At 38.6% G+C, this 144,179-nt stretch overlaps 2 protein-coding genes across 2 annotated transcripts; both read left to right on the top strand.

Moving 5' to 3' along the window:
- Positions 1-57,649: 57,649 nt before the first annotated feature.
- LOC116904348 (SHC-transforming protein 1-like) lies at positions 57,650-98,053 on the top strand. Its single transcript, XM_032907242.1, is given in 3 exon segments — positions 57,650-57,695; positions 96,808-97,053; positions 97,056-98,053. Coding segments are annotated over 3 exon segments (1,290 nt in total).
- A 1,686-nt stretch (positions 98,054-99,739) lies between these two features.
- On the top strand, positions 99,740-131,661 carry LOC116904347 (glyceraldehyde-3-phosphate dehydrogenase-like). Its single transcript, XM_032907241.1, has 2 exons — positions 99,740-99,811; positions 131,131-131,661. Exons 1-2 carry the CDS (start codon positions 99,740-99,742, stop codon positions 131,659-131,661), a joined length of 603 nt encoding a protein of 200 aa, XP_032763132.1.
- Positions 131,662-144,179: the final 12,518 nt, after the last annotated feature.

The raw sequence follows: 144,179 nt of genomic DNA, 5'->3' as shown, positions 1-144,179 counted from the left end.
CCACAGCTGCTGTGTGTCTGTAACTTGTTCAGAAGACAGCGTTACACAGCCTGCCTGCCCATCCTCCTGCTCTTATATCCTTTCTGCCTTTTCCCCTTGATTTTGTGTAAATTTCCAGTTCCTGGGGGAGCTTCCTCTCAGGTGTCTGCATCATGCAGAAGGTGTGTTAATAGCAATTGGACCAGGTTTGTAGTAAAATGTCTAATAAAGAATTATATGTGAAGACCAACCAAAGTTGTGAGCACCAAGTAGAAATGTGTTTTCTCCTCTACCACAGATTTCCCTTAACAGGTTTTGGATTTTGCTCTTTCAGAAAACTCAAAAATCTAGTTTGCAAGCACACTTGCTAGGATTCTGATAGGTAGCCCAGTGGAACTACAGACCAGTCTGAGCAGGATTTGGAGACTGACTGTTCTGATCAGAGGGAATGTGATCACCCATTACCTCAGGTTTCACTTCTTAGAATGGCAGGTAGGCTTTAAATGGAGATCTGCTCAATCTTAGATTTTCTTATCAGCATAACATAGGTACCTTAATCATTTTAAATTTCATTTTCCTTTGCTTGCACACAGAGATAAAACTGATATCTGTTACTTATGTGTTTTATTATCTTTTTGGAAAGCATCCTGATCCAGCTCCTATTACCAAAGCTGAGATGCTGACACCAATATTAATGCCAATCGCACAGACAATGGATGGGAGTGGATGGATGTGTGTGTGCACGTTCATGCACATTTAGTTGAGAAATGACTGCGTTTTGGTGAGTTATTTTTATTTCTAAATGAGCACATTTGTACATTGCTTGATGATTCAGGTGGTAAAATATCAATGATCATAGCGCCCTGATTAGAGCTGATGCTTTTCCTGGTACTGATTCACCTGCCAGATGTGAGTCTTAAAAAAAACAAAACAAAAAACTGGAGTTAACAAAAAAATAGAGATCAATGTGTCATTACACAAGCCTTCCTCAGACTAGATTAAAACTTTTCTGTATTATAACTTGTGGGCAAATCTTTGTCAACTCTAGTTCTGCATCTTTTTTTTTTTCTATTTTATAACAAAGGCCTGAGAAATGTCCTTGTCCACACCATACCCATTGCTGTCCCATTTCTTCCTACTTCAGACCTGTGCTCATATGGTAATAATGTTGTCACTTTCCAACCTAGTTAAAAGTGAGGCCAGCTTATGAAAATTAACTTTCTTAATAAAAGTCCACATGGAGATAGAGTCATATCAAAAAATCTAATAATGAAGTATTTATGTATGTTAACATAGCAATTATCAGATTTTATTCCTTATACAGAGCTTTAAATAGAGCTTGTTTGAAAGTATTATACATGTGAGCTTTTCACTAGGATGCATGTATACGTATATATGTTCATATATATACATATATAAATACATGAATATATATACATACTTACATATACATGTATACACACACACATACTATTAGACACAGTGGACTTCTATTATCTAGTTGGAAGCTAAATGAGTGCTTGAGAAGGATAGAGGAGGAAAGGGAGTTCTTGTATTTGCATTAGTCCTGTGTAGGCTCCAAATCAGTAGAGCATTAGTTTCAAGTGTAGTATACACAGATGGTTCTAGAAGTTGAAATTAAACAGAGCTTAGTGATAGATTTCCAAAAGCATGTTCTGGTTGTATTTACTGATCAAAAATATCTGAAGCATTTTCTTTTGAGAAATCTCATACTTTGGTTTATTTTTGAGAATTCTACCTAGCCTATATTTACCTCTCTGCCACCAGTCTCCTGCTATTTTGGGGGGTTGAATATTACTAAGGGGTGTGTCCGTCAATGTAAATATGCACAAAAAGTGAAGTAAATATTTATCTCCTTCTCTTCCATTTCCTCTATGTGCCCCATCCAGCACTGAACATGAAATCATAACATGTTTCCACCCCTTGACTTCAATGATTCTTTCCTGTAATGTTCTCATTCACCAAATGGATTTTTCCTATTTATTTGCTATCTGCTTTCTTTCATTTTGGCAATAATATACATACATAGTTCGTTTGTACTACAAATTTCTCAGTATCCAGATGATGCATTAAATTAATGTCAGATGTAGACTAGGCACCACTTAACCCTCAGACACCTGCAACGTCCAGAAAAGTTGTGGGTGCTGGGCTCTGGCTCTCTGCAAGAGCAGCCATTAGTTTTAATCACTGAATCATTTCTTTTTTTTTCTTTTTTTGGGTATTTTAAATTTACATTTCAAATGTTATCCCCTTTCCTGGTTCCCCTTCAGAAACACACTATTCCATCTCTCCTCACCCTGCTTCTATAAGGGTGCTCCCCCACCCATCCACCCATTCCCTCCCACCTCCCAGCCCTGATAGTCCTCTACACGGGGGCATCTAGCCTTGACAGCATCAAGTGCCTCTCTCCCATTGATGCCCAACAAGGCCAACCTCTCCTAAATATGTGGTTGGAGCCATAGGTCCATTCCTGTGTAGTCCTGGGATGGTGGTCACTGGGAGCTCTGGGGGTAGGGTCTGGTTGGTTGATGTTGTTGTTCTTTTTATAGGGTTGCAAACCCCTTCAGCTCCTTCAGTCTTTTCTCTAACTCCTCCATTGGGGACCCTATTCTCAATTCAATAGTTGGCTGTGAGGATCTGCCTCTGTATTTGTCAGGCTTTGGCAGATCCTCTCAGGAGACAGCTATATCAGGCTCCTGTTGGCATTTACTTCTTTGTGTCTGCAATATTGTCTGGGTTTGGTGGCTGTATATGGGATCGATCCCCATATGTGGCAGACTCTGGATGGCCTTTCCTTCAGTCTCTGCTCCATGCCTTGTCTCCATATTTCCTCCTGTTTTTGTTCCCCATTCTAAGAAGGACTGAAGCATCCATACTGGTCTTTCCTCTTCTTGAGCTTCATGTGGTCTGTGAATTGTATCTTAGATATTCTGAGTTTTGGGGCTAATATCCACTCCTCAGTGAATGCATACCTTGTTTATTTCTTTGTGATTGGGTTACCTCACTCAGGATGATATTTTTCTAGTTCTATCCATTTGCCTAAAAAAATTCATGAAATCATTGTATTCTGTAAGGCAAAGGACGCTGTTATTAGGACAAAACAGCAACCAATAGATTGGGAAAAGATCTTTACCAATCCTACATCTGATATGGGACTAATATCCAATATATCAAAGAACTCATACCAGTCAGAATGGCTAAGATCAAAAACTCAGGTGACAACAGATGCACTCACTGATAAATGGATATTAGCCCAAAGGCTCGAATTACCCAAGATAAAATCCACAGACCACATGAAGCTCAAGAAGATGACCAAAGTGCAAATGATTCACTTCTTAAAAGGGAGAACAAAAATATTCATAAGAGGGAATACTGAGTCAGAGTTTGGAGGAGAGACTGAAGGATTGGCCATTTGGAGCCTGCCCACAAGAACAACAATGCTAACCAACCCGAGCTCCCAGGGACTAAACTACCATCCAAAGACTATAATACATGGACTAACCCATGGCTCCAGCTGCATATGTAGCAGAGGATGGCCTTGTTGAGCACCTATGGAAGGATAAGCCCTTCATCCTGCTAAGGCTGGACCCCTTAGTGTAGAGAAATGCCAGGGGGGAGGGAAGGGAGGATGGTTGGGGAGGGGAGAACACCCTTATGGAAGAAGGGAAGGAGGAAACTGGGAAAGGGAATAACATTTAAAATGTAAATAAAAAATGAACTCAAGAAAATAGACTCCAGAAAAACAAATAACTCTATTGAAAAATGGGGTACAGAGTTAAACATAGAATTCTCAACTGAGGAATATCTAATGACCAAGAAGCACTTAAAGAAATGTTCAACATTCTTAGTCATCCGGGAAATGCAAATCAAAACAATCCTGAGATTCTATTGTTGGTGGGATTGCAAGCTGGTACAACCATTCTGGAAATCTGTCAGGTGGTTCCTCACAAATTACCTGAGGACCCAGCTATACCACTCCTGGGAATATACCCAAAATATGCTCCAACATATAACAAGAATACATGCTCCGTTATGTTTATAGTAGCCTTATTTATAATATACAGAGGCTGAAAGAACCCAGATGTCCTTCAACAGAGGAATGGGTACAGAAAATATGATGCATTTACACAATGGGACACTGAATCACTTCTTTGCCCCACAGGAATTTTCCCTAGCCATGCACTGACACAGTTGACTATGTGCACATTTAATTGTGTCACTTTTGAAAGACTCAATTCATAGTCTCTCAGTTAGCTTCAACAATTCTATTTACATAATTGCCAATAATTTATCATTCTTTTCAAGAATCTTGCTTCTGTGCCCTTGATAGCTCTGAGATCTGCCTTAACTTCTTTTCATTTAATTCCTGATTCTAGCATTTTGGTTTATGTCTATGGGATATTTCTTCATACAACTTCACCAACATCCCACTCTACAAGATTATAATATTATTTTGTTTTCAACACCTCAATCTGATCATATTAGTTCTTGTTAAGCAGTATCCTATGAACCTCAGCTACTCTGATTAATTCAGTATCATTATCTTCCTAGCTTCACTTTATTCTTGCACTCCTCAATCCCCCTCATCAACTTCACCAAATATCATAACCACACAGAATGTTAACATTTATCAAAGCTTATAATTAGATGTCCTTGCATTTTCTCTTGGAATTGCTAGCAATCTTATCTCTTCTGGAAATTCAACAATTATATCTAGAGTTCTCCCTCTCATTCTATTTTCTGCTGAATAGTTACGTTTTTTGTTTATCTATCTATCTGTCTGTCTGTCTATCATCTATCAAATCAATTATCAATTTGTCTTTCTGTCTGTCTCCCACCTATCATCTATCTACCTCTATCTATTCTTTTCTCCCCCCCCCCCGCAGTAGTGGGCATCAAACCCGAGGCCATGTAAGAGATCTTCTAATGAGTACAGTCAAGTCCTTGACTACTGTCTTGGCTTTCAGTTCACCAATGGGCTTTTAGATCATGATTTCATGTTTTTTTTCAGAATGCCCCACGTAGCTTATAGGTTAAGGACATGTTTATTTCCAAATATCGACACAAGCACTAAAAAGACAGACCTGACCTAAGACCTTTGTAGAAGTTGCTTGAATCTTCAGGGTCTCAGGACACAAAAACTCCTACAAATGTCCACTATGTTAGAGCAATGTTTGCGTTGCACAGCATGAATCAAGAAACTCCAAATAACTTAATTTTTTTCACTTCTGGAAAGCAGCAACAAAGACAAAGATGCCCTTAGATGTTATTTCTTTATATTTTCTCTTGGTTTGGTCCCCTGATAAACTGCCTCTGAGTTAGTGAAGGGCCATTTGTTTACAGAAGATTTAGGATCGAGGATGGAGTTTCTAGCATGCTCAATGCCCTGGGTTCAATTCTCCAGCATGGAAAAAAAAAAAACAGCAGCATGACAAATCAAAACTGTTTATGGGTGATTTCTTTCTAAAACTCACTAGTAATAAAAACTGGAAAGAGAAATTGCTTTATTTATTTTGTGTGTGAGATGAGCTTTGTTTTCTCACCTTCAAATTTTAACAAGCTACAGGATTGAGGATCCGCGATGGGTGTGGGGGGCACGTTTTTCTATACTCAATAGTACTGCCTAGGCAGGTTTCGAAATGCCAGTAGCTTCCAGTCAAACATTTGTTATGTTCTGGCTACAGTATACATCCCTGTTAAGCTGCATGAGAAAACCCATCTCTTCTTACTCCAATGTGGCAGAAATATTTCACACATTTTTTTCCTTAGAAAAAACAGGATTTCTCAGCAGTTTTTAATGGTGAATACAGAGTTCTATATCCTAGGTTGTTTAAGTTTGTTGTCTAGAATTAATCAAATAAAGGCTAACAGCATTATGATACTCTGTATCACACTGAAGAGAAAATGGAGATGTTTTTGAGCCCTTGTGTGCAGAGACTCTGTTTTCTTTATTTCACAGGTCTTTACAATCCCACCATTATTAAACCTTCACCATTGCTTATGCACCAGCATCCAAAATGCATTCCTCAGTCACAGTTTGAGCAAATATATTTTTAAATAAAATAAATGGTTTTTAATAAACATTGAACACCAGGTAGTAGCTTCGCTTCATTTTATTACTAGTTCCTATTTCAGCACAGAGGGGTGTGTGTGTGTGTGTGTGTGTGTGTGTGTGTGTGTGTGTGTGTGTGTGTGTGTGTGCGTGTGTGTATATGCATGCATTTCCTAGAAGAGGAAATGAGGAAAATAATGTTTCAGAGATTGAGTAAATTGTATGAAATAGTTTTCAGCATTACTTTGAAAAGCAAATTACTTGATGGCATATTGACATTTACTATTGTCCCTAGATTTTAGCTTTTTAGTTTTACTCTTGTCATTATTTTTAGGTTACTCTAGGAAGAAGTAATACAGGGTTTTAGAGAAGACATTATTAGGCTTTTCTCCTGTTAGCAACCTTTCAGTCCAACCCCAAGAGAACATTGTCTGCTCAGTGAAGGAGTTTCCACTTTGGAGCTGGCCACTATAGTCATAGAGATCCTAGGATGAGGGTGAGAGAGATTTGTCTAATATTAAGAGTATTTGCTGCTCTTGCAGAGAAGCAGAGATTAATTCCCAGCATCCAAGTAGGACTGGACAATATCTGGAGCCTCTAAGTTCCAGGGCATCAATTTACCTTTTCTGGCTTTGTGGGTACCTGCAAGTATATGAACAAACCCACATACACACATATATAGACACATGGATAAAAATAAAGGGAAAAGTAATTTAAGACCTCTGGTATGATGCTTGTGAGAGGTATACATGCATTTCACTTGGTTTTTGTAATTTTCTTATAAATGCCATATTAACATATTAACTTTAATTCTAATTTGTATGTGAGGGTGTGTGTGTGTGTGTGTGTGTGTGTGTGTGTGTGTGTGTGTGTGTGTTCAGGCTGCATGAAATTGAGGTTATTCCTTCTGGCTTCTTTGAGTTACAAACATTGGAGACACAATCTGCTTTCTCTTTAGGTTACAAACATTTTTCACCTTTGCAAAAATTGGGCAATAATAGATGTAAATTATTAATGCTTTTTCTTATATCAGCAGAATCTTGTACAATCTGGCCAAAACAGGTGGATGTTTGGAGTTGTCTATTTTTAATTAATTCCCCATATAAATAGATGAGCTATATTTTTCAATACAGTCATTTCAATGACTCATTTTACTGGCTTTCAGCTTTTCAATCCTATTTCAGTGTTGGAATTTTAATACCAACCTGGTCTCTTAGGAGCTGTGTATAATGGGGCTCACCTTTCCAATCCACATCTCAGATGGGGTCCGCTAGCTTTATCAATAACTGTCCACAGAGAGTAAGTACTTTGCTGTGACAGATTTATAGCCATTCAGGGAACATTAAATGACAAAGAAAAGAAATCTTGACAAGAGAAAAGGGCTGATTTATTATCCACACTCAGATGGGATTATATTTAAACACTATCACTCTTTGTTACTCTATCTGCAAAAATGCAAATGCAGCCCTCAAAGATAAATTCTGAAAGTCTGTTGTTTAAAGACAAAGTGGGAATTGATGTGTCTAAATTGATTTTAATAATCCCTATCAACTTTTAATATGACCCAGCCATCTCCCCAATAAGTGAAGCAGAGTCCTTCTACATATATTTAATCAATTCTTGCACAATCACTGGAGAATAACCCCTAATCTATCTTTTTTTTTTTTTAAAGAGAAATGGATTGGTATCCTCTTTTTATTTATTTTTTGTTTTGTTTTTCTGTTTTTTTTATCTTTATTAAATTGGGTATTTCTTATTTACATTTCTTTTTTTTTTTATTAACTTGAGTATTTCGTATGTACATTTGGCAAACATCCCCTTCCTCCCCCTTCCTTATGGGTGTTCCCCTCCCCACCCCTCCCCCATTGCCGCCCTCCCCGACAGTCTAGTTCACTGGGGTTCAGTCTCAGGGACCCAGGGCTTCTCCTTCCACTGGTGCTCTTACTAGGATATTCATTGCTACCTATGAGGTCAGAGTCCAGGGTCAGTCCATGTATAGTCTTTAGGTAGTGGCTTGGTCCCTGGAAGCTCTGGTTGCTTGGCATTGTTGTACATATGGAGTCTCAAGCCCCTTCAAGCTCTTCCAGTTCATTCTCTGATTCCTTCAACGGGGGTCCCGTTCTCAGTTCAGTGGTTTGCTGCTGGCATTCGCATCTGTATTTGCTGTATTCTGGCTGTGTCTCTCAGGTTCGATCTACATCCGGCTCCTGTCGGTCTGCACTTCTTTGCTTCATCCATCTTGTCTAATTGGGTGGCTGTATATGTATGGGCCACATGTGGGGCAGGCTCTGAATGGGTGTTCCTTCAGTCTCTGTTTTAATCTTTGCCTCTCTCTTCCCTGCCAAGGGTATTCTTGTTCCCCTTTTAAAGAAGGAGTGAAGCCTTCACATTTTGATCATCCGTCTTGAGTTTCATTTGTTCTAGGCCACTAGGGTAATTCAAGCATTTGGGCTAATAGCCACTTATCAGTGAGTGCATACCATGTATGTCTTTCTGTGATTGGGTTAGCTCACTCAGAATGATATTTTCCAGTTCCAACCATTTGCCTCTGAATTTCATAAAAGTCGTTGTTTTTGATAGCTGAGTAATATTCCATTGTGTAGATGTACCACATTTTCTGTATCCATTCCTCTGTTGAAGGGCATCTGGGTTCTTTCCAGCTTCTGGCTATTATAAATAAGGCTGCGATGAACATAGTGGACACGTGTCTTTTTATATGTTGGGGCATCTTTTGGGTATATGCCCAAGAGAGGTATAGCTGGATCCTCAGGCAGTTCAATGTCCAATTTTCTGAGGAACCTCCAGACTGATTTCAGAATGGTTGTACCAGTCTGCAATCCCACCAACAATGGAGGAGTGTTCCTCTTTCTCCGCATCCTCGCCAGCATTTGCTGTCACCTGAGTTTTTGATCTTAGCCATTCTCACTGGTGTGAGGTGAAATCTCAGGGTTGTTTTGATTTGCATTTCCCTGATGACTAAAGATGTTGAACATTTCTTTAGGTGTTTCTCAGCCATTCGGCATTCCTCAGCTGTGAATTCTTTGTTTAGCTCTGAACCCCATTTTTTAATAGGGTTATTTGTCTCCCTCTTGGTCTAACTTTTTGAGTTCTTTGTATATTTTGGATATAAGGCCTCTATCTGTTGTAGGATTGGTAAAGATCTTTTCCCAATCTGTTGGTTGCCGTTTGTCCTGACCACAGTGTCCTTTGCCTTACAGAAGCTTTGTAGTTTTATGAGATCCCATTTGTCGATTCTTGATCTGAGAGCATAAGCCATTGGTGTTTTGTTCAGGAAATTTTTTCCAGTGCCCATGTGTTCCAGATGCTTCCTAGTTTTTCTTCTATTAGTTTGAGTGTGTCTGGTTTGATGTGGAGGTCCTTGATCCACTTGGACTTAAGCTTTGTACAGGGTGATAAGCATGGATCGATCTGCATTCTTCTACATGTTGACCTCCAGTTGAACCAGCACCATTTGCTGAAAATGCTATCTTTTTTTTCATTGGATGGTTTTGGCTCCTTTTTCAAAAATCAAGTGACCATAGGTTTGTGGGTTCATTTCTGGGTCTTCAATTCTATTCCATTGGTCTATCTGTCTGTCTCTGTACCAATACCATGCAGTTTTTATCACAATTGCTCTGTAATACTGCTTGAGTTCAGGGATAGCGATTCCCCCAGAAGTCCTTTTATTGTTGAGCATAGTTTTAGCTATCCTGGGTTTTTTGTTATTCCAGATGAATTTGCAAATTGTTCTGTCTAATTCTTTGAAGAATTGGATTGGTATTTTGATGGGGATTGCATTGAATCTGTAGATCGCTTTTGGTAAAATGGCCATTTTTACTATATTAATCCTGCCAATCCATGAGCATGGGAGATCTTTCCACCTTCTGAGGTCTTCTTCAATTTCTTTCTTCAGTGTCTTGAAGTTCTTATTGTACAGATCTTTTACTTGCTTGGTTAAAGTCACACCCAGGTACTTTATATTATTTGGGTCTATTATGAAGGGTGTCGTTTCCCTAATTTCTTTCTCGGCTTGTTTCTCTTTTGTGTAGAGGAAGGCTACTGATTTATTTGAGTTAATTTTATACCCAGCCACTTTGCTGAAGTTGTTTATCAGCTTTAGTAGTTCTCTGGTGGAACTTTTGGGATCACTTAAATATACTATCATATCATCTGCAAATAGTGATATTTTGACTTCTTCTTTTCCGATCTGTATCCCCTTGACCTCCTTTTGTTGTCTGATTGCTCTGGCTAGAACTTCAAGAACTATATTGAATAAGTAGGGAGAGAGTGGGCAGCCTTGTCTAGTCCCTGATTTTAGTGGGATTGCTTCAAGTTTCTCTCCATTTAGTTTAATGTTAGACACTGGTTTGCTGTATATGGCTTTTACTATGTTTAGGTATGGGCCTTGTATTCCTATTCTTTCCAGGACTTTTATCATGAAGGGGTGTTGAATTTTGTCAAATGCTTTCTCAGCATCTAATGAAATGATCATGTGGTTTTGTTCTTTCAGTTTGTTTATATAATGGATCACGTTGATGGTTTTCCGTATATTAAACCATCCCTGCATGCCTGGGATGAAGCCTACTTGATCATGGTGGATGATTGTTTTGATGTGCTCTTGGATTCGTTTTGCCAGAATTTTGTTGAGTATTTTTGCGTCGATGTTCATAAGGGAAATTGGTCTGAAGTTCTCTTTCTTTGTTGGGTCTTTGTGTGGTTTAGGTATAAGAGTAATTGTGGCTTCATAGAAGGAGTTAGGTAGTGCTCCATCTGTTTCAATTTTGTGGAATAGTTTGGATAATATTGGTATGAGGTCTTCTATGAAGGTCTGATAGAATTCTGCACTAAACCCGTCTGGACCTGGGCTCTTTTTGGTTGGGGAGACCTTTAATGACTGCTTCTATTTCCTTAGGAGTTATGGGGTTGTTTAACTGGTTTATCTGTTCCTGATTTAACTTGAACCTGGTATCTGTCTAGGAAATTGTCCATTTCCTGCAGATTTTCAAGTTTTGTTGAGTATAGGCTTTTATAGTAAGATCTGATGATATTTTGAATTTCCTCTGAATCTGTAGTTATGTCTCCCTTTTCATTTCTGATTTTGTTAATTTGGACACACTCTCTGTGTCCTCTCGTTAGTCTGGCTAAGGGTTTATCTATCTTGTTGATTTTCTCAAAGAACCAACTTTTGGTTCTGTTGATTCTTTCTATGGCCCTTTTTGTTTCTACTTGGTTGATTTCGGCTCTGAGTTTGATTATTTCCTGCCTTCTACTCCTCCTGGGTGTATTTGCTTCTTTTTGTTCTAGAGCTTTTAGGTGTGCTGTCAAGCTGCTGACATATGCTCTTTCCTGTTTCTTTCTGCAGGCACTCAGCGCTATGAGTTTTCCTCTTAGCACAGCTTTCATCGTGTCCCATAAGTTTGGGTATGTTGTACCTTCATTTTCATTAAATTCAAAAAAGTTTTTAATTTCTTTCTTTATTTCTTCCTTGACCAGGTTATCATTGAGTAGAGCATTGTTCAATTTCCACGTATATGTGGGCATTCTTCCCTTATTGTTATTGAAGACCAGCTTTGGCCGTGGTGGTCCGATAGCTCGCATGGGATTATTTCTATCTTTCTGTACCTGTTGAGGCCCGTTTTTTGACCAATTATATGGTCAATTTTGGAGAAAGTACCATGAGGAGCTGAGAAGAAGGTATATCCTTTTGCATTAGGGTAGAACGTTCTATAAATATCCGTTAAGTCCATTTGGCTCATGACTTCTCTTAGTCTGTCTCGTCTCTGTTTAATTTCTGTTTCCATGATCTGTCCATTGATGAGAGTGGGGTGTTGAAATCTCCTACTATTATTGTGTGAGGTGCAATGTGTGTTTTGAGCTTTAGTAAGGTTTCTTTTTACGTATGTAGGTGCCCTTGTATTTGGGGCATAGATATTTAGGATTGAGAGTTCATCTTGGTGGATTTTTCCTTTGATAAATATAAAGTGTCCTTCCTTATCTTTTTTGATGACTTTTAGTTGAAAATTGACTTTATTTGATATTAGAATGGCTACTCCAGCTTGCTTCTTCCGACCATTTGCCTGGAAAGTTGTTTTCCAGCCTTTCACTCTGAGGTAGTGTCTGTCTTTGTCTCTGAGGTGTGTTTCCTGTAGGCAGCAGAATGCAGGGTCCTCGTTGCGTATCCAGTTTGTTAATCTATGTCTTTTTATTGGGGAGTTGAGGCCATTGATGTTGAGAGATATTAAGGAATAGTGATTATTGCTTCCTGTTATATTCATACGTGGATGTGTTATGTTTGTGTGCTTTTCTTCTCTTTGTTTTGTTGCCAAAACGATTAGTTTCTTGCCTCTTCTTGGGTATAGCTTGCCTCCTTATGTTGGGCTTTACCATTTATTATCCTTTGTAGTGCTGGATTTGTAGAAAGATATTGTGTAAATTTGGTTTTGTCATGGAATATCTTGGTTTCTCCATCTATGTTAATTGAGAGTTTTGCAGGATACAGTAGCCTGGGCTGGCATTTGTGTTCTCTTAGGGTCTGTATGACATCAGTCCAGGATCTTCTGGCCTTCATAGTTTCTGGCGAAAAGTCTGGTGTGATTCTGATAGGTCTGCCTTTATATGTTACTTGACCTTTTTCCCTTACTGCTTTTAATATTCTTTCCTTATTTTGTGCGTTTGGTGTTTTGACTATTATGTGACAGGAGGTGTTTCTTTTCTGGTCCAATCTATTTGGAGTTCTGTAGGCTTCTTGTATGCCTATGGGTATCTCTTTTTTTAGGTTAGGGAAGTTTTCTTCTATGATTTTGTTGAAGATATGTACTGGTCCTTTGAGCTGGGAGTCTTCACTCTCTTCTATACCTATTATCCTTAGGTTTGATCTTCTCATTGAGTCCTGGATTTCCTGTATGTTTTGGACCAGTAGCTTTTTCCGCTTTACATTATCTTTGACAGTTGAGTCAATGATTTCTATGGAATCTTCTGCTCCTGAGATTCTCTCTTCCATCTCTTGTATTCTGTTGGTAAAGCTTGTATCTACAGCTCCTTGTCTCTTCTTTTGGTTTTCTATATCCAGGGTTGTTTCCATGTGTTCTTTCTTGATTGCTTCTATTTCCATTTTAATTCCTTCCACTGTTTGATTGTGTTTTCCTTTAATTCTTTCAGGGATTTTTGTGTCTCCTCTCTATGGGCTTCTACTTGTTTATTTATGTTTTCCTGGAATTCTTTCATGCATTTTTGCGATTCCTCTCTGTAGGCTTCTACTTTTTCTCTAAGGGAGTTCATCATGTCTTTCTTGAAGTTCTCCAGCATCATGGTCAAATATGATTTTGAATCTAGATCTTGCTTTTCTGGTGTGTTTGGATATTCCATGTTTGTTTTGATGGGAGAATTGGGCTCCGATGGTGCCATGTAGTCTTGGTTTCTGTTGCTTGGGTTCCTGCGCTTGCCTCTCGCCATCAAATTATCTCTAGTGTTACTTTGTTCTGCTATTTCTGACAGTGGCTAAACTGTCCTATAGGCCTGTGTGTCAGGAGTGCTGTAGACCTGTTTTCCTCTCTTTCAGTCAGTTATGGGGACAGAGTGTTCTGCTTTAGGGCGTGTAGTTTTTCCTTTCTACAGGTCTTCAGCTGTTCCTGTGGACCTGTGCCTTGAGTTCACCAGGCAGGTCACTTGCAGCAGAAAAGTTGGTCTTACCTGTGGCCCCAGAGGCTCAAGTTAAGCTCATGGGGTTCTGCCCACGGGCTCTCCATGATGTGTGCAGCGACCAGGAAGATCTGCCCGCCTCTTCCGGGAGCCTCCGTGCACCAGGGTTCCAGATGGCCTCCGTGTTTTCCTCTGGAATCAGCAATGTGTGTAGAGAGCAGTCTCTTCTGGTTTCGCAGGCGTGTCTGCCTCTCTGAAGGTTTAGCTCTCCCTCCCACGGGATTTGGGTGCAGAGAACTGTTTATCCTGGTCTGTTTCCTTCAGGTTCCGGCGGTATCTCAGGCAGGGCTCCTGCTGCTCCTGGGCCCTCCCCCACCGGAACCCAGAGGCATTGTACAGTTTCCTCTTGGGTCAGGGATGTGGGCAGGGGTGGGCAGTGTTGGTGGTCTCTTCCGCTCTGCAGCATCAGGAGTGCCCACCTGACCAGGCAGTAAGGTATCTCTCCCACGGGTTCTGGGAGCAGAGAGCTGCTGCGGGCCGGGATCCGGGTGTGGGACTTCCGTAAACACAGGGCGTGCCCGATCCTAGAGGATTCTGCCTCTGTTTGTCCCGATTCCACCAGGCAAGTCACTTGCAGCAGATAAGTTAGTCTTACCTGTGGCCCCGAGGCTCGAGTTCGCTCGCGGGGTTCTGCCCACGGGCTCTCCGCGGTGGCAGCAACCAGGAAGATCTGCGCCGCCTCTTCCGGGAGCCTCTGTGCACCAGGGTTCCAGATGGCCTCCGGTGTTTTCCTCTGGAATCAGCAATGTGTGTAGAGAGCAGTCTCTTCTGGTTTTGCAGGCGTGTCTGCCTCTCTGAAGGTTTAGCTCTCCCTCCCACGGGATTTGGGTGCAGAGAACTGTTTACCTGGTCTGTTTCCTTCAGGTTCAGGTGGTGTCTCAGGCAGGGCTCCTGCTGCTCCTGGGCCTCTTATTTACATTTCAAATGTTATTCCCTCACTGGGTTTCCCAGCCAACATCCCGTTAACCCTTCCCCCTCCTCTTCAATGTGGGTGTTCCCCTCCTCATCTTCCCCCCATGAATCCCCTTCACTGGGGGCCCAGCCTGCAGGGCCAAGGGCTTCCCCTTCCACTGGCTATTCATTGCTACCTATAAATTTGGAGCCCACGGTCAGTCCATGTATAGTCTTTGGGTAGTGGCTTAGTCCCTGGAAGCTCTGGTTGCTTGGCATTGTTGTTTATATGGGTTCTCAAGCCCCTTCAGCTCTTTCAGTCCTTTCTCTGATTCCTTCAACAGGGGTCCCATTTTCAGTTCAGTAGTTTGTTGTTGACATTCGCCTATGAATTTGTTTGCCATATTCTGGCTGTGTCTCTCAGGAGAGATCTACATCCAGTTCCTGTCAGACTGCACCTCTTTGCTTCATCCATCTTGTCTAGTGTGGTGGCTGTATATGTATGGTCCACATGTGGGGCAGGCTCTGAATGGGCGTTCCTTCAGTCTCTGTTCTAAACTTTGCCTCTCTATCCCCTCCTAAGTGTATTCTTGTTCCCCTTTTAAAGGAGTGAAGTATCCACATTTTAGTCATCCTTCCTGAGTTTCATGTGTTCTGTGCATCTTGGGTAATTTGAGCATTTGGGCTAATATCCACTTATCAGTGAGTGTATACCATGTGTGTTCTGTGGTTGGGTTACCGCACTCAAGATGATATTTTCCAGTTCCAACCATTTGCCTATGAATTTCATAAAGTCATTGTTTTTTGATAGCTGAGTAGTGTTCCATTGTGTAGATGTACCATATTTTCTGTATCCATTCCTCTGTTGAAGGGCATCTGGGTTCTTTCCAGCTTCTGACTACTACAAATAATGCTACGGACATAGTGGAGCATGTGTCTTTGTTGTATGTTGGAGCATCTTTTGGGTATATGCCCAAGAGCGCTAGGTATAGCTGGGTCCTCAAGTAGTGCAATGTTTAATTTTCTGAGGAACCTCCAGACTGATTTCCAGAATGGTTGTACCTGTCTGCAATCCCACCAACAAGGGAGGACTGTCCCTCTTTCTCCACATCCTCACCGGCATCTGCTGTCATCGGAATTTTTTATCTTAGCCATTCTGACTGGTGTGAGGTGGAATCTCAGGGTTGTTTTGATTTGCATTTCCCTTATGATTAAAGATGTTGAACATTTCTTGGGATGCTTCTCAGCCATTCGACATTCCTCAGGTGAGAATTCTTTGTTTATCTCTGAACCCCATTTTTAATAGGGTTATTTGTCTCCCTGCAGTCTAACTTAGTGAGTTTTTTGTATATTTTGGATATAAGCCCTTTATCAGTTGTAGGATTAGAAAAGATCTTTTCTCAATCTGTTGGTTGCCGTTTTGTCCTAACAACAGTCAACAGTGTTCTTTGCCTTACAGAAGCTTTGTAGTATTATGAGATCCCATTCGTCGATTCTTGACCTTAGAGCATAAGCCATTGGTGTTCTGTTCAGGAAATTTTCTCCAGTGCCCATGTGTTCAAGATTCTTCCCCACTTTTTCCTTTTATTAGTTTGAGTGTATCTGGTTTGATGTGGAGGTCCTTGATCCACTTGGACTTAAGGTTTGTACAGGGTGATAAGAATGGATTGATCTGCATTCTTCTATATGCTGACCTCTAGTTGAACAGCACCATTTGCTGAAAATGCTATCTTTTTTCCATTGGATGGTTTTGGCTCCTTTGTAAAAAATCAAATTACCATAGGTGTGTGGGTTCATTTCTGGGTCTTCAAATCTATTCCACTGATCTATCTGCCTGTCTCTGTACCAATACCATGCAGTTTTTTATCACTATTGCTCTGTAATACTGCTTGAGTTCAGGGATAGTGATTCCCCCCAGAAGTCCTTTTATTATTGAGGATAGTTTTGGCTATCCTGGGTTTTTTGTTATTCCAGATGAATTTGCAAATTGTTTTGTCTAACTATGAAGAATTGGATTGGAATTTTGATGGGGATTACATTGAATCTGTAGATCGTGTTTGGTAAAATGACCATTTTTACCATATTAATTCTGCCAATCCATGAGCATGGGAGATCTTTCCATCTTCTGAGATCTTCTTCAATTTCTTCTTAGGCTTGAAGTTCTTATCATACAGATCTTTCACTTGCCTGGTTAAAGTCACACCGAAGTATTTTATATTATTTGGGACTATTATGAAGGGTGTCCTTTCTCTAATTTCTTTCTCAGCTTGTTTCTCTTTTGTGTAGAGGAAGGCTACTGATTTATTTGAGTTAATTTTATACCCAGCCACTTTGCTGAAGGTGTTTATCAGGTTTAGTAGCTCTCTGGTGGAACTTTTGGGATCGCTTAAATATATTATCACATCATCTGCAAATAGTGATATTTTGACCTCTTCCATTCCAGTTTGTATCTCTTTGATCTCCTTTTGTTATCTGATTGTTGTGGCTAGGACTTTGAGAACTATATTGAAAAAGAAGGGAGAGAGTGGGCAGCCTTGTCTATTCCCTGATTTTAGTGGAATTGCTTCAAGTTTCTCTCCATTTAGATTAATGTTAGCTATTGGTTTGCTGTATATGGCTTTTACTATGTTTAGGTATGGTCCTTGAATTCCTATTCTTTCCAGGACTTTTATCATGAAGGGGTGTTGAATTTTGTCAAATGCTTTCTCAGCATCTAATGAAATGATCTTGTGGTTTTTATCTTCAGTTTGTTTATATAGTGGATGATGTTGGTGATTTTCCATATATTAAACCATCCCTGCATAACTGGGATGAACCCTACTTGATCATGGTGGATGATTGTTTTGATGTGTTCTTGGATTCAGTTTGCAAGAATTTTATTGAGTATTTTTGTGTCGATATTCATAAGGGAAATTGGTTCTCTTTCTTTTTGGGTCTTTGTGTGGTTTAAGTTTAAGAGTAATTGTGGCTTTATAGAAGGAATTCGGTAGCGCACCGTCTGTTTCAATTTTGTGGAATAGTTTGGGTAGTATTGGTATAAGGTCTTCTATGAAGGTCTGATAGAATTCTGCACTGAACCCATCTGGACCTGGTCTCTTTTTGGTTGGGAGACTTTTAATGACTGCTTCTATTTGTTTAAGAGTTATGGAGTTGTTGAAATGGTTTATCTGTTCCTGATTTAACTTTGGTACCTGGTATCTGTCTAGAAAATTGTCCATTTCCTCCAGATTTTCAAGTTTTGTTGAATATAGACTTTTGTAGCAGGATCGGATGATTTTTTGAATCCTCTGATTCTGTTGTCATGTATCCCTTTTCATTTCTGATTTTATTAATTTGGACACACTCTCTGTGTCCTCTGGTTAGTCTGGCTTAAGGGTTCATCTATCTTGTTGATTTTTTCAAAGAACCAGCTTTTGGTTCTGTTGATTCTTTGTATAGTCCTTTTTGTTTCTTCTTGGTTGATTTTAGTTCTGAGTTTGATTTTTTTTCCTGCCTTTTACTCCTCCTGGGTATATTTGCTTCTTTTTGTTCAAGAGCTTTTAGGTGTGCTGTCAAAGTGCTGATATATGCTCTCTGTTGTTTCTTTTTGCAGGCACTCAGAGCTATGAGTTTTCCTCTTAGCACAGATTTCATTGTCTCCCATAAGTTTGGGTATGTTGTACCTGCATTTTCATTAAATTCTAAAAAGTCTTTAATTTCTTTCTTTATTTCCTCCTTGATCATGTTATCATTGAATAGAGCATTGTTCAATTTCCATGTATATGTGGGCGTTATTTCCTTATTGTTATTGAAGACCAGCTTTAGCTTGTGTTGGCGTGATAGGATGCATGGGATACTCCAAATAGATTGGACCAGAAAAGCAACTCCGCCTGTCACATAATAGTTAAAACACCAAATGCACAAAACAAAGAAAGAATATTAAAAGCAGTAAGGGAAAAAGGTCAAGTAACATATAAAGGCAGCCCTATATGAATTACACCAGACTTCTCACCAGAGACTATGATAGCTAGAAGATCCTGGACAGATGTCATACAGATCCTAAGAGAACACAAATGCCAGCCCAGGTTACTATATCCAGAAAAACTCTCAATTAACATAGATGGAGAAACCAAGATATTCCAAATTTCCAGATATGACAAAACCAAGTTTACACAATATCTTTCTACAAATCCAGCCCTACAAAGGATAATAAATGGTAAAGCCCAACACAAGGAAGCAAGCTGCACTCTAGAAAAAGCAAGAAACTAGTTGTTTTGCAACAACACAAAGAGAAGACAAGCACAAGAACATAATCTCGCCTCCAAATACGAAGATAACAGGAAGCAACAGTCACTATTCCTTACTATCGCTCAACATCAATGGACTCAAATCACCAGTAAAAAGACACAGATTAACAAACTGAATACGCAATGAGGACCCAACATTTTGTTGCCTACAGGAAACACACCTCAGAGACAAAGACAGACACTACCTCAGATTAAAAGGCTGGAAAATACCTTTCCAAACAAATGGTCTAAAGAAGCAAGCTGGAGTAGTCATTTTAATATTGAATAAAATCTATTTTTAACCAAAAGTCATCAAAAAGGGTAAAAAAGGACACTTCATATTCATCAAAGAAAAAATCCACCAAGATGAACTCTCAATCCTAAATATTTATGCTCCAAATACAAGGGTACCTACATACATAAAAGAAACCTTACTAAAGCTCAAAGCACACATTGCACCTCACACAATAATAATAGGAGATTTCAACACTCCACTCTCATCAATGGAGATATCATGGAAACAGAAATTAAACAGAGACATAGACAGAATAACAGAAGTTATGAACCAAATGGACTTAACAGATTTTTATAGAACATTCTACCCTAAAGCAAAAGGATATACCTTCTTCTCACCACCTCATGGTACTTTCTCCAAAATTGACCATATAATCGGTCACAAAACAGGCCTCAACAGATACAGGAAGATAGAAATAATCCCACCCCTAATCTTTCTTTCTATATGCTAGATTATTTATTCCCCAGCTGTGTTCTTGAGACACTGGATGTTTGAATCTCATTCAGGTTACTTTTGCTCCAGCAGTCTGTCCTGGATGAGCATTTCACTCATGCACATGTTCCTGGCACATCATGTCTAATGGAACCCCCCCGTTCTCTCTGTCTTCTTCTGTCACTTGATTTCTCCTGTGATCCCTACCTGTGACTCTATCCTGGCAACTGAAACACAGCCCAGTTCTATTCTCTCCATTAGTTAGCTGTAGTCACCTTTATTTAAGCAGTAGTTTCAAATTGGGGAACAAAGTTTATATAGGATCAATTGGTGGACTCGGGGATCTGTTCAGATATTGGGGACCAGTATTTTGAATTTGAATACACAGGAGCACCTCCAATAAGTACATGTTTTAGCTCATAGGCATATGATTGAAGTGTCTATAAAGGTGCAAAGCACCGAGCCTCATAATGTCATCTGCTTATGTGTGCCCATAATGCACTTCAATTGTCCTTACTTCCTCTGTTAGTCTTTGTTGTACCCCCTCTCCCTTCCCTTGATCCTTCTACATTTCTACCATTTTGCCTCTTTGTTTCATGCATTTCACCCCTGGCTTTAATATATGAAAGTTATATTAGTAATTAAATATTTTATTTTTATCTAAATATGAATAAACAACATAATTCTATGGAGATTGTGACAATAGAAAAAAAATACATTTCTTAGGAAATATATATAAAGATTTAACAAACTATTCAACACTTAAAATTTTGAAGAAGAGTACTGGTTGATACAGTAGTGGTGAGTGTATAACAGAATTTATATTAGAAAGAGCTTAGTCCAGTACTTGTATAAACAATGCTAAAGCTGGAACAATATCTCAGAGGTTAAGAACACTGGTGGCATACTATATGTATTTGTGTGTTTGTGTGTGTGTGTTTGTGTGTGTGTGTGTGTGTGTGTGTGTGTGTGTGTGTGAGAGAGAGAGAGAGAGAGAGATTGGGTTACCTCACTCAGGATGATATTTTCTAGTTCTATCCACTTGCCTATGAATTTCATGAAGTCATTGTTTTAGATAGCTGAATAGTACTCCATTGTATAAATGTGCCACCTTTTTTGTATCCATTCCTCTGTTGAGAAACATCTGGGTTTTTTCCAGCTTCTGGTTATTATACATAAGGCTACTATCAACATAGTGAAGCATGTGTCCTTGTTATATGTTGGAGCATCTTTTGGGTATATGCTCAGGAGTGGTATAGCTGGGTCCTCAGGTAGTGCAATGTCCAATTTTCTGAGGAACCTCCAGACTGCTTTCCAGAGTGTTTGTACCAGTTTGTAATCCCACCACAATGGAGGAATTTTTCTCTTTTTCTACAGCCTCATACACACTGATAAGTGGATATTAGCCCTAAAGCTCAGATTACATAAGATACAATCCACAGACCTCATGAAGCTCAAAAAGGACAACCAAAGTATGGATGCTTCAGTCCTTATTAGAAGGGACAACAAAAATATTCATAGGAGGAAATACGGAGACAAAGTTTGGAGCAGAGACTGAAGGAAAGGCCTTCCAGAGACTGCTCCACCTGGGGATCCTGCCCATATGCATACAGCCACCAAACCCAGACAATATTGCTGATACCAAGAAGTACATGCTGATGGGAGTCTGGTATAGCTGTCTCCTGAGAGGCTATGGCAAAGGCTGACAAATACAGAGGAGGATGCTCTCAGTAAACCATTGAACTGAGAATGGGGTCCCCAATGGAGGAGTTAGAGAAAGGATTGAAAGAGCTAAACGGGTTTGCAATCCCATAAGAACAACAATATTAACCAACCAGACCTCCCAGGGACTAAACCACCGTCCAAAGAGGGGACAGACTCATGGCTCCAGCTGTATATGTAGGAGAGGATGGCCTTGTTGGGAACCAATGGGAGGAGAAACCCTTGGTCTTGCCATGGCTCGACCTCCCAGTGCAGGGTATTGTCAGGGCAGAGAGGCGGGAAGGAATGGGTAGATGGGTGGGGGGGACACCCTCATAGAAGAACGGGAGGGGGAATGGAAAAGGGGTTTATGGATGGGAAAGCGGAAAAGGATCTAACATTTGAAATGTAAATAAATAAAAACATATCCAATATAAAAAAGAGCACTGGCAGCTTTTCTGGAACATCTTTGTCTGGTTCCCATTCACACACATGGGAACTCACAGGGTTCTGTAACTCCAGTTCTACATGATCTGATGCCCTCCTCTAGCCTGTGTGAAACTAGGCTCAAATATGATACACATACATACATAATAGGCAAAATACTCATACATATAAAATTAAATTGACAAATCTTATAAGAAAGAGGGAAAAGGCAAGGAAGCTGTGTTGTTTATGTCCAAAACAAAGACCATGATAGAAATTGTACTGATAAATTAGTACAGACTATGATTCGAAGACATCAGAGGTGGTGTACTGCAGCCACCACTATAAAGGGCATAACAGGAAAAATATGAAGTATTTATAAAATTTAATTTATTCTTCTACAAGATGAAGGCAATAGTAAAGTCTGGAAAAGTAGAGTTATTTTACACACCAATTTTAAAGTCTTATATAAACAGAGTGTTTAAGATAGAGAGCAGTTAGGTAACATTCACAATATTCACGATCAACCTTATTATGGAGCAAATTATAAAAATTTATTATATAAAGCTACTAGTATCATTTTATGTTAAATGAATAAAGTTATTCAAATTTATTTCAGTGTCACCAAGTCCAATATTATATTTGTATAGCAAACACCTAGATTTTAAGTAAATGACCCACTAGACTAGTGCCAAGACTAGGGAAGAATGCATAATGACTCAGTACATCAATGTAATAATGTGCTATCAGGGGTCACAACTAAATGCTGATAATTGATAGTCAGCAGAAAGCAATTTAAGTAGAAATTTACAGAGTCATTACTCTTATCTGTTTTGCAAAATTTAAAAATTCTGGAAAATATCACCATTGTTTCATGATTATGTCACCTTATCATAGTAATTCATTTAGAAAATAAATGTTTATTTAGTGCCAACTATAATAAACAATTTAGGTATACTTAGCAGAGCAATTCTCCTGAAATAGTGCAGATCCTATTCCATTTAATTTGCGAATGTTATTTCAAATCACAAAAGGGAATTAGGATTGCAGGTCACAGTAAGGTTATCAATCAAGTGACCCTAAATTGGAGGGTCAATCCCACTACATGGGATCTTGTAGCAAGATTTCTTAATGACACTGGAAGGAGAGAAGATTAAGAATTAGAAAAACTTTGTTCACCCTTCTGGCTTAAAATATTTATTTATTTATTGTGTGATGATTTCAGGTCTACATATAATACATTTTAGTTCATTTCATTTCATCCCTTCTTAATCTATCTATTCTCTACTCTTTCTTCAGTAAGTTTTTCTCTAGTGAATTTAAATAGAGTTGTTCTTATGCTTGTAGGATGGGAGGTTAGTGACTGCACTATCGTGCAGTCTATTAGTGTCTACATCACTAGAGAAAAGATCACACGTTCCTTTATTATTCATTAACTGTTATTTCATTCTTGCTCAGTATCATAAAACAAGTTTTAACTGAAGATATAACCACTTATGATATTTAAGGTAAAATAAATTAAGGTAAATACACTTATGTAAAATATAATAACCATTTTTAAGTAGCAATGATGGAAATAGTTTTAAATATCCAAAGTAGAAAATTGTATTCTGTTATATACCATTCAAAACAAAAATGTACATATAGTCATACAAGTACGAAGACAAACATGCCTGTCAGAGATCAATACCCTTCAACGTTTCTTGCCTGCTGTGGTCCACATCTTGCTGTCTTATCAACCTATGAGTTTGGGCTGGAGTCTTGTTTCTACTGTAATGTGTGGAAAAGAGATAGAAATTACTCGCAGGGTGGATTACATGTAAAAGTATGATTGCAACAGCCTGATAACTTAGTCAAGGGTGACCTGAATTCTATTCCCAGAACTCACATTGAGTGATGATGTGTGATGATGGTGCTATCCTATCCTAGTTGAAGAATTATAGTCCATTGAGAGACCACTTTTGGGAAAGATATGAAAAGGGATAGATGTAGAAATAAAGATAGAAAAATAAATAAATGAGAGGTCCTGAGGAATGACACTGAATATTCTCCTCTGATCTCCTTATGTATACAAAACAGTTTCATTCTCCTATACATATACACACACAAAATGATTGATGCTATCCATGTCCCTGTGGGCATTATTAGAAGCCTTCTCTGACTAGAGTCATGCTCAAGAGACTCTGGGGAGCCAATATAGGGGGAAATCGAAGCTTTCAATCAATACTTAGGTAAGTGAGTATCAGAGAATATCATCTAAACCCAAATGAAATTTTCCAGCACTCTCAGGAGGGACCCTGAGGCAGAGATCTAAAGCCCTGAGTGCCTAGTGAACATAGTTTGTGTGCTGTCATAGAGTTAGTGTTAAGATAAAAATGTTTTAAATGATTATGGAGAATTTTATTGGCAGTTTAATCCCAAGTTAAAAGCATCTTTACTTCTATAAAGGAAAGCACACTCAATGTATACTAATAATGACTTATTTTTTCGGTTTTCTATTCTCTTGTTTCAAAAATTTAACAGATATATATTACTTGTGTGATCAGAAAACAATCCCCATGTAATTCATTTGAAAAATAAATATTTTTATAATCTAAAATGAAATATGTAGTTAAAAATTCACTTCTGGAGCCTGGGAGATGACTCAGTTGATAAAGCAGATAAAGTGCTTGCCTTTCAAGAGTGATTATCTGAGTTTGATCTCCTATCCCTATGTTTTAAAAGACTGTAATTCCAATCTGGTAAGGCCAGACACTGGTAAGGCCAAGACAGGTGGTTCCCTAGAGATGGATCTCCCTGGAAGTTCTACCAAACTTGGTGAGTTCTGGGCTAGTGAGATATGAACTTTAATTGAGGAATGACCCTGGACTTTGTCCTCTGGCTTTTACATATAGCATGCACACACACACACATACACACACACACACACACACACACACACACTCATGTGTGCATGCACAAACATACAACACCCTCATCCTTACACACACTGACACGTGCAAATATATACACTAAAATATCTAATTTTCTAAGAAATTATTTTCTATTTCTCAGATATAAATCATCTTCCATAAAGCCAATTTTTTCCTCCATCTTTATTAACTTGGGTATTTATTTGCATTTCAATTGTTATTCCCTTTCCCGGTTTCCAGGCCAACATCCCCCTTCCCCTCCCCCTCCCCTTGTATATGGTTGTTCCCCTCCTCATCCTCCCCCCATTATCGCCTTCCCCCCAACAATCACGTTCACTGGGGGTTCAGTCTTGGCAGGACCAAGGGCTTCCCCTTCCACTGGTGCTCTTACTAGGCTATTCATTGCTACCTATGCAGTTGGAGCCCAGGGTCAGTCCATGTATAGTCTTTGGGTAGTGGCTTAGTTCCTGGAAGCTGTGGTTGGTTGGTATTGTTGTTCATATGGGGTCTCGAGCCCCTTCAAGCTCTTTCAGTCCTTTTTCTGATTCCTTCAATGGGGGTCCCGTTCTCAGTTCAGTGGTTTACTGCTGGCATTTGCCTATGTATTTGCTGTATTATGGCTGTGTCTCTCAGGAGAGATCTATATCCGCTCCTGTCAGCCTGCACTTCTTTGCATAAAGCCAATTTTTAACTTGTCTTTTTCCACAAGGATTATTTCACCTAATAATTCCTGTAAAAATGGAAGTGAATTATTTTTCAAAATACTCATTGTTTTGATAATTCTGTCCTTGAAAATTATTTTGCAATGTGAACAGTTGGCAGGAAGACTGAAGATGCTTGCTTATTTTTCCTGAGTTTGGACAAATACTAGGAGAAGAAATAAGGAGGCAGTTTCCCAAGTGCCTTCAACTAGGCAATAAGAGAGAGTACTATGCATTTGAAAGAATCTGGTCTAGGATCTCATGGGCCCGAGCTCATTCATTCTCTCCTTTATATTTGATACATTTACTGCATATTTTTAATATGCTACACATTGTTGAAGTAAGTCTTTGAGAGTAACAGGATCTTTCTCAGCCCATTTGTGTTTGAGTCAAAACCTTAGGTGCTAGCTTATCACTGGTCACAAAAGTCAGCAGAGATATTGGTTCTCAATGTCTTTCACTTTGATGGTTGACAATGTGGACACACAGCATGTTTGCCAAGCAAAAGAAGACATCAATAAAGAAAATAAAGAGCAGAGAGAAATATCTGGTTGGAGGGGGTCCTAAAGGAGAGACCCAAGATGAATATTTGTGAGTGGTGATATAGAAATATTTGTGAGTGGTGATATAGAAATATTTTAATATAATGATCTTCAGAGGAATTTTTAAAACAGTGACTAGATAGGAAGGGAGAAAGTCAGGCAAGGAGAAAACTGTAGTCAAGAGAATAGACAGTATCAGCCTGTTCCAGAAAGAGCTCTGAATATACTTGGATTTCTGTTAGCCATTAGCAAATGGCTTTTCATGAACTCTATGGAAAATGATTTATAATTTCTAAGACTCTTTTAGCCCTAGTAGCCAGGTGTCAGTGTGGCAAGAGTCACACATGGAAGAAGTCTCCAGCAAAACCAAATAGGATGAGAATTATCAACAAAATGGCTGGTCAGAGGCATCAGAAGTGAGCTAGGTGGGGTGAGCCCTTCTAGCTCCCAATCCTTATCCTCTACCTCTCTCTCTGTTCTCTCAATTGATTGGTCTTTCAAGAATGATAGTAATGAATATATAATGGATTTGGTAAATATTGTTTTGATCTATGGGACTAAATAGCTTCCAGGATGCCAGCCTACTCTTACCAGTCTTCTGCACTTTACTGTTATCTATCCTGTCTGAATTCTACTTGAGGATCTGCATGACAAATTCAGATAGCCCATGATGCATTTAAATTGTTTCCCTTTTTATTCTTCCTAGAACATTGGCTCGAGGAAGTATGAGACCAACATTGCTATATGTCATATAAAGATCTGTATACAGAACACCAGACATAAGGAAGACTCTAAGTAGGGCAGCATCTATTATGTTTGTCCTTTGTGTATCTCAGCACTTACACAAAGTTTAATCATGAGAAAAAAGAATAACCCTCTTTGGGCTTTTCATCAACCAGTTAGTCCTGTAGCTTTTCTGGCTTACTAAGACCTGAAAGATGTGTTGGCCATACCCGTGTGACAGAGCCATCTGTAACCTGTGCTTTTGGAACCAGCATATTTCTTTCCTGTGGATTTATCCAACATGGTTATAATGGCTTAGTAACGAACATCTGTATGCATGAATTGATATGTAAGAGGCAACTATGACTGCTGGAGGCAACAGAGGGAGGGCAGAGTAGCTGCCAAGATCCCTCTTCAACATAATAAGCATTAATTGAATGTCTTGTTTGAAAAATATGTAAAATTATGAAGACATCATCACTCAGATGGTTTGAGTTGAAACTTAGGCAGATGCAATTTTTGGTCTCAGGCATGATGTCATAAGCCAGTTAAGATCTATTATACATTTTGAAATACCAATTTTTTATATTGATAAAATATTTCAGGATTTTTTAGGACCAACACTCAATAAAGTAATGGACATACATCTGCTCCATCCAAGTTTAACACAGTTCTATGGCTTCTCCTCCTCTCCCTTCCCCTTTTCTCCTCTCCTCTCCTGAGAATTTTGGTGCTGACACAATTGTGGGTAATACAGTGGAATTATGACTGAGGCATTGGCTTGTCTAAATGTTTACATCAGATAAAAAGAACTGGCTAACTTTGAAGCTCGAAAAACAGTCTCACATCTACTGCTAACTGACCTAAACTTTCCTTGCAAAATCGATGTGGAGGAACTAGAGAGGAGAGGGACCTAGTTCCTGCTCTAATGTTTGAAGTAGAGAGAGAAGTTTTAAGATAATGAGGAATGGGTCCCTCCATGTGTACTCATTGGCTGGTGGTTTAGTCCTGGGAGCTCTGGTGGGGTCTGGTTGGTTGATATTGTTGCTCTTCCTATGGGGTTGCAAACCCCTTTAGCTCCTTCAGTCCTTTCTCTAACTCCTCCATTGGGGTCCCCATGCTCAGTCCAATGGTTGGCTGCAAGCGTCCTCATCTGTATCAGTAAGGCTCTGGCAGAGCCACTCAGGAGACATCCATGTCTGGCTCCTGTGAGCAAGCTCGTCTTGGAATCAGCAGTAGTGACTGGGTTTGATGGCTGCATATTGGATGGATCCCATGTGGAATAGTCTCTTGATGACCTTTTCTTCAGTCTCTGTTCCATTCTTTGTCCCTATATTTCCTTCCATGAGTATTTTGTTCTCCCTTTAAAGAAGGACTGAAGCTTCCCCAATTTGGGTTCCCTTTTTCTTGAACTTCGTATGATCTGTGAATTTTTTCTTAGGTATTCCAAGCTTTTGGGTTAATATCTATCCAAAGGCTAAACTACCAACCAATGATTACACATGGAGGGACCCATGACTCGAGCCAAATATGTAGCAGAGGATGGCATTGTCCAGAATCAATAGGAAGAAAAATCCTTGGTTCTGTGAAGGCTTGTTTCCCCAATGTAGGGTAATGCCAGGGCTTTGAGGTGGGAGTGGGTGTGTGGCAGTAGGAGCATCCTCATAGAAGCTGGAAGAGGTGGGAGTGGGTATGGGAGAGGGGAAAGGGGGATAACATTTGAAATGTAAGTAGATAAAATATCCAAGAAAAATAAAATTTAAAAAAGAATTTTACAGTTAAAAAAAGATGATGAGGAATAGGTTAAGAAGTTTCAACAAACTCATAGCATAATTACTGCTGACCATGTATAAATGTTTATCTTACTTTCTTCATTATATTTTGAGGTAGTGTGAGTTGAAATTCCATGGTTAATTTAGGTGTCAGCTTGACTAGGTTAAAGGTCTCTGGGGAAGCTTTATTCCTGGGTATGCCTCAGAGACTGTTCCTGGAAATGTGCATTCAAATCAGCAGGCAGAATAAGAAAAACTGCTCTCAATAATGTGATCAGTCAGGATCTCATTGATTAAGAATCTGAATAGAACCAAAAGCCAAGGAGAGAGGAGAAGCTCTGCCTCTGGTCCAGGGTGTATCTCCTGTCCACCTTCACTGTCAGCAGACCTGCAGGACTTTGAACACAAGGATTTACACCAGTGTTGACCTTGTTCCTCCAGCATTATCCTTAAGCTGAGAGTCACTATATTGATTTCCCTGGTCTGCAGGCTGTAGTGCTTAGACTGAACACGTGCCTTTTTCCCCCCTGAGTCTAGGGGATTAGGTCATGTATCATGGAATTTCTCTGCCTGTTTATCTATGTGAACCAACATCCATGACAAATCCTCCTTCTTTATATCCAGTTGGCTCTCTTTCTCTGGAAAATCTTAACTACTGCGGACATTTATCATCCCCTTGCTAGAAAACGGTTTCCTTTGATCCCATCTAGGCGACAGCAAATAAATCAATTGATTTGTGATGAAATATGACAAACAGAATCATGGTGAATGGAAGTATGATGGTGGCTGAGTTAATGAGAAGGAAGACAGATAAAAATGAGGGTGTAGGAATTTACCCAGATTTAAAGAGCAAAATAAAATCATTATTCTGTGGTCGTTTACTGGGCACTGACTAGAGTTTTTAGGAAAAGACTATCTGAAGCTAGATTTACCATAACCAGACCTGTACTTTTTCAGAAGTCGTAAGAGGTTATAAATGAAACTAATTACTGCAGATATTAAGAAGAAAGCAAATACTAAGGAGATAAAAAAAATCTATATCGCACCAGAAAAGAGTTTTGTATTCATGAGCTGATACTTCAAGATAAGTTCAGCATAGTTCTGAAATGAGTATGACGTGACAGAAAGAAAAGGGAAATATGCATTGTAACTGAAGAAAGCAGGATTCAGCACAGACCATCTGCAGAGAGTCTTGTTTCATTCACTACAATTATGAACTGGCTTTCATGTGATTCCCTGTGGACAGACACTCCCATCCTAGATCTCTTAGAAGCTTTGCATAATGTATGCCGATTTCTTCCATGAAAGTCCTGTGTAAAGTGATAAAGAGTAGATCCTGCACAACAGATGCTACCTATGAACCCGGAGAAACCACCAGGTACTTTGAGATGTTTAGTCTATAACAAGGATTAATTTCAGAGCACATTTATACCACAAGGCAACATGAAGAGCAATTCCTTATTTTGCCATGGGATAGAATTTTAAAATGCTGAGTTAATGGATAGAATGAGATAACAGAGGTCTTACCACACAGATCACTACAAAATTTGGGAAAATAACACATTTTGCCTCATCTAAATCTACCTGGCATGTGTACCAGGAGGCAGGCGTTGCATGTTGGGTCAGCAGTTACACAGAAAAGCAAGGTGAGGTCTGAGAAGAATGGCGTTCCTAATTTGCTAAGCCACTCCTGCTGTCTCACCTACATAGATCAGGAGCTTAATCAATATGACTGAATAAATGTTCTTATTGTTTGGCATCTTTGATAAAAATATAAATTTCTTTTAATCATATTTCTTTCCCCCACCACATCATAGGTGATATTCCTAGAGTGCTCACACTGACAGGTGGGAAGTTTAATCATAAGACTAACTTTATGGCTATATTTAATCGTCAGCCAAAAGGGTCCAATATCTATTTGAAACAATCTGGAGGCCCGAGTGTTTGATATTAGCACTGAGTGACCCTAATCTGTTAACCTGCCGTGAACTAATCTTTAAAAGGAGACTTGTGAATTGTGTGGTTTAAAGGTAAGGCATTTAGATCATGAAACCCACCTGGTGTCCTGTAAGTGACACTTGGAGTTTCACTCTGCCATCCAAGTGCATCTGCCAAAACCCTTTAAATAAAGCCACAATTGTGATTAACTTTGCAGTTCCCAAATTACCCACCAATTCTAGGCACAGAATTTATATCAGTTATTTTACAGTGCATTTTCTTTAATGTACAAAGATATAATTTGCAGTTAGAAAGAAACATATAGTGAAAGCAAGAATGTTTACATCTTATAAAATTCCATTCTTTGTATAGACTTTGCCTATTTTCCAGTATTAGTGTTTCTTTTCAAATTGTCCCTGCTAACTACTTCAGTGAAACTTAGCTTCTAACTTACAACTACTTTTTTTATTAATTAGACTATTTATTTACTTTATATACTGATCACAGCTTCCTCTCCCTCCTCTTCTTCCAGTACTTCCTTCTCAACCACCCCTCATTCACCCTCCTCCTCTTCTCAGAAAAGGGTGGCTCTCCCATGGTTGTTAACCAACCTTGACATTTCAAGTTTCAATAAGATTAGTCAGATTTTTCTATTGAGGTTAGATAAGTCAACTCAGTTAGGAGAAAGGATCCAAAGGCAGGCAATGAAGTCAGAGACATCCCCTATTCCCACTTTAGGAGTTTTACATGAAGACCAAGCTGCACAATTGTTACATATGTACAGGGGGCTTATGTCTGTCCCATACATACTCTTTGGTCAGCAGTTCAGTCTCTTTGTGCCCCTATGGGTCCAAATTAGTTGATTCTATAGTTGTGGGTTTGTTTTGTTTTGTTTTGTTTTTTTGTGGTGTCCTTGATTTGGCTTCTTCAATCTTTCCTTCCCCTCTTCTACAGGTCCCCAAGCTCCACATAATGTTTGGCTGTCACTCTCTGTATCAGTTTTTACCAGTTGCTGGGTGAAGCATCTCTAATGACAGCTATGATAGTTCCCTATCTACAAGCATAAAAGAATATTATTAAAAGATGGAATCTGTACTTCTCAGCCATTAGAGCTTCCTCTGTAACAAATTCTCTGTTTAGACCTGTATCTCAAACTTCAATTGAGTTACCTGGTTAGTTGATATCTAGTTTCTTGAGTTCTTTATACATATTTGATATCAACCCTCTGTCAGATACAAAATTGGTGAAAATATTTTCCAATTCTGTATGCTGCTATTTTGTCCTTTTGAAGGTGTCCTTTGCCTTACAGAAGATTTTCAGTTTTATGAGATCTCATTTATTAATTTTTGATCTTAATGTCTGAGCTGTTGGTGTTCTGTTCAGGAAGTTTTCTCCTGTATCAAAGTTATTCTCCACCTTCTCTTTTATCATGTTTAGTATATTCAGTTTTCTGTTCAGGTCTTTGATCTACTTGATCTTGAGTTTTGTTCAGGGTGATAAATATGGATGCATTTACATTCTTCTACATGTAGACATCCAGTTAGACCTGCACCATTTGTTGAATATATGTTTTTGGTTGGTTGGTTGGTTTGTATTTTGCTTATGTCTGTTGTTGTTGTTGTTTTTCACCCTTGTATAGTTTGGGCTTCTTTGTCAAAAATAAAGTGTCCATACATGTGTTCCATTAATCAACTTGTCTGTTTTTATGCCAGTACCATGCTGCTTTCAACAACAGGAACGACAGAAAAGCCTATGAATTCATTCAATTCTATTCTAAGATCACTGGGACAAGGAAGAAATAGAGAAAAAATTTAAAGACTTTCTAGAATTCAATGAGAATTCATGCACAACATACGCAAATTGATAGGGCACAATGAAAGTCATACTAAGAGGAACATTCATAGCACTAAATCCCTTCATAAAAAATTAGTGAGATCTTATACTGGTGATTTAACTGCATACCTCAAAGCTCTAGAAGAAAAAGAAGCAAAAATATCCAAGAGGTGTAGACTCAAGGAAATAATAAAAGTCTGGATTGAAATCAATAAAATAGAAACAAAGAGAACAATACAAAGAATCAATGAAGCAATAAATTGATTTTCTTTGAGAAAGAAATCAACAAGATAGACAAACCATTAGCCAAGCTAACTAAAAGGCAGACAGAAAATGTCCAAATTAACAAAGCCATAACATGGAAGAAAACCAATGAATCATTAGGTCTTACTTCAAAAACCAGTACTCCACAAAAATTGAAAAATCTAAATGAAATGAATGTTTTTTAGGATACATACTACTTACTAAAGTTAAATCAAGATCAACTAAACAGTATAGACCTATAATTTCTAAGGATATAGATTTTATAGTCATTAAAAGTACTCTAACAACAACAGCAGCAGCAGCAGCAGCAGCAACAGCAACAACAGCAACAGCAACAACAACAACAAAAACAACAAAGAATCAAGGAGAGATGGTTTTTAGATAGTGTAGAATTGTACCAGACCTTCAAAGAAGAACTAATACTAATACTACTGGAATTATTCTACAAAATAGAAACAGAAGGAACATTGTCAAATTCATCTTATGAAGTCACAGTTGCTTTGATACCTAAACCACACAAAGATTGAACCAAGAAAGAGAATTGCAGACTAATCTCTCACATGAACATTGATGCAATACAGAAATAGCCAATAAAATACTCAAAAATGGAATCCATGAATACATAAAAATATCATCTTCCATGGTTCAACATACAAAAATTTATCAATGTAATCTATCATGTAAACTAAAAGAGAAAAAAATGTGATACCTCAATAGATGCTAAAAAAGCCTTTGACAAAATCCAACACACCTTCATGATAAAAGTCTTGGAGAGATCAGGCATATAAGGCACATACCTAATCACAATAAAGGCAATATAAGCAAGCTAATAGACAACATCAAATTAAATGGGGAGAAATTTAAAGCAATACCACTAAAATTAAGAATATGAAATGGCTGTTCACTCTTTCCATATCTATTTAATATAGTACTTGAAGATCTAGCCAGAGCAGTAGGACAGCTAAAGGAGGTCAAGGCAGATACCATTGGAAAGGAAGAAGTTAAAATATCACTATTCACAGATGATATGATAGTATACATAAGTGACCCCATTAATTCCACCAGGCAACTCTTACAGCTGATAAGTACATTCAGCAAAGTGAGTGAATACAAAATTAACTCCAAAAGAAAAATCAGTTGCCCTCCTATGTACAAATGATAAACAAGCTGAGAAAAAGATTAGGGTAACAACGACCTTCATAATAGCTGCAAATAATATAAAATTTCTTGGTATAACTCTAACTAAGCAAGTGGAAGATTTGTTTGACAAAAAATCCAAATCTTTGAAGAAATCGAAGAAGGTATCAGAAAACAGAAAGATCTTCTATGCTCATAGGTTAGTAGGATTAACAAAGTAAAAATGGCCCTGCTACCAAAGACAATGTACAGACTCAACACAGTTCCCATCAAAATTCCAGAACAATACATACAGGTTCTGCGAGAATGTTACTTGACTTCATACTGAAAAACCATCCAGGAGAGTGAAAGCAATCCTGTACAATTAGAACTTCTGGAGGGATCACCATCACTATTTTCAGACAGTTCTACAGAACAATAGAAATAAAACAGCTACATTTTATATTCTAATCAAGTTGCCTAGGAAGATGCCAAACCCTCACATTAGCTAGTTAATGGATTTAAGTAATTTCATTTTTTATTTCAAAATACCTTAATTTATTCTACTCTGTTAATAAATGTCACAGGAAATATATTAACAATACCTTTATTTTGCTCTAGAAGAATTATAGACCCTCCTCTAATGAGGAATCTTGGTCTTGATTCATCTTCTGACTAGATTTTCAATTTAGGGAGTCAGTGAAATATAGATTTAAGTGTTTCTACACCTTTCTACCTTTTCTCCAATATAATAGATATTGGGGATCTTTTCAAAGCGTTAGTACCTTGAGTTAGAATGAGTGGCATTATTGACATAGGGTCTAGTTGGAGGAAGTAGGTCACTGAAGTCATTATCATTTGGACTCTAACTTGCCTTGACCACTTCCTGTACACATATTCTGCCTTCTGAACTACTCCGTTTCTTCCATTTGCTTTCTTGCCTTGGTAGATTGATATTTCCAAAACCATGCATCAGAATAATTCTCCCATATAAAAAGTTATCTCCATAAAGTATTTTGGTCAGAATACTGAGACAATTCTGATTAGTGCACTTTGTAATACTAGTCAGTCTTCACGAAGTAAATTGACAAGACTGGGCATGAGTGTTCAAATTAATATAACCTAAGACACACCTCCACCTTGAACAGCTATATTCATGTAACAGGAAACAAATCAACAAATTAAGTTACCAATAAATGTTGGTCATATGTGATTTATTTCCCTGAATCTATCACAGCATACCACTTTATATTCACTAGATTCCAATTATTTGTCTTTTCACAAGTACTTTGATGAAAGGATGTTATTAAAGGAGAGTAAAGAATGTTTTCCAGTAACCTGCACATGTTGGTGGCAATCAAAGAAGTTGACAAACTATTGTCTTACCTGACAACAAAAATCACTAACAGTTTTATGTACTAATATAAATGTAGTGGCTACTTAATTGTAGTTCTATATTCATAAAGGGAAATTTTCTATATCCATCCAAAGAAAGAGTTCATTTGATAAAATAATTGGCTCAACTTGAGACCAATCCATGGGCAAGCCCCAATCCCTGACACTAGTAATGATACACTATTAATGTTTACAGACAGCAACCCAGCATGACTGTCCTCTGAGAGGCTTCACCCAGCATCTGATTCAGGGAGATACAGACACCCACAGCCAAACATGTGGAGCTTGAGGATTCTTATACAAGAACAGGAGGAAGGCTTTTGGGTACCAACGGGATGGGAACTGTACAGGAAGACCATCAGAGTCAACTAACCTGGAGTCTTGGGGCTCTTAGAGACTGAAGCACCAACCAATGAACATACATGGGCTGGACCAAGTCCTCCGTGCACCTATGTAGCAGATTTGCAGCTCAGTCTTCATGTGGGTTCCAAATAACTTGAGCTGAGGTTAGCTCAAAAGCTTTTTTTTTTTTTTTTTGTTCCATCTTTATTAAATTGGGTATTTCTTATTTACATTTCAAATGTTATTCCCTTTCCTGGATTCCATGCCAATATTCCCCTAACCCCTCCCCCTCTCCTTCTATATGAGTGTTCCCCTCCCAATCCTCCCCCATTGCCGCCCTCCCCCCAAGAATCCCGTTCACTGGGGGTCCAGCCTTGGCAGGACCAAGGGCTTCCCCTTCCATTGGTGCCCTTACTAGGCTATTCGATTTGTTCTTCCATCTGGGCTACCTCAGTGGCCTCAGAGGGAGAGAAAGCACTGAGCCTCACAGAGACTTGAAGTGCTAGGATGGGGGATACTGAGGAGGCCCCCACAAGCTCAGAGGAAAAGGGGGGAGTGAATGGGAGAAGGATTGTGAGAAGGGATGACCTGAAGCGGGGCAGTGAACAGGATTAGAGTGAATACGTTAAAAACAAACAAAAACAAACAAGCAAACAAACAAATAAATAACTGAGAAGGTGAACTTAGAACATTTTTTGAGGGATAGATCACAGTATTAAAGAATATTGAGGTAAGAGATAGCCGTGTTTGCTGGGCTGGAAATACATTGAAAATTCTCCCCATGTAGGGTTGTTAAATGAAGTTATCTGGCTCAGAAATCCTTATCTGAATATGAACACACACAAGGATTATTATACAAATAGATAGATGAATGAATTAATCAGTATAAACATTGATAAGTGAAATAAAATTTTATTATAATTAAACCAAGAAAACCTATAGTATAATTTCGCCTATGTGGATGACTATCCTTCTCCTCTGCAGAGTTTTAAAGAACAAATACCTTTTCTCTGCTTATAGAATTAGTTGGTTACAATCCCTGAACATTCAGATATATTTGACTGTATTCATAACAATGCATTATAATGAATCTATATATGGAAAGTACTAAGAGACCATTGTGTTCTGGGGTAGGAGAGGATTATATGGCAGAGAAAGAAGAGGGAATGACTTTCAATAGTTAGAATTTCCTTTCTCAAATATTTCCATCTTAATCTTTTCATGCAGAGATATGAGGTTGGAATTATAAAATACTGCTGTAGGCACAGAGGGGGAAATAAAGATCATTTTTAGGACACTGCAGGCCTTAACACAAACTCATAATTCAAGTAGGAAAGCTTGCAAACATTTAGTAGAATACAAATAAATAGATCATAGACAGAAATGATGATTCCGTAGGCTCTGCCTTCAGGGTGAGGACTTAATTTGCAATCTGAGCTGATGGATCTCTTTTTGCCAGAATGCAAATAAAATTTCAATTGAGGACCCAAGGCTCAATCTATTTATCCTTCTGGAACCCCCTGTTCATTATTATTTAAATATTGGCGTTTAATTTTTTAGTGAGTGGAAATGAATTAAACATGAATCAAAAGTGTATATAAAATGCATAGCATATAGAGAGATCTGATGTTGAATTGTCTAAACCACCATCATGATAAGATAATGTTCAAAATCATCACTGTTAGTGACTTCCTATTTACTGTGACTGAGACGTTCTAACATCCTTACATAAGCCTTCTCCCAGGAGCTGCTGCTTTGGTATCTTTGAGATAAGCTGTCAAATGAAAAGGATTATATAATTTTTACAAAGCCTTGAATCTTTATGCTTTTCAGGGAGGTATGTGCTAGTTAATGATTCAATATGGAGAAAGTGAAGACTGTAATTTAATTCAATAGGTTAAACTAAACAAAGTAATAGCTCTCCCCTGTTTCATCTTTTCTTCTCCAAGGGAACCACATAGTAGCTGAAATCAGAAAGTCATTAGTTTAACTTCATCGACTTAAACTCAGAACAAAAATTCTTGTAGTTTTATGGTCTTTGGGACATTTGGAAGGTATATGGGATAAACTTGGGATGGAAATACTCATTTTTTAATGGAGTTTTAAATTTACATTTCAAATTTTATCCCCTTTCCTGGTTTCCCATCCACAAACTCCCTATTCCATCCTCCTCCCACTTCTTCTATGAGGATGTTCCCCCCAACCGCCCATCATTCCCACCCACCCTGACATTCCCCTACACTGGAGGGGTCCAGACTTGCCAGGACCAAGGTCTTCTTCTCCCATTGGTGCCCAACGAGACCATCCTCTGCTACATGTGCAACTGGAACCATGGGTCAGTCTGTCCATATGTACTCTTGGATGGTGGTTTAGTCCCTGGGAGCTCTGGTTGGTTGGTATTGTTGTTTTTATGGGGTTGCAAGGAATGGGAATATTCCTATTACTGAGTCAGATCAGCAAAGAAATATTCTTTGTAATGATTGTCCATCATGAGGCCTCAGCAAAGGCATCCAACAAAAACTCATCCAAATCTTTGTGTAAAGTGGTGAAGAATTATGGTCAAGGAATGCAGCTGTGTTTATTATCTATGAGTGGGGTTGAGTCAGTAGTTGTAAGTTCACCTGGAAATTAAAGCATTAATTATGCCTCAAGTCTGATATGGGGAAGGCATTTTTTCCAGCAAGAAACAGCCAATAATGCCTTGTATTTGTGTATCATCCAGCCAGAAAAGTCACACATGGACTTTTCATGTGGATCATCTCTTCAGCATACAACTAAAGTCTTGATAGAAACTGCAGTCCCTGCACTTTTTTTCTGTCTATCAAGAGAGGCCAGTTTTATGATATCGAGGGAAGAAAAAACAGGGATTTAGGAAAAGATAGGGGACCAATAAGGATCCAGCTAACACACAGAAGTGCGGTTCTTCTAGTCTGCACATGGTATGCCTGAGAGAAGTGACTAAAAGATTATTTGACAAATCTATCCACAGTCAACATCTATCTTCCCCTGACTTACAGAAGGCCTGACAATATTCTATGGAGAAATGAAATCCCAAATTCTGAAGCGTCTGGTGCATGGAGCACGATAGAAATTGGGGGTGAGCTGTATCACTGAAATCGGGAGTCATATGAAAACCTTTGTTCAGTGTTGTGCATCCCGTCCACCTTTCCCAATCTGGTTTTATGATTCTTCAGGACTGACAAAGCTTCTTTGAGTAGGAGCCTCTGTAGAAAATGGCAATTGTATATAAGACACCCAGAATTTACTGCTCGAACTATTCTCCTAGTAGGGAAATCTTAGTATTCATAAGGACTTTCCAGGAGCCTAGGACTTCTAATCAGGCTTCTAAGTATGATTGGAGAGTTAAAAGTCATTGCCATTTTAAGTGATTCTACAATATGGAAGATAGAGAGTAAAGAAAGAAGCATCGTATAGTGAATGCACTTAAAATATTTCACAATTTGGTAAGATAGAAGATAATAATAGATCCATTTATACAATGGATGATAGGATACAATCAATAGAAAAATTCAGAAAATAAAACTCTGCTTTTGTTTATTTTGAAAAACAAGTTCAATTAAGTTTAAAAATCAAAGCATTCTGAGAGTCCAGGAGACATATGACTTAAGACATGGTTTTCATCATAGACATCTTTTTTACTTTTCTTTTTTGTGTGTGTGTGTGTGTGTGTGTGTGTGTGTGTGTGTGTGTGTGTTTAAACCCTCAGTGAAGATAAAAGAAGCCAAAGGAGCATGTTTACCATTAAGAATTCAAGGAAATAACAGCATAATGGTATGATTTTTAAAATAAAATTTGTATTAAATAAGAGAGGACACACAATAGAAGATCCAGAATAAAGCATCCACCTTTGGATTTTAATATTTTGGGGAATGACATCAGCATCTGAAAAGTGCCTAAGCTACACCTGAGGACATTATGAAGATGAGAGATTTCCTGAATGCTAAGCAGCAGCTTAGGGGGAGGCAAGGAGTTAGGGAGAGCTTGGTCTTTGTGTTCAGAAATCCCCCCTGCAAAGAAGGTTCTGGAAGACTTGCCTGGGAAATCTGAGCACTGAGGTAGCCTATGGTAGAGAGAAATTTTCTTTTCTTTTAAAAAAATGTAATTATTTGCATTTCAAATGCTGCCTCCCCTCCCCTGCCCTTCCTCACCAAGTCCCTCCCCCACAATCCCTCCATTTCACCTCTGAGGGGGTCCCACTCCCAGAAATCCCCCCACCTTGGCATCAGATCTGCAGGATTAGGCTCATTTTGTCCTGCTCAAGCAGGACAAAGCAGTCTTCTGCTTTGCATGTGCAGTCCGCTTTTGCCCTTTAGTGGTGGCACAGTTTCTGAGAGTTCCCAGGGGTCTAGGTTAGTTGGTACTGTTGGTCTTCCTGTGCAGAAGGCCTATCCCCTTCAGGGTCTTCAATCCTTCCAGGTATTTGGAATAGTAATTGTTTCTCCACTGAAATCTTGTCTGTCCATTACTTATTCTACATCTTTAATGTGAACAGGAGAGAAAAGCATTCCTGTCTGAGGCATTGGAGGCCAAACTTTGACTTTCTTGGTGTCGTTGCATTATTTTATAGAGGAGTTGGTCAATAGAGAGAAAGAAGATAAATGGTTATCAGTGATCCATCTGTCTTTTCTTTCACAAACTGTTCCAAAAGGAGTCCTGAGAAAAGATAGTGAGGGTAAAACACATCTTGGCATCATATTTCCGGGAGGGGATACACGCTTCTTCCTCTTTCCTATTTTTCACTGGTGAATCCCATTGGTATAACGGACAACTTTTATGGTTTGTGTTCTCATCTCACACCAATGGTGTGACCCATGCTTTTCAGTGGGATGTTCACTGAAGTCTGGAAACATAAAAGCCATCCAGCCCACAAAAGATAAAAGCCATCTCTTCTCTGCACAGAGAAAGGAAGCAGCCTAAGAGACAGGAGAGGCAGCAAGACTTCCCTCCTAATGAAGGAGCTTTGACAACATCTGCTCCATGGAATCTCATAGCTGCTATGAACCACTGGTTATTTTTATGTTTCCCATTTATCATTTTGAAGTGAAGCGAACATTTATTGTTCTTATCTTTTTCTGTTTCTGCCCATGTATACTGAGTTATTGGACACAGTGAGTTTGTTTTCTAGTTTCTAATTCTGTGAAGAAGAATTTGATCCTGTTGTAAACATCCCCTTCCATCAAAGGCATGTGCTGGACACTGATGATACCCCCTTGGATGAAGAGTTGAGATGACATCTGATATAGAATGACCAATACATTAAATGGTGGTAGGCATTTTAGCCCTTACAAATACGTTTCACTTGTATATGATTCTCATTTACTTCTGAGTTCTTGAAAACTTGTTCATCCCTATTCCTTCCAAAGTAAAGATGCCTGGATCATCTGTTTATTACTTAGCAAATGTGAAAATCGGTGGGTGTATTTCCAAACTTGGACATTCAGTATCCCATGAGTTTTCACTTGCTTATAATCCAGATAGCATATAATAAACTAATGATGTCATAGTGTAGTTGCACACTGACAGCCTCAAATGTTTCTAAAATGACAGCAATGAGTGTAGTCCTTGGATATACCTTACTGAACATGTAAAGTGAGAGAACCATGATTGTTTACTATACTCTGTTACTAAAAATTTGGAGCTGTGGTCTTGGGGACCTCCAAAGGACTAGTCTCTTCTGATGTAATGATCTATGGAAGAATTATTTCCTTCGTAAACACTTTGATTAGATTTCTATGAGTACTTCAGTGTAAGTTTTAAGACAGATGTAATTTGATTTAGAAAACTGCAGGCTATTTTTATTGCCCTCTATTCTATCTAAACACATTTTTACTTGTAAATTATCTGAAGAAGAAACATAGACACTAAGGTGCTAGATAACTTTGTTTTGCCAGAACATGTTTATTAATCTAATTGCTAATCGTGTTGAGCATGATATTTTTAATCGTGTTATAGAACAGATGCATAAATGTGATTTGAAGGGGTGAAGCTGTGACTGCTGCTCATTCTGCTGAGTTGCTTACAGAAATCTGTCTTCTCTCACCAGATCTTTCAGACTATTTGTTCCACACTAATAGCTTGGAAACATCACTTCTGGAAGTAATTTATTTAAACCATAAATCCTTACTACTGCTTTCCACTTGGCTACATGGCACCTGAGATGGCCGTGGTACATTGCTGGAGGACACAATCCATTACAAGGCAAGGGTAAATGGGGCGTCCTTATTTCCCTCATCTTGAGCACCTGTGGACTGTCAGATGTCTCATGCTTTCCAACTCTGCTTGGCATTCTATGCATAGATTCCAGATGCTCACCCATCTAGATATTAGCTAGGATATTTTGTCAAAGTCCCCCTTTTCTTTTTTTGTTGTTTTTAACCTAATATACAAAATAATGGGCCTCATTATGATGTTCTTATATGTATTCAACATACACAATGCTTATTGGTCATCTTCCAAAGCCATCTCCTTTCTTGCTGGTCCTCTTCATTCTCCAGATACTGCCCTGCTCTGTTTTCATCTACCATGTATCCTATTGCTCTGTTGTCCGGATCCCTTTTCCTCAATTAGAACCTCTTTTTGCTTTCTCATCTTTCTAATTTTATGACACACATGCACACACACAAATCTAGATTCTGCATATGAAAAAAAAGAAACATTTATCTTTCTGAGTCTGGCCTCTTTTTATTTAAAAGCATGATTTTCTAGTTCTGTTCATTTTCTCGCAAGTTCCGTGACTACAAAAATGACGCCCAAAACAGAAAATAACCCCATGACTTGACAACTGCTGCAGCAGGCATGAAATTAAAAAGCTTCTCACAGCAAATGAAGTGATCACTGGAGCAAAGGGCTTCAATGGTGGGGAAAATCTGTCAAGTGTACATTAAGCACAGCATTAATAACTAGAATATACAAAGAACTGCAGAAATTAAATTTAAAAAACAACTCAAATCATTCATCCAATGAGAGAGTTTTTAGAGTAAACTATAAGAGGGGCCGTACATGTCTGAAAAAGTTTCAAATGTTTTTAACTACCATGTACATGCAAATTAAAACTATTTTTACATTCTTCTTACCCTAGTCAGGTTGACCACCATTTCTCCATTGTATTGAAAATAGATTCTGTATTTCATACAGTTTATCCTATTACACTTTCCCCTACCTCTACTCCTACAAATTCTTTCCCACCTCCCCTCCCATCTTGGTCCAGTTTTTCATGAGAAAAGAAGAGGTTTCTAAGAGGTAACAACATATCACAACACAGTAAAATATAATAAGATAAAAAAACAGCACATTGAAGTTGAACAAGTCAAATCAACAGAAAAAAAAATGAGACTCAAGAAGAGGCACAAGAACCAAATATGACTGGTCTCAAAAATCAAATAGTGATGAAATGTCTCAAAATGATATTCTGCTGTACTCGTAGATGAAGGCCTCATTCCACTTGTCAGAATAGCTTCCTCCTTCAGCAGATGGAAGCAGGTACAGAGACTCGCAGAGAGACATGTTCTCTATCTATCTATCTATCTATCTATCTATCTATCTATCTATCTATCTTTCTAAATTCTGTGTCTCCATCAAATTCTTCCTCTCTGATATTAGTGAGGAATATTCTTAAATAGTATGTATTGAGCATTGATTCTATACCCCATGCCAAGCCATAGGTTCTAATCAAATTAACACTCCTTTTAAATTATGGATATTTTTGCTGGGAGAAATGCTTGAAGAATGACTATAAACGTGAGAAGTTAATCACTATCAAGTGTTACCATTAAGAAATGCAACTCAGATATAGCTTCATCTTCTGGCCTCATTATTACCTTGACAGTTTATGGCTGATATTTATCTATAAATAAAACTATTTAAATTTAAACTTAATTTGCAGTGAAATATGAGAACCACATCTGGCAAATGATGCAGCGTTTATGTCTCTTTACAAGGCCAAGTACTTGTGCTTCTCATTTCTTTCACTGTGCTGAATAAAATGGGAATTTGACAATACTTCATACATGTCTGAAAATTTCTCTTTTCTCTCAAGATATATGCACTACTTTAGTCTCAGAAGTCAAAGGAAAAAGATATTGAAGAAAGAAAGATAATCAGACAAAGAGGCCAAGAAGTAAAATGAGCCCCCGAGTGGTCTGTTCTGGTTCAGAAGTTGGGAGATGGAATAAAAACAAGCAAGGTCCCCAAAAGCCCTATGTCTTAATTCTCTTCAGGAGTCTGACTAAGCTTTCATTAAGTTGATTTGTGCTTTCCATATAAGCCAGTGTTGAAAAAGAGGGGAGCAGGAGGAAGAGCTAATAATAATTTCTTTGTTATTTGGGAGAAGTTAACTCCTAGCTCCTGATAGTTTCTTATATGTCAATATATTAATAAGTTTAAGGCTCCTATTTTTAATTATTTTATTTTAGTTTTATCAGCATTTCTTTTCAGATGAGTAGATTTATAAATTGATAAGTCTTGGACAAATAGAGTAAGTTTGGGTACATTTTAAATTTTATTTTTATAATTAAAATATAATTACATGTTTTCCTCCCAATTCTCCCTCCAATCCTACTCATGTCCTCTTGTTCTACCCTTTTACGCATCTCAAATTCGTGTGTGTATGTGTGTGTGTGTGTGTGTGTGTGTGTGTGTGTGTGTGTGTGTGTGTAAGTAATGTAAGAGTCCGTTGAAAGACTCCCACTCAATAAGGCCACAGGGACCGGAATTGCTGCAATCCGCAAGGGGTTTATTGTTCCAATGTATGTTGGTGTCTCCCAGCACGCAGGTAAGAGGAGACCCCGAGCTCACAAAGCACACACTTTTTCTAAACATTTTGGCGAGGAATTCAGTGGTCGCCTGAATTGGACGGCTGTGATTGGTTACCCTGAGCAACATCTAAAATTATTGGTCAACTCAAATGGGAAGGTTGTCTCCTTCATTTGGCCCTGTCTGGCCCATCTTGTGGAATTTGTGGTATTTCTTACCATTTTCTTTTCTCTGAGTCACTTCCCTCTCTGTCCTCACCCTAGGCAGAGTAGTTCCCTGTTTAGGCCTTTTCCTTATCTGTCCTTACCCCAGGCAGTCATGGGCGGAATGGAAGGTTTCAGTCCAGCTGTGAACCCGTTGGGAACTGGCCTGCTATTTCTGACAGGGTTCTCACAGAAACACATAAACATTTAAATATATTCTGCTGAGTTCACATTGTGTATATGGTTTCTGGTTTGATTACTTAGCATTAGATAACCAATTGTGAGAAGGGGGCTCATCTATGAATAAGAACCTTCATTGATTATGGTTCTTTGTTTAGGAGTAGGGCTCCATGAATTTTCTCCTTTTTATTCTAGCATGTTTACTGGTGTTACCCTTGTTCAGATCATGTGTAGGCAGCCATATTGTTGACATATGATGGGTGAAATTTCCTTATAATTTCTAGAAGACACAATCTCAGCAAATCTCCTGGTCTTCTGGCTTTAACAATTTTTCTGCCTTCTCTTCTGTTCACATTTCATAACTTAACTACTTCTTCATTACATTTTTCATTTTTTAAAATTGCTTTATTTATTTACATTCCAAATGTTTCCTCCTTGCCAGTCCCTGCTCCAAGAATTCTTCACCCCCTCCCCTTTGTGTCTGAGAGGATGCACTTCCACCTATCCCACCCACCCCCTTACCCACCCATTCCCCCACCTTACACTGCTCCCTGCATGCCCCTTCCCTGGGGGATTAAGTCTTTACAGGATTAGGCACATCCTCCCACACCGAGTCCAGACATTACTGTTACATATCAGGGTCACAGATCAGCCCATGTAGGCTCTTTGGTTGGTGGCTTAGTCTTTGGGAGCTCCCAGGGTCCAGATTATTTGATCCTATTGTTTTTCCTATGGGGTTGCCATCCCCTTCAGTTTCTTCAATTCTTCCCCTTACTCGTGGGTAGGATCCATGACCTCAGTTCAATGGTTGGCTGTAAGTATCTGCTTCTGTCTTAGTCATCTGCTGATAGAGCACAAATGGCATTGGTAATAGTGTCAGGGTTTGGAGCCTGCCAATGTGATGGATCCCAAGTTGAACCTGTTACTTGATGGCCTTTCCTTCAATCTCTGCTCCAGTTTTGTCCCTGCATTTCTGTTAGATAGGAACAATTCTGGGTCAAAAATATTGAAGGTAGTTGAATCCCCATCCCTCACTGGTGTCCTGTCTATCTTGAAGGGAGTTGATATCCCCATCCCTCACTGGTGTCCTGTCTATCTAGGTGGTCTCTTCAGATTCCATCTCCCCACTGTTGGAAACTTTGGCTAAAGTCATCTTCACTGAGTCCTGGGAGCCTCTCACATCCCAGGTTTGGGGGATTTTCTAAAGGTTTGCCCCACTTCTCACAGCTGCATATCTTCATTCATTCTTCTGGCTTTCTAGGCTTTTTTCCTATCTCCCCCATACATGATCCTTCCTCTTTCTCCCCTTCCCCTCCCCTATCCCACCCAGATCCCCACATCCCTCTGCCTCCCATGAATATTTTGTTTCCCCTTTTGAGTGGGATTGAAGCATCCTCATTTGGGCTTTACTCCTTGTTAGTTTTCTTTTATTTGGATCATGGGTATTCTGTACTTTTTGGCTAATATTCATTTAGCAGTGAATACATATCATGCATATCCTTTTGGGTCTGGGTTACCTTACTCAGGACGATATTTTCTAGTTCCATCAATTTTCCTGCAAAATTCATGATGTCCTCATTTGTAATGTCTGAAAAGCATTCCATTGTTTAAATGAACCACATTTTCTGTATCCATTCTTTGGTTGAGGGACATCTGAGTATTTTCTGACTTGTGGCTATTATGATTAAGACTGCTATGAATATAGTGGGACACCTGTCGTTGTGGTATGGTGGAGGATCTTTTGGGTATATGCCTGACAAAGGGTATCTAAGTAATATGCTGACTAACTTTCTTATCTGTAACTTATTCCTAACTGGAGCAGGGGCACTGCAGAAATGTATAGGTAAGTAAAGAAGTTACTATTCAGGACTGAAGACAAGAGTTTGGATCTCTACTATCTATGTTAAATGTCAAGCAGGCCTTGAAGACTCTACATTGTTTCAGTAGAGGGGAATGCTAGCTAGCAAGACTAGGAAAATCAAAGAAACCTGCTTTCAAGTGAGAGAACTTGCCTCAATAAATAAGGTGGGGAGTGATTGAAGAAGGTACCACTGGATTCTACACACACACACACACACACACACACACACACACACACACACACACACACACAGAGAGAGAGAGAGAGAGAGAGAGAGAGAGAGAGAGAGAGAGACAGAGAGAGACAGAGAGAGACAGAGATACAGAGAGAGAGACAGAGAGAGACAGAGAGAGACAGAGACACAGAGAGAGGGAGGATAAATAGAAAGAGAGACAGAGAGAGACAGAGATAGAAACAGAGAGAGACAGAGAGAGATGGAGAGGAGAGAGGGAGATATTCAGTGCAACAGGTGTATGATCACATAGACATAACATACATTCCTATATAAGGGAAAAGAAAGAAGAAAGAAGAATGGAAGGAAGGAAGAAGAAACAAAGAAAGAAAGACACTACTCATTGGTCTCCTTTGATATCCCTAAACATTTACACTGTAGAACTGGAGAATACTATCTGAATTTGATGGCATAGAAAGAAAACTAATCTACATTTTAAGCTTAAATTGTTTTACAAATTTATGAAATAACCTTGAGAAACACGTTATTTGGGTGGGAATCAATTTATATTGAAAGAAGTATATCGAGGTACTTGGTTTCAAAGAGGCAATTATATTACATGTAATTTGTAGGTATTTTGCTTCCATCAATTTAAGTAATCAAAGAATAGTCAAATATTATACTTCAGATCATATATTTCCCAGGGTGTATGAAATAGTTATGTCTTTTCCCATGGATTTACTTGAAATTAATGTCTTTCTTACCCACTGTAAAAGCATCTGGGTTTTCACTGTTCTTTATGAACCATACTTTTATAATTATTTTTGACCTATCCATACAATTATACAATGTTATTATCTGAATACTATTTCCTCTACTCTACTATTATAATCACATTTATTTTACTGTACCATCACCAAGTTATGCAGTTTCAGAACTCTGACCATTATGTCCCAATTTCACAGTATATAGCTATACACTTGACTTCCATTATATAATTTCCTTGATTATATTGAGGTTCATAGACTTTTTTTTAGACTTTTTAACCCATTATCCCTTCATGTTTTATTGAATTATTTAGCTAGGTTAGTGTCTAGACTCTTTATTCTATTATTACCTTCATGCTTTCATTGAATTCTTCAGAGATTAGAATCTATGATACCCCACGAGAACTGTCTAATTGTAATCATCCTTAATCCCAGTGGAGAAATGTATTAGAAAAGTCCCATGTTAATTGAACTCATAGAAACTGAGCTTAAATTTATATCAAAAAACGTGATGAAGCAATTACTCAGTGCTGCTTGGAACTGACATTTGTCTCAGCCACATGCTCATTTCTCTGTCTTCTTCCTTTGCTCAATCTTACTGTCTCTCACATGTCTTACCACTTCAAATCCATTCTATGCTCTTCACACTCTCCTTGTTTAAGAGTTATGCATCTTCATTCCACTCAATATCCTGTCTCCTCCTCTCTTCCTCTCTCTGTCCTTTCTACCTGGCTCTTTCTTTTTCAAAAATGGGAACTTTATCTTGTGCTTAGCATCCCATTTCTTCTGTTTTGAAAACGTTGTGGATTTGCTTATCTCTTTGTAAGTTAGTCCTTTCTATCTTGCTCTGATGCTTATACTTTTGTTTCTACTAGCCTGTGACTGTACCTCAAGACTTGCACCTCAGAGATGATATGTAAAACTGTCTTTTCCTGCTCACTTTGGCCCATTTGTTAGGGTCTAGTATAATAAAAGCTGTGAAATTTCTCTATGGCTGTTACTTCTGTTTCCTCTTAGTGTCAAGTCCAATATGAAGTCAGATACAACTACCTGCATGTTTCTTATGAAAACTGTTTAGCTCTACATCCTTTTCAAGTTGTCATCAAGTTTCACCTCACAATTTCCCTATATCCTTATTTTTACTTTTAGGCTTATCTACAAGATTTTCAGAATAATCTGCTTTAAATAAAAGTATGGTTGTGCCAGTTCTCTGTGATTTATTTTAGAATCTTCCTACTCTCCTTGGGGTAAAAGCTAATTTTATGTGTAATTATACAATCATGCAAAATATGCAAAACCTAGCATCACAATTTGATTACTGCCTATGACCCATTCACCCTGACCGTCCTCATATTCCTAAGATCTGCCAAACCCATTAGAATTCTGGGTTTCCCAAAGATACTTCTTTTCCCTCTGGAATGTTTTTCTCTTTCTTCATCTTATTTATGCATTTTATTCAATCTTTAATGTCACTTCTGTAAAAAATTATCTTCAATAAAATCCAAGAATACCTTGTGTACCACCTTCTATTTTCCTTTAATGAGAAATGTGAGAAAAAATACTTTATAACTTTATCCTTAAGGTATTTTCATTATTTTTATGAGTATGGGTATTTTGCCTGTATATAAGTCTGTTATGTCTGGTGCTTGTGGAAACCAAAAGAGGTCATCAGATATCCTTGAACTGGAGTTAGACTGGCATCTGGGTGCTTGGAATCAAACCTGGGTCTTCAGCAAGAGTAGTCAATACTCTTAACTTCTGATCCATCTCTGCATAAGCTCCCCTTCCCTAACTTACTTATAAGGCTATAAACATCATGTTAAGAAGGGACAACTTTGGATATGTTAATACCCAAGTCCTCATTCCCTCTCACTGAATGTACAATGAGTAAACACAAGAACAATATGTTCATTTATGGATCATATCTCCTATGCTTGGAAATGGGTTTTGACATATTTTCTAGATGACAAAATGTAAGATTTGACAAAATTATAATCTTAATTGAATTCATAGGATGCATAAAAGAAAGACTTGAAATCCTATTTGACTGCCTGGCTGTGGAAGACTTAGTTTTCTCCAATACTAGTTTCTTTGAAGTCTCTTAGAGCATGAGTCTCTAAGGGAAATCATCAGTAGTAACTATGCTTTAGCTCTCTTGACTATGACCCTATGAACTTCTCTATAATTCCTTTTATTCCTAATCTCTGGTTCTCTCAAGAAATCAGTTGTAGCCTTTTCTATCCCTGGACATACGAATTCAATCCAGTTTCCACTGATTTCCCCACAGCTTTATAGTTTACTTCTTTTCTCTAAGAGACATTCTCTGCCGTGAATCAGTATTTCAGGACAGGTGATCTATTTTCATTCACACATCAAATACTCTCTGGATGCAAGAGTGGCCCAGGAGGGTCATTCTGAATCTCTTTATGGTCACACCACTTCTTTGTTTGCCCTTGTGGACTTCCCAGAGAGTGCAAGTGTTAAAAGTCACAGTAGAGCAGTTTGAAGATGACAGGAACAATTTAAAAATCAGCGGAAATAGCTTGATATCCTGCTGCTTACTGCTGCAGAGCCTCCAGGGATATTATGTGGCGACTATATATACTTTTAGGTGCTGTTATAAATATGCTGCAAGTAAATGTTTCTCTGGAAGGTTGGGAGAGCAGAATCAATGTATGGCCATTTTTTCCCCTGTCAGGAGCTATAGAGTTTTTATTGGCACAATTTCCATTACTCAGCACTGACTACAAGATCTTTGATCAAACTAATTAGAAATACTTACACTTTGTAGCATACATCAATTTTATTATTGAGATTATGTATGAGCATGCATAGAAAATAAATAGAGGTATTAAATATGAAGCTATGACATTTATGCCATGGGTTAGAATGAGGAAGCATTCTAATTAGATAGAAAATACACTTAAAGTAAGGATTTTCCTATGATAATTATACTCTTCAGCTAAAATTACAATGGCTAATAAAACCTGGACATGTAGAAGAGGGCAAATTTCTTTTTTCTGATAATTGAATTAGTCTGTATTTATTTGTCAAACATTAGTTTTTTTGTTCAAGCTCTGATGATAAAATAAATACATGTATTGGTCACTGAGAACATTCTTTTGATTCTTGATGAATACAGGTTACAATAATTGGTTGGCATTTGAAACCAAAGCCAAAGTATTTTCAAATGTGTTAAGTAAAGCAAGTTGTTCAGACCTCAGAAGGAAACTTAAAAGAGGCAGGGAGGGGGTTTGAATAGTGTTGAGAAGATGATTTGGGATAGAGGTAACATTGGGCACTGAATGGAAAACATGATTAGAACAAGATCTACAACTTTGGTCTCTGTATCCCAGAATTTCAATCCTAAGATGGGAAAGTCCAGGCACTAGCAATAGATACGTAGGTTGTTCAGTGAAGATTTTTGTATAATTTATTGATGCTGTCGTGCTTAGGGTTGAAGAAGATGGACATAACAAAGGTGCTGGCAGATCCAACTATGATTTTTTTTTGCTATCCTTATTGTGAGGATTGTAAACAACCTTGTTTATTCAGCCCTTAAGAGAGCACCTATGTCAAACTCCACTCCTAAAGCTCAGGGTACTGTGGTAGATGGGGTGGACAGAATGCAAGAGCTGGAGGGTGGTGACAGGTGCTGTGTGATGGTGTCTTCTGCACATGCCCTGGCTGGTATACGTGTGAGCTCACCACAGCTGTATAACACCAAGCTGGTCAACAGTCTAGAATGTGGCAAGTTTTTATCACTAGCTGTGGAGTTACTGATAGTCGGTTGTGGCGGGAGTGAATAGACATTTTCTTTGGGAATAGAGCCATAGATAGGACTCCTGTGAGCTGCTGGATAGCTGTATGCACACATTGATAGCACTAATGGAATGCACTGAGATTTGAGACCAAAGACGACATGAATTTGAAAGTGGCATTTGATGAAGGTTTGGAGAGATGAGCACAGGAACAGTGGTGAAGAGGACCGTAGCACATTGTGTAAATGCATGAAAATTTTAGGGAATGCATTTTAAAGAGGATGGCCATTTCCAGTTTTGGCAGTTGCAGGAATCTACATGAGTTGGGTTGCCTTACCAGCTCTTAATAATATTGGTATAGATAGGGATCTCAATATTGTAAAAATCTATTCTTACTGTATACCTTTAGCTTCACTAAATCATTTCTACCAATGAGTGGTAGTCTGCAGATATATCAATAGGGAACCATCGTAACTGACAATTTGGACTTTATATCTAAGATATGGTCTCTAATAGTGAGAATATCCAACTTACAAACTTGCCAGAGTCCCAACTATCTGCAACATCTGAATTTTCAAAGTTTGTGATAGCACATCAAACACATTTCTTACCTTACCGACAATATATTATCTATTCAAGATCACAATATTAATGGCCATGACCCAGGCATACAAATTTCAGTTGCCCTAAATTCCATGTTCCAGTTCCAATGTAGTAATAACTTCATGAAGTTTTAATTATAGCAGAACAGAGAAAATCATTTGTATTCATTGGTGGGTAAATCAGGTAGGAGGGTTTCAGCAAAGCAGGAGTTCCTTGCTGTAGGCCTCACATGCTATCTGATGACATCTTCAGCTTAAGTATCCCTCAAACACTTACCTAATGGTCACAAGAATGGTAGGATTCACACAGAGGTGGCCAATACATGGGTATTTGCAAGGCTAAGATATCCCAATATATCTAGATCTACAACATTCCAACTCCTCACAATTATTGAGATTCAAATAATTTAATTAGTCTTATAAAATGCTTAGCATAGGTATGGGCTTTATTTTTTTGACATGAGAGACTTGTTAAATTTGCATTTAACTAAGATTAATGGCTATTCATTCTAGGGATCCTAAAGAAAGCAAGGATGTGTCTCAGCGCCTTCCCTACCTCACTCATGGACATGCCGACACAGAAGAATACTGAAACACCTCCTGAAACTGGTGGAACATTTTCTTCCTACTCACAAAAATGTCCTTGCATTTGCTTTTCAAATGACACAATTCTGTCTTTCTGAGTTTCAAAATTTTCACATTCATTTACTACTCTTTCATATAGATAAACAAACTCAGGTACTTTCAGTTTTTGAAATGTCTGTTTCCTTCAATAGTTGATGTCTGTTCACAATTCATTTCTTAAAAATTTTTTAAAATTCACTTTACATCAGGTTCATAGCTACCCTCCCTCTCTTTCCAGTCTCACCCTTACAAATCCTTCCCCCATTGCTTCTTCCCTTCTCTGAAGAGAAGGGGATCCTCCCCTTGGGTACCACTTTACCCTGGCTATCTAACAGTATAGGCACATTCTTCCCACTGAGGCTCAACCAGACATTCCAATTAGGCAGTATAGGAATCCAATATCATGAAACAGAGTTCAAGACAACTCTATTTCCATTTGTTAGGAGAACCACATGAACACCAAGCTGTACATTTGCTACAGATGTATAGAGGGTCTAGATCCAGTTTCTGCATGCTCCCTGGTTGGTGGCTCTGACTCTGTGAGTGCCTGTGGTCGTTTGATAGTTGACTTTGTGGGTCTTCTTGTGGTGTCTTGACTCCTCTGACTTGCTCACTTATATCTCCCATTCTCCCACAATACTCACCGGGCTCTGTCTGATGTTTGGCTGTGCTAAGTTTCATCTGCAAGCATAGCAGAATATCATTAATGCTGTTAGGTGTTGGCTCTTTTATATGGGATGGGTCTCAATTTGGGGTAGTCATTGGTTGGTCATTCTCTCAGTCTCTGCTACATCTTTATCCATGCACATCTTATAGGCAAGACAAATTTTGGGTTGAAGTTTTTGTAGGTGAATTGATGACCCCCTCCATCTGGAAATCCTACCTGCCTACGGGAGGGCCATTTTAGTCTCTAATATCCCTGTCTGGTATCTAAACTAGAGTCACCCCCATAGACTTCTCCTATCCTCTCCCATTCCAGGCCCTTAACTAGTCACCAGAGATGCCCTTCAACGCCATTCTCACTCCCAGGCCTCTCTCACTTCCTTCTCCTCACTCCTGATCACCACTGATATGACACTATGCAAATTCTACTGAGAATTTCTATGGCTGATAAACACCTTATACATATAAAATTAACAAAAAAGAAATCAATAGCCCTCCTTTATACAAGTGATAAAAAGACCAAAAAAGAAATTAGGAAAACAGTGCCATTTGTGATAGCCATGAATAATATAAAATGTCTTGGTGTAACTCTAACCAAACAAGACCTATATGACAAGAAATTCAAGTCACTGAAGAAAGAAATTGAGGAAGATATCAGAAAATGGAAAGATCTCCCCTTCTCATGGATAAGTAGGATCAACATAGTGAAATTGTTCATTTTGCCAAGCAATCTACAGATTCAATGAAATTCTCATCAAAATCCCAACACAATTCTTTACATACCTTGGAAGAGCAATTCTCAACTTTATATGAAAAACCAACAACAACAAAAACAACAAACCAACCTACCAACCAACCAACAAACTGGGTAGCTAAAATAATCTTGTACAATAAAAGAACTGGAGTTCTTCCTGAACTCAAGCTGTAGGTATTACAGAGCAAAAGTAATAAATACTGCATGCTATTAGTATAGGTACAGATAGGTTGATCAATGAAATTGAATAAAAGACCCTGAAATAAACCCAATTTTTTGTTTAGGAAGTACACAATGACCGAGTCAAGAAATTTTTTTTCTTGAGAACAATTAAACTGCATTGGCAAGAGTCATTAGAGGTGAAGAGATTGGCTCTTTGAATGGCTGGCAGTTAGATAACCACACACCAGAGCAAAAGACATAGTTAGACTTTCAACCTGCCTATCTTCCCCTGTATCACATTCACAAGGATAGGCAAACATCCCCCCATAAATTTTATTTATATTTTATTGGAAAAACCTACGCTGTAGTTTTCATTTTTGGTCTCTAGTTTTAAGCGAGCTTTTATGTACTTTTCATCTCAATATTCTTGCTTTGTCACAGAAAAGATACAACTTTTGTAACCAACATCTTGCAGCACAAATAATTGATTGCCTGTACACATCATGCACAACAATGGGTATATTGTCAGTCAAGCACAGAGGGACTTACAGGGCTATGTTCCACCCTGATGAACTATTGGCTACTGGTGTATTATTCAGGACAAGCTCACCAGTCTCCAGTGGATAATTAAGAACCCAAGGTCATATAGACTGTGTTATAAAAGGCAGTGGGACACAGGACAAAGCACAAAGAAGTTAAGTGTGAGAAAGGGAAGGTGGCAGGGGTGGATAGGAGACAGGTGAGGGTTGAGTGAAAGTAACCAGAATGCATAATATGCACGCACGACATTGTAAAAGAAGAAAATTAATAAAGGTCATATAAAATCAATCAAGATAAAATTCACACAATAGTAAACATTTCACTACCAAAGCAACAGTTTTGACACAAACATACCAGCGCCAGCGACGTTTTTTTTTAATCGAGAAGCTGTATCACATTAGAATTCCTCATTCTTTTTTTGACTCTTAAAATATTTACCCTGTGTTTTTCAGAAAATACACTGATATGACCTATTAATGTTTGCTGTTAGTTTGTTTTCTTTAGCACACTGCTTTCTGGGGTTGAGTGGGCATTGGAATATGTATGGTACTTAATTCCTTACCCATGGTGGGAATGTGCACAATGCTGTTGGTTTATGGATCAGCGCAAATGATAGGCTTGCAAGCTATTTCCTTTAGGGATTTGCTGAATGATGATGCTGTGGAGATGCATGCACAGGTTCAGATTGCATGTGGGTGTAAGGGTCCATTTCTTCTACCCAATAATTAATTTACTCTTGGTTTATGTGGTCATTTGATGTTTACCTGTTTTAATAGAGGGATAGTACCTATTTTTTTAATGTATGAATTGTTTTACAGCTAACTAAAATGTTTGGCTTATTTCCTTTGAAGTTATTACCAGGGTCTCCTCATAGATGCAACATGGCAAACCTATGCTGTTGACTTACATTTCCTTGATGACTGATGGTGGCATCATTTTTTATTACATTTGTGGCCACTGTATATTACTGAATAAATACATTCTGTCCATTATAAACTAGGTCGTTGTGTCTGTTGTAGATTTACTGCAGTTTTCTATACATTATATAAACTAAGCCTAGTAATTGAAAATACCTTCTTTCATGCCTTATCTGCTTTTCTGCTTTCTCGATGGGTCAAACCAGATGGTCAACGTGAAGTACCTCAGACACATCACTTTCCTGTCTCAGCCTGGGCTTCCACTGTCATAGTAAAAAGTCCATTCTCATTTCCAGTAAGGACTTATCTATAATTTCTCTGAAAGTTCCTGACTTTCAGCTCTTATTTTTCACCATTGTTTTGAAGATTGTATCCTTTTACTATTGGTTGTTTTGGCATCCATGTCAAAACTCAATTGGCTGTAGAGGTGTGGGTGTCTCTTCACGTGTTCTGTTTTTCCACTGCTCTAAAGAGCTCTGTTTCTATCTCTTCCACACTGCTTTATAGATTGTGAGTTTAGTTTAATTGTACATGTGTGTCAGTCTGGAGGTATGCAAGCCCCTAGAATCCATGAGCTGGTCACAGGTCCTCTGAGCTGGAGTCATCATCCTGGGATGACATCTGGGCCTGGCTAGGATCTTGGCTCCACTAAGGGCCAATTGAATCTTTTATGATTTTCAATTATTTCTCAATGTACTTATTTTTCTACATGCTTTATCTAATCAAGTCTTGGCTTTGATATGTTTTAAATGTAAGTTATTCCACTTTGTTGTGTTCAAACAAACCCACAGGTCTCATCTTAAAGGGAAGAGGAAATAGTTTATTCATCTGAAAGCAAACAAGAAATAGTATATTTCAGAGCCATTTTTGAATGACCTTGGCCAGGGAATGCAGATTTAAGTTATCCTAAATTCCATGTTCCAAAATGGGAGCAGTTTCAGAAAGTTTAAAGAACAAAGAAAGCCATAGATCAAGGCAAGTTTAAAATAATACTTGTGGCTCCTTTGCACATATGTAGTAGATGTGCAGGTTGGTTCTCATGTGGGTCCCCCAACAAGTGGAGGGGGCCTGTCCCTGACTCTGTTGCCTGCCTGTGGATCCTATTTTCCAAACTGGGCTGCCTTGTCTGGCATCAGTGGGAGAAGAAGTGCTCAGGGTCTTGAAGTGACTTGATGTTCCATGGTGGGATGGTACCCAGGGGTCCACTCCTTCTTGGAGGAAAAGGAAAGGAGTGGAAGGAGGTTGTGCAATGGGGTTATAAAGAGGTGGCCTACAATGGGATGTAAAATGAATAATGAAGAAAAAATAATTTTTGGAGAATAAAAACAATTTGTATTTGCTATTTTATTTATTTACATTTCCAATGTTATCCCCTTTCTGATTTTCCCTCTGGAAACCACCATCCCACCCCCTCTCCCCCTGCTTCTATGAGGGTGCTTCCCCACCCACCCACCTACCCACTCCTCTGCCCTGGCATTCCCCTATCCTACAAGGCAATTGTTGTTCTTCCTAGGGGGTGCAAACAATTTTTATTTTTCAAAATAAAATAAAACACCTCAGTGGGTACATCAGAGAGGCAGGTACAGAGAGATGGAGGAGACTCTTGTGTTGGTACGTGATGCTATGTGAGCTTTAGGGTTGGTGGAAGCTAGTGGTCTGTCATGTTCATAGACTGCCAAATTTTTTTATCTATTAGCTACAAGATGTTAGTTCTCACACAAGTGGGCAAGGATGGCTCTTCTAAAGGACTAGAACTAGCCCAAGATAAAGCAATAACGTCTTTGAACCTGCAATATTCCATCCAGTCTCTCCACAGTATTCAAATTCTAGTCAGTCAGTCTTGGCAGGCACAGTTTCTTGTCAGGGGTTTTCATTCATAGTTATGACTCCTTGGGACCCTTTTTAGAAACTTCACATTACAAAGGAATGCATTTTCCTTTGTTACTCAGTTTTGTGAGTTTCAAGGGGGAGGTTGGGAGAACCCTAGGTCATCATAATTGATCCTAAGTATCATTTGCAGAGGACCTCTCAATTAGTTTGGAATTGAGACTGACTTCTAAGCTAAAATGGACCTTTCTGACCACAGACAGTGTAGGAAATTGAAGCAGATTCAATGTCTGTCAAATTATTTTAGTATACTTAAAAAAAAAGTCTGGACAAAGAACACAGACAACTAATGACTGCCAAAAGAATAAGAATTAGCTCCTCCTGGGGATGAAGCCTCTAATTAGTTATTCTATACAAAGCAGTATGCCCTGAAATCATATATAGATGCACAACATAAAAGGACAAATCTTACACATGCATACACACAACAAATCACTGATGGTGATGATGACGATGATATTGACGGTGATGATGATGACGACGACGATGACGACGATGACGACGATGATGACTATGATGATAGGCCATGAAGGTATGGGGAATAATTGGAGAAAGGAAAGGAAAGGAACAGTGATGTAACTATATTTCAATTAAAATGTTTTTACATTTCTGCCTCTGTTACTGTTTACTAAACATAATTCACAAAAACTGATATTTACTGACAATATAAGTGACATTCAAGGGGCTTTGCTGTGACATTAGGGTCTAAAATCAGCCTGGCTTGTGTTATTTAAGGAAGACAGGCAAAATAAAGCTTGTGATTTTTCTTTTACTTTTAATGCTTTCCAGAAGTCTCTTGTATTGGATTCAAGCCATCTTACATTGGATTGAAACAATTTTGTGACTCCATGGAGCCCCCACATACAAAGCAACGGAGAAAAGAATAGCATTGAGCTAGCAAAAGGTACTGAATTGAATCTGAAAATTCAAATATACCTTACACGTTTTGGAACAGACCATTTGTGTCACATAAAAAAGTAAGCGCTAATGAAAACAAACGTTTACTCATACAAGGGAGAGCATTTAGGATTAATTTCATATGTCAGGTGTGCAACTGAACAAAAAAATTGTGGCACAATTTTTAGTAAAATGAAATGTAGAACCAAAGAGGAAGGTGCTGAATTGGAGCAAAAATTTTAATGAGTTTATTTTAAATATAGTACTGAAATGGTTGTTATGCATTAGGGAGTAGCCAAGGCATAATTTAAATATAAATCAAAATCAAGTTAAAGAGCCTTTGCCTTTGAGCACCCCTATTTACATTAGTCCTTCTAAAGCAGAAGTAATCTCTCTGCCTGCGGAGACGTATGGAAATATTTGAAGACCTTTTGGGTGCCTTAATTTAGGAGGGCCACAACTGTCACTGTGTAAATATAGTCCAGAGATATTGTTAACCCCTTACAGTGCATGGCAACACTTATATAACAAAAATAAAACACCTCCCGAATGTGCCCTTGCTAAGGTTGGGAATCACTGCTCAGATTGCGGCAGTCAGCACTGTCTGCCTCAACAAACTTCACTTAGTCACTGCAGACTTCAATATGATCTTACAGCCATATTAGGAATGGAAATTATTGGCCTCCTTTAGTGTCTTTATTTATATAAGCACAGGTTTTCTTTTCTTTCGAGCTGGGTACAGTAATACACACAGGAGCAGGGGCAATGGTGTTCCACTGAAACTTTTCATGTGGTACTCAAGCCCTTAAGCCTATTTTACATTGTAGCAACCTGAAACTTCCTGACCTATGAGGGCAAGTATTCATGAAATTTCAACCTATGTTGCTTGTTAAACCTGAATGGAATTCATGTTTAATTATTCCTGTTTAAATAAACTGAAAGTTTAAAATCCTAGGCTGCAGAAAAGTTATAAAAACATCTTCTAGGTAGAAATGCCTATAAGGAAGTCCCCACACTGGGTGGAGGTGGGGCTGTCAGTGTGAGTTTGCTCATAATGAACCGTGTGGAGGCTCCCAGGCTGCACCCGAGTCTTCAGAGTGAGACTAGTTATTCACTTCACTGAAGGAAATCTCAGGCTTCTTGTGATCAAGGTGAGCTGCAGCTTCTTCCCCACCTTGAATCCAAAGTTTATTTGTACTGTGATAGGAGTCACTAATATTTTTTTCTTTTTTGTTTTCGGTTTTGCCAAGAGCAGATATTGTAGAAAGAACTCAAAACAAGCAATCTACGTCAGTGTTCACAATATCAATTTAAATTACACATTATTATATATTTTTATGAATGAGACTACTGTTTTCTACATGAATTAATGAGTGAGACTATTTCTTTCAGGGGAATCAATGATCTACTCACAGGGAAAGCGGGTAAGCCATAGTGTCAGGATCCATGTCTGCTATGTCTGATTCCAGACCCTGTGCTCTGAACAATAATTAGGGTAACTTTGTTTCCTATGAACATTGCTGTCTCAGATTCTGAGAGAGCTGAAGCAGCAGGAGTTACTGAGCAGCTGAGAGAAGACACGAGCCCCTATTCTGCTATTTATAAAAGTATCCATGTTCTTTCCTGAATCAGTGCTGCTGACCCTGACTCCAAGGAGGGCAGGTAGCCTATTTTTTCCCTCTAGTGTTGGCTGCAGAAAGGGATGCTCATGGATTTCTATTGTTGGTGCCTCCCATTCGCTCCTCCCTATAACCTCCCTCTCTCCCTCTGTCAACCACAAAAGCAGGCACTCAGTGTGGTCAGCAATCCAAGTGAGTGACTCGTCCTGATTCATTGAGACTAACAGTGGCTCTTCTCTTATTTAATGAAATGATTAACCAAAGAAGACTTATTTTTTAAATGACTACACAAGACAAACGATTCATTTCTAATTTCTGAAAATTTTCTACCTCTGAAATGGACTACCTTATCTGGATATCTCTGTTACTCAGAAGAAGGCAACAGGGAAACAAATATAAATTACAAAATAGGTGGGTTAGTATTGTGTGATGTACATATTTATTTTACTTTCATGAATTTGTATAAACAAATAAAACCAAAATACATAGAGCTGCTTGACACAATTATAAGAAACAGGTGATTGCAGAAGCATAGGAAGGTATTTAATACATCTTTACTGAAATTAGTGCATTACAACCAAACAATTACAAAGAAATAAGAATATTTTAAAATAATTGTATAAGCACTTAGTTGTGTGTGCTCATCATATTTTTACTGATTAGTAAATATAAATTTTATTTTTTATGTTACCGAAGATAGATTTTTTTTCATACACTATATTCTGATTGTGGTTTCCCTTTCCCCTACTCCTCCCAATTTCTCTCCACTTCCCTTCTCATCCAGACCAAAACCCTTTCTGTCTCTCCTTAGAAAACAATAATAAAATAAGATAAATAAAAATACATGAATTAGAGTACGTCGAAACAACCCAACAAGAAAAAGAGCCAAAGAAAAAACAACATGGTTAAGGAGGTATACACATTCACACACAGGAATCTCAAAAACACTAAAACAAAAGCCATAGCATACATGAAAGGACATAAAAGAGAAAAAGAACTCCAAATTGTCACTGAGTTCATTTTGGGTTCCAGCTTCTGCTAGACATGGGCCTAGCCTGAAGAGTGGTTTGTTTCCCCAGTGAGGCTTCCTTGGAGAAAACAAGATTTTAATTTGCAAGTGTTTATCAGTTGGAGATGGCTTCTGGGTTAGGGATGGGGATATGTGTCTACTTTTTTCAGCTCTAGACACCATTTGGTGTAGACCCATGCAGGTCCTGTGCACGTTGCTACAGTCTCTGCGAGTTCATATGTGTACCAGCCCTGGTGTGTGTAGAAGACCTTGATTGTGTGGTGTCCTCCATCCTTTCCGGGTCTTACATTTCTATCTCCTCTTCTCTGAGGCCTGAGAGGAGATATTTGACGGAGACATCCCTTTGAGGGCTGAGTGTTCCAAGGTCTCTCCCTTTCTGTGTATTAGCAGCCTCTGGGTCTCTCTATTTGTTCTCATTTGTTGCAGGAAGCTTCTCTGATGATGGTGGAGCATGGACACAGAACTACAAAAACAGTAGAATACTGTTAGGATGCTTTATTGTGACACCGTTTAGTAGAACAGTGTTCGTTGCCCTGCTATGTTCCTTTATCTATATAGTTTCAGACTCTTTGCCCAAGCAACATTGGATTTTGGTTCTACCTCATGGAGGGGGCCCTAACTCACTAAGATATCAGTTGGCTACTCCCACAAGTGTGTGCCACGCTTGCATTAGTGAATCTTACAGCCAGGTCACTGTTGTTGACTGAAAAGTTTGTAGCAGCTTGGTCAGTGTTTATCTCTCTCCTTCGGAAGCATGCGGAGTACCTTCCAGTACCATTCACACTAGTTCATAGGGGTTAAGGCTCCATGTAGGCACCATACTGCTCTGTGTTCAATGACTTATGTAGATGCTGTTTTTAGGAATAGGGGAGTAAGTTTGGGGAGGGTCACCAATAGCCTTGGCAGTAGTCTGGGGTGTTTAGACATACCCATGGGATTGTTTGCTACTTCATTAGGTGTAACACAGCTTTGAAATAGGAAACTTCATTTGGTGATGTGAGATATCCAGTTAGGAACTCTGTCTCCCTTGTCATTTGATAATTTCATTTAGATCACCTCCCTATATGCATACATTTGAAAAGGCTTCTACAGCATTATGTTTCCATGTGACCCCTCACATGGCCCTTAGTTTTAGCTGCCCTTCTCTGTAATCCCTTCATCACCCTTCACTTCCCTTGCCATCCCTGTTGGATTTTCTCATTCTAGTCTAACCACCTCACCATCCATAACTACCTATTCTCTTTCCCGAGGAGATGTATATCTTCCTGCTAGTCCCTTACTATCTACCTAACTGCTGTGGTTATATGGGCCATAGCTTGTTTACCAATGAGTTAATAACTAATATCCACATATAAACAAATATATACCATATTTGTCTTTCTGGGTTTGAGTTAACTCACTCATGGTGATTTTTTCCAGTTCCATCCATTTACTTCTATTTTCATGATTTAATTTTTTTAACAAATGAGTAGTATTCCCATGTATACATGTACCACTTTTTTAATGCATTTATCTATTAACAGCCATCTAGGTTGTTTCTAATTTCTGGATTTTATGAATAGAGCAGCAAAAGAATTCAAGAGAAGATAGTGATAATTTTTCATGCCAGATTCTTAACTGAAACTTTAAAAATGAAAGTACAATTAAGTAATACCTTTAAGTACTGGAGAAAACAGATGACTGTTGATAAATAGATCAATGAATCAAATCATCTGTGTCTAAGGAAAATTTTGATTCGGTTTTGGTTTGTAAACCCTGTGACTAAAGGGGAGGGGAGAAAGCAGAGTTAGTACTGCAAACATGGAGCAGTGGGAAGGCAGAGAGGGGTCCTGCTCTGGGCCCCGAGAACCACAGGCACGAACAATGAGGAGGAGCAGAAGAAAGATGGAAGGGATACTTATCTGCCTCATGTCTTTCCCAAGAGGAGGCAGATCCTTTAGGTTCCTGGGCAACATCTGCTTCTGTGTTCATCTTTTGGACAATGCTTCAATATGTATCCTGGGATGGCCTTGAACTTCTGGCTTCATGCCCAGATGTTGGTAGTATATGTGTGTCCCCATGCCATAATGCCGTGTGTGTGTGTGTGTGTGTGTGTGTGTGTGTGTGTGTGTGTGTGTGTGTGTACACACCCAGAAGGTTTCAAGTTCAAGGCCTACCTACCGTAGAGCTGCTCTAAATCAATGGGTTTCTTAGTGGTTCTATTGACCCGGTTTTCTTTATCCATATGAGGATGGACTCATACCTTAACAGATAGATCGTATTTTATTACTGCCCTGTTTCTCAGTTTGTAGATCAAACAATTTGAAATGTGCTTACTGGGAGATGTACTGACATGGTGAATTAAATTCTAGATTTTTTGACATGTTTCACTGTTATAAACACAGGTCTTCATTTTGATCACATGACTTTCTTTCTCATAAAATGTAGAATGCAGCCATTTTTCACAAGATTCCTTGCTGTTAAATAATTTTAATTGATAGAATGAAGAAATGCATGTGTATGTGCATGTGTGTGTGTGTGTACATGTGTGTGCATGTGTGTGTGTTTGTATATTTACATGTCTTAGTAAAGTTTATTAAAACACAACTATTCACAAGTGAGAGATAGTTGATTTTTTACAAAACTTTCCAGTTTTCAACATACAAATTATTTACTCTGTTAAGATTATCCTTAAAATAATTTATTATTTATTATTTTTATTATACCTTCAATTTGTTTCTTCAATTTGTTTCTTTTTCATTTTTCTTAGTAAAATTTTATTGGTAGTTGTATAATAATTTAAGGTCCCACCATGTGCCCAGGTGTCTCTTTACTATCAGGAAAAATGACAGAGGATAAAGAAGAGGCAGGATAGAGCCATGTTAATCTTTTAGGACATGCATCCTCTTCTTAACTGCTGTCTCAGACCGAGACCCAGATATGGGGCAGAGAGACTTATACACACATGGGTACCACTTGCACAGGGAGCTATCGCTTCACCTTGGAGTCCTTACAGTTCTGCTAGCAGTTCCTGCTCTGGTTCTGGTGTGGGAAGTAGCTGGCAGAGGTTGTAGTATTTTACTCTTGATCTTTAGTCATGATGCTGACTCCTGGAGACAGCCCTGGAGCAGTGAGGAAGTTCAATGTTTGGTTTCTTAATTTTATCCTGATCCTTTATATCAAATATGTATAATTATGATTAATCATATATTTTATATATCATATGTTATATATTTACATATATTAAATATATATTTAAATAAGCAACTAATTTAGCAAGCAGATTGTAGTATATATATGTATATATATCAAATTAGTTACTGATTTTAACATTTTAGCTGTTCTTCAGGACTTTTTACATTGTGTAATTTTCTGGGTTAATTTTGTTTCTTTCTTTTAGATCCTGATACTTCTTTATTCTTTTCTTTCTTTCTTTCTTTCTTTCTTTCTTTCTTTCTTTCTTTCTTTCTTCCTTTCTTCCTCCCTTCCTTCCTTTCTCTCTTTCTTTCTTTCTTTCTTTCTTTCTTTCTTTCTTTCTTTCTTTCTTTCTTTCTTTCTTTCTTTCTTTTCATAATTTCTCTGACTAGGAACAACGCTGACAAGAAAAGGTGGGAGAAATCATCTTTAGACTGTTCTTAAATTCAGCAGAAAGTAACCATTATTTTCCATTAAGATGCATAGTTAACTATGTATGTATTTATGTAAATTATGCCTGTATATATGTGCATATGAGTGTGAGTGCCTGTGGAGGTCAGACGATAGCATAGAATCCTCTGAAACTGTAGTCACAGATGGTTGTGAACGGCAGAAATGGATGGTGGAAGTAGAACTTGGGTCTTCTGGAAGAGGAAAAAACACTCTTCGCTTCTGTGTCATCTCTCATTACATAATTCTAATATATACATTATAAATAATATATTATATATAAACGTTATGTATACATATTAAATATATTACATAGACATGTATAAATATTATATATTTAATTATTCTTATATAATTGTAATTATGCTTATACTTTACCATGGTGGAAGCTATTTGTCTTAGTTACTGTTCTGTTGCTGTGTAGAGCCACTGGTCAGGAGACTATGATAAAGAAAAGCATTGATTTGGGGCCTTGCTTTAAGTTTGAGACGGTTATCTCCTGGTCATTACAGCAGGAAGCAATAGATGCTGGAGCAGTAGCCAAGGATTTCACATGGTGACCCATAAGCCTCTGGAAGAGAGAAAGCCATGCCACTAGGCATGGGCTCTTGACACCTCCAAGTTCATTCCTAGGGACATATGTCCTTCAGGAAGACAGCTCCTCTTCTAGCAAGGCTGCACCTACTAATCCTTCCCAAACAGGTCCACTAAGTGTGGGTGGGAGGAGAGGGTGGCCAAGCATTCAAATATAGAAGCCTGTGGGGCCATCCCCACTCTCATTCAAACCACCACACTCCACTCCTTGGCCCAAAAGGCTTGTAGCCACAACATCATGCAAGATGAGTTCCATCTTAATGTTAAAGGGTCCTTCACAGACCAACACTGTGTTAATGTCCAAAGTCTCTTCTGAGACTCAAGGCAATCTCTTACCTGTAATCCGTAAAATCAAAAGGCAAATTGCATCTTTCCAACATACAATGGCACAGAATATATAATACCATCCCGAAAGGGAAAATAAAGGGAGTCGCTAGGGAACAATGGACCAAAGCAAGATGAAAAAACCAAGGAAAACTCTACATTCTGTGTCTTGTGTGACGTCAAAGCACTCCAGATCTTTTCAGCTCTGTTATCTACGACCCAATTCTCTCTCTTGTGTTGGTTCCATACCCAGTCTGCGGCTCTGCTTGGCAGGTATTCTATTTTTCTGAAATCTCTATCATCTCGGGGTCTCATTGCAATGCAGGCTTCACCTTACCACCTTCAAGCAATGGCCTCTCTGGGTCTCCACACAGGGATTACCATGCCATGTCTGGCCTCTGAAGCTTTCCTTAACTATAGAGGAAGATTCCACAAAACCTTTCCTGTATCCTTCTTGACTCCAAAGCTATACACACATGGTCAAAGCTCTGCTACAGGGGTTATACACTGACTGCCTCCTTGAACTCCATTTGTAAAACAACTTTCCACTGTTTTGGCCTAGTAAATCCCCCAATGCCTTTTCCTTTCTCAGGTTGCACGGTTACGTGGGTGGGGCAATGCCCTGAAGGCAATATTTCCTTTATTCCATTTAACACCAGATCTTTCTTCAAACTTTTCATTTGTTTAAGCACAGGACTTGGCCCCACTATTCCATTGTCCTTTTCTCCTCAGATTGTACATTTTGTATTTCCTTTGCCCAGCTTGCTGCTCTTCATTGCAGTGACAAAGTCAAACTAAATTGTCTTAAAATCTCCTTTGCTAATAACATTACTCTAAAACTCTTCAATTTAGCCTCAGGCAGATTTTTAGGATAAGGGCAAATTGCAGCTACATTCCCAACCAAACTATTACAAGAATGGTCTTTATATTGGCTGCTAATACTCTTCCCTTTGAAACCTTTTCAGCTGGTCCCCCACAGTTCACATTTCCTTCAGCAATACTGCCTTCCATGCTCCCACTAAATGGTCCATTATGCTCCACTTAAATTGTTCAACTGCTTTTCTAGTCCAAAGTTCCACAGTCTTCTATATTCCTCCAACAGTGTGGCCAAACCTGTCAGTAATACCTCATTCCCTTTACCAACATCAGTCTTAGTTTCTGCTTCATTGTTGTGAAAAAGAAATAATTTTGCTTACAGTTTTAGAGGGTTAGTCTATGATCACCATGGCATGAAGTAGGCATGTCCCTGAACAGTAGGTAAGAGGGTTAGGTGGGCGAGGGCACCCTGTCACAGATTTTTGAAACCTCAAAGCCCATTCCCAGGGGTGTATTTTCTCTAACAAAGCCACACCTACTAATTCTAACTCAGGACAAAGCATTCAAACACATGACCCTATGGGGCCTATTTGTATACAAAACATAAGCAAGCTTTTATGTGAAAGAGTATTGGATAATTGTTGTCAAATGTATTTTTAGTCTCTTTGGAGAGGATCCTGTGACTTGATTTGTATTATATTGACATCACTTATTATGTTAATTAAATTCATATACTAAGTTAATCTTGCACTATAGAAATAAATCTCGTATTGTCTTCACATTTTTTATTACATTGTTGCATTAGTGAGAGTACACACACACACACACACACACACACACACACACACATACACACACAGAGAGAGTAAATAGAAGGAAGAGAAGTAGGAAGGTAGAGTGGAGAAAAATTAGGAGCAATAGATTCTTCAAGTCACATGATAGGGAGGTCCACCGTGAAAGTTCCTGGTATAATTCAGTCTGTGTTTAAAAGCTTGAGAACCCAGTGCCGTAACATGGATAAGGCCTTCTTCATGTTCTATAAACCAAACTTCTGGGTTTGCACATGGCTAGTATTTGGATATTGAATTCTTAGATGGTAATTAGGGCTATACAAAAGATCCAATGAGGCAGTTGGAGTCTTAAGAAAAGGAAGTGAGATCTGTACATGAGTTTGCATCTTCAAATATTTTCATGTATATATTTTATATACAATATTGTCAATATATATATATAATTTCTTTTTGTGCTATTCGTTGTTTGTCAGTGATTTGCTTAATTTTGACATGGCTTTGAGTTTCTGAATTTATTTTTGTTCTCGATTTATATTTCATTTAGTTATGATAAGAAGACAAAAGTTTGATTATTATATTGTATCCAGTACTTATGCATGTTTGTAGCTTAATATAACTGTCTCTCCTAAGGAAGACTCCTGCTGTACTTGAAAAGAATATATATGGTGCCTGGTATTTCTGTCTTATGCTTTTTTGTGAAACTCTTGCTTCACTTGTTCCATCTATTATTAAAAGTGAAATCCGAGGACTGGAGGATGGCTGAGTCAGTGAGAAGGCTGGCAGTTACTGCAGAGGGTCTGGGTTTGAGACCCAGCATACACATGGCAGCTCACAGCTATCAATAACTCCAGTTCCTAGGGATCTGGAACTGTTCCCCACGGGCACCAGGTATGCATTAACATATATGTGGGGAAAACATCCATACTCATAAAATAAAATCGTAGAATATAAAGAAGATCTTGGGTTGGCTAACTGTTCTCACTGAATGGTTCATTTCCTTTCATTCTCATGGCTTCTTAGGCTTGTTCATCTGCTGCTAGATGAACATGTATTTATCATGTGGATTCCGGGTCCTGCTTCCTGAGAGGTTAGCTTACACCTAGAATACCAGTTTTGTTTAATGACTATTTTAGCCTTATACCAATATATACATTAAAACTTTCTTTGGGAGATCATCCGATTGATAATATTTTATTTCCATTTATTTGTATTTGAGTGTAAAGCTCATTTCCTGAAACAATATATAGTTGGGACAATATTTTGAAATCCACTTTGGTAATGTAGGGTCTGTGGTTGGCTTGTTTCATCCATTCAACTTAACATAGAATCGATGCAATTCACCTTGCACCCAAATTTTTCTTTTTTTTATCTTTATAAATTTTTAATTTTTTTTTCTTTGATTACTGCTATATATGTGTGTGTTTATATAACCACATATGTGTGTGTGTGTGTATATATATATATATATATATATATATATATATCAGAGATAGATTAACAGCAACTTACTCTACTGACATAGATTCATTACTGTTACATCTCTCTTTCCCTTTTTCTTCTACTTTCTATGGTATAATCTGCAGTACAACATGTGTTTAAATGTTACTAATCCACTAAAATATCCAGATCACTGTAAGTATTACTTCACATAATGACATCATGGAAAGACTCTAATAGAAGAAAACAGGACAAAATGTATAGGTTGTATCATAATTATTAATAGGATTATGATTGCTTATCTGTCCTTCTTCTAGTGTTTTGTGGGTTCTAGTTATCTCATGGAATGCTTTCCTTTTCCCATTAGTTTTGTGATGGCTCAACTTTTAATTACTACAATAGAAGAACACTATTTACATTTTTATATAAGCCTGAGTTCAGTAGTGAGAAGGGATATGACAGCAAAACTGCAATATTTACTCTTTTTTGATGTTATAGAAAAGAAATTGTTTTGTTTTGTTTTGTTCTGTTTTTTATCAGTACTTGCTTACTAACCAGATCTACTCTGTGGAATCTCCATGGGTTGGAGAGGGCCCCATGGACACTGGATATCTATCGTTATGCAATCTTAAGAGCTTATGCTTTGGGACACAATGTACTTCACTTTTTGTCCTTGCCACACATTATATAATCCTCAAAATAATTATAAATGATGGGTGTCAGGGCTCACCTGTAATAAGAACTCATTTCTCTTTCAGAGAGCAGGAGTTGAGTTCCAAGCACCCAGGTCAGAAAGCTCAGAATGTCCAGCAACTATAAGTCTTGCATATGCAACTTCCTCTTCTGGGCTCTACATGCACATGTTCGCAGAGAACTACACATAATTAAAAAGAAAAGTAATTTTTTAAAACTTATTAATCATTATATTTTTTTTACATTTCAAATGTTATCCCCTTTCCTGGTCTCTCCTCCACGAGCCCCTACCCTATCCCCTCCCTTTGCCTTTAAGAGGGTGCTCCCCCTTGCACCCACCCACTTCTGCCTCACAACTCTACCATCCCCCTTCTCTGAGTCATCAAGCCTCCACAGGACCAAGCAACTCCCCTCCACAGATGCAGAGGCCGTCCTCAGAAAATAATTTTTTAAAAGATGTATATCATCCTATAAATAGCTATTACAGAGTGCAGAGGATCTTAGAAATATTTTGGGTTGAATTTCTACTTTAAAATTACCTTTGAAGCCACAGTCAAGTGTTGGGGAACTTTACTATTAAAGTAGAAATAACTCATGACTGGATTGCCTTTTGAGCTTGGTGCAAAATAGGGGACTCTCTTTCTCAGCGGGACTTCCTGTCTCTGCCTGTTTGTCTGGAGAGTGTCTCTGAATACAGGCGGCTGGCCTTGTCTGAAAAGTGACCTTGTACAGAGCTCTCTGTAAGGTTGCATAACTCAGCACACCTTTCACTCTGGCTTCCTACCCAGATGATAATTAGGTGCTGTACTATGACTAATCAATCCTTCCCACCTGCATGCTAATTAGATATTATGTTATGGCCAGTTAGCCCTCTCCACTCATACCCTTAAAAAAGCCCTTATATATCCTATCCCTCAAAAGATAAAGTAGATGTGTCTCGCTGCAGCAGTCTCCGGAGGTCATTCTCTCCATACTCACAACTGCTGTTCGAACCCTGCTGCCCACCTCTGCTCCCTCTCTCGGCTCAGGCTGGTGGCTAACAGCCTTTCAGGAGAAAGTGGGGAGCAAATCAAGGTATTTATTAGCAGCAGTTTTCTTTTCTTTCCTTTCTTTTGTTCATGCTTTGGTTCACTTTTTGCATTGATGTGAAGTTTAAGTAAGTTAATATATGTAAAACACTTAAATCAGTGCCTGGCTCAAAGAACTATATAAATGTTATAATTACTTCAAAGACAGGAAGATGTGAAGTCATAAAATTAGATCACTTACTTCACGTAATTAAACTAGAAATTGATGTCTTTGATATTGCAAAAGAGATCTGTGTTCATGCTCCCAATAGCTAGACTTCCTATCTACCCAGATGCTTATTTAGATCATTAATTTTGTTGTTTTATGGGGAGTTGGTGATGCTTGCCTTGAAAAAATTTCCATCAAAACTCTTTCAGTTTAGGGCCCATGAGATGGCCTGCTGGGTAAAGGCTCTTCCTGCCCGGTACCCAGACTTGATTCTGCAAAGTTGTCCTCTGACCTCTGTACACATACACATACCAGGGCATGTACATCTGAACAAATATATCATATGAGCATGCATAGACACATACAGATACACTAAATGTACTTTAAAATCAATTCATAAGTTTCAGAGGGGGACTCAGGAGTTGAATGGAGAGGGAGGGCAGGAGTGTATATAGATGCAATGTTCATGTATAAAATTCTCAAAATAAAATTAATAAAAATTAATTGTAAACTTATAATTTATAGTCACTACTAAATAAATGTCTTTCACAAATGTGAATTTAAAAAGAATCTCAGTTCCATCTAAATGATCAATAATGTCTTCAAAGCAATCAACAACAGTTACTGTTTTGTTGTTGTTGATTTGTGTGTATTATTTTGATGTTTTATTTGTTTGCTTTTCCCCAGAAATGCGTTGTTGTAGGATTAAGGTGCTAAGTCGAGGAAGGAATTAAGTCTTCTATTTATTTAGTTTGTACATAATGAAGCAGTATGAAATAAGCCTTTACCATGTTGGGAAAATATCATTAAAAAGAGAACTATTAATTAAAAGTATCAGATTATAGGTTCTGCAGAGATGGCACAACATTTAAGGGCACTGGGTGCCCTTCCAGAGGATCTGGGAATTTGATTCTCAGTACTGAGAGATTATCTCACAACCTTCCTGTAACTCTAGTTCCAGGGACCCATCCCCCTTTTCCGGCCTTTGTGGTCACTGCATGTATGTGGTGCACAGGAAGGCTTTCAGGCAAACACCCATGCATATAGAATAAACAAAATCTCAAAATAATCAAATCGAAAGCTTTGAGGAAAAATAACTTCACCAGAAGTGTCTTCATGGGGAACTCCAGGGCTTATCCCCTATAAAAGTAAACAATGAACTCCCCAAAATATCAGAATTAATTTTGTGGAGGCGTGACAGAAGCTTATAATACCCACTTGAATGTTCAGTTTAAACTGAAGTTGCTGTATTTATTGAGTGTCCTGAGGTATCTGAAAGTTTTGGTTTTGTCTCTCCTGTACCTACAGATCAGCAGTGGCTATGAAAAAGCAGTTTATATTTGTGGCAGGGTCTTGTAGAGATAGAGAAAATGATATGGTCCTTCTTGTGTAACCATGCTTCTGATCTATCCAGTGGCTTCCTGTTGTACAACAAGGCTTCCTGAGGAGATGCTACACACATATCTACTCATACAAAAATGGGAGCCCAGGAAAGACCAAAGTACAAGTACCGCCAAAATCCAACTTGATGAACCAGTGAGTTTTATTAGTGTTACTTACCAGAGCAGAAAATACTCAGGGACAGCTGTATCACTGAAGCAAATCCCAGCATGGATGACAGCTCACAAAAGCTGGTATACAGCACCCTAGTCCTTCCTCCAGGTCCTACATTCTTTCAGCCATTTGCTTAGCAATGATCCCTGAGCCTTGGAGGGGGTAACTACAGATGTCCACGTATGGCTCCAATTAGGCCATGTGTTGTAGTTACCTTTTAAGAGGGACCTCACCAGTGGTTATGACAACAGTGGTGAACTATAGGTGTAAACACAAATATTAGAAGGCAGTTTGACAGACACACACATCACACCCATTTAGTAAAAGGATAGAAATTGCTTTTCTATTGAGACCTATGATTTCCCCAGCCTAAAGCCTTTGTCCAGGCTTAAATATGTAAATTCCTTTTTAAGTCTAACTGAAAGGCTGTTGGTTTTAACCCATGATAACTGATCCACAAATGCACAAGCAAATACATTCTGCTTGGCATGTCAGTATTTTAGCATGTGGACTTCATAGCCAAGCAGGAATGCTGGTGACAGTTCTCTATCATCAGCCTGTATCGCCCCTTCAGGTACTACAAAAGTCAGCCAGGAGGGTGGAAATTTCCCAATCAGTTCTAGCTTAATTTCTATATGTTCTACATTCAAAGAATTACCTACAACTATCTGGTTTGCACCATTGTCTTACCATCTAGTTGTGGAATATTATCAACAGTACTAGTAATTAATGGCCTTAGTGGTTTGTGGGGTCTTAGGGGCTCCTTGGGGCAGCAATTCACAAGTTTTCACTTAAATAACATTATGGCCCTATTTCATAAATGTAATGGCTTTTTTTATTTTAATTGGCACAGCACCAGTAGGACTGTAAGACAGGTAGGTGTAATGTCTGGTCAGTGTTCTATTACTGTGAAGAAACACAATGACCAAGGTAACTCTTATAGAAGAAAACAGTTCAGTGGAGGCTGTCTTACAGGTTCGGAAGTTTAGTTCATTATCATTATGGCAGGGAGCATGGTGGAATGCAGGCAGACATGGCGTTAGAGAAGAAGCTGAGAGTTCTATATCTAGGTCTGCAGGCAGCAGGAAGAGGTAGACACTGGGCTTGTCTGGGGCTTGTAAAATCTTAAAGCCCACCCTTAGTGATACACTTCCTCCAACAAGGTCCCGTCCCCTCCAGCAAAGCTACGCCCCCAATCCTCCCCAAGTAGCGCCACTCTTCCTGATGACTAAGCATTCAAATATAAGAGCCTAGGGGAGCCGTTTCTATCCAATGTTTAAGCTGCTTGCCATGCTTTTTAAATCTCCTATGGATTGCATTTTCACTCTGCTAACTCTCTTTGCATGGTGGACTGAGTCACTGAGATCTACTAAACCTTTCCCACTTTATAAAGATTTTTACCCCACCAAAGAGTTCAGGAAACTAACTAGAGCTTCATACCATTCTTTATGTTCCCACTGGATCAATCTTTTCTTTCGCTTCTCATTGAATATGATATATTTGGCCTGGTAAATTGGTGTTTGAACACAGATTCTGTGTTTGACCTGGAAATAGTTTAGACAAACTGAGCCACTTGGAGAAACATTCTCCAGCCTGTGAGCTGCCTGCAGATTGTTCTGTGCGTTCCAGGTTCCCAGCTTTTGGGGTAAGCTTTGGTGATGCAGTTGTCTTTGAGTTATCTCTGCTTTTATAATTAACCTAGTATTCCTGTAAGTGACCCCAATAAAACTCATTAATCATCAAGTTGGACTTTAGCATTAACTCGACTTTGTCTGTCCAGGGTCCATATCTGGGATGAGTACCATGTGTAGCAGCTCTCCAGAATGTAGGGCCGTGAACAGGGTTGACTTTTAAAAGTTTGTCTCTCGGTACTCCTGGGCTAAAAGTTCCCTGGGGCAAGTAATGGGAACTTCTAAGGATTACCCCAAGGAGAACATTCCACAGAAGAAATAACCTAGAATTTCAGGAAAGGCAGGGCTAGGGGAGTGCCTACACTGAGGATAAAGTCTTTTCCAGAATTCAAGTGTGCACTAGAGAAAAAAGGACATATATGCGCAAAACTCTATAACCATCACAAAATGTCTGAGAAGATCACAGGATTTAACCTCTTGTTAACTCTATGCAAACAGGATGATAAAGTCAAAGCAAGTTGTAAATGACTTATCTAAGTGTCAGGAATGTCCAAACACAGAGCCAAGCTGCAAAACCTGGGTAGGGATTCTTTTCTTTCTTTTCTTTTTCATTTGATTCCATTTGGTTTACAGAAGTTCCCCTGAAAATATTTAACCATGAAGCAAATAGACATAGCTATCAGTGGTCATTTACAAGAAGGACTATAGAATGCATAAGGGATAGGGGCATCTGTTAGGAATACATATAACCTTTCAGGAACCATATCTTGAAATAAACCTGATTCTGCCACTCTAAGAAACCATAGTGCCAAGATTATCTCAGCTAGGAGTGGCATTTTATGAGCTCCTCCACCATTCCTCCACCAAAATCCTGATTTTGGCTGGCTTGATATTGTGCTGAGCTGTGTCTGTAGTCACAGATGCTGTGAATTCATGTGTGCAGCAGCCCTGCACGTGTCCAGAGCACTGTTTGGTTATAGATCTACACTAAACAGACGGAGAGGGAGAGGGAGAGGGAGAGGGAGAGGGAGAGAGAGAGAGAGAGAGAGAGAGAGAGAGACAGAGACAGAGACAGAGACAGAGAGACAGAGAGAGGGACAGAGACACACAGAGAGAGACAGAGAGACAGAGAGCACATATGAAAAGTTTGGAAGAAAAGTAGTGGATATAAATGAGGCATTGGGGGTATGTTTGATCAAACCACATTATATCCATATACCCATTTCTCAAATGATGATAAAATTGAAACAAAAGTTAAGTGAAGCCACTAAACAAGCAACCAACAAGCCATAATAACCAACAGCAATAACTTATAAGAAGGGCTGATCACTGAATATAGTGCTGTCCTATTTATCATATTAAAACATGCTACTTAAACACAGCACAAACCACATTTAATAAATCAAATAAAAATGAATTTGTATGAATTTAAAAGAACGCAACACAAACATTGAAACATTCCCCAGGATTCCCAAGGAGTAGACTCGTTTCAAAGTCTTTGAATTCACATTGTGAATGGGCTCAAAATCCCCAAATAAAACAAGCAAAAAGTAACAGTATAGGACAGTATGTCTCATCAAATGCATGGTACAATTAAAGCAGACTTGTAGAGATAGGTATCTCCTGTTAAGAGGTCACCAGTCTACAGCTGAAGGATGGCTGTGAACTGGGGTTGGAAATCAGAAGGCCCAGCTTCGAACTCCCCTTGCTCTGAGCTGAGGACACCTAGAGAGGGAAGGCCCCAGTCCCAACAGGTTTGAGAGCTAATGGTCATTACTGTGCAGATGTCAGTGGAGATCACAGAAGGTTGGCTTTGGAGGACTTCTGTAAGAATTTCTCTAGTTCATTCATTAGGCAGGGAGTAGTTGAAGTTATGTTATCATATTGACGTCTGGGCCAACAAAAGGTCATTGTAAGGGGCTCTTGCTCATTTCAGTATTAAAAAAATAATATTTTTTCTAAAAATATTTTCTTATAAGTTTTTCATTGAAAACCATGTTATAGGATATTAGGAAATATAACCAGAATTGTGCTTCATTCCTACCAACTATGACAAATGATTAATATATTCCTTGTTATCTTGAGTTTACTCCTCCATGTATATGTGTCTTTTTTGGTTCTCTCTCTCTCTCTCTCTCTCTCTCTCTCTCTCTCTCCTTCCCTCCCTCCCTCCCTCCCTCTCCCTCTCGCTCTGTGTATGTCTGCCTCTCTCTCTTTCTCTCCATCCGTCTGCCGTGTGTGTGTGTGTGTGTGTGTGTGTGTGTGTGTGTGTGTGTGTGCGCAGTGTGCATGTGTATATGCAGATGCATCTGCCTGTCCAGCCCCACAGTGCTGGGTTTGCATGTATATGTCGGACCACACAGGCTTTTGAAGTGTATTGTAGAGGATTAAAGACATGTCCTTCTGATTTCACGCAAATACTTTACTAAATTAGCCAAATACCCCTCCCCTTGGTATTAATTTCTTAAATAACAGGTTTGTAACTCTTAGTTTTCTCTTGTTTCATTACAGTATTTTGACAATTGCTATAAGCTCAAATTGAATTTGGGGATTAGTTAAGGAATGAAAGGCTTTATATTATTAGTACCCTTTCGTTGACACTTCCAGATTATGCTCATAGGATACATTATCTTGGGTGTTCATGTGTGACAAATACTTTATTTTAAAGCTGTCTCTTCTTATGCATATATTCTTACATTCTGTAGAGCAGTGTGCTCCTTGAAATATACGCTGGAACATTTCTGTCTTAGCTGCTTGTTCTCCGTTGTGTCTCACCAGATTCCCTAAGCTGCCAAGACACCTTTATCACCAGAGGAAGGGCGAAGGACCTCCATCAACAGAGGAAGAGATTCCACATGATTGTGATGGTTTGTTTCAAAGCAAGAGAGTGGGGCACTTGACACCCAGGAACACTTGCTTTTCTTATAGCTCAAGGCTTCCTATGTGGCATTTTTCCACTTTTACTTTTTTGTTTAAAGCAGAATATGTAAGTAAGTGAACAAAGGTAACCCATGGCCTGAAGGTTAATTACCTCTTGAACAGAAGCTGAAATGAACAAACTCGAAGAACAAAACAAAACGAGCACATCAGATGCTTAGTAGAAAGAATGCAAAATATTACCAAGTAATATAAAGGTACAATTTTCTAAAGCAAACTACTTTTTTTTTTAAGTGTTCATTAATTTGAAAGAGAGCAAGGAGAGACATATGGGAGAACATGGAAGGAAGAGAGGAAAGGTAGAAATGTTATTATATTAAAATGTCAACAAAAAATTAAGTAGGAATGAAAAGCTAACATGCTGATATTCAAATATACATAGGTGTGTGTATATGTTTATAGATAAAGGTTGTTAGATGATCATTTATTTAAATTTTCTTCCTGTAAAATATGTATTGTATTAAACATGACTTATAAAACATGTAATTATGAAAAACGACTATTTCATTGTTGCTTATAGATTTAAAGTTTATTTATATGTAAGTGTCTGTGTGAGTGTATGCCATGTGTACTAGTGCCCATGGATATCAAAAGAGACAGTGGAACCCTTCAAGCTGGACTTACAGCAGTCTCCAGAGCAGCAAGCATAATTAATCCAACAGCCTTTAAATTTCATTGTTTGGGGGTTACATGTATTACCATAAAGGGAAAACATTATCTGTCCTGTTCCAAAAGTCTTGCTGTATTTTTATGTTATACTGATACGATAAATTCCCACTAATAGAAATTCTAAGTTAAAATACATGGGCATAAAAATAATCGATATCTTTACACACAACAGAAGCAAAAGTCAATATAAACACATAAATAACATTGAGGCACATTCACTTTCACACAGCAAAGGAAACAGCCGGCAGAGCAAAAGTCTGCCCAGGGAACAGGAAGGAACATTCTGGAAACAGATATTCGATATGAGGATAATGTTCAGAATAAATTGGTGTTTGCAACAACTCAACAGCAAGAAAACAAATAACCTGATTTTACAAATGGCAAAATAGTGGAAAGCATAGTACTACCTCAGAGAATATGTACGTGTCTAGCAGCAAATGGAAACATGTTGAGCATGTCTCATTCACAGGGCAATTCAGATCACTGACACATGTTAGGACGGCTACTGTGAAAAATCCAGGAGATGAGAACTGTTGGTGAGAATGTGGGCAAAAGGGAATCCTGGCGTGGAGAGATGGCTTAGTGGGTAAGAGAACTGGCTGTTCTCTCAGAGGACCTGAGCACCCAGATTATGTGGCTAACAACAACTCAGGCTACAGAAGATCTGATACTGTTTCTGGCCCCCATGAGCACTACAGTCATGTGGTATAAATCCCCACACAAATGCATAAATAAAAGTTAAAGATCTTAAGAAAAAATTAGACAAACGAGTCTTCATATATTATTGGTGCAAATGTAATTTGATATAACCATTATGAAAAATCTAACACAAAGCTTTCATGTGATCCAGAAATTTCTATTATGGGTATCTTTTCATGAATAAAATCACATCTGCATATCAAGCAGTTATCTTCACTTCCTGTCCATAGTGATATTAGTCAGAAAAGACAAAATTACCTAAGTAAATGGATATGAATGGAAAAGCAAATAAGGAATATGTAGTACTATACACAATGGAATATTATTAAAACATAAGAATATATAACAAGCTCAATGACTAAAAGTTAGTCTTATTTGGGACGTTTGTCTGAGTTGGGCCTCATTATACTTGGTATTAATGAAAAAAAAAAAAAATAATATATAAAGGTTATTTTCAACCCAGGGCATTAAGCTATGTCAAGCAAGATAGACGCAAATGCTGTGGGTTATTAATCATGCGTATAAAGCGTCAAATTCAGATACTACACAATAGAACAGTGCCTGTTCATGGGAAGTAAAATTACAGATGGTAGTGCAGAGTTTTAGCCAGACAGGAATAAATTCAAACCATCTACGTACCTATTACATTAGTACTGATGTATGACATACTGGAAAATTGCTTAAGAGTGTTACTTTTCTACGTCTTCACCTCAAAAGAGATTATGATAGGTGGATCTTGAGTTATTCAGGTTTTACCTTTTCTTCAATGTGTGCGTATATGAGAAAACATCTTTTAATAAACATTTACAGTTTGTCAATTTAAACCGTGATGGAAAATTAAATAAAAACACCAATTTCACTACGTGCAAAATGAAGTAACTCAAAGTCTATTGTACTAAATAAATAATGACTCCCATTGACACATCGCCTAAACATACATACATATATATATATATATAAATATAAATTGCATTTTATTTGAAATCTGTCATCACGCTTAGAAGAGATACTGTGAAACCACTTCACACTTTCCAAATGTGCTGAAAGCTTAAGGAAATAAGACCACACAGAAGATAAGCTTGAGGTGTTGATTCTCATGCTAGAAAAGGTAACATTTTACAACCTTGTCTTAAAGTATGAATGAAAACAGGCCAATACTTGTTAATTTCTTCTGAAATTTACTTTTCTTTCTTTTTGTTTATTTTTTTCTGTTGATTTTTTTTATATTTTCCCTTTCGATTAATTATTTACATTTTGAATGTTGTTCCCATTCACAGTCTCCTCTCTGCAAACCCCCATCCTTCCCCCTCCTCTTTGCCACTAAGAGGGTGCTCACCTGCTGGAGTCTCCAGGCCTGGAGTGGGTAGTGGTAGGGCACAGAGCAGGACTCTGGTATGGTTTTAAAGTCTGAGGGTCCCTCTTAAAGTCTGAGGGTCTGAGGGAATTCTTAAAAGTTCTAAAAACTTTCTTGCTCTAACTGAGGGTAAAAGGCTTAGGCAATTGATACCTAGAGCCTAACAGCAGGGGATGTGGAGGTGGGATTAAGTAATGTGGCCTTTGTTTTATCTCAGCAGGAACTGTGCAGCCCTAACTTTCAGCCTGCTAGTAGGAAATTGCAGGAAGAAAAATGGGACACTTTGAAAGTGACTATAGAGTTTATTACTAAGTTGTAAAAAGTTTCCTATGAAAGCTATCTAAGGGGAAAAAGGGCAAAGATCTTGAATGGGAAAAGGAAAAAAATTCTTCTAGGTGGGGAAGGAAAATTTTCTACTCTAAGCTGGAAAAGGCAAAAAATTCTCTTAAGGGAAAAAACATTTCTTTCTCTTCTCTTTGTCCTCAGTATTTATACATCTTTCAGAATACATGATCACATGTTACCAAGTTCATCGTAAGTTTACACAAAAAATCAAATCATAAATTAAAGTGGAAGTTTGCAACAGAGAATGTTTACATGTCTATCCATCAGGAGTAATTATCTGGCTAAACATCCGTCACCTGTCACAGCCCCACAGGTTCACTAAAGGTTTAAAACCATAACTAAGCTATTAGTGAAACTTTGCATAGATAAACCCAGTCAATATTTCATCTTCTGTCCTAAAACCTATAATAAATCATCAGTTCCCTTTTTATGACCTTTGGTTAATTGTTTTACAACCTCTTGGCATGTGCTCTGAATAGGAGAAAGTCTGGTTACTATCTAAGAGCAATTAACTGGTGATACATGGGAAACTGGCAGAGTTCTCATCGCAGATTTGACTATCAGAAAACTACCTAATAGCTGTCCCACTATAAAAGAGCTTAGTAATCACTGATGTAATTTTAGGAATTTTTATAAGATCGTCTTTAAGACTTAAGAAGTCATCTATTTGACTATATAGCATCATTACAAGATAGTACATCTTCGTTGATCTGCAGAGATCTGCTCCAAAGGGTGGGCTATTACTTAGTGATCATTATATATGTTTAATAATAACAGGAAAAGCATGTTACTAGCAGGAATCTTTCCTAAAATGAACTCTCCTATGGCCTTGCCAACAAGAGGAAACCTGGCACATTTATATAATAATCAGAAGCAGGCCATCTCAGGAAGATCACCTGCTAGTTATTAGTTTGTCCCATTATGGCTCCTGACACTCACCACCCCCAACTCTTGCCTCACCCCTCTAGCATCCCCATTATAAATAAGGCTGCTATGAACATGGTGTAACATATGTCCTTGTTATATGTTGGAGCATCTTTTGGGTATATGCCCAGAAGTGGTAAAGCTAGGTCCTCAGGTAGTGAAATGTCCAATTTTCTGAGGAACCTCCAGACTAATTTCCAGAGTGGTTGTACCAGTTTGCAATCCTACAAACAATGGAGTAGTGTTCCTCTTTCTCCACATTCTTGCCAGCATTGTTGTCATCTGAGTTTTTGATCTTCGTCATTCTGACTGGTGTGAGGTCGAATCTCAGGGTTGTTTTGATTTGCATTTCCCTGATATCTATGGATGCTGAATATTTCTTTAGGTATTTCTCAGCCATTTGAGATTCCTCAGTGGAGAATTTTTTTGTTTAGGACTATACCCCATTTTTAATTGGGTTGTTTGGAATCTAATTTCTTGAGTTCTTTGTATATATTGGATAATAGCCCTCTATCAAATGAAGGGTTAGTAAAGATCTTTTCCCAATCTGTAGGTTGTTGTTTGTCCTATTGACAGTGCCCTTTGCCTTAAATATGCTTTGCAATTTTATGAGGTCCCATTTGTTGATTCTTGATCTTAGAGCATAAGCCATTGGTGTTCTGTTCAGGAACTTTTCCCCTGTGCCTATGTGTTCAAGGTTCTTTTCCACTTTCTCTTCTGATAGATTTGGTGTATCTGGTTTTGTGCAGAGGTCCTTAATCCACTTGAACATGGGTTTTGTGCAATGAGACAAGAATGGGTTGATTTGTATTTTTCCATAAGTCGACTGCCATTTGAACCAGAACCATTTGTTGAAAAAGCTTTTTTCCACTAGATAGTTTTGGCTTCTTTGTCAAAGATAAGGTAACTGTAGGGATGTCCGCTTATTTCTGGGTTATCAACTCTATTTCATTGGTCTACCTGCCTGTCTCTGTATGAAAGGCATGTAGTTTGATCACTATTTCTCTGTAGTGTAGCTTGAGTTCAGGAATGGTGATTACCCAAAAGTACTTTTATGGTTGAGAATTGTTTTCACTATCCTGTTTTTGTTTGTTTGTTTGTTTGTTTGTTTGTTTTGTTTCATTTTGTTGTTGTTGTTATTCCAGATGAAGTCGAGAATTGCTCTTTCTATTTCTGTGAATAACTTAGTTGGAATTTTGATGGGGCTTGTGTTGAATCTGTAGATTGCTTTTGGTTAGATATCTATTTTTACTGTATTAATCTTGCCCATCCATGAGCATGGGAAATCTTTCCATCTTCCGAGGTCTGAAATTCTTGTCACACAGATCTTTCACTTGCTTGGTTAGAGTCACACCAAGATATTTTATATTATTTGTGAGTATTGTGAATGGAGTCATTTCTCTAATTTCTTTCTTAGCCATTTTATCCTTTGAGTAGAGGAAGGCTACTGATGTTTGAGTTAACTTTATACTCCAGCCACTTTGCTGAAGTTGTTTATCAGCGCTAGAAGTTCTCTGGTGGAGTTTTTGGGGTCACTTATCGGTACTATCACATCATCCACAAATAGTGAGAATTTGAATTCTTTCTTTCTGATATGTATCCCTCTGAACTTTTGTTATCTAATTTCTCTAGCTAGAACCTTGTTCACTATATTGAGTAGTTAGGGAGAGAGTGGGCAGCCTTGTCTTGTTTCTGGTATTAGTGGGATTGCTTCAATTTTCTCTCCATTCAGTTTGATGATGACTATTGGCTTGCTGTATATTGCTTTTATTATATTTAGGTATGTGCTTTGAATTCCTGATGTTTCCAAGACTTTTAACATTTTATTTTTGTATTTTGTTGAAGGCTTTTTCAGCATATAAGGAGATGATAATGTGATTTTTTTTTAGTTTACTTATATAGTATAGTTTACTTACTTATGTTGATGGATTTCCATATGTTGAACTGTCCCTGCATTGCTGGGATGAAGCCTGCTTGACCATGGTAAATTTTTGATGTTTTCTTGGATTTGGTTTGTGAGAATTTTTTCTTTTTTCTTTTTTAATTGGATTTTTTATTTACATTTTTCATCAATATTCATATGGGAAATTGGTCTGAAATTTTCTTTATTGGGTCTTTGTGTGGCTTTGGTATCAGAGTAATTGTGGCTTCATAAAATGAATTAAGTAGTGTTTCTTCTGTTTCTATTTTGTGGAATAGTTTGAGGAGTATTAGTATTAATTCTTCTTTGAAGGCTTTGCAGAATTCTTCACTAAAGCCATCTGGCCCTTGGCTTTTTGGGGAGTCTTTTAATGAATGCCTGCTTCTATTTCCTTATGGGTTATGGTACTGTTTTGATAGTTTATCTGAACTTCCTTTAATATTGGGACATGGTATCTGTCTAGGACATCATCCATTTCATCTAAATTTTCCAGTTTTGATGAGTATAGGCTTTGGTAGTAAGAGCTGATTATTTTTTTCAATTTCCTTAGTTTCTCTTGTTATGTTTCCCTTTTCATTTCTGATTTTGTTAATTTGGATACTGTGTCTGTGCCTATTAGTTAAGTTTGGCTAAGGGCTTATAGATCTTGCTGATTTCTCAGAGAAACACCTCTTGGTTTTGTTGAGTCTTTGTATTGTTCCCTTTGTTTCTAATTGGCTGATTTCTGCCCTGAGTTTGATTATTTCTTGCTGTCTACTCTTGGATTTGTTTGCTTCTTTTTGTTCTAGAGCTTTCAGGTGTGCTCTTAAGTTGCTTGTATTGGATCTGCTCAATGTCTTTATGAAGGCACTTAGTGCTATGAATTTTTCTCTTAGCACTGCTTTCATTGTGTCCCATAAATTTGGGTTATGATATATCTTCATTTTTATTGAATTCTATCATGTCTTTGATTTCTTTATTTCTTTTCTGACCAAGTTATTATTGAGCAGAGAGCTGTTCAGTTTCAATGAATATGAGGGCTTTCTGATGTTTTTGTTGTTATTGAAAACCAGCCTTATTCCTTGGTGATTTGATAGAATGCATGGGGTTATTTCAATCTTCTATTATCTGTTTAGGCTTGATTTTTTTGGGTTTCCATGATCAAATTCAGAGAAAGTTCTATGAGGTTCTGAGAAGAAGGCATTTTTTTTGTTTTATGGCAAATATCTGTTAAATCCATTTGGGTCATACCTTCTGTTAGTTTCATTGTATCTCTGTTTAGTTTTTGTTTCCATGATCTGTCTATCAGTGAGAGTGGGATGTTGAAGTCTCCCATTATTATTATTATGTAAGAATCAATGTGTGTTTGAGCTTTAATAATACTATTTTACAAATTTGGGTATCATTGTATTTGGGGCATAGATGTTTAGATGTTCAGAATTGAGAGTTCATCTTGGTGGGTTTTCCTTGATGAGTATGCAGTGTTCTTCCCTATCCCTTTTGATAAGTTTTTGCTGGAAATCTAATTTATTGAATATTAGAATGGCAACTCCAGTTTGTTTTTTGGGATCATTTACTTGAAAATTATTTTCTAGCCTTTTCCTGTGAAGTAGTGCCTGTAATTGTCAGTAAGGCACATTTCCTTTTTGCATGAAAATGCTGGGTTCTGTTTACATAGCTATGTGTTTTAATTGGTGAATTGACTCCAGTGATCTAGAGAGATATTAAGGAGTAATGATTGTTGCTTCCTGTTATTTTTGCTTTTAGAGGTGGTATTGTGTTTGTGTGGTTCTCTTCTTCTGGGTTTGTTGTGGGATGATTAATTACTTGGTTTCCCTTGGGTGTCATTTCTCCCCTTGTGTTGGAGTTTTGACATGTAACATCTTGATTTCTCCATCTATGGTTATCAGAGTTTGCTGAGTATAGTAGTCTGGACTATCATTTGTGCTTTCTTATGGTCTGCATGTCCAAGATCTTCTGGCTTTTAGAGTCTCTGTTGAGAAGTCAGTGTAATTCTTGTAGATTTGCCTTTATATGTTACTTGGCTTTTTCCCCTTGAAGCTTTTAAAATTCTTTCTTTGTTCTGTCTATACAGTGCTGTAATTATGTGATGGGAGTGATTTCTTTTTGTGTTCCAATCTATTTGGTGTTTTGTAGGCTTCTTGTATATTTATGGGCATCTCTTTCCTTGGGTTAGAGATGTTTTCTTCCATGATTTTGTTGAACATGTTTTCTGGCCCTTTGAATTAGGATTCTTCACTCTCTTCTATTCCTACTATTAATTGGTTTGGTCTATACATTATGTACTGAATTTTCTTGATGTTTTGGCCTAGAAGATTTTGCTCTCTGTATTTTGTTTGACTGGTGTTTCAATATCCTCTACGGTATTTTCTATGCCTGAAATTCTCTCTTATATCACTTGTATTCTGTTGGTGATGCTTGCATTTTTAATCCCTGCTCTCTTTCCTAGTCTTTCCATGTCCAGGGCTGCCTCCCTTTGTGTTTCCTTTATTGTTTCTATTTCCATTTTTAGATAGTAGATGTTTTTCCTCAATTTCTTCATCAGTTTGCTTGTGTTTTCCTGTAGTTCTTTAAGGGATTTAAGTGTGTCCTTTTTAAGGGCTTCTATCTGTTAACCTGTGTTCTTCTGTCTTCTTTTTTTTTTTTTTTAAGGGAGTTATTCATGTCTTCCTTAAGGTTCTCTATCATTTATTTGAGATGGGATTTTAGGTCAAAAATCTTAGTTTTACCATGTATTAGGGTATCTAGAACTTGATGTGGTGGGAGAACTGGGTTCTGATGTTGCCAAGTGGCATTGATTTATGTTGCTTATGTTCTTGCCCTTGCTTCTCGTCATCTAGTTATCTCTCATGTTAACTGACCTTGCTGCCTTTGAGCCTATCCCTGCTGTGAGCTTGCAATTCTGGTTATGATAGAACTCTTGGGAATAAAACTATTTCTGGGTGTGAGCTCTGTAAGGGAGTGCTAGAACAGTGATCTGCCCCCATTGGCAGTTGTGAACCAGAAGGAAGATATGTTTCCTGCAAGACTGATAATTCCTGTCTCCAGTGGACCCTGTGGGGGTCCCAGTTAGGCTAAATATTTGGAGAGAGGGATTACCTGTGCACCTCCTGGGAGTTAAGCTGTCTCTGGGTATTAGAGGGGGTCAGAGCACCAGCAGAGTTGTGGGACAGAAGGAAGACCCCTTATTTACTTTTCAAGAAAAAATAATTGTTCTAAACTTTGCCTCCCTATTCCCTGCCAAGCTTATTCTTGTTCCCCTTTTAAAGAAGGAGTGAAACATTCACATTTTGGTCATCCTTCTTGAGTTTCATGTGTTCTGTGCATCTGGGTAATTCAAGTATTTGGGCTAATAGCCACTAATTAATGAGTGCATACCATGTGTGTTTTTCTGTGATTAGGTTACCAGTGAACATGATTGTTGGGGGGAGGGTGGTAATAGGGGGAGGATGGGGAGGGAAAGCACCTATAGAAGGGGAGGGGGAGGGGTTAGAAGGATGTTGGCCTGGAAACCTGGAAGGGGAATAACAATCGAAATGTAAATAAGAAATACTCAAGTTAATAAAGATAAAAAAATAATTGTAACATGTTTTCTAATCACTGAATTTTAGGATATTTAGAAAACTATTACATATAGTTCATGATGAACTATATATTATGGTTCTTCTATAATTATCAGGTCTTTTACTCCAAGTTGACAGGTTGCCTAGTTATATCCCTTTAATCTTCAAAGACTCTTTTCTCTAATTTTTTAACTTCCTTTGGACTGGCCAATGTTTAAAGAGGATTAAAAGAAACCATACATGTTTCACTCTCTAGAGACCAGGAGGTAGACTCTTATTCTTATTTCTTTACAAACTTAGAAGAAAAAGAACTCTGATGGATGGCTCTGATGGCAGAGGTGGGGGTTGTGGTAAAAAGTGTATAAAGAAAAGCACATTTTATCATTTTTTTTTTTTTTTACTTTAAGGGAGTGACTAGACAGGCCTTGAGTTGATCTCTCTCTCTCTCTCTCTCTCTCTCTCTCTCTCTCTCTCTCTCTCTGTGTGTGTGTGTGTGTGTGTGTGTGTGTGTGTGTGTGTGTGTGTGTGTGTGTTCTGGCGAGTGAAGGCATTTGTGTGGAGGTATGCAGAAAACATGTAACCAGAAGTCAGTGTATGTCAGTGATAGGTGACTCAAGGCTAAAGTTGAGTTTCATAGATTGTACTCCTGAAGACAAAAGTCACTCATTACTTAACTGCTTCTGCAGCTCGGTGGTAATTTTCTCACCCTATCCACATTTCCTTATGGAGTCAAGCAGAATTCTTCCCACAATTTCTAGCCCAAGGTTAGAAGTTTGTCCTTATGTAAGAACAGGGGTAAGAAGATTCACAAACCGGCTCAAGAACAGCTGAGTTTGAAAGTAAGATCAGGTTTTATCTCCTGCCTTTCCTCAGTGGGGTTAAGGTGTCATAGGGAACATAAAAGCCATGAAAAAGAAATAAGGAACAATTAAGTGTAACAAGCAAAAATTTCAGTCCTTTATGGCATTACATGTTGTAACCTTCATGGCTCATGGTGGCATAAACATTTTGAACTCTCAAAAGCAACATCTCTACTGCTCTCATTTTATTGGAAACAGGCAAAGCCATGTTATATGTTTCCCTTCAGAGACACTTCAATGTTTCAAGAATAAAAGTGAAAATAAAAGAGAAAAGCTATATCACAAGTTAAACTTCAGGTAGGTTACCTTGGATGAAGGGTTTTGAATTCACATGGAGGGTGTTTGGGGATGTTAGCTGTGAAGGTTGCGATTCACTTACTCTCTTTGCCTACTTCTGTTTGCTGCTGAATTCTTACTCAGTAATCCTCCCTCAAGAGTAAAACTTTGAAAAAAGTTACCCAGGATCACAATCTACTTTTGATGGACATGTTTTATGAAGCAGTATATTTAAGAAACAAAATAAAAATTCATTTCCATTTCAAGAAAGATGTAATAGGCACTCACTCTTTGATTTAAGTAGTATGTGTACCTTAGGCTTTGAATGTGAATCCTCCTTTTTTGACATAAGAAAACAGACCTCAGGACATGATGACTGATACTGACAATAGCATTGACTTATCTGGTATCTCAGCCTGGTTCATAAGGGTTACAAATTCACGATCTTTCACTTACAGTTTCATAATTCTTGAGACATTGACCGTTCTACAATGCTCAACAACATAAAAATAAACTTTCTAGAGTCACATCATCAGGAGTATTTCCAAGGTCAAGGATTTTTCTCATACATTTTATATTTGTTGATGTACCATTAACATATTTAACTCAGAGTTTTTTGAACTTGGTCTTAGTAATGTTTCTATTGCTATGATAAAATACTGGGACAGTGGCCCAGCTACATATGTAGCAGATGATGGCCTTATCTGGCATCAGTAGGAGGGGAAGTCCTTGGTCCTGTGGAGACTCGTTGCCCCAGCATAGGGGGATGCTAGTGAAGTAAAGCAGAGTAGGTAGGTGGGTGGGGAAGCACCCTCTGAGAGGCAAAGGAGAGGGGAAGGGTTGCAGAGGTGAGACCTGGAAAAAGGGATATTTGAAATGTAAATAAATAAAATAACCAATTAATAAACAAACAGAATAACAAAAAAATACTGTGGCAAAAAGCAAATGAGGGAGGAAAGGATTAATTTGACTCCGCTTCCACTTTACAGTCAGTCTTGGAAGGAGGTCAATGCAGAAACTTAAGGCAGGAATTGAAGCAGAAATCATGGAAGAATGCAGCTTATGGTTTGTTCATGTTGATCTCCTATAACTCAAGACTATCTGCTGAGAGATGGCACAGTCTATAGTGGGCTGGGCCCTCTCACATCGATCATTAAGAAAAGGTCCATTTTATGTAGTTTTTCCTCAGTTTGGAGTCCCTCTTCCAAAGTAACTGAAGCTTGTGTCAAACTGAAACACAAAAGCAAAAACAAAAACAATCAAACAAGCCAGGATAATGTAAGATGTAATAATATATATGACCAGGAAGGCAGATCCAACAAGAGAATGAGTGGTAGCAACTGTCCTGTTTGATCATCCAGTGCCAGGCCACTTTTGCTCGTGTCCATATGATCCTTGATAGTACTTTGTTCAAGTCCAGTGATGCATAAGTGCTATGGGCTTCCCTTTTTGCATATCTCTTCTTCTCCTAAGTGGAAAGGGGAAGACAGTAAACAATGAAGAGATAGTTGAACCTCATAAGGGAAAAAATAATTTTCTCATCCTACTGCATATAAAATATTCTGCTAGAATGGTATCTATACTAATTACTTTCTCCTTGTGACAAAATACCTGAGATAAACATCATCAGCTTCACCACAGAAGACTTTATTGTAACTTATTATTCAAGGATATAGTCCATCATGGCAGAAAAGCACAGCGGTCATAAACACCAGGTATCTGGCCACAGTGTATACACTGCCTGGAAGCAGAAAGCAGTGTTTATCTTATATTGCCCTTCCATTTCTTTGAAAATCACCATCAGTGGGATGGTTCTACCCATATTTTTTAGGTTCTCCCACCTAACTTAACCTCACCAAGAAATTCCTTCACAAACATGCTTGCCCAGATTTTTGTTTCAATGGTGATTCTAAGTCCCATCAAACTGACTTTCAAGGTGAACCACTATAATAGCTCAATTTTTTTATTTATAGGTTTTCCAGTTCTTTGAAAATATACAAAAGTTCTCCTTGTTCACTGTGTACAAGAAATTTGATAAAACTATGAAAAATTAAAAAAAAGGAAAAATAAAAACAGAAACATCAATGACTAGCCATGGGTATTATTTTTAATTATTGTTTTATATTATGGTATAATTATGTTATTTATTGTCGTCTCTGTCTCCGTCCCGCAGAAAGGAGCGACACCATGATTGTTCTTCTCAAAGCAGTTTATTCAGGAACCTTTCTTTCTGCATGCAAGCAGCAATCTCTCTTTTCTTTTCTTCTCTCCTCCCCCAGCCCCCGAGCACACTCCCTTATATCCTCCCTCAACTCTGCCTCCTCCGTCCAGACTGCGTAATCTCAGTTCATAGGTCCACGTCACATGGCCTGATCTTGCGTCATGGTGCACCTGCGCAGCTCTCACAATGGACGTGGCTAGTTTCAGGTGTGTGAGGAAGTCAGGTGCTAGTCATGAGACTTAGCTGCAGTCCCGGGCGCCATCTTGGGACTGCCGCCACACCCGCTCCCCACATCCTTTGTGACTGTATAGCTCAGAATGGCTCCCTACAATTTATACCCTCTCTTTTCTCCTCCAAATCCTGTCTCTCCAGTTTTATTCTGTGATATTTCCATATTAAAGTCCTAAGTGTGGTAGAATTTGTCATACACAGTTGCTGTGTAATGTATTTGTTTCCAAATAAAAGATGGCTTAAACTGACACATTTTGGTTTTTTCCAAAGAAAGAATATTTATTTCCCACTTTAAAGAACATTGTTTATTTGTTTTCTACCTGTAATGCAAGAAGGGTGAGATTTAAATTATGTTGTTATTGTTTATAATGTTTCCAACTATTAATTAATTTTATCAAGTAAATCTGCATTGCCCTTAAATTTTTGTCCATATGTTGTGAAGCAGTAATATATGAAAAAATATGCTACATTAGCTATGCCCAACAAAGGAAGAACTAATCCACAACAGCCATTTCTTTTATTATGCTGTTTCTTCTGTTATCAAGGTTAGAGTTTTCGTCCTGATTTGTAACATGTTATAATAGTTGCTGGATATAAATTTATGTTCCTGAAGGAAGAATAAAGAAGTGGTAAATAGGTTTTTTCATTGTCTGACAGTTTGATTTATGAGAACAACATACTAGTAGAGAGTTATTTAGAAACTCATGTATCCTTAACACATGCATACACCCACACCCACACCCATACACACCACCCTCCACACACAAACACACACACACACACACATCCATACCACCCTCCACATACACCACCCTCCACACACACACACACACACACACACACACACACACACACACACACTCACACACATCCATACCACTTCTACATATGCCACCCTACACACACACACACACACACACACACACACACACACACACACACACAGCCACACACATTAAAACAGTCTTCTCTTACATCAGATGTGAGGTCATAACATCACCTAGATATAACATTCTAAAATGCAGGCCAGGCTTAATTTAGTAGACAAGGGACATCATCTTTTGAGATTAAATTTGATTGATTCATTTTGGGTATATGTTCTCTGCTAGGCACTTAGAAATCTGAGGGCAATTCCTCATTCATTATTTTAGTGTGGGTTTTCATGGCACCCTTGATCTACCCATACCTCCATTCTAAGTATAGTCTATTTCCAGGTTAATGCTTCTGGCCCTTGAACTTTCCAATCTGCCTTTTCCTAATTATCATAATAAAATGCGAAGGCCCGAATGTACTTCCTTTGCTATTATTTTATTGTCTTGCTTGTCTGATGGATTCAAATAACAAGACTGGTTGATGTCTTATTGCTAGTATGCAGCCTTTGTGAACAATCCATAGAAGGCTAAACTCAATAATGAAGGAAGGTCATGACTGGGTATATGGCTCAGTGGTTAAAGTGCTTACTCTGCAAGCATGAAGATCTAAGCTCATCTAATCCAATACCTAAAAGCTGCATGTGGTTGTGAATACCTATAATCCCAGTGCTGAGGAGTAGAAGCACAAGGATCTCTGGAGCTTATTGGTCTGCTAGTCTTGTCAAATCAGCAAGCTGTAGATTCAGTGAGATGCCCCATCTCAGGAAATATGCTGAAGAACATTATAGAAGAAGACACTTGAAATTGACCTTTGTCTTCCACATGCATACACTCACATATGCACGTGCAACCATTCACATCCATGCATGTGTATAATGCTTATAACACACACACACACACACACACACACACACACACACACACACACAATCTCACCCAAGTCCTGCCTTTCCCTCTAAAAATCTAAACAATAACAAAATGAGGGAAAAAATGCGTCAAACATATGATCAAAAATGTTCCTGAAAGGAGCAGTGTTTTCATCTTAACAGTGGCTTAACGAGATGATTTTTATATTCAAATAATAATTAGGCTCATAGTTTCACCGTCAGGCAACCCTTATGGGTAAAATAGCCGGATATTTTTCAGAAGGGGCAAATGAGTTGCCTGACAGAGCATATGACTTCAGATAACTGCTTGCTTTGGTCTGTTATTAAGAGTGCTCTTCACGGGGTTGGGGATTTAGCTCAGCGGTAGAGTGCTTGCCTAGTGAGCGCAAGGCCCTGAGTTCGGTCCCCAGCTCCGAAAAAAAGAAAAGAAAAAAAAAAAGAGTGCTCCTCACAGTTGTATTAACATAATCACAGCACCTGCAGTTATCCATGAAGCATGCAATGGGGTCCACCACCTTCCATCATGCATAAGATGGAAGCTTATAAGAAAGACTACTGCTCCCTAAGGTGCTCAAGAGCTACTGAGGAGTGTCAAGAGTGTCACATCTTTTTCAGTGTTGTAGCTCTGGCTAGCTGTATGCTCTGGCTGATAACCCTTCAGTCACGATCAAGCAAGCAGCCTTAGTTAAACTTGGTATGTCGTTAGACCCTTAAAAATATGAGGCTTAGTGCAAAAGGGCATCTAGTTTGGAAGAATGGGCTCAGGAGAGTGTGGAGTGAGACAGGAAAAAGTGATGGGGATGAATGTGAGTGATATATTTTATATATATATATATATATATATATATATATATATATATATATGACGTTGTAGAATTACTTAACCAATAATTTCCAAATTCTACTTGAGATATTATGTCTCCTAAAAAAGTGTTGTCAGATCCAATCCAGCATTACTGATATTGAAACAAATAAAATCACTTTACCTTACATCCAAATATGGTGGCATACACCTATAAATCTAGTACCTGTAAAGCAGGAAGATTTCAGCTAGTTCAAGGCTAGTGTGGTCTACAAAGTAAGTTCTAGGCCAGCCAGCCATGTATCAGGAAACTTTTTTAAAGAACCTCTGTGTGTGTGTGTGTGTGTGTGTGTGTGTGTGTGTGTGTGTGTGTGTGAGAGAGAGAGAGAGAGAGAGAGAGAGAGGCAGAGACAGAGACAGAGACAGAGACAGAGAGACAGGGAGACCTATAGTCAGTTTATTCATTACCTGGCTTCTTTTTAGTTCCTTCACTAAAATCAATATCAGGACCAAGATGCTTGGATTCTCTAAAAAGGCTCCTGAATCCCAGGGCATGGGTGACACTTCTGTCATTAACACTTCTGTTATTTCTAAGGTAAAGACAGAGCAGAAGGGCTGCGGCAGCAGGGCACCATGCTATGGACTGTGATCTCTGCCCCTTGTAGAGAGATATAAACAAAGCTGTGGGCCCAGGCCTCAACCTTTCCATCCGTCTCTGGAAGAACAAGCAGTCCTGAAACATCCTGGACCCTCTCCAGTGAGGCAGCTGTGCCTCTCATTGCACAGATTGATGCCAGCCATGAAATTCTTGACAAGATATTTTTCTGCCATATGGTCTGGGAGTGCCCAGGGCATCAGGCTTGCAGAGACAAGGTAATTTAATGGCTTAAGACTATCTTAACCATATTTTCTAGCAGAATCTCCACCTTGGGAGAGGAAATCTGCTTATGAATACTGGCTATTTATTTACTCAAACCATTCATTACCTGCTTCTGTTCCATACATAGTGCTCACTTGGGATCCTGATATTTCTGAGTTATTTTATTTCCTTAGACAGTATGACATAGAGTATTAATATGCCTATTAACCATCTCTGCAAAAGTAAAGTGAAATGGTAGAGAAAGAGAAATACTGGAGTTGCATATGTCACTACTGTTGCTTTGTGTGTAAAAGACTCTAGAATATAAGGATGGGGACATGTCAGCCCTCAGTTACCACATATGGTAGGTCTTATCCCAATCTTCTGTCCTTTACCTCCTGAGATTTATTTCCTGAAATGTCGACAGTAAATTTCAAGATAATCATAACCACAGCCCTGTCCTCTGTAAGCACTTCTAATGATCCGCTCTAGTAGGAGTTGAATAACATTCTCACCCTGTTGTAGGAAATACCTGGTGGTACTTGATTGGGGCAAAAACATCTTCTGACATGCCTATCTCCATGTTCCTTCTTCACATTACATCCATTATGATGTTCCGTCACAGTTCTCTTATCTTTATGCATTTGCTCACAGCCTTTGTTGAAACATGTTTGCCTGATGATCATTTTGACAGCATATATGGTAAAGTGGAAATAATGCAGAGATCAGCATGGCTTTTGTGGTAGAAAAAACAGATTCATGAATTGTTCCATATCCTGTTGAATGGAATAAATCAGTCTTAAGAATGTAAGTATCAATTTTTTCTCTTATATGAAATTCAGTGGAAGTAGATTACCAGACTATAGAAGGATGAAAGGGGGAGTCAAGAAAGGACAATAAAGAGGGCTAAGAGGAAATTATAGTACATTCAAAAATGACAACGTTAATGAACCTAATTATTTTGTACAATTAGTGTATGAGAAAAGAGACACATTTTCCTACATATCAGACTAATGAATGGATTTTTTACAAAATAATCTCACAGTCCCTCAGTCACCTGAATGTCTTCCCCACCGACTCTCCCTGTTACATACTCATAATTTATCTGAATTAATTATTTGTCCATGGGAGGGCTTTTGGGAATTGCTCAATGGAACAGATGCCTCCAATAGAGTCTATGACTGAAAGGCTCACTCACTGGGGAGAGAGGATTAATTCACAGGTTAGGCTACTCCAACAGCAATAAAGGATGATGTATCTATAAGACACGGGGCTAAAATGCTATGGAAATTAAATGAATAAAAGACCTGGTAGAATTATTTCAGACACCCCAATTGATCAACTGAAATATAGTAAAGAGTATTGTGCTATATTTTCTATGAACAAGAATTTACAATTTAGTCCCAAACAGTGGAAAAATCTGATTAGCTCTTCAAAATCTGAAAAATTCTTATCAAAATAGAGCTGCAATATAATTTTTGAATATAGTTATATAGCTTACATGTACACCAAAATGTTGCTAATTTTATATTTAATAAAGTTACTTTAAGAATTAAATTACATATCAGTCATTTGCAAAATTCAAAACAAAGATGTAAAAGAGTATGGTCTTGCCGAACTCTGGCTCCAGACCAGACAGAGTTTTAAAGAAATACATTTATATGTATAGGATTCTTATAGGTGTTTCTGGTTTGAATATGAGATGCTCTCCGCAGACTCATGAATTTGAGAACTTGGTCCCTATGCACCGTTTGGGAAGGTTATAGACTCTTTAGAAGGTAGACTCTTACCTAAAGAAAGTACATCATTAGAAATGGGGTTTGAGCATTCATAGACTGACGTCATTCCTGCTCTCACTCTCTGCTACCTCTGTGTAGATGAAATGCCTTACACTCCTGCAGCCATGCTTTCTCTACTATGGTGGACTCTATGCCCATCCTCCCCACAACTGTGAGCACTTTTTACTTCTCTAAATTGCTTTCTGCCAAGCATTCTATAACTGGAACAGACAAGTAACTACAATAGTGATAAAGGCCACAAGCTACAATATTATAAACATCTAAGCACCCAATAAACAATGGCTTATTCACAAAAACACCCTAGCAAACCTATAGGTAACAAGAGAAAACATGGAAGAAGCATAATATAAAAAGGTCTGTCATATTCCTTTAGATGCAACACACTTATACAGGCAAGAAAATGTGAGACCTAAAGCACAGTGAATGAGGACATCATTTATTATATATGAATTTGTGATTAATATTTTGGATTATATGAAATGATTGAAAATATAGCTATGTTCATGTACATGTAAAAACTCTAAAAGATGATTACATGTTAGGAAAGATAAATAAATATTTAGAAGCTCAAAAAAGTAGACTTATATGTAACACCATAGCTATAGTGTTATAAAACTAGAGTCATAAACAATGCCTCTTATACCTTAATATATAAAAAAACTTTTTTTTATTTGTTTAAAAAATTATTTTGTTTATGTGTCCATGGGAGGGAGGAGGAAGGAGGGGGAGGTAAAGCAAGAGGATAAAGGGAAAGAGAGAGGAGGAGAAGGGGAAGTGAGAGGGAAGAACGGTAGGAGACAAATGAATATATTTACATGTGCATGTGGAACAGTGTGCATGTAGGAGGAAAGGGGTCAGAAGAGTCAGAAGACAGCCGATGAGAATCAGAATCAGGTCTCTCCTTCTATGTGCATCCTGGGAATTGAATTCAGGTCATCAGACTTGGTGGCAAATGTCTTTATCCAGTGAACTATTATTGTTCCATCCCCCAATGATAACTCTTCACTTCAAGGAAAGATTTAAGAAAATTTATGCAAGTTCTAAGGATAATGACATAATTTGTGTCTGTGATAGTTTTTTGGTTAGCAACTTTCTAATTTTTACTTAATACTATAGAGAATATGATAGAGTCATTTCTTTTATTCAATTATTGTAATGCAGCCAAGTTTGACACAATGAAGCTGTTGAATGCCACTTACCACATTGTATTCAGGTTTTATTCTGTTCTGAACATTGTATGATTAAACAATGATGTATCTATTCCTCTCCTGATGGAGTTTTAGGATGTTTCTGAAAGAGCTGTTATTGACACTTGCCCAGGACTTAGTTTATGGTAATTCCTTGAACTGCATTTTCATCATAAAATTCACTATATCCTGCCAACTTGATTTCCAAAATTACTGTTATGCTATTACCACTTTGACCAATAAAACTTGGAATTTTCCATTTTGCCTCAATTTCATGCACAATTATTAATAAACACTAACATTTGTTAAACTACAGAGTATGAAGTAGTGTTCCCACTGGAGTATGCATGTGTCCTTTCCTCATTAGAATGTAGACTCTGTACACAGCATTACTGATAACTTACGCACAGGTTGTTCATCCAAAATCAACTTTCCCAGTTAGTCCTTGTTCTATCTTGGCAGGGTATTTCATGTCACTGTGCCTCAGTTTCCTTACTTATAAATTCAGGATGGTTATTACACCTGACTACTAAGACTGAGCATGGATTGCAAGAATTAACTGAAGCTGATACTTAAAACAGTGCCTCTTCTAGATTAAAAATGCATAAAAGACTATGAGCTACACATCTTTCTCATAATTTTCTTAGTGCAACAAAAATTCAAACATTTCTAATGTAAATCATTTAGTTGGTTTGCCACTTAGGTTTGCTTATCCTGGCACAGTTTGGTAAATCAGATTTTGGAAAATCATATCATATTCACGTTTCTGAAGAAGGAGGTCCATTTACATTTCAGGCTACTCATGAATTTGGGGAAATCTAATGGATTCATAGTTACTTTCAGAATTCGAAGCTGGGCTTGAGTTTGGCATTTAAAGCTTTCTCTTGAGTGTAATAAAGTTTGTCTGGGGAGGCCCAGGCCGGGGTGAAAGTTGGGGCGGTGACTTAAGCAGACAGTTGCGTGATCCGGAACCAGATCGGCCTGCGGTGCAGTGCAGAGACTCCATGAGACCCTGTACTTGGGTTGCGTGGAGGTCTTCCAGTCAATGCGAGCCCTTGACTTCAATACCCGGACTCAGGTCACCAGGGAGGCCATCAGTTTGGTGTGTGAAGCTGTGCCTGGTGCCAAAGGGGCGACGACGAGGAGAAAGTACTGCAGCCGCCCACTCAGCTCTATCCTGGGGAGGAGTAACCTGAAGTTTGTTGGAATGCCGATCACTCTCACTGTGTCTACCAGCAGCCTAACCTCATGGCAGCAGACTGCAAACAGATCATTGCCAACCATCACATGCAATCTATCTCATTCGTATTTGGTGGGGATCTGGACACAGCTGAGTACGTTGCCTATGTTGCCAAAGACCCTGCGAATCAGAAAGCCTGCCATATCCTGGAGTGTCCTGAAGGACTTGCTCAGGACGTCATCAGCACCATTGGGCAGGCCTTTGAGTTGTGCTTCAAACAGTATCTCAGGAATCCACCCAAGCTAGTCATCCCCCATGACAAGATGGCTGGCTTTGATGGCTCAGCTTGTGATGAGCAGGAAGAAGAGCCCCCTGACCATCAGTACTACAATGACTTCCCAGGGAAGGAACTCCCTTTTGGTGGAGTGGTAGATATGAGGCTTTGGGAAGGGGCTGCTCGACCCTCTCTGCCCAGTGCCCAGATGCACAGTCACTTGGGAGCTACACTGCCAATAGGGCAGCATGTTACAGGAGACCACGAAGTCGGTAAACAGATGCTGCCCCCACCACCGTGCCCAGGCAGAAAACTCTTCGATGATCCTTTCTATGTCAACATCCAGAATCTAGACAAGGCCTGGCAAGCTGGTGGTGGGGCCGGATCCCCAAATCCTTCTGTTAATGGCATGAAGCCCTTTGAAGATGCACTCCGTGTGCCGCCAGCTCCCCAGTCCATGTCCATGGCTGAGCAGCTCCAAGGGGAGTCCTGGTTTCATGGGAAACTCAGCCGGCAAGAGTCTGAAGCGTTGCTGCAAAAACTCAACGGTGACTTCTTGGTGCGAGAGAGTACAACCACACCTGGCCAGTACGTGCTCACTGGCCTGCAGAGTGGGCAGCCCAAGCACTTGCTTCTGGTGGACCCTGAAGGTGTGGTTCGGACAAAGGATCACCGCTTTGACAGTGTCAGTTACCTGATCAGCTACCACATGCACAATCACTTACCCATCATCTCTGCGGGCAGCGAGCAGTGTTTACAGCAACCTGTGGATCGGAAAGTGTGATCCTTCTCAGCCTCTCCTGGAGGATGCTCTCCACTCCCTTCTGCTGTGTGCTCTTCTACCTTGTACTCATGGGGCCGCTACTTGGTGGGAACTGAGCAGCGAGGACACGGCTTTAGTGCCCACTTGAGAGAGGATTTTTACTAGGAGCCTGGGGAAGCATCCTTCTTCGGCCCAAACCTCACCAAAGCATTAATGTGCACAGTGGTCCCTTGTCTGGGCCTTGTCTGTGCCAACCTGATGCCCTTCCCCCCAAAAGGGTGGGTTTTATAATGGAAAATGCCCTGTGGTGTTAGACCCAGTGGAGTAATTGCCCTCTGGGGGAAATAATCATACCTCTGGTTTACTCCTAGTCTTCAGGGTACCCCAGACCTCTTTTAACATATTCTACTCCCTATGCATCCCCTTAAAACTTTGTGCCTTTGACTATCATAGGTCTGCAGATGCTTTATGCAGAGTTCTCAGGCCCTTCAGATGTGGACAGGGGTTACTGACACCTTGACTTCTGGAACCCTGTTCTGCTCAGCACCCCTTCCTGTGTCTGGGGAGAATAGGGCAGGAGTGGCCGCCATCTCCTCTGCTTTTGGATATACAGCCCTTCAGAGGTTGCCCCAGGCCAGGATGTGGTAGCTCATGCCTTTAATCACTGTACTCAGGAGGCAGAGGCAGGAGGATTTGTGAAGCTACCCTGGCCGACAACAGTGAGTTCCAGGACAGCCAGGGCTATGGAGAGAGGACCTGTTTCCAAAAAATCAAAAAGAACAATTACCCCCAGAGCCTTGGGGAGGGACAGGGTTGAACCCGTCTTGCTCAGTGCCTCCTGACCTCAATGCCTTCCCTCCAAGGGGTCTGTATACATTTCTTAAGCCTGCCCCTCCCATGTTTGCATGTGTGTTATAGTCTACAGCCAAAGTGTAGCCGTTACTGTAACCCCATCGGTCTCCCTCTTTTGGGACGGGTGTGTGTGGCTGACTTGGGCCTCCAGTATGTGTGCAGTCCAAGTGGGTTTTATGGAGGCCTGGAGACTGAAGCAGTAGACAATCCCCAATACCATTTGCAGGTCTGCAACTGCTCTCTCTCTCTCTCTCTCTCTCTCTCTCTCTCTCTCTCTCTCTATATATATATATATATATATATATATATATATATATAGTATACATTTAGTATAGATTTATTTACCTGGTTTTGTTTTTTGTTGCTGACTTTTGAGCACAGAATGATAATCAATTACATTTATACATCACCTCGTTGACTTTTCCAAACATTTTTTTAAACATCTTGTTGGGATTTTACTCCCTGACCTAACTAGGACAGGGTCCCGTATCTCTCCCAACTCCCTGCCTCCGCCCCCTTCTTCCTCAAGACACCTGAGCAGAAATTTGGCTGAACGGTGTTGTGGAATTATGTGATAGCTTCAGATCCTCCCTTCTGCTTGAGGGCAGATGCGGCCAGGCCAGCACAGAAACCTTGCAAGCTTACTCTGAAGGCTTTCTGGACAAGGAGTGGTCGACTGGATTTCAGTCTTGGTTGTTGCCTATTTTTGGTTTGGATGTCTTATACCAAAGGGAAATAGTCTTCATTAAAATCTGTATTTCTTCTTAAATAAAGCTTTCTCTTTTGGGTTGAAAAAGCTATTTTATTCTCACATCCATACACCTTCACCAAATCACTGAGCAGGTTCTCTTAGTAATGAATGTGACTCCAAGTAAGGCAGCTTCCAAACGGGGTGTGGCGCTAACCGATTTCTATGCGGATACTCACGTACATATTAGTATCTAAGCGTGAAGTCTTCCCAGTCAGGAGGGAGTTACAGAGAAGCATATTACACCTAAACCATATAAGGAATGAAAATGAAGACGAGTAGGAGTTATATGTTCTTCTTTATAGAAAATATTAAGATAAGTAAAACACTATCATATGCCATCCCAATCACTTGTACAATAAAGCATTCAATTTAGATTACTTGTTATATCTATGAGTATAAATATAGCATCTGGTAAATAGAATAAGCAGTGAGGAATTTCTTTTTATTGATTTTATGATTCTTCATTCGATGGAGGGAGAAAAAAATCTCAAAAGTTTCTTAAAGATACTACCAGGTGTAATTCCTCGGAGAGCATTTGTAGTTGAATAAGTGTATTAGCTTTCATACAGTGCCAAAATACTTGACAGGACTACTTAAAAGGTGGAATTACAGTTTTTTGCGCATGATTTCAGAAGTTCCAATCACAGGGTGGGGTTAGGATGGAGCAGATCAAGTCACATGTTATATGCAGAAATAAGAAGTGGGGAGACAAAGAGAGGACAAAAGTTGGGAGGGATAATGATGATGACAAAGATGATGATGATGATGATTATGATGATGATGGTGGTGGTGGTCATATATGTGCATATGAGAGATGATGATGATGATTATGATGATGATGGTGGTGGTGGTTATATATGTGCATATGAGAGATGATGATGATTATGATGATGATATATGTGTATAAGATGATGATGATGATGATGATGATGATGATGATGACGACGACGACGATGATGATGGTGTTGGTGCTGTGTGAGTATGTGAGAGAAATGATACTGATAGTGATGGGGGTGGTGGTGGTGGTGGTGGTGGTGGTATATGTGTGTGTGTGTGTGTGTGTGTGTGTGTGTGTGTGTGTGTTGAGAGAGAGAGAGAGAATAACTGAGTCTCATACCTTCTCCATTGTCTTCTTTTATTCTATCCATCATGTTCACTGTTAATTGTGCTTGGAAACATTACACGCATACCCTGAGGTGTGCTCCCTAATCTCCCAGGCACATCCTATTTTGATGAACTTGATAGACACAATCATCCATAATCCATCAGTCTTGGAAGAACCTAAGTTGGTTTGATTGAGGTGATTTATGTCTACCCTCATGAAGTATCTTAAAGGAACAGGGTGCAAGAGGAGATGGGAAGGGAAATGGGGGTGGTTCCGGATCAGGTGTGGGGAAAGACAGGAAAGATGGCCAGATGGCCATGAGAATGATGGGAAATCTGCAACTGACTGGGATAGACAGAGGGGGCATCCTGAGGACATGACAGGGACTTCAGATAAGGGAGGCACTTAAGTTTCTGATGATCTTGACTTTTTCTTTTTTAATTTTAATTTTAATTTTTAAATTCACTTTACATCTTAATCCCCATCCCCACTCCTGGTCATCCGCTCCCACAACCCCTCCTCCCTCCTCTTAAGGGGATATAGAAACTGAATAGGCCACCACCTGTAGCCAGGCAGGAACCCCAATAGAGCAATAGGGACACCAACCCACTCCAAATCTATCCTGTCTACAAGAAATCCAGGGAATGTTCCTTGAACTTTTTTGTAGATTTTATTAATGAAAATGAAAAACAAAGTCCTATGCTAGTCATATTTAAAAATTAATGCGGACATGTGATCTTCAAGTTGAAATTTGTTTGAAATACACTTGGTCTGTATTTTGATGGGAAAGAACCGATGTCAATAGCAAATACATTTCACCATTAATAGAAGAATCCATAGTCATATAAAGCTGAGAAGTCCAATCATGCTGTTTTCTGATGAATGAATTAGGCATGTTGAAAGTTGGGGGACAGTCTAAGAGGATCGTCTGGCATGCTGAACTGTAGGTGTGTCTCACAGGCTGTTGCTTGGGGTTGTGTTATACAGCAAGCAGTTGCCTGAGCTAAAATCAGGAGTACATGTATTTGCTTCGCTTCCATGGGCAATAATAAGACATGTTGAAAATTACAAGAATCCAACCAGTGACTTAGTACTAGGCCAAAGTTTGGATTTAGATGTTTAATTAGAGTGGAGGGTTGCTTTCACAGAAAGCTGCTGCCCGGGTTGGTATTAATCACCTGTTACATTTGTTTCTTGCTTGTTCTATCTTTGGGGGAAAGAAAGCCTTAAATCTCTTGCTGATTGTAATTGTGAACTCTGCAGTGACTGATTTTATATTTCATGCATAATTATCCTTCAAGTGCCTTGGACGGAATTTCATTTGAACTATTCTCTTTTCCAGCTGTGAGGGTGTTAATTACTGCATTGTCTATAGGCTAATTGGTCAGTCTTTTAATGAGCATTTCTGTGAGTGGTGTGTGTAGCCAGATGTGTGTTCTATTTTTCTGCTCATGTGTTATTGTGGTCTTACAAAAATCTGGCTGCAGCCATCTCTGAAGTGAAGCTGTTGTGCCCGATGCAGTGTCTAAAGATTCCTGAAATTCGAGTAGCTCTTTCCCTTCCAACATGTCAGAACATTTTCAATGTTCTTTGTAAACCACTATTTTTTTATTTTATTTTTATTTATTTTTTTACTTATTCACTTTACATCCTGCTCACTGGTCCCCTTTCCGTCATGCCCTCCCACAACCCTTACCTCCTTCTCCTCTGAGCTGTAACCCCTCACCCTGGCACTTCAGGTTTCTGAGAGGTCCAATTGAGGCCATTCAGGGCAGTTTGTCTAGAAAAATACAGGCAGGCAACAGCTTTTGGGATAGCTTCTGCTCCAGTTACTTGAGACCAATGTGAAGACAAAGCTGTACGTCTGCTACATACGTGTGGGAAGGCCTAGGTTCTTCGGATGGTAGTTCAGTTTCTGAGAACCTCAAGAGTGCAAGTCTATAGGTCTTCCTGTGGAGTTCCCATTTCCTTCAGGTGCTGAAATTGTCTCTTATTCTTCCCCAATCTCCATCCACTGTTTGGCTGTGGGTGTCTGCATCTGTCTGAATCAGCTGCTGGGTGGAGCATCTCAGAGGACAGTCATGCTATACTCCTGCCTGCAAGCATAACAGTATCATTAATAGTGTTAGGGATTGGTGCTTGCCCAATGGTATAGGTCTCAAGTTGGGGGACCAGTTATTGGTTGGCCATTCCCTCAGTCTCTGCTCCTTCCCCATGCCTGCATTTCTTATAAATTGGCTAACTCACTATTGAAACCACTATTCTTGGAAATGAACTAGCTTAAAATTTTTCCATTCCACAGGTCTTCATGATGAATACAGCACAAAGAAAAGTTCCTGACCAAAGAAAGCATAAACAGTATCATGCGAATTGCTACTTACATGACCATGTCAGAAGTGGTAATTCTCTGGCCAGATTTAATTCACCCACCTTGTTAGAATTAGGTAGCCTGAAGTTTCTCCCAGTGGAGTAGCCAATGCTTGAGCAGCATAGGAAATGATTTCTGTTCATAGGGAGAATCAGTTCCCTTATTTAATCTGAAGAGAAGCTGCTCTTGTGTATAACCTCATGGAAGATGTCTTATAATTGAACCATTTAAAAAGTAAAAACAATGTATCCAAAGCCTCCAAAGTTTCCTCAGGCCCCTGATTAGATGGATCGCTTCCCTCACAAAATTCTAATCTTAAAGTTTGAAAAAATTCTCTTATTCCTATACCTCATGGCTCTGATGAACATGAAGTGACTGAATAAATAAGGTTCTTTTAACATCCATGTGTGCACCCCCCAAGTTTAATCATGTCCTGAACATTTTGCTTTACCGCATTCTGTGATGTTTGAAGATCCTCTAGTACATACTCTTAAATAGCCCACTCAACATAGCTTGGAGGGATAGTTCAGAGTTATAAATATTGTGTATCTTGCAGCTTCAGCATTAGTCTCAGCTTCAGCATCAGCACCTCAAAATACCCATTTCTATCCCCAGCTCCAGGGGATTTGGTGCCCCCTTCTGTTCTCTGCAGGGACTCCTACATGTGTTATCCATCCATTCCTGAGAGAAAGAGAGGGGAGATGGGGAGGAGGGGGCGAGGGGGAAGGGAGGGAAGGGGAAGATGAGGGGATAAAGGGAAGGGGAAAGGGAGAAGGAGAGGGAGAGAGAAATATTAAAAATCTCACTCTAAAGATCCTCCCACCATCAAAGGGAGCATTATGGGTAAAGAGCAGGAAGAATCTATGAGTTTGAACTTAAGCAGAAAGGCAGTAAATGTTACTTCTGATCATGAAGTCACCAATCCAGTTTAAAAATTCATCACAGAATAGGGATAGGCTCTAGAGAATCTACCTGTAGCCAAGAAGTTATTGGTAGTTGATGGCTGCTAGTGGAGGGACAGTAGCATTTTTTTGCTTGGAGCCATGGGTAGGTAGTCCATGCCCACTGAATGACCCGATACCCACTCGTATATAGTCAGCAGTAATTAGACTTGGGGGCAATTGATAGCAATAACAACATTATAGGGTTTATTTATGATATATATTATATAATATGATAATAAGGAAATGAATCTACAAAGGAGATAAGTTGGTGGACCTTGAGTTTGAGAGAGATAGTGGGCAATTATAATTGATCCAAACATCTTGTATTCCTGGATGAAATTTTCAAAGAATAATGTATGTTCTTACAGAAATAACAAAATATGTTAAAATGGTATTAAAAATATTACCCTAGATTTTGCTTAGACACCGAAATTCTTTCTTCCTTCAGCTGTCTTGGCATGAAATGAAACCGGTCATTCTTACAGCTTGATTTTGTGAAATCATCTATGTCCATGGGCCTCCAATTAGTGAGGTGCAAAGTGAACAACCCACTAAGAATTCTAGGTAAGGCAGCTCTTCAGTCCTGGCAGGACCATGCCAAATTGAGCCAGTCCTCCATTGCTGTAATGCATGGACCTTGAGGGGGACTGTTCTGGCCGGTTTTGTGTGCCAACTTGACACAAGCTGGAGTTATCAAAGAGAAAGGAGCCTCCCTTGAGAAAATGCCTCCATGAGATCCAGCTGTAAGGCACTTTCTCAATTAGTAGTCAAGGGTGGATGGGCCCATTGTGGGTGGTGCCATCCCTGAGTTGGTGGTCCTAGGTTCTATAAGAAAGCAAGCTGAGCAAGCCAGGAGAAGCAATCCTGTAAGCAGCCCCTCTCCATGGCCTCTGTATCAGATCCTGATCCAAGTTTCTACCCTGTGTGAGTTTCTGTCCTGACTTCCTTTGTTGATGAACAGCAATGTGAATGTGTAAGCTAAATAACCCATTTCTTCTCCAACTTCTTTCTTGCTCATGATGTTTTGTGCAGGAATACAAACCCTGACTAAGATAGGGACGACAACTAAACATGTCTATAGATTCAAAGATGTGAAAAACAGATTTGCTCTAATCGTTTTTTTTTTAAGATTTATTCATTTATTATATATAAGTACACTATTAGCTGTCTTCAGATGGTTGTGAGCCACCATGTGGTTGCTGGGAATTGAACTCAGGACCTCTGGAAGAGTAGTCGGGTGCTCTTAACCACTGAGCCATCTCTCCAGCCCTGCTCTAATCATTTTTATTGGCTTGTGCAAGATTTTTCTCTACTTCCCTCTTTAGCATTCTATTAAGTCTCACATGTGGTGACCTATCTGTAAGTATAGAATAACTGGCTTGTCTAGAAGGAACCTGCTATCATACATCAGGATGAAGAAACAGAAGACATCAGGATCAGTTGCATGAGTGCATATTTTGCTATGGGGTGTGTAGAAGAGTGAGAAGCAAACATTATGGGGAAAAAACTAGTCTCTTGAGACAGCGGGTACACTTTTCATTAGATAGTGAAGTAACTAGACACGATCCATTAGGATTCTGCAGCCTCTGTCTGCACAGTTGCAGAAATGGAATAAGATTTGAACCCCAGGTGTTTGTATCAGTATTTCATTAGGTCTCCTTGACTTCTGCTACAGCATTGTCCAGAGTCAGCTGCTTCTCCAATTCTATGCTTCTTCCATGGCCACCGAGGTTTATATGCTTCCCTCTGCTTAAAAATCAACTTTCTGGACTGGGTTGTAGCTCAGTTGGTAGGGTTCTTGCCTAGCATGCACAAAGCTTTGGGTTCAATCCAAGCCGATTTTTTGCATCCTAGGTATGCTGATGTGTGTATGTAATTCCAGCACTTTGGAGGTAAAGACAGAAGAAACAAAAATTTAAAGTCAACTTTGGCTACATACTGAATTCAAAGTTAGCTGGGACTTCTTGAGACCTTGACTCAAAACAAATAAAATAAATTTTCACATTTTCAAATGTGGCTGTAGCCACTGAATTCTGATGCTTGTCCCCATGTCAGCTTGTCCATAGCTCAACCCTCACAGACTCTTTCCCTGTCTGACATGACCTCCTGTCTTTCTGTGCTGACTCCTAGTAGTTATTTTTACGTCCGTTGAGGACATTTTTCTATTACTTCAAAATAAACTTTCTCCTTGATCAAAAAGACTGTTATTTTCTTAGAGTCTTGGAGTCAGGTCAATTTTTCTACTGATCAGAAAATAGCTATATTCAAACCCTATGAAATTACTCATCCTTGATGATTAATTTTTACCTAAAAAGAAAATGTCTATTCCATATTTTAAAAGGAGTATGATTATTATTCACATTTTATTGAGTTATTTATTGCAAACGAATGGCCATCATTCAAGCTCTCTATTGGTGACTGAGGAGGGTGGACATAGAAGTCTTCTGTGTGACATACAAGAGTAAGGACTGAGAATTTTACCCTTGGACTTTTGAAAAGTCTTGCTTTGATTTCGCCTCAGTCACCTTCTTTAATTGATAATCTCATTTCATTTATAGGTCAGTACACCTGGGGCTGGTAGAAAAGCATTTGTAGTAAAAAAGTATTAAAAATCCTGGCCTGGGGCTTCCTTCCTGCCTTAGACCATCTAGGTTCCCAGATGAAAGACCCACACAGCCCTTATATTTTTAATATGCCTTAGGCAGCATAACAGCTGGGCAGCTGCCTGCCCTCCATGCTCTTAGAATCTATTTTCCTATCGATAACCCAAGATTTTACTTACTATGTTTCATCTGGGTTACTCTTAGCTCCAATTGGCCAGCCCACATGACCGACCACATTTATTATAGCCATAATAAATGATAGCTGACCTATCATGGTTCTCCTTTCTCCTTTCCTGCACATTCTTTTTCTTCTGTTCCATGGTGCTCCCTCTTGCTCCTTCCCTCCTCCTGGTCCTCTCTCTCTCCAAACCTTGAAAACCTCAGCCTCACCTACATCTCTTCTTTCCAGCTATTGGCTGTGTCATCTTCATTTACCAATCACAATTAACTGGGGCCTATAGGGCAGGTCACATGGGCTATGTGCAGATTTCAGGTTTTGAGGCCTACACTTAGCATTACAATAGACAGTAAAAGACAAGAATCTTCAGAAGCATTGACTGCCAACAGTGTGGACTAAGGGGTTCCTTTTCACTCTGCTCCCTAAGGCACCTGAGGAGAAGACCTGCTAATGAAAGCACCTGTGCTGTGCTGAAGAGTGTAGCTTGCCCTTAACTTCAACTCCCCTTAGAGATTTTCATGTACAGACTATGCAAAATCTGGTGAACATGTTTTTTGTTTTGTGTGTGTGTGTGTGTGTGTGTGTGTGTGTGTGTGTGTGTGTGTGTGTGTGTGTGTGTGTGTGTGTGTGTGTGTGTGTGTGTGTGTGTGTTGTTTGTGTGAGAATCTTCTTAGATATATTGGGGAAAAAACTTGTTCCAAGTTTTAAAAATTGCATGGTTTTTAATTTTAAGGATTTATTTACTTTCTGTGTATGGGTATTTTATTTGAAATCATGTCTATACATGATATGGATGCCTGGTATCTGCTGAGACCAGAAGAGGGCATCATATCTCTTGAGACTGGAGTTCCAGTGCTTGTAAGCAATTATGTAAGCGCTGGGAATTGTACCCTGTTCTTCTGTAAGAGCAGCCTGTGCTCTTAATCACTGAGCCATCTCTGTAACTTCACTTGGATTTTCTTACTGAACATTGACTGCTTCATTCTCTGTGGCTCACTCCAGCTGCTCCTTTTCAAGAAACTCTTTGCTTGTTTTCAGAAGTTCTTTTCTGCACTTGGTTTACAACTTTTATAACCTTTTCTCTAATGACCTAGAAATGTGGATACCTAGAAATGCCTGCATGATGTTTTATTTTTGTACTGCTATTCACACAGGAAGCTCACAATAGCTGTTCATATCCTCCTCCTGTTTTGAAGCTTCTTGGGGTTTCTACACAAGGTCAATTTTCCCCCTTGGCTTTGATGTGGTTGGAAATTACCCATCCTTATTCCAAATCCCCTCTCACATCATAGTATACTGTGGTACCGGGATTCTTGCCAACTTTTTTCTCCTTTCTCTAAACCCTTATAGAATCAGATTTTATAGCTGTGAGGTGAGTACAGACTCAGGAATATCAAAAGCACACTTGGGAAAAGCCTGCATAATTGGTCTCAAACATATCACTCTGATTTGGATATTTTTAGATTTTTATTAACTGTTTTAAGTGGCCAAATGATATTGTAATGTTTCTAAAATTCAGTTTAGAAGGAAATAATGTCATTATTTCATACTGAGTTTTAATAAATTATTAATTAATGTGTTTGTATGGGGTGTACATGAGCTCACCATGGCAACTCACAGGAGTGGCTTCTATTTTTCTAACAGATGGGTTCTTGGAATCAATCTCAGGCTGTCCTACTGAGACCATGCAGCTTTATACTACATTGACTTTTGTCACTGACAATAGTAAGCCCCAATAAGTTCAATAACACTTATTGGTGATATTATGAATTTTATCAGAATTTTTGAGACAGTTACTTTTCAATTTATGTGTTTTCTATGCATAAGTGTATTTTGCACACACACACACACACACACACACACACACACACACACATATATATATATATATATCTGTGTACCACACACACACACACACACACACACACATATATATATAGATATATATATATCTGTGTACCACATGTGGGTTTTGTATCCAAGGAAGCCAGAAGAGAGTGCCAGGTCCCCAGGAATCAGTCAGAAGTGGTTGTCTTTATATGTGCATTAGAACCTGAACCTGATGTTTCTGCAAAGCTAGAAAGTACTTTTAATTGCTGAGCCATCTCTCCAGTCCTCAATTATTATTTAACTTCAGTAGCCATTTTGACAATAGCTTCACTTACAGTGATTTAGAAGAGATGAAAACTATTAATTTAACCTACATTATTGTTAGAATCAAATTAAATAAATAAAGTTGCCAGAAAGAGCCTGAGCTATCCTGGGTTTCCAAAGGCACAGTCCAGGTCTTCCTTACTCTTCTCCTCATTCTCAAATACACACATATTTCCAAAACTCGTTTTTAATTAACGAATTTGTTTATTTAATCCCAAAGACTGCCCCACTCAGTCTCCTCTCACAGAGTCTCTCCCCCACCACATCCATTCAACTTAGAGGGTAGGGCTCTCTGGGTGTCCCATCCTGCAGGACAGTCTGGCACATCAACTCTCTGCATACTCTACCCCACTGAGGCAGGGCCAGGTAGCCCTCTGCTATATATGTATCAGAGGTCTCAGTTCAGGCCTTATATGCTCTTTTGTTGGTGTCTCATTCTCTGAAAGCTCACAGAGGTCCAGGTTAGTTGGCACTGTTGGTCTTCCTGTGGGGTTTCTATCCCCTCCAGGGCCTTTAAACCTTCCCCCAACTCTTTCATAAGGATCCTGACTTCTGACCATTGCTTGGCTGTGAGGACTGTATCTGCATCTGTTTCAGTTTGCTGCTGGGTAGAGCTTCACAGAGGACAGTTATGCTAGACTCCTGTGTGCAAGCATATCAGACTCATTAATTGTGTGAGGGATTTGTGCTTACCCATTGGATGGGTTTCAAGTTGGGCCTGTTATTGGTTGGCCATTCCTTCAAACTCTGCTCCACCTTCATCCATGTATTTTTTGTAAACTGGATACATTTTGGGTCAAAAGTTTTATGGGTGGATTGGTGTCCTTATTCCTCCTCTAGGGATCCTGCCTGGGTACTGTAAGTGGCTTTTTCAGGTTCCATGTCCCCACTATTAGACATCTTGGCTAAGGTTCCCTAGATTGACTTCTGGAAGACTGCCCCATCGCAGGTTTCAGGGACTGCCTAGAGATACCCCTCACCCTCCAACCCCGGCAGCTGCAGATTTCTATTTATTCTCCTGGCTTTCTGGGTGTCTCTCCTGTCTCTTCCCATTCCTGATTCTGTCCCAATTCCCCTTCCCCACCCCTCTTCTACACCAGTCCTTCCCTCCTCTTTCGCCTATGGTTATTTTCTTCCCTCTTCTAAGTGATTCAAATACCCTCACTTGAAGATCTTTCTTCTTGTTTAACTTTTTTGGGTTTGTGGGTTGTATAGTGGGTTTTGTGTACTTTATAGCTAACAGCCATTTATCAGTGAGTACATACCATGCATAGGTCTGCATTTTCTCACTCAGGATAGTAGTTTCTAGTTCCATCTATTTATCTGCAAAATTCATTATGTTCTTATTTTTAATAGCTGAATAGTATGCCATTGTGTAAATGAAGCACACTTTCTGTACCCATTCTTCAGCTAAACAACACTTGCGTTGTTTCCAGTTTCTGGCTGTTACAAATAATACTGCTATGAACACAGTGGAGGAGTCACCATGCCTGACCTCAACCTGTACTACTAAGCAAGAGTGATAAACATGCATGGTATTGGTACAGAAGCTGACAGGTAGAACAATGGAATTGAATTGAACACTCAGAAATAAACCCACACACCTATGGACACTTAGTCTTTGACAAAGAAGCCAAAAACATACAATGGAAAAAAGAAAACATCTTTAACAAATGGTACTCGTCTAACTGGATATCTGCATGTAGAAGAATGCAAGGTTCTTTTCCCCTAACAAAATATATATTTATTCTACATTTATGCTCTGCTTCTAAGTATTTGGGGCAATGAACCACAGAGGAAAGACAACATGTAGCATTTGTCCCTTTGGATTTGGGTTAGCTCATTCAATATACTCTTTTCTGGGTCCATCCACTTGTCTGAAAATTTAGGAATTTAACTTTTCTTTAGACCTGAATAGTATTCCATTGTGTATATATGACACATTTTCAGTATTCGTTTGTTGGTTATAGGACACTTAGGCTGTCTGTATTTTTTAGCTATTACAAAAAGAACAGCAATGAACATTGCTAATAAGTATCCATGTAGTTGGATGTTGAGTCCTTTTTGTACATCCCAAGGAGTAGTATAGGTGAGTCATGTGGTAGGTTTAATCATATCTCTTGAGGATTTTCCATATTTATGTCCAGAGTGGCTAACTAATTAGCATTCTCTTCTACAGTTAACGAGGGCTCCTCTTTCCCCATAACCTCACCAGAATTTGTTGTCAGTCGTTCTGTTGACCTTAGCTACTCTGACTGAGGTGAGATGGTTTCCCAGAGTTGTTTTTGACATGCCTTTTCCCTAATTGCTATGCTAAAGATGATGAACACTTTTTGAGGTATTTGTTAGTCATTTTGTTTTCTATTGAGAATTCTTTGTTTAGAACTCTAGCCCATTTTTCTTAATAGGTTCTTTATTTCCTTCATTATTTTTTCTTTGTATATTCTGAAGATCTAAAGATCTGACAAAGGTAATCTTTGTCAGACTTGTAGTTGATAAGGTTATCCCCCATTCTGTGGACTGATCCTTACCTTACCTGATTGTTTCCTTAGTTGTACAGAAACTTTTTAGTTTTATGAGATGCCAGTCATAAATTATTGGCTTAATTCATTTATTTTTTAATTAATTAATTTACATTCCAAAATCTAACCTCTTCCCATTCTCCTTTTCCCTTCTCCTCTGAGAGGATGGGACCCCCATGCTTATTCCTCCTACCCTGGCAGATCAAGTCTTTACCAGATTAATCACATCCTTTTCCCACTGAGGCCAGACAAACCAGCCCTACTGGGGAACAGATACCATAGTCAGGCTACAGATTTAGGGAGAGCCTCCACTCCAGTTGGGGGTCCTCATAGAGACTGAGTTGCACATCTGCTTCATATGTGTTCCTTGATTTGTGACTGTTTCTGAGAACTCCCAGGGGTTCAGGTTAGTTGATTCTATTGTCATTCTGTGGAGATCACATGTCCTTTGGGGCCTCTAATCCTTTTCCCAATGCTTCCATAAGAGTCCTGGAACACTGTCCAATGTTTGGCTGTGGGTATCTGCTTCTGTTTCAGTCAGCTTCTGGATAGAGCCTTTCAGAGGAGCATTATGATAGGCTCCTGCCTGGAAGCATAGCAGAATGTCATTAATAATATCAGAGATTGGTGCTTGCCCATGGGATGGGTTTCAGGTTGGGGGGGTTATTGTTTGGCCATTCCTTTAGTCTCTGCTCCATTTTTGTTCTTGGTAAATTTGGGGTCTAAAGTTTTGTGGGTTGGTTGATGTTCTTATCTGTCCACTGGTGGTCATGCCTGGTTACAGGAAATGCCCTCTTCAGGTTTCGTGTCCCCACTGTTAGACATCTTGGCTAAGATTACCTGCCTTGACTCCTGGCAGCCTCCCCATCTCAGGTATCTGGGATTTCCTGGAGATTCCGCACAAGCTCCAAACCCTGCCAGCTGCAGATTTCCATTCATTTTTATGGCCCTTTGGGTCTCTCTCTTCTCTTTCCCCACACCTGCCCCCACCTCATTCCCCTCCAACTCTCCCACCTACTTCCTTCCCTCTTTCTGCCTCCTATGACTATTTCGTTCCCCCTTGTAAGTGTGATTTAACACCCTCTCTTGGGTCTTCTTTCTTGTTAATTTCTTTGGGTCTTGGGGGTGTATTATGAGTTTGTGAGGTATATCTTTGCTTTGTGGCTTATACCCACTTATTAGTGAATAATACTATGCATGTCCTTTGGGGTCTGAGTTACCTCACTCAGTTAGACTCCAACAAGCAATAAAACCCAATTTAAAATATCCAATTAAAAAATAAAAAAACCCTAAAAAATGGGGTACAGAGCTAAATAAAAATTCTCAATGGAAGAATCTTGAATGGCTAAGAAGCACAAAGAAATGCTCAATATCCTTAATCATTAGGGAAATGCAAATCACCCCCCTCTCCAGATTCTACCATACATCAATAAGAATGGCTAAGATAAAAAATTCAAGCCACAGAACATGCTATCAGGGATGTGGAGAAAGGGGAACACTCTTCCATTGCTGGTAGGATTGCAAACTTGTACAAACACTCTGGAAATCAATCTGCTGGTTTCTCAGAAAATTGGAAATAGTTCTACTGGAATAACCAACTACACCACTCCTGGATATATGTCCAAAGATGCTCTACCGTATCACAAGGACACATGCTCTACTATGTTCATAAGAGTCAAAAACTAGAAACAACCGGATGTTTCTCAACTGAATAATGGATTCAGAAATTCTGGTTCATTACTCAATGGAATACCATGCAGCTATTAAGAACAAAGACATCCTGAATTTTGCAGGCACATGGATGGAATTAGAATATATCATTTATTTTCATTTGAGATTGGTTTTCACTGTGTACTTCCTGTTGTAGTGAAGCTACTAAGATTAGATATAGATGACTGAGTGGCAATGAGACAGTTACATTTTGATAAAAAAGAAAATGCCATAAATATTCTTTGATAGTATATGATATGGTGTAATAGGGGTGTAGGGCATAAAAGTGTGGGAGACTCTTTACTTTTTATACTTTAAGATAGAAAGTTGGCATTAAAGGGGATACAAGTATTTAAACAGCACAAGCATAGGTATTTGGATATATGCATTTGTCTAACATTGAAAGAAACCTCAGAATTCACTTACTACTCTGGAGGTTACCTGGGGGCTCAGAATACACCTTAATACTGAGAAGTCTTGTTCAATCTGTCAGGGATGAAACCTACAGAGGTATGAATTGTCAAGGATGGAGGGAAAGGATCACAGGGTTGTTTGCGAGTTTGTGACCTTGCACAACTACTGATTTATTGATGAGCAATGTTTTCTTGCTAAGTCAATGACTAGTTGAACACTAGTGTCTGGTCACAGAGTCACAAACAGGGCAGGAAAGGGACAATATTGCAAAGATAGCAAAAGACTCACTATATACATGTCAAATGCATCAGTGGCTGTGATACAAAAATAGAACCATAACTCATTCTCATTCAGTGGGTGAAAATTTTGTTTCTTGATTATCAAGTATGTATACCCGCCATTGGAAGGGGAAGACAAGTTTTTCTTTTGGCTCTGGCATTCTTGCTGCCAACCTGTGGAGAAGAGATTTTGTAAGAATTACTGCCCACTGGGAAATTTCAGGCTTGTGAAATACTGAATGATCTTGTAGGAAGAAAATGCAATTCCACCGTAAAATTAATTCTGAGCTGGTGTCACCCCTGGTCCTAAATTCTTCCCCAGATGCAATTAGGCACATCAGGAAGTGCTAGCAGTAGCTTCTTCAGTTGCCAATTTCTTTGTCTAGCCTCCATCAAATACCTACTATTAGTCATGGTAACAGTACACTATATCTGGCCTGTTTGCTGTCTATTACCCACCATCAAGTGGCTTGCTGTTTTGAACTGCTTCATTTCCATAGATTCCTCCTTGTTCTATTATTTGTTATGAGATTCCTGTTGAGACCAGAGAGACCCAAGGCCTGATTTGAAGATCAATTATTGAACTAATTTGATACTAGGCATGCTTTTTTATAGGAAACCGGTGGTATACAGAATGAAACCTGTACTCAATCAGTCCTAGAGGTTTCATGGCTAGGCGGTGTTGCTTGGTTCACAACTGATTTCAAGTAAGAAGCCACTCACAGTAGCTTTGAAGTGAAAGTTTAGGAAGAGACTTTCTGCTCTAAGATATCAGATAATCCGGCTGTGCTAGCAGTGGCCACCCAGTGGAAGTCTGAACCCTTTTGTTCTTAGGCTCTGTAACCCCCTCCTGTGTACTAGGTCTCAGCTGAGTCCTTTTCCTTTAGGCACCTTTGGTGGCTGTCCAGTTTACTCCTTGGGAGCCAGAGAAAGCAAAATTCAGCAAGCAGAATGCCACATTTTTCTTTTCCTACAAGACTACCATAATCATTAAAGGCATTTGTGAAATCATCGTACTCAGCACTAAACACGCTCAATAGATGTAATTCCAAGTTCCCTCACTCCAGGCATTCCAGATGATGAATGTGAGCATTCCTGAAGGATGTTTACAGGGTGATTATTTGTCTACTTGTTCTAATGTAACTGTCTGCTTTAAGAAACCTGAAGAGAAAAACTGGACTTTAGTGTAATAAATTACAGTACAACGGGGTGGGGGGTAGCATAGGCAGCAGGTGAATTTAAAAAGTAAGGAGAAAATAAAATAAACCAACTGCAAAGAACATGAAGTGCCCCTGGAGGCCTATTCTATTCTAAATAAAACATTTTTGTTTGATCTTTCCATGTTGTCGGTTGCAGGTTTGCCTCCTATCAGAGTGTATTCACTTGAGCTTGTTGCCATTGGTAACAGTCACTGAAGTATACTGCAGGGACCTCAACACCCACACAGATGAACACTGCTCCCTCCATAGGTTCCTAGAGTTTAAATTTGATGTGTTTGTACCTCTCATTTGTCTCTGCCCTTCGGTCTCACAGATATCATGGGAAAGAGTTAGGATATGTGAAAGAAATGTGGCATAGGCAATCCTTCAACACTATGAAAGATAAAATTTGATTTTTTACATTAGATGGGATTTTAATAAGGGTAGGTGAAACATTATATCAGGAAGATCAGACAAAATGCTTAATAATATCACTATGAAATATTCTTTTTTTTCTTTCAGCTGGCACTTATGTTTCGGGTGTTAAATCTCTTTGGATTATTTTGAAACCAGATCCTCTGGAGAAGGTATATTTTTTCTTTCAATGTTTTACTAATAGAATTTGTTTAAGTATTTTCTAAGAGGGTAACCTGTGATTCAAAAATACCTTATACAATGATACATAGTTTCTTTTCTAAAACAAAACATGCAGTTCCAGGGTGCTGTCTATCATGGCTGGGACGTCAGAATGACAGGGGCTTGAAGTAGCTGCTCATGCTGTATTTTCTGGAAGAAAAGAGGCAGGAGCCCTCATGCTTACTGAATCTTGTCCTTTCTATACAGCTCAAGACTCAAGGGAATTAGGCTATGCATCTTCAAAGCAGGTCTACCTACCTACTCAGGATAAGCTCTAAGAGGCACAGAGGCAATAGTGATTGGCCATCATGCAAGGAAAGAACAGATATTTATATCTGAAGGAATTTTATATTGGATATTTTATATATTTACGTTTTGATTGTTATCCCATTTCCCGGTCCCTCCCTCTCCCATGCCCCTTCCTTCTGCTTCTATGGGGATGCTTCCCCTTGTACCCACCAACTCCCACCACAACACCCTGGCATTCCCTACACTGGGAAATTGGGCCTTCACAGGACCAAGGGCTTCTCCCCCTATTGATGCCAGATGATGTCATACTCTGCTTCATATGCAGCTGGAGTCATGGGCCCCTCCGTTTGTTCTCTTTGGTTGGTGGTTTAGTCTCTGGGAGCTCTGGGGGGGGGGTCTGGATGGCTCACATTGTTCTTCCTATGGGGTTGCAAACCCCTTCAGCTCCTGAAGGAATTTTTTAGGAAGCAGTTACACTTTGTGTCATCTTTGTGTAAATAAAACAAAATCAAGTCCCAAACAAATGAAACAGCAAAAAGTACCCTGTGCTCTGGTTTTCTTATCCTGTTCTCCACTATTATTTTCACAATTCAGATATAATTGTTATCTTGAATTCCAACATTTTTTATGATTATAATTTAACTACCACAGTTCTCCTTTCTCTTTTGTCCCTTTGAAACTTCCCATCTACCCCTCCCCACTCACCTGCAAATCCATGACCTCTTTACCTTGCTATTATCTGCATTTATGTGTACATATATATTCTAAACTATAACAAGTTCGGTGCATAAAATGTTACTGGTATGTATGTTTTTAGGGCTGATCATTTTCAGTTAACCTATTTCTAACATGAAATTACATAGTATTGACTTTGTCTTTCATTCTGTTTCTTTGTCACTGGTTCTGATTCAGTTTCTGACTCCCCCCCACCATCTCTCTCTCTCTCTCTCTCTCTCTCTCTCTCTCTCTCTCTCTGTGTGTGTGTGTGTGTGTGTATGTTTGTGTCAGGGTGTTCGATATGGACAGAAGCGAAGTACTAAGTAGAAATTTTAACAGCACTAATGAGGCATAAACATGGAAATTTCAGTAATGTTTAGGACAAACACAAGAAATAAAACTAAAACAGTGATACCAACTAGACTTAAAGACTAAACTCACATATTCGTAAAGTTATTTTTCCAAGAATAAATACTATTTTAGGCTACTAAACAAATTTCAATTAACTTTTAAAAAGTGAAATTCTAGGGTCAGTGAGATAGACTGAAGGGCCTGCTCCCAAGCTCAATGAACTGAGTTCAAACAATGGGTCTCACAGCGTGGATGACAGAACTGACTCCTGCAAGTGGTCCCTTGACTTCCATACACATTCTGGGCACATTCACATAAACACAAAAATAAATAAATGTAATAATTTTCAATTAAAAATATCTTTGTACTTTTTTGGTAAATAATCAAATTTAACCAGAATTCAATGACAGAAATAAAGATGGAAAAGTGCAGATTTTAAACACAGTCAGTCAAAAAACAGAGGAAAGGGGGTCAAAGAAAGAAAGACGTTTTCTCCCAAAGAAAACTATAAAGATTTGAATATGTAAAATATGATCCTAACACAATCGAACTTAATTATTGAAAAGGAAGTTGTGGTCAGAGACAAAACAATTTTTAAATCTGTCTGTCTGTCTGTCTAGTATATGTATGCCTGTGAGCACATATGCATGTGCCTGCATTTGGATATCAGAAGACAAGATGCTGTACATGGTTTGCCCTTCCCACCATGTAAGTCTTAGGGACTCAACTCCAGTCCTCACACTTGGCAGCAAACACCTTTACCTTCAGAGCTGCATCACTGGGCCAGAATTGTGAACCTTTGTAAATCTCACTTCAGATTCAAAAGTCATTTCTAATATGCAGTGTAATAAAAACTAGTTGTACTGTGAGAACTGATCAAAGCTGCTCTAACTTGGGTGATCCATTATTTCTCTCTCAGAAATGTTGAAATTCTTCTCCTGAAATAGATACTGAGGACAAAAATTCCGAATTTGGGATTAGCTTCAACTAACAACCATTATCAATCTCATTTAAAGATAAAGGAACACAGCATACAACACTTAGACATTTATATTAGCTTCTAAAAGTGTCGTCTATATGTTTGCCCTAAGGTAGCAGTAAATTTCCAAATCAGAAGCAAGGGCAGAGTACACAAAGGTTATGGTCCTCAGAGCATGCACGTTTTAGTACACTCACTGATAGGCATCCAGCTCTTGCCTGTCATCAATAGAATGAGAATGGAGGGCACAGTGGGCTAATGAACAGAGCTTTGCTTTATTGGCATACTTTTTTTGTTTTGTTTGTTCAAAACTCTAGTGTACTCTAGGACAATCCTTAGGTTGGGGCATGGTGGCAGGAAAGCACATTGACTGTAGCTTGCTGAATAAACATTGACATTTTCAAAATTAGATTCATGATAGGTTCTGACCTAGTTCTTCCAATCCTCTTATTCGATTGTAGTGATACTTTGATGAAGATAGAAATGCAGATCGTATTCACTATCATATTCCCATATGCTCAGTAAGATGGGAAGTCAGACCCAGAGTGAGGAATGGGTTTGCCTTTCAGGTGACTTGATGTATGTGTTGACTCAAAACCTGGTATGGTAGTCCAGGGTGAAGACAATCTTAGTGTCTATGGGTGATCCAGGCTTGGGGCATTTTATCTGTGACTGTGAAGTGAAAATGCATGTAATATGATAACTAAGATAAATTGCAGCTTTTGTCTTGAAACAAGATGATGCACTTACATAAAAGCTTCATATTAATTTGCCATCCCAACACTTTCTTTGTTAAATCCTTGCTAGTCCTGGGAATAAGAGTAATGATTTTCTTCTTTTTTTATTGGATATTTTTTATTTACATTTCAAATGTTATTCACTTTCCTGGCTTCCTGGACATAAGGCCCCAATTCCATCCCCCTTCTTCTTCTATAGAGGTGTTCTCCTCACCAACCACCCTCCCAGCCTGTCCCCTGACATTGCCCTACACTGGGGAGTCCATCCTTCTCAGGACCAAGGGTTTCTCCTTCCATTGGTGCCCAACAAAGCCATCCTCTGCTACATATGCAGTCCATGGGTAGTGGTTTAGTCCCTGGGAGCTCTGGTTGGTTGGCATTGTTGTTGTTATGGGGTTGCAAGCCCCCTTTCAATCCTTTCTTTAATTCCTCCAACAGGGATCCTGTTCTTAGTTCAATGGTTTGCTGCTAGCATTCACCTCTGTATTTGTCATGCTCTAGTTGTGCCTCTCAAGGGACAGCTATAACAGGCTCCTGTCAACTCGCACTTCTTAGCTTCATCAATATCATCTAGTTTTGGAAGCTGTATATATATGGGTTGTGTATCAATGTGGGTCAGGCTCTGAATGGCCATTCCTTCACTCTTTCCTCTAAATTCTGCCACCATATCCCCTCCTATGAATATTTTTGTTCCCCCTTTTAAGAAGGAGTGAAGCATTCACACTTTGGTCATCCTTCTTCTTGAGCTTCATGTGGTCTGTGGATTGTATCTTGGATAATTTGAGCTTTTGGACTAATATTCACTTATCAATGAGTGCATACCGTGTGTGTTTTTCTGTGATTGGGTTACCTCACTCAGGATATTTTTAGTTCCGATCTATTTGCCTATGAATTTCATGAAGTCATCGTTTTTGATAGCTGAGTAGTACTCCATTGTATAGATGTAACACATTTTCTGTATCCATTCCTCTGTTGAAGGGCATCTGGGTTCTTTCCAGCTTCTGGCTATTATAAATAAGGCTGCTATGAACATAGTGGAGCATGTATCTTTGTTCTATGTTAGAGCATCTTTTGGGTATATACCCAGGAGAGGTATAGCTGGATCCTTAGGTAGTGGAATGTCCAATTTAATGAGGAACATCCAGACTGATTTCCAGAAGGGTTGTACCAGCTTGCAATCCCACCAACAATGGAGGAGTGTTTCTCTTTCTCCACATCCTTGCAGCATCTGTTGTCACCTGAGTTTTTGATCTTAGTCATTCTGACTGCAGAGTTTTAAAATTTGTTATATTTTCTTATTTACAAGGTGTCCATGGTATTAAATACAACTCTTCAATAGTAAGAAAATTTAAAGTTTTAATATAGTCTTTCAGGAGTAAAATATGTTCTTGGGAAAAAAGTCAAACTGTTCATTCCTAATAGCAAATTTTTCTTCCTCACTACCCATTGTATCTCCAGGTTGTTTTGTATGTATTTGATCGAGTATATTCTATTCCCTATGATTTTGGTTAATATCAGTGGTAGTAAAAGGAAAATATTAATTGAAATTAGAATGTGTGTGATGATACTTGTACAAATAATTGAATACATAGTACAGTTAGAAGGAATTTGATAGTGCTCCATCTGTTTCTATTTTGTGGAATAGTTTGGATAATATTGCTATGAGGTCTTCGATGAAGGTCTGATAGAATTCTGCACTGAACCCGTCTGGACCTGGGCTCTTTTTTGTTGGGAGACCTTTAATGATTGCTTCTATTTCTTTAGGAGTTATGGGGTTGTTTAAATGGTTTATCTGTTCCTGGTTTAACTTTCATACCTGGTCTAGAAAATTGTCCATTTCCTCCAGATTTTCCAGTTTTGTTGAATATAGGGTTTTGTAGTAGGATCTGATGTTTTTTGAATTCCCTCAGATTCTGCTGTTATGTCTCCCTTTTCATTTCTGATTTTCTTATTTTGGATACATACTCTGTGCCCTTTGTTTAGTCTGGGTAAGGGTTCATCTATCTTGTTGATTTTCTCAAAGAACTAGCTCCTGTTTTGTAGATTCTTTGTATAGTCTTTTTTGTTTCTACTTGGTTGATTTCAGTTCTGAGTTTGATTATTTCCTGCCTTCTACTCCTCTTGGGTTTATTTATTTCTTTTTGTTCTAGAGCTTTTAGGTGTGATGTCAAACTGCTGACATGTGATCTCTCCTGTTTCTTTTTGCAGGCATTCAGAGCTATGAGTTCTCCTCTTAGTTCCACTTTCATTGTGTCTCATGAAGCCACAATTACTCTTACACCAAAACCACACAAAGACCCAACAAAGGAAGAGAACTTCAGTTCAATTTCCTTTATGAATATTGATGCAAAAATACTCAATAAAATTCTTGCAAACCCAATCCAAGAACACATCAAAACAATCATTCATTATGATCAAGTAGGCTTTCTCCCAGGGATGCAGGAATGGTTAATATATGAAAAACCATCAATGTAATTCACTACATAAACAAACTCAAACATGATCATTTGATTAGGTATATTTATTGCTAGTGTCTGTATAATATGAATATTTGAATCATTCTGTGGATAGCAATTTTCACTCAGATGCTATTAAATGTTTAGGAGAGCTGATTGAAGGTTGAGCCTCTGTGAGGTATTTACTTAAGGCAAAAGCTGTGAGATGTTTTGTTGTGATGTTAGCAGCTATAATCTGTTTGTGTAGCCTTTGTTACCACCTGACTTAATACTCTGAAAAAAGTCAGTATTTCATGTCATGGTTCTTATCATTCAAAGACACACAATTTTGTGTAGGAACTACACCACATTCCTCCGGAACCTAGCAGTTGATTCCTGCTTTATTACTGTCATTCTGTCTAAGTTATGATTCAGTGTTTGTGATCAATATTCATTCTTCAGATTTCAAATACATTACTCTGGCACTGAACACATATTTCCAATCAAGGAAAAATGAAAATAAAACAGGTCAAAGTAGAGAAAGCTACAACACTACTGAACTAACAAAGCAATGCTTCCTCATACCTCTGCAGTCCCTACCTGCCCAGGATCTGGTGGCACTAGAGGCTTTCACTGTAAGTGAGTTAAAGATACCCAAAACCATCCACAGCAAGGTCAACTTGCACCAAGGAAAAAGAGAAATATCTCCATGGAGGTATGTGTTACACTGATTCATTCATCACAAGAACCAAAAGCAAAGGGGTAAGCATGCCAATCAAGTTTGTTTAGTTTTACCCTTAAAAAAAAAGAGCCATCGTGTAGGCAGGACAAATTTTGCGTTGAAGGTTTTAGGTGGATTGATGTCTCCTTCCCTCCACTGGAATTCCTGCTGTGACTTGAAGTCCCAGAGTCAGGTGGTGCCCAATGGGGAAGCTTCCCCTTCTCTGAAGAGAAAAAGAGGGATTTTTAAGGGTGGGCTTGAGAGGAGAGGAGGGGAAGGGGCTGCAATTGGGACGGAAAGTGAATAAATAAATTAACAAAAACAACCACCACAACAAGTATAGCTACACAAATGGAACCAGGCATGTTATACTTATGTAGTGCTTGCTACAGCAAAGGAGTTAGTCAGCATTATTTGGAGTCAGATAATACTCAAGCCAAGCAGGCTGGGGAGAATCTTCAGAGTAGAGAAGGGGAAGACTCCAGTGTGCCTGAGTGGGTGGTGTAACTACAAGTTAGGTGTTCTAACTGACATGCTTAGAAACATATCTGACTGTCTATGATTGGTCTTATGTTAAAACCATAAGGAAATTATGAAAACTTATGTTCAACACATCCTGAGCATTGGTTGCAGAGGTTGCAGTCATAATCTATAGGGTTGGTTACCAAGGTTACAGGTCAGATTTCTATTGTCACTTATAATCTAGCTACTGCTGCTTTGTGTATTTCATCTATCATATTGATGTGACTTAAAATCTTAAAATTTTCTGCAAAGACTTAGAACGTATATTTGATAGTGGAACAACAAATAGCTCATAAATATCTGAACCTATCCATTTCCATTTTGAAGCTATGCTTGACTTGGTGGCCATAAAGGATGGATAATGAGAATACAATTTTATTTACAAACAATGATAGTTAGGATTATTTAAAATATACAATTGCATGCTAACATTCACATGTTCAAGTAAAGCACAGTGTTTATAAATCTATTAGAATAGAAACATATTCTGGGTACCTGAAAGAAGATACTTTTAGAAGATGTCAGATGGGGCAACTATAATAGAGGTCCATGAAGGGACCTGGCCAGGTGCACTGGTATTGTTCTTCATGATGAGGTAATGATGTTAAATCTCTAATCCCTACTCTGAACCCATAGCCCTCATAGTAGAGACAGGCAGGCCCAGAGTTGATGTCAATCCTCAGGTTTCAGCTTGTTTAATCTATATGAAAGCTTTTAAAAACATTCAAAATCATTCTTAAATACTGGACTGTGCAGATCACAACTTGTTTATCCCTGGACTCACATATCAAAGGCACCGAGAAAGGGTTTGCCAGTTGTAGCCAATGTAAATTTTAATTTACTCCCAATTATTTTTAAAAGAGGAACAACAAGCAGAAAATGTCAAAACCATAAAACCAAAACTAAATTCCTTACTTCTACTGTAGTAACTAATAAAATCCCCTTAGCAGAATCCTCCCAGGGCAATGACATTTGGAACAAGCAAAGGCTTGTAGTATTATGGTTTGAATAGGGTCACTTGTACAACCAATGGACAAACACACCTTTTAGAGAAGACCTTTTAAAGTTGAAAGTTGCAGATTCCAGTAGACTCTGCAGAGTTTGAATTATCCCCTCTTTGTTAAAAGGACTTTGACATGGTAGTCACCACATGTGAGTATGAAGTAACCAATAAAACCCAAACTGGCTTTCTTAGTGAGTGCACCGACCAGGTTGTTTACACTTGGGGTTTCAGGACTTGGATTTTTCTGGTGCAAACAGCTAAGTTATGTTTTCTGATTTCTCCTCGTTCAGCAGAAATGGAGAAACACACTTCATTCCATACTTAGTCTGGTGGATAGACACACAATGGCAGTTGGCTTTGCTTCTGAGTACCTGAGGGTGATTGAATTATGGGCTTTTTACAGGGCAAAGACAACCATAGATTTAACTTTGCAGTGACAAGTAATGCTTTGCATATTGAGGACTAAGGACAAATATAGAGAATTGGAGTATTTGATTTCAATTATTAGTCCAGTTTGAGTTAGCTGAAAAGAGTGATGTTGTGTTCTGTTACCTTGATTTCTCAAAGAAGGGCTTTCTACATAGAATAAAATGCAGGCAATTATGTGAGCAGTATTTTAGCAGCTACATTTTTTTTTTTTACCACAGGGGGAACTGGTGCTCCATTTACAGTTCTTTGTCTGTTTTCTTATTTATTGCAGGGGGAACTGGTGCTCCATTTACAGTCCTTTGTCTGTTTTCTTATTGGCTCTTCCTCAGTAGGGAGAAGGATTTTAGGTCTGTTGATGATCACATGCATGAAATATACCAGTCTTTCCCTACAGTATTCTATCCTCCCAGTGAGGGATCTGCTAAGAGGTGAGGGGCCGTGTCAGTGGCTTAACCTCGTCACCCCGTAGTCTGAAACACTAATCTCCTAGACATCTGCATTTCCCCAGGTCTCCTTCTAAGCCCTCAGTTTAGAAAGGGAAAAAAGCCTATTTCTTATATTTTGAAGTGGAAACTCTCAGCTGATTTTAGATAAAATACACCACATCTGCAGGGACATGCATTATAAAACTTCAGCAAATATTCCTCATTTCATATGTCAGTGGCTTTGCCTAGGGTAACCTCATCTGTAACAGCAGGTAACCTTTCTGGCTTTGCAACAAATTCTCTTCCCATGCTATGCGTAGTTTAATCCCCTCCACAAGTTACATATACCTACAAATATTTCTCCTGCAGAATAGGACGACTGTCTCATAGAGTGGTGTTTTATGAGCCCAAATTACTTCAAAGATACATTGAGAATAATCAATATGAAAATGCACATGGAGGGCTTGAAACAGGTCATTATGCTACTTCACATTTAGTATAATTCATGAGTCAATTGTCATCTAATGATAGTTAACCTTGATTTTCAACTTGTTAGAATTTAGAATCGTAAGGGGGACACATTTTTGACTATGGCTCTGAGGTATTTTCTAGGTTAGTTTAATTGAGGTAAATAAGGGTGACATCATTCTATAGGCTTGGGATCTAGACTGAGTAGAAAGGAGAACTGAGCATCAGTGTACACTACTGTCTGCCTCGTGCTTGAGGATGTAAGGTCATAAGGTCCCTCAAGCTCTGGATGCTTTCACTTTCTGACATAATGGACTGAACCAAATTAACCCCTTCTTTCCTTAGGATGTTTGTTCTCAGGCATCTTATCATAGCCATGAGAAAGATAAGAAATTAATGCAAATCATGAGTTTGCCATGGCTTCTGTTTGCCATATAAAATTAGGATGGAACAACTTGATCATATAGTTATTGATAACTAATGGCTATATATAAGTCAATGAACAAACAGTCCAATCAAGAACAGGCAGATGCGTGGCATATATGTTCCAGTTGGAATTGGAGAGCATAAGTTAAACATTAGTGATTCAAGCAAGAAATGGAATTTCTCTAATGTGTTATTAATGATGGCCACCACATTCTTTTGGGCTAGCATTTTCAGACTATACTCTTTTTTTTTATATTATGGATTTGGATGTTATAACTTGGATGTATCCAAAACTTCACTAAGATCCTAGCATCATGCATCTAAAACTGGTGAAATCTTAAGTAATTGGACAAATTTACCCTTTAAATCATGACTGAGACTTATTTAGAGAATTAAGTTAATTCTATTGAGTAAGAAAGACACTGCTCAAAAGAGCATTAGAGAATTTGATTTTTTATGAATTCAGATTTTTTTGTAGATACAATTTTCTTTCATTTTTATAAATATTTTTATTGGATATATTTCTTTATTTATATTTCAAATGTTATTCCCTTTCCCAGTTTCCTGTCCATAAGCCCCCTATCACTTCCTCCTCCTCCATAAGGGTGTTCCCCCTGTCCATCCCCCCTTACCAAGCGCCCTTACATTCCCCTGCACTAGGGGTACAACCTTGGCAGGACAAAGGACTTTCTCTTCCACTGGTGCCCAACAAGGCCATCCTCTGCTAGATATGCAGTTGGAGCCCTGGGTCAGTCCATGTATAGTCTTTGGGTAGTAGTTAAGTCCCTGGAAGCTCTGGAAGGTTTGGAATTGTTGTTCTTATGGGGTTGCAAGCCCCTTCAGCTCTTTAAATCCTTTCTCTATTTCCTCCAATGGGGATCCATTCTCAGTTCAATGGTTTGCTTCTTGTGTTCACCTCTGTATTTTACATGCTCTGGCTGTGTTTCTCAGGAGAGATCTATATCTAATTCTTCTAAGCATGCACTTCTTAGCTTCATCAATCTTATCTAGTTTCAGTGGCTGTAAATATATAGTCCACCTATGGGGCTGGCTCTGAATATCCATTCCTTCAGTCTTCACTCCAAACTTTGCTTCCATACCCCCTCCTATAGATATTTTTGTTCCCCCCTTTAAGAAGGAGTGAAGCCTCCTCATTTTGATTATCCTTCTTGAGCTTCTTGTGGTCTGTGGATTGTATCATGGATAATTTGAACTTTTGGGCGAATATCCACTTATCAATGAATGCATACCATGTGCGTTTTTCTGTGATTGGGTTACCTCACTCAGGATGATATTTTCTAGTTCAATCCATTTGCCTAAGAATTTCATGAAGTCATTGTTTTTGATAGCTGAGTAGTACTCCATTGTGTAGATGTACCACATTTTCTGAATCCATTCCTCTGTTGAAGGGCATCTGGGTTCTTTCCAGATTCTGGGTATTATAAATAAGGCTGCTATGAACATAGTGGAGCATGTGTATTTGTTGTATGTGGAGCATCTTAGGATATATGTCCAGGAGAGGTATAGCTGGGTCCTCAGTTAGTGCAATGTCCAATTTTCTGAAGAACCTCCAGACTGATTTCCAGAATGGTTGTCCCAGTCTGCAATCCCACCAACAATGGAGGAGTGTTCCTCTTTCTCCACATCCTCGCCAGCACCTGCTGTCACCTGAATTTTTTGTCTTAGCCATCGTGATTGGTGTGAGGTGGAATCTCAGGGTTGTTTGATACGCATTTCCCTTATGACTAACGATGTTGAACATTTCTGTAGGTGCTTCTCAGCCATTCAAAATTCCTCAGCTGAGAATTCTTTGTTTAGTTCTGTACCCCATTTTTTAATAGGGTTATTTGGCTCTTTGGAGTCTAACTTCTTGAGTTCTTTGTATATTTTGGATATAAGGCCTCTATCTGTTGTAGGATTGGTAAAGATCTTTTCCCAATCTGTTGGTTGCCGATTCGTCCTAATGACAGTGTCCTTTGCCTTACAGAAGCTTTGCAGTTTTATGAGGTCCCATTTGTCGATTCTTGATCTTAGAGCATAAGCCATTGGTATGTTTTTCAGGAAACTTTCCCCAGTGCCCATGTGCTTGAGACTCTTCCCCACTTTTTCTTCTAATAGTTTGAGTGTATCTGGTTTGATGTGGAGGTCCTTGATCCATTTGGACTTAAGCTTTGTACAGGGCAATAAAAATGGATTGATCTGCATTCTTCTACATGCTGACCTCCAGTTGAACCAGCACCATTTGTTGAAAATGCTATCTTTTTACCATTGGATGGTTTTAGCTCCTTTGTCAACGATCAAGGTGTGTGACCATAGGTGTGTGGGTTCATTTCTGAACCTTTAATTCTATTTCACTGCTCTACCTGCCTGTCTCAGTGCCAATACCATAGAGTTTTTTTTTCACTATTGCTCTGTAATATGGCTTGAAGTCAGGGATGGTGATTGCCCCAAAAGTTCTTTCATTGTTGAGTATAGTTTTTGCTATCCTGGATTGCTATCCTGTAGATTGCTTTTGGCAAATGGCCATTTTTACTATATTAATCCTGCCAATCAATGAGCATGGGAGGTCTTTTCATCTTCTGAGATCTTCAATTTCTTTCTTCAGACACTTTAAGTTCTTTTCATACAGTTCTTTCACTTGCTTGGTTAGTCACACAAAGGTATTTTATATTATTTGGGACAATTGTGAAGGATATCATTTCTATAATTTCTTTCTCAGCCTGTTTATCCTTTGAGTAGAGGAAGGCTACTGATTTGTTTGAGTTAATTTTATACCTAGCCATTTTGCTGAAGGTGTTTATCAGTTTTAGTAGTTCTCTGGTGGAACTTTTGGGGTCACTTAATTATACTATCATATCATCTGCAAATAGTGATATTTTGACTTCTTCTTTTCCAATTTGTATCTTTTGGACCCCCTTTATTTGTCTGATTCCTCTGGCTAGTATTTCAAGTACTATATTGAATAAGTAGGGAGAGAATGGGCAGCATTGTCTAGTCCCTGATTTTAGTGGGATTGCATCAAGTTTCTCTCCACTTAGTTTAATGTTAGCTACTGGTTTGCTGTATATGGCTTTTACTTTGTTTAGGAATGGGCCTTGAATTCCTGTTCTTTCTAGAACTTCTATCATGAAGGGGTGTTGAATTTTGCTAAATGCTTTCTCAGCATCTAATAAATATATAATATATATTAGAGATTTTGACTGTTTAAATCAACCATAAAAGGCTAAAATGATGTTTTTTGTCAGACTTCCTGTAGTTCATATATTCCATATTTTATTTGATTTAACATTTTCCTTTCTTTTTTTTTTTGATACCCAGTTGACATACTTGGGATCACAATATAAAGATACCAAGCCTTCCTAGATCCAAGATTTGACAATGAGTAGTCATCTTACCCAATTCAGTTTTTGGATTTAGTACTTTGTCCATGGTTGCTTGATGTAGTTAGTCTATTATTCTGTTTCACATTTTTATTTCCTATCTGGTTGAGAGTTGGGACTGCAGTCTTAAGCTCTAATAGCCCAAATGTTCATTTCTTCAGTTTTGACAGATTTTGTATCATTTTCTTGGGTTTTCTGTGGTAAGATATATCAGTATTTTTAATTTTTATAACTTTATTGCCACATGGATACTTCTGCCCATTTTATTATATTTATTATTCTCATTCATATATTATGTATGCAAGATACAAGACTTCTAATTTTAGTTTTCAATCTGTTTGTGTACTATTTTTATTTTACATGAGAATTTGTAGGCAGTATGTCGATAGATTGTATGCAACATTTTATCAACCCTGACAATCTCTAATTTTTCTACTATAAAAGTTAATCCACTTATAGTTAAAGAGACTATTGATATAAAGAGATTTAGTTCTAATGTCTTGACAGTACCATTTCCTCTGTCTATTTGCTTTTTATTCTATAGTTTGCATTATCACTTACTTCTATGTCTTACTGACATTTTTGTCTTAATATTATGTAATATTTATATTTTATTACTTTTAATTTGAGATTATAATCTAATTATGTTATTTACCTCTTTCCTTTCCTCTTTCAAAGCCCTTTTATATACACTTCACATTCCTGCAAATTCCTGCCATCTACTTTTATTAATTGGTTTTACATTCATATATGTATATATGTATACATATATATTTTCCTAAATATAACCTGTTCATTCTGTATCTTGTTAATTATTTATTTTCAGAGCTGATCATTTGGTATTGGATACTAAATGATTAACTCTTTCCTGGGAAAGTATCTTTTTTCCATTCTGAGGATTTCTTAGCTGCCTCTAGTTTCTTGTGGTCCTTCCCTCATTTACTTTGGCAAGTCTATTGCTGCTCTTGTTTAACTCATGTTCTGACATCATGTTCATGAAACTATGGATATTGCTTTTGACATTCCTAGGAGAGACACAATATCCCAGCATACCCTGGGTCCTCTTGTTCATGCAATCCTCTAAGCCCCTCATCCACAGTGTGCCCTAGCTTCAGGCTTGGGTTGATTTGCAGATGTATCTATTGGGATTGGGCTCCACAACTTCAACTTTGCATTGTGGTTGATAGTTGATTGTAGTTTAATAATTTCCTTTTGCTGAAAAACTTTCTTTGATGAGGTGAAAACTACACTTCTCTGTGGGTATAAGAGAGATATAGAACTTAGAATGTGGTTAGGTTTATGCTGGTTTAGTAAAGTGGTAGTTGTAGCTTTTCCTTTAAATTTCATAACTTCACTAGACTTAGGTGCTTGGCCAACTTTCAAGTAACCAGGCATAATTTGCCACTTGTTGAGAAGGTTGTCAGTCAGGTTAGAAGGTTACCACCAAGATGTCTGTGCCACTGTGATACGCTTAAGATTATCATGCAATGCTGGTTATTATAATCATTTGTATGTGTTATAGCTTGGTAGGAATGTTTATTGCTTCCTTCCTTTGGAAGCTTTCAAAATGTCTTCTGGTACTATGAAAAATTCTCCCCATAGAGGAGGCATTCAGGTTAATTTCAGCTCAGGGGCTTGTGGGTCCTTTTTCTGACGTGCATGGTTTCTTCAACAATATGGGCTTAACTTCCATTGTTGGAGAGCAAATAAGGGCAAGAATAATAGTCTGGTATATTTGAGGAATCTTTTGGACAACCCTGACCACCAATTCCAAAGAGGATTTTTTCATACCTAGTATTGAGGTTTTTGTTAAATGAACTTTGACTCTTGGAAAGTACATTGTCAGCTCAGATGTGAAAACTCGAAATATTCAGATCTGAGTATATATCCTGTAGGAAACTGAATAGTCCTAGAAAGTAAAAATGTATCCTTGCTGGTGTGGGTTTTGTGCAAACATTAAAGAGGAGGCATAGCAGGATATAAATACGCAGACTGGAGAAATGGGAAAAAGAGGGGGTCTTTAGAGAGAAGGGAGAGATAATACAAAGGCAGGAGGCAAGAGGGTTAAATAAAATAAGGAATTTCTGAAAAAGTTATAAGGTATCATACAATTAACTGTCTGTGTCATGGAATTCTATACTACGTGTAATTCTATGCATAAGTATACATATTTAATTTACATTTATTTATGCATCTATGTGCTTATGTTAATTTATGTGCAACAAATGCTTGCAGTATTCATAGAAACCATATAAGAGTGTCAGTTCTCCTGGAACTGGAGTTACAGGCAGTTAATGGTGCTGGGACCTGAACCTGGGTCTGCTGAAAGAGCAGCAAGTACTCTTGGGTACGGAATTGTCTTTCCAACCCCATATTTGACCTTGTAATAAAACAGTTAAATTCTGTACTCGATCTTCATTCTTCATTTTTAGAATTCATTCTTCATTGGAGATTGTAGTTAACATCTTTAAAGTATAACATTAGAATGTGAATTAATTCAAACTCAGAGTAATCAAAATCGCTTCTCGGCCTTTTGGCTAAGATCAAGTGCAGAGTGATCAAAATACCAGAGTCATTTGTAAAAGTTGCCCCTGAGCATATAAAATGCACTCTGCTCCTCAACTTTGGTTTCGTAGAAGAGCTCACAAACACAGTCCATGCCATCACTGCCACTCAGACTGTGGATGGAAAGCTGTGGCGTGATGTCCGTGGGGCAACCCAGAACATCACCCCTGCATCCACTGATGCCACCAAGGCCGTGGGCAAGGTCATCCCAGAGCTGAATGGGAAGCTCACTGGCATGGCCTTCCATGTTCCTACCCACAACATATCCGTTGTGGATCTGACATGTCGCCTGGAAAAACCTGCCAAGTCTGATGACATCAAGAAGGTGGTGAAGCAGACATCCAAGGGCCCACTAAAGGGCATCCCGCACTACACTGAGGACTCACTGGTAGTTCCTGTTCCCATTCGGCCCCCAACACTGAGCATCTTCCTCAGAATTTCCATCCCAGACCCCCACAATAATAGGAGGGGCCTAGGCAGCCCTCCCTACTCACTTGAATATCATTAATAAAGTACACTATACGCCTGCAGAAAAAATAAAATGTACCCACATAAACATGTCAATTCAGTGCCTTTCTTACAGCATCTATGACTCTGCCTCCAAAAAAATATATATATTTTTATATCCTACTGCATATACTGAACTGTGCTTTGTGACTGTTGCAAGCTGTTATCTTCACTAATTATTAGATTTGCTGTTAAACTTACTCTGAGTTAATTAATTTAAGGAGTTAAGTAAAAAGGATTCATTTTTATAAACCCCCAAAACATTAAAATACTTTTTTTTAATTCTGATTTTTAATTGAATTTTTAAATTTACATTTCAAATGTTATTCTCTTTACCAGTTTCCTGTCCGTAAACTCCCATCCCATCTACCCTCCCCCTTCTTGTATGAGGGTGTTCCCCCACCAAACCACCCACCCCTTCCTGGCTCCCTGACCTGAGTTTCCCCTACAATGGGAGTGTCCAGCCTTGGCAGAACCAAGGGCTTCTCCTCCCATTGGTTCCCAACAAGGCCATCCTCTGCTATATATGCAGCTGGAGTCATGGGTCCCTCCATGTGTACTCTTTGGGTAGTGGTTCAGTCCCTGGGAGCTCTGGTTGGTTGATATTGTTGTTCTTATGGGGCTACAAGCCCCTTCAGTTCCTTCAATCCTTTCTCTGACTCCTCCAATGGTGACTCCATTCTCAGTTCAATAGTTGGCTGCTAGCATTTGCTTCTGTAATTGTCATGCTCTGGAAGAGTCTCTCAGGAGACAGCTATATCAGGGTCCTGTCAGCATGCACTTCTTGACATCAGCAATATTGTCTGGGTTTGGTGGCTGTATGTATATGGACTGGACTTCCAGGTAGGCAGGCTCTGAATGGCCATTCCTTCAGTCTCTGCTTCTAACTTTGTCTCCATATCTCCTCCTATGAATATTTTTGTTTCCCCTTCTAAGAAGGACTGGAGTATCCACACTTAGGTTGTCCTTCTTGAGCTTCATGTGGGCTGTGGATTGTATCTTCGGTAATTCGAGATTTGGGCCTAATATTCACTTATCAGTGAGCACATTCCATGTGTTTCTTTGTTTGTTTGGGTTATTATTATTTTTTTTTTATGATTGGGTTGGTTATCTCACTCAGGATGATATTTTCTAGTTCATTCCATTTGCCTATGAATTTCATGAAGTCATAGTTTTTAATAACTGAGTAGTACTCCATTGTGTAAATGTACCACATTTTCTGTATCCATTCCTCTGTTGAAGGGCATCTGGGTTCTTTCCAGCTTCTGGTTATTATAAATAAGGCTGCTATGAACATAGTGAAGCATGTGTCTTTGTTATATGTTGGAGCATCTTTTGGGTATATGCCCAGGAGTGGTAGTACTATGTCCAGTTTTCTGCGGATCCTCCAGACTGATTTCCAGGATGGTTGTACCAGTCTGCAATCTCACCAACAATGGAGGAGTGTTCCTCTTTCTCCACATCCTCTCCAGCACTGGTTGTCACCTGAGATTTTGATCTTAGCCCTTCTGACTGGTATGAGGCAGAATCTCAGAGTTGTTTTGATTTGCATTTCCCTAATGACTAAGGATGTTGAACATTTCTTTAGGTACGTCTCAGCTATTCAACATTCCTCAGTTGAGAATTCTTTGTTTATCTCTGTACTCCATTTTTAAATAAGTTTATTTGGCTCTCTGGAGTCTAACTTCTTCAGTTCTTTGTATATAATGGATATTAGTCCTCTATGAAATGTAACTTGGTAAAGATCTTTTCCCAATCTGTTGGTTGCTGTTTTGTCCCAATGACAGTATCCTTTGCCTTACAGAAGCTTTGCAATTTTATGAAGTTCCCTTTGTCAATTCTTGATCTTAGAGTATAAGCCATTGGTGTTTTATTCAGGAAATTTTCCCAGTATCCATTTGTTCGAGGCTCTTCCCCACCTTTTCTTCTATTAGTTGAGTGTACCTGGTTAAATACTTTTATAATTGAATTTTAAAACATTTCTTTTTTTGTGATTCTATATACCTCATTCAATGAATTTTGAAAATAATTATGAGAATTGATTCTACAGGTGTCACCAAGCTACCAGTGTGCTCTATGTACCAAACCATTTAAAAAATCCTGCCCTGACAAAACAAAAGGAAAAAAATGAATTTGAGTTAATTTTAGCATAGCTGCAATAACCTCTTTGAATAAATCAGGCCTCACTCTTTTTGATCATTGAAGATACAAAATTGCATATTTAAGCTTATTTTCATCTAAAACATGTTGTTATTTCTGTTATCAGTTTCTAAATTATTTTGAAAACAAAATATAAAACCCCAAGTAAAGTTCCAATCCTTTAGCTTTTATAGTAACTGATTTGATAATGACATATATTAGTATTATGAGTAATATAGAAAATGTAAACTATTGTTATAAACACTTAAGATTTTGCGATTTTCCATGCTTTGATATTTTGGTGGAGATCTATGCTTTAGTATAGCTTCAAATGATTGCTTACTTTTCTTTTAGCTCACCTTAAACTCCCATCAGTACTTTTGATAAGCAGGTCTCTTGGTAACAAATATTACTTTTTGTTTATGTAGGAATAACTTAACTTCTTTGACTTTTGATATGTAGCATTTTCAGGTGAAGAATTCTTTGTTGACTGGTTTTATTGTTCTATATAGAAGTCTATATATATATAATATTTCCCCTTTTCTTTTTAACACTTCGAATATATTGGTCCATGACTAATATATTTAAAAGTATTGGGACATGACATTCTGATTCCTGAAGCTTCTGAGGAAAAATCTACTATGTCTTCTCTATTGTATTTTAGTGTTAGTTGTTGACTTGACTGACTGAAGAATCATCTGAGATGGGTCTCTATGCATATGTGTTAGAGATTCTCTTGATTGTATTAACTAATTAGTATGTGAAAACCCACTCATCATTTCCTGGGCAAGAGATCCTGGTGTGTATAAAATGGAGAGAGAGAACAGAGCACTAGCATATATTCATTTATTGCTCCCTTCCTCTGACTGGCCATGTAAGAGTAACCGGATCCGGGGTTGGGGATTTAGCTCAGTGGTAGAGCGCTTGCCTAGCAAATGCAAGGCCCTGGGTTCGGTCCCCAGCTCCGAAGGAAAAAAAAAAAAAAAAAAAAAAAAAAGTAACGGATCCTTCAAACCTCTAGTTCCCAAACTTCCAAGTTATGATGGCTAATTCCTTGACCTGTGAGTTAAAGTGAACCTTTTAATTAGTTTTCTCCCAAGATGCTATTGTCAGAACATTTAGTCATGGTACTAGAAAACAAAAGTAAAACAGAAAGTGGTAGAGTTGGGCAGTTGCTGTGATAAGTCTGACTAGGTGGTTCTTAGGTTACTTGAATGTTGGGTTAGAGAATCCCTTGAGTGATAAACACAGATCTTTATGGGCCATTTTGGTGGAAATATTGGAACACAGGAGGGCTGAGAGAAGTGTGAACAGTGGTATCATGGAGGTGTGGAGGGACAAGGGCTCTATTAGGATCTGAAATAGGACTATTCATATGCTACATTGGCCAAGAATCTGGCTTCATCTTTCCTGTGCCCTGAAATCTTGAGGGAAGTTGAATTTCAAGACAATGAAATGAGTGAAATGAGTCACTTTGATAGGAAAGCATCAGTGTTGGTGCTGAGAAACAGCTGCATTTGTCAAGAGATCAGTATTACTCAAAGAAATCCTCCTGTGACACACAGGAAGGATGGCAAAGGTATTCAAATGGCAAAACTATGCTCCAGGAGGCTCCATCTTGTGCAGATCTACATTCATTTAAAGAGTGAAAGGACTGAAAGAGTTGAAGGGGCTTAGGACCCCATATGAACAACAATGCCCACCAACCAGAGCTTCCAGGGACTAAGTCACTACCCAAAGACTATACATGGACTGACCCTGGGCTCCAAATTCATATGTAGCAATGAATAGCCTAGTTAGAGCACCAGTGGAAGGGGAAGCCCTTGGCACTGCCAAGACTGGACCCCCAGTAAAAGTGATTTTTGGGGGGAGGGCGGTAAAGAGGGGAGGATGGGGAGAGCAACACCCACATAGAAGGGGAGGGGGAGGGATTAGGGGGATGTTGGCTTGGAAACCAAGGAAGGGAATAACATTTAAACTGTAAATAAAAAATACCCAATTTAATAAAGATGGGGGGAAAAAAAGAACAAACGGTCAAGCTGAAGGAGTTCCTGGCTTCTCAAAAGAAACTTCCTAGGAAAATATTTGACAGAGTCAGCACACAGAAGCTGATAGGACTGTTTGTGGTCTGCTGTGGTTCAAGGGGTTCAAGCTACACCCTGAGTTGACAAGTGAATCTGGCATGTGTGCAGATACACATGGAAACAATAGTGAGTGTATTTCTTCAGGATCCATCCACTATTTTCTATTGTTTGATTTATTTATCTTATATTTAAAATTTTACTTTGTTTTTGAAACAGTTTCTCATTTACTCAGAGCTGGCAAATTAGGTTAGATTGACTGGCCAATGACTCCAAGGATTCCAACTGGCCATCTGTGTCTGTCACTTTAGTCCTGAGATTGAAAGACTTTTCTACCACTGCTTACTTTTTAAATGTAAATTAGTGGGATTGAACTCAGACACCCATGCTTTCTAGGGTACATTGTGGAATGAGCTACCTCTACAGATTTGGTTCTTTGAACATTTTAAAATTATTGACTATGTAGAGTGCCTCTACCATCCATCTCTTCTAGTTACAGATTTCCACTCATTCTCCTGGCCCTTTGGCTCTCTCTTCTTGGGTTGCCCTACACCTGATCCTGACACTATTAGTAATACCCTGTTATGTTTCAGAAAGGGGCCTAACATAACTGTCCTTTGAGAAACTCCATCTCATTTGAGGATACACATGGGTTTCTCCACTCTCTCAGATGAGAAGGAAAATGGGTGAATGGAGGAAGGGACTGTGTAAGGGGCCAACCAGGAAGGTGGCAGTGATTGGGATGCAAAGTGAATAATTAAAAAAGTGATTTACAGTGAGAATGTGGGGGAAAATATTTACTTTATTTCATTTCATCCTGCCATGACAAGAAGACACTAACAGAAGACATCCTGATCCTCTGGATCTTACACTTTTCCCGGCCCACTCTTCCAGGATGTTTCCTGAATCTTTGGTGTAAGAGTTATGCTGTAGTTGCCTAAACAAGACCAAACAGAAGCTGACCACCCCACGGTCCTTATTCTTTGTATTTTGCCCTAGTGAATCTCTGTAGTAACATCCATCTACTGACAAAGGAAGCTTCTTTGGTGAGGGTTGAGGGATCCACTTATCTATGGGTATAAGATCAAGTATTTAAAATACCCTTAGAGGCTATATAGGTTTAGAATAAACTATCCTGCAGCAAACTTAACCAAAGAGTTAAAAGAATTCGACAATGAATACTGTGCATCTCTGAAGAAAGTGATTGAGGTTGACGCTAGAAATGGGAAAGCTTTCTCCATTCATGGACTTGTAGGGTTAATAATGGGTCAATGGCCATAAGTATATAGAATTGATGCAACACCAATCAAAATTCCCCAGACATTTTCAGAAAAAAATTCCAAAACATCCCGAAGTTCATACAGAAGTACAAAGGATCGTCCATAGCCCAAACAATGATGTTAAGTTTCTAAGAGGGTCTTGGTGGTAATGTGTCACTAGTCAATGTACTAAGAAGGATATAACATAGAGGTCCACTTCTCCAAACACATTAAAGAAGGGAAACATTTGGAGCCCTTGGTGATTGCTTATTTTATAGGTGTATAAGTATGTGAATGTGCTTATATCACTCCATTTGAAAAGGTTTACTGAGTCCCATATGATGATACAGGCATGCTCTTACTACCTAATGATGCAAGAATTAATGAAAGGGAGTTCTTACTACCTAATGATACAAAATTAATGAAAGGGAGTAGTCTCCTGTACTTATGAGTGCACAATAAGTGACATTTCATCTTTCTCCTTAACTCCTGCTCTCTCCTGACCTACACATCATGCCAATATGCAAATGATCATACCAACCTAAGTAATACAGATAACAGCAAAGGAGTTTGTGTTGGGGGGAATCTGTAATCAAAATTCAGTGTTTAATTTTCATTCCCAAATTATTGTTTTATATATAACCTCCCAAATATTTCTTGTTATAATTAGAGTAAATTCCAAAATATATGAGAACAATTCCCTGCTCTGGTGTCTGGTAAACACTCCAAGCTCATGGCTACCTCTACTTTTGACCTCTCAGTTCCTTTCACCTTTACTTGGTTCATCCTTGTAACATTTAATATACCATTCATACTCTTATTGGTTATTAGCGATTATTTATTTAATATCTGTGTGTGAGAGGGAGCACCATCTTTGTTTTGCTTACATGGTCAATATTTTGTTTGCTGGTAATATCTATCACATAGGAAATACAATATGCAGTCCATGCTTGTTAATTCACACAATTATTTTAAATAAGAAAATGCCCTTCCTTTGATCTTGAGGACTTTGATATTTTATCTAATATCTAGTAGAGTACATTTTCCTCCTTTGTTCAGCTTTATAACTTCTGTCAACTACAAATCAAATTTAAGATTCTCTAGGACACATAGGATTTTTTTCTGGCCTCTTCCATCATTTTACACATTCACTGTTGGAATGACAGAGTCAAAATTTTCTTACACCCATTCTTTCTTATAAAAATATGTACATCTTGTAAATTGACTTTTCCCCCCATACAATATTTTAAAAGAGATTGTGAAAATAATTTCCTCCTATATTTTTGCTGAGGCTTCTGTGACTTGGCCTCTTCAAAGTGATGCAAAAGCAGTAGCTGACATTGATTGGTAGACACTGGAGAGCAGAGAGCAGTTAGGAGACAAAGGTTTTTGATAGAGTGCATGGTGTGGAGCTGATCAAAGAAAGGGCACAGAGAAGGTAGCCTTATTATTTTTTTAGCAGGCTGCACATCTTGAGATTGTAGCAAACATTTCAAAAACATATCTGAGAAAATAACAGCATAGATCTTTGTCTCTCAGGATGCATCTGTGGGAAATGTTCTGACAAAGTCCATCTGAAAATTAATAAGAAAGTCAAGGTTAATACAAGAAACATTGCTTGAAAACTCCTGACAATATTCACAAAGGTTCAAAAGGAACCTTATGTAAAAAAAAGTCTCACAAAAGAGAAGTAACTTCGTTAGAATTTAAATCACTTATGATCTATGTGTTAGGTTCTTTTTGTTAAAATATTTTTATAATTTCCAAACATTGACTTTAATCAACAGTACAAAACTTGGCAATCTGACAGAAGGGGAATAATTGAATAGACTCTCTTCTTTGAACATGAAAAGAACTTGTGGACTGAGGAAAACTATTTGCTCCCTATTCATTCCAAGTCATCAATCTATAGACCCAAGTAACCTTGTTTTGAAAAGTCCTATTCAGACACAGCACATGGGCTCTTAATCTCAAAATCCTGTGTAGCAGTCTGCATTGAGCTGATAGGATTGCTCCTTTTGCTACTGAATAGTAAATTTCTAGAGTCTAGAAATATTTTTATACTCCTCCAAGTGTCTAGTTTATACAAAGAACCCTATTAAAAGTGAAAGCTTAAAAATATTTAAGACAGTGACATTGTAAATAATATTATCTTAAAATTCCACTTGGGAAATGTGAAACAAAATTTCCAAACAACAATATAGTTAATAAAGAAAGAATCTATGAAGAACAGAGATGATGAACTCTAGAATCTTCCTTTAGCAATACTGAAATTTCTTTTTTTGTTTTAGCTCAAGGTATGGCATTGCTGGCCATATAATTAATAAGACATTTAACATGGCAATAATAAACAACATATGAAACAATTGATATGTAAATTAGCATATTATTGTGCAGGTAAAATTTGGTTATCAACTATATTTACCATTGCTTGGGATATACATCTCTGCATATGTCTATGAGGGTGCTTAAAGACAGGATGAATTGATGAATGAAACTGGCCTTGAGTGTGTGTGGGATCCTCCCATCTTCTGGGCACTCAGATTGAATAATAAGGAGAAAGGAAAAAGGCAACCCAGCTGGGCACAAGTTGTTTCCCCCAGCTCAAGCTTCCGTCTTCCATTCCTGATTTTGGTTACAGTATGACCAGCCTCTTATTCCTGTTGTCATGTCATCCCTGACACAACAGACTATATCATCAGAAACTGTGAGCTAGATTAAACTCTTCATGTCTTATGCTGATTAGTATAGGTATTTTATTATAGCAATGAAAAAGTAACTAATGTAATTGGATAAAAAAGACAAAACTACTTAAAAGTCTAGCAGCATATGTTTTGACAAAGGGACACAAAAATAACCATGATCTTAGACGTTCATCCAGGAAGAAAAGATTTGTGATTATTGCAAGAAGACAAAATAGTTGTTGAAAGGATAGAGGTGGAAAAGGCCAGACTACAAACTTCTCACTTTGAAATAGACCCACGGAAACTTTTTCAATTCAATGGAAATTTAAGACACTTTCCTGTGATCTGAGAGAGAATTATAGGAATGAGAAAAATAGCATGCTGAGTTCTCTCACAGAAGTGTTGCTGTAAGGGCATACAATTATATATCATCTCTGAGGGTGTGTGAAACTACTTTTATGATTAACTATTTAGCATGGTTATTCTTTCATCCTTTAACCTGTTTTCGCTGGAACAAAACTGTATGAGTAAAGGGGCTGAAGGAAGTGTTGGGGTAGGAGTGATGGAGTACATTGCCATGCTTGCTCTCCTCATGAGGAAATGGTGATAATCTTTCTGGGGATTAATTTTTCTCTCAGGTTTCTCCTGTACTCAAAATACAAATTTATACTATTTATTCTTGTTTCCTTTTTAATACAGATCTGATCCTGTTGAAAGTATAACATATTTTATCAGAAATATGCGATCGGTATGTGGGAATCTTGGACATTGAGGATAGGCATTTGAAGATGGAAAACACAAACACTCCTTCATTCTTGACCAACGCTGGTTCATGTAAAGTTGGACATTCTAAAATAGCACAGCAAAAAATATGTTCTGCTCATCCAAGTTCCCATGAATATAGTGAATATAGTTCATCCAAGTTCCCTATGAATATGCTCTGACATGACAAAAGGTATTGTGAAGATATGATAGAATGACTAATGATTTGACCTTAGGTAGGGACAGGTGTTAGACTGGATTATGTAGGTAGAACCAATGCAGTCATCAGAGGTACAGCAAGCAGGGATCTTTCTCCTTCTAGTAAACTGAAGAGGAATAGGGAACAAGATGTCAGAACAATTTCAAGAATAAAAAGAACAGTCTATGGTTTGAAGATGAAACAGACACCAAAGTAATTCAAGCAACTTTGAGAGTCAAGATTGCAGGCACTTAAATGGAGCAAGGAAATGAATCTCAGATCTGCAGCTACTACAAAGTATATTCTCCACACTCCTGGGGTAGAATTGAGGACAGATTTTCTCTGCACATCTCCACATTAAAAGAAAGAAAGAAAGAAAGAAAGAAAGAAAGAAAGAAAGAAAGAAAGAAAGAAAGAAAGAAAATACCCTTTAGCCTTGAAAGATGCTGGACTCAAAATCTATTCAAGCTTACTTGATTCTAACGTACAGAATCACAACATTATAAATGGGTACTGTAATTGTCTGTATATGCTCAGCCAGCGAGTGGCACTATATTAGAGTGTGAGACCCTGTTGGAGTAGGTGTGGCCTTGTTGGGGTAGGTGTGTCATTGTGGCTTTAAGGCCCTCATCCTAGCTGCCTGGAAGCCAGTGTTCTGCTAGCAGCCTTCAGATGAAGATGTAGAGCTCTCAGCTCCTCCTGCACCATGCCTGCCTGGATGCTGCCATGTTCCCACCTTGATGATAATGGACTGGATATCTGAATGTGTAAGCCAGCCTCAATGAAATGTTGTCCTTATAAGTGTTGCCTTGGCCATAGTGTCTGTTCACACCAGTAAAACACTAAGACAGACAGTGTTTAAGATAATATATTAGTTTATGAAATTGATATATATATATTTGTAGAAATTAAATGATATACTTATGGAACAAATAATTACGTGTTACCTTGTGCCAATACAATCTATTGGGGAAGGGTGGGAGAAGGTGACAGGTGGAACTATATTTGCATACATTGAACTTATCCATAGTAAATAATTTTCAAAATTTAGAGTGGGTTCTTACAACATTTTTTTTTTACAAAGGAAATTAGTGAAAACGGGTTCCACCAAATTTTGAAAGTCCACATTCACCCTGAAACTCTAGAAGTCTAAAGTAAGAGGGGAATTTGCATGGATCTGCAATAAATGTCTGCCTTGGTCTTCCTGGGAAAGGATGGAATGGGCATGATCTCTCCTTTGGAGAGACGGGAAAACATTTTAGTCAATAAGGTGGCCTGGGAAAGTTTAGTGTAGTCATGATTTCATTCATGACATCAAAGCAACCTTGGTTACCTGCATAAGCATGTACTAAATCCAGTCAAAATTCCAGCATGGATGGGAGATGGGTTCTCAGGATTCCATCTCTCCAGATGAGTGGCAACTTGAATCTGATGGCTAATCAGTATCAGCTGTGGCTAACGAATGGGGCTGCTTTTGCTGAGCAGATGGTTTCCTACTTATGCACATTGCTCAGCACCAGTTGAATTCAGTGGGTTAGTATTAATTAAATAAAAGTAGACATGAAGCTAGGGAAGAGGGAATTAGGGAAGGTATGTATAATCAAAACATACTGTTTATATGTATGTATATTGCCAAACTAAATGAAAATATAAATAAAACAAGCAAAAAGCTTAATGAAAGCTCGCCATAGTTCAATGACATGCAAATAAGTAAAGAACATGTTAAAGCAGATGTGCTGGGGGATGCAGGGGAGAGGGTGGGAAGAGAATCTACATTTGAGATATTACTGTTCTCCTAGCAACAGAGAGACTATTTAAACAGGTAATAGTCTATTGGACCAGAGACGGACTCCCTGCAAATACAGCAGGTCTGAAACTGACTTACATATTTTTGGAAGGCTTTCCTGAGGTGATGGTGCTTCAACATTCTAGACTTCTGTGGTTTGTAAGGTAGCGAAGCGACCTCTAGGAGGGTTCATTTTCTTTCTTAAAAAAAATGTACGTTTGTGTGAGTCTAGTTTTTGTTTGACAGTTCTTTTTGCTGCATTAATAACTGATTGTGTTTAATATGTATCTTTACATTAAAATAAAATGTAAATTAGATACATATATAATTTATATTTCATATAAATATGAAAGCTCCTGAGCACTGAGCAGTGATAAAAGTCTCCAAGGAACCCAAATGAGAATCTGCACAGAAGTCGTGACAGTGAGCGACTCTCCCACATTAGACTGTCCTTTTAATATTTTCATAATAGCTGGAGAATCGGAACCTTCTTAAGTATGTAGAACAATAGAAAATATGAGCAAGGAAAACAAAATTTCACATCTGTGTCCAGTCGTAGGTGAGAAGGAAATAGACTTAAGGTGGAGTAGTGTATTTTTATGCAACTATGGCAGTTCTAGACATTTACTTGCACACTAATTACTTCTCCGAGGAAACTGATGGTGTTACAGATGCTCTAAACTGTTGGCCTCAGAGGCAAGAAACAATGCAGTACTTTCGCAAATACCCCCTGGAGGCTCTGAAGTGCAAAAGGCAAAACATGGTCTATAGACACACATGCCAGAGGCTTGTGATCCCCTAGCTAAGGCGGGTAGAGAATGTGGTTGTCTTTCACATTTGGTTTCTGCTTTTTTGTAATGAAGGTACTCTGAGTCAACTTTTTAAAGGGGATTATTTCAAGTTTACATTAACTTTGTGCTAGAGGAGAAATAGCTTTTAATTTAAAACTTCTGTTAGCATGCATTCTTTGTTTATTGGTCAAATCTATTTTTATAAGTATATAAACTCTGCTGAGGTTCCTTGATCGCAATACTTATGTTGTAATTTATATACTGTTATATCTCCAGGCTCCAATATAAGTTTTAAGGAAAGACAAAGGGGGGTGAGGGGGGAGGAGAGAGAGAGAGAGAGAGAGAGAGAGAGAGAGAGAGAGAGAGAGAGAGAGCAACAGAGAGAGAAGGGAGGAGAAGGAAGAGGTGAGGAGGAAGGAGCAGGACGAGTGGGAGGGGATAGACAGGAAGAGGAAGGAAAGAGGGAGGAGTTGAGGAAGAAACTGTCGTAAGAGTGCCATAGAAATACTGGGGAGGTTCTAAGGGCCAGCATTTTAATTAAATAAAGTTTGGATCCTCCTAAAAGCTATGTTTTCAAAAAATTTTGTACTATTTATTCTGGTCATAATTGCATTTTTCTTCACTGAAAATGTGCATGCTCCTCTTGGTCTGTATTGTGCAAAGCTTTTTTTCATGGTCAGGATTAGTGGAGTATCTTACATGAATTGAGGTCAGAGTATCTCTCTCTCTCTCTCTCTCTCTCTCTCTCTCTCTCACGTGCACACACACACACACACACACACACACTAACAGCAACAACAACAACAACAACAACAACA

The sequence above is a fragment of the Rattus rattus genome, chromosome 6 (assembly GCF_011064425.1).
Source record: "Rattus rattus isolate New Zealand chromosome 6, Rrattus_CSIRO_v1, whole genome shotgun sequence".
NCBI lineage: Eukaryota > Metazoa > Chordata > Mammalia > Rodentia > Muridae > Rattus > Rattus rattus.
The sequence above is the reverse complement of the archived record's forward strand: the minus strand, read 5'-3'. Positions and strand labels throughout refer to the sequence as shown.

Bases quoted from the DNA above. Each gene is read 5' to 3' on its own strand.
- LOC116904347 (XM_032907241.1), top strand. From the start codon at position 99,740: ATGAATGTGACTCCAAGTAAGGCAGCTTCCAAACGGGGTGTGGCGCTA. The intron at 99,812-131,130 runs GTACATATTAGT...CTTTTGGCTAAG, and splicing joins ATTTCTATGCGGATACTCAC to ATCAAGTGCAGAGTGATCAA.